This window comes from Crocodylus siamensis, chromosome 3 (assembly GCF_052110815.1).
Source record: "Crocodylus siamensis isolate JL-2025a chromosome 3, ASM5211081v1, whole genome shotgun sequence".
NCBI lineage: Eukaryota > Metazoa > Chordata > Crocodylia > Crocodylidae > Crocodylus > Crocodylus siamensis.
In genome coordinates this window covers 22,103,608-22,225,503 of record NC_143397.1, presented here as the reverse complement: position 1 = coordinate 22,225,503, position 121,896 = coordinate 22,103,608, and the positions used below count along the sequence as shown (strand labels likewise).

At 44.9% G+C, this 121,896-nt stretch overlaps 1 protein-coding gene and 1 long non-coding RNA gene across 3 annotated transcripts; one reads left to right on the top strand and one right to left on the bottom strand.

Moving 5' to 3' along the window:
- Positions 1-1,291: 1,291 nt before the first annotated feature.
- Positions 1,292-62,676, top strand: NPR3 (natriuretic peptide receptor 3). Of its 2 annotated transcripts, none has more exons than XM_090037909.1 (8): positions 1,292-2,118; positions 6,524-6,646; positions 13,827-13,993; positions 43,887-44,022; positions 47,233-47,327; positions 50,803-50,938; positions 51,938-52,022; positions 53,937-62,676. In XM_090037909.1, exons 1-8 carry the CDS (start codon positions 1,407-1,409, stop codon positions 54,046-54,048), a joined length of 1,566 nt encoding a protein of 521 aa, XP_089894035.1. In that variant the 5' UTR covers positions 1,292-1,406; the 3' UTR covers positions 54,049-62,676. The 2 variants fall into 2 exon arrangements, with proteins under 2 accessions (XP_089894035.1, XP_089894034.1); XM_090037908.1 differs by having other exon boundaries at positions 51,935-52,022.
- On the bottom strand, positions 6,571-102,538 carry LOC149868066 (uncharacterized). Its single transcript, XR_016441172.1, has 3 exons — positions 102,448-102,538; positions 80,954-81,650; positions 6,571-6,686 (listed from the first exon to the last, which is right to left on the bottom strand). It is a non-coding gene; the product is annotated as an uncharacterized LOC149868066 (long non-coding RNA).
- Between the last annotated feature and the right edge of the window lie 19,358 nt (positions 102,539-121,896).

Genomic DNA, 121,896 nt, shown 5'->3' with positions numbered 1-121,896 from the left:
TTTTGGTTTGCTTTTGAGAAGACAGGAGAACTCCTACACTTTCTATAGAATTAAATGGGCCGTTAGCACAGCCTGAAACATGGGATGGTGCAGAAAACACGGGGGCAAGGGGTACCGCAGGAAGCATTAGTGTCTGGAGCAGCACAAGGGGTCCCACAGCTCCCCAGTTCTACTAGGCAGGAGCCCATAGCATGGACCAGCCTTTGCATGGTACAACGTTTCCTCTGGATAGTGCAACAGGACCACAGCAGAACTCTTTGGAACCACTAGTGCTGCCGGTCTCACCATCCTCACCCAGGCTGCGCAAAGGACAAGGTTTCTCAATCCCCTCCTCCTCCCCAGTGTGCCCATATGAAACAAAGGGGCAATTAGCTCCACTCCTGATGACTTTCCAAAGAGCGTGGCAGAGCACTGATGTTAGCCAGATTGCTCAGAGCAGGACATTCAGCATAGTGAGGGTCTTGCACAGACTGTCACCCATGCTGTGCCCCATCACAAATGGAGGGGACAAATCCCTGGAGGAGGAAAGGGGCATCAGTAGCTACTGAGTGGGGGCATGAAGGGCACAGCCTCCATATCAGACCTTAAATGCTGGAGGCTGCAAGTGAAGGTGGAAGAGTGAGGGAAAAACCCAGACCCTCTCTGCCACGGGAACACAGGAGACTGGGCAGGGGGCCTGTGGTTTGACCCACAGTTCAGAGATTCATGGCTGTTTGGGTCAGGAGGGAGATCATCACGTGGGACCCATTGAGTCCGAGACCATTGAGTCAACAGATCACCGAGTCCGACTGCTTGTCCCAGGCAGGAAAGAGCGCTGGGGGGAGACGGCCCCAGCCAGGTGCTTGTGCAGCCTCCTCTTGCCCACCCCAGGGCAGGGGGGTGCACCGCCTCCCCTGGAGCCAGTTCCAGACTCTGCCCTAAAGAAATTCTCACCGCAACCCGCTGCCTCTCGGTTTGTGGCCGTTGTTCCTAGTTATTCCGAGGGCACAATGGCCACGTTTACCTGAGCACAGCGCTTCCCCAGGAGCGCTCTGGAGACCCGCAGCTTCCCCTGCGCCTCCTGGCGCTTCCCGGGAAGTGTCACTTGGTTGTGGCAGCACCTGCCTCCTGGGAGGTCCCGGGTGCGGCTCCGCGTGGCTGGCACCGGGGGCACGTGCCCCCCCACACCTGCGGGGCCGCGGGGAGGCGCCGGCCGGCGGCGGGCGAGGAGCTCGGGGCGGGGCGGGGCGGCTCCGCGGTGGAGGGGGCGGGTGCCCGGCTCCTCCCCGCGCCATGTGTGGCCGCGGGCCCCTATTTAAGTGTCGTGGGCCGGCCGGCGGGCGAGCGCGCGTTCATACCCACACCCATGCGGCGGGCGGCGCGGGCCGGGGGATGCTCGCTGCGTAGCCGCGGCCGGTGAGAGCACCATGCCCGGGCCGTGCTGCCTGCTGCTGGGCGCGCTGCTGCTGCTGCAGCCGCTGCTGCCGGCCGGCGGGGGCGGCGCGGGGCAGGCGGAGCCGGCCGAGGACCGGCTGATCCGGGTGCTGGTGCTGCTGCCGGCCGACAACGCGTACCTGTTCTCGCTGGCGCGCGTGCGGCCGGCCATCGAGTACGCGGTGCGCAGCGTGCGCGGCGCGGGCGGCAGCCTGCCCGGCTTCACCTTCCAGCTCACCTACGAGGACTCGGCGTGCGGCAACCGCGCGCTCTTCAGCCTGGTGGACGCGGTGGCGCTGGCGCGGTGGCGGCCGGACCTGGTGCTGGGCCCCGTGTGCGAGTACGCGGCGGCGCCCGTGGCGCGCCTGGCCTCGCACTGGGACGTGCCCATGCTGTCGGCCGGCGCGCTGGCCGCCGGCTTCGGCGCCAAGGCGGGCGAGTACTCGCACCTCACCCGCGTGGCGCCCGCCTACGCCAAGATGGGCGAGATGTTCGTGGCGCTGTTCCGCCGGCAGCGCTGGGCCCGCGCCGCGCTGCTCTACGCCGACGACGCGCAGGAGCGCGACTGCTACTTCGCCATGGACGGCGTGCACGCCGCCTTCCCGGACGACGCCGCCGTCCAGCTGACCGCGCACAGCTTCGACGAGCGCGGCCGCGCCCTTGACGCCGACGACCTGGTGCGCTCGCTGCAGGCGGCCGACAGAGGTGAGGCGGGGGGGGGCGGCCGCCGCCGCCGTAGAGGGCAGTGCGGGGCTCTGCTGCGCTGTCCTCTGTTGACACCAAACCCCGCGCCTCTGGGTCCTCTGCCTTCCTCTTCAGGTCATCAAGTGATGACTGGGTCCGACAAGATCGGGTTTGTTACCCTGTGCACCCACGCCTAGGCTGTATGCGCACTCCTGAAGAGAAAAATAGAGGACATAAAGGCGTGGGGTTTCGTATCGTGCTCCGTTTTGGAGGATCCCGAAGAAGATCCTTAGAGAGGTGGTTCTCAAACTTATTGCCCCCCACCCCCTGCGGGCCACTTGAAAATTGCTGAGGGGCTTGGCAGACTACTGAATAAACTTTTTTTGTTCTACAAAGCAGTCACACATTTTAATATCTGTAGTCTTACCTTTCTAATGTGATGGATGTGCTTGTTTTCTTAAGTAAAATTCTGGGAAGTCAGGTGTAATGTTTGTCAGTGCTGGCCTTAGGTTGCCTTTCTGCAGACCACCTGAACAGAGCTCGTGGACCAGGGGTGGCTTGCAAACCAGTCTGAGACCCTCTGCCTTGGAGGATTTCCTCATGTTCTGGCAGGGGTGGGACAGCAATGCTGGTGCCCCCCCCCCCCAACCCTGACACCTTCAGACCTGCACAACTTGTCACCGGAGATGTCAAACAGACTCATCTTCCAGGCTGTTGTCCTTGTTCCCACCGCTCTGCTGCTGTGTCCCAGGCAGTGCTTTCAAGTGATCTCTTCCAGGACCCACCATGGCTCTTTTTGTGTTGTCTCCTGTTTGTATTTGCATGGAGAAGCTTTTCTCCCCAGGTACTACACAGCTGCCTTTTTAGGCTGCATCAGTTCAGCTAGTAAAGGGGGGCAGGGGGCACATGCCCACCCTGGAGAAGTTTTGAACCAGTTCTGCTGCCTTGCTCCTTGCACATGGGTGGCCTCCAAGAGACATCACAAAGGGCCAATTTCTGCTCTTCTGGGTCAGTGGGTATTCAGCAAAGACTCATTCTTACACACCACCAGTGTCCTGATGGATTCCAATCCTATGTGCTGTAGGTATATAGGCACACGATAACATTAAATACTATAAACCCAATCTTATAGGACCCAGTCCATCAATGAATTTAAGTGTCAGAGTAAAAAGCACACAGGCTTTTATGATGCATTTGAGCATGGCAGTGACCCAGAGAATTGAATACACTTTTTGTTTCAGGTGCTCAGAACTTGTAGGGAAATGCACAGGGAAACGCATGTTTCCTTTCTCTCTTAGGAGCAGAGATGGAAGCAGGTAGGAGAGACCGTAGAGGCACTAGGAAAAGACCGCTGAGAGGGATATATTTTGCTTGCCTCTGGAAAAGTTAAGACATGACTCCACCTCAGTTGAGCCTAATGGCAATTCTCACTGACTTCAATGGGAGCAGGACCAAACACTGGGTGAATTCCTGGCTCTGTTCAAGTCTGTTGAAATGTTGCCATTCACTCCAGTGGGGCTAGAATTTCATCCTTTGTAATGATGGTAGTATTTTGTATTATAGTAGAAATCAGTTTACTTGAAAAGAGCTGCTTTGCCAACAAGACTGAAAACACATGCATCTGCCCAAAGGGAGATTTTTGGACTGGACAGCAAATCTGTTGCTTATTCTGCAGGGGGGTTTTTAGTGACTCTGCAAATGTTCTAAAGCTGAGCGAAGACCTTTTCCTTTTGCCCTGCTGAGTCTTACTAAGGAGGTCCCTTCCCTCCTCCTCCCATTCAGCAGACCCCTTAAGAACTGCGTAAATAACAAGAACATTTTTGGGAAGCAGTTAACAGGGAAGCATATGAATTGCAAGCTCTTCCCTGTGCACGGAAATAGTGCCACCAACTGACAGCAAAACAGCAGGGAGGTAAATAACTTGCAAAACGTCTTGAGAAATCATTTCTAGATTGGTTGTATCCTATATCAGTAAAATGCTTGTTGGGTGTATCCTACTTCAGTAAAATACTTGAAATTATATTAGAACAAGCCACATGTTTAAATACATTTGACTAACTGTACTCCCAAATTAAAAGCTTATTAATTGCAGCACAGGTTCACAGGCAGGCATGCCAACTAATGATGATTTTTTGGTACCAGCAATACTAAGCTTCTCTTTTTTTTAAATACCTTTTTTAAAGGGGGGGAAAAAAAAAAAGAGAACTATTTGAAGGAGGCACTAAATGGATATTAGTCACAATAATTTTTACCCTAAGCCTCACAGGATACGTACATTTAAAATTATTTTAAATATCCAGAAAAATACCGCCATATTAAGAAAAAATGTTTTCTTTCCAGTCCAGATAAAAATCATGTTTCATTTAACTCGGGCAGTTAGCTAGACATCATGCCTTATGTCTGCATTAGGGCTCTGTAGTGGTAGTGTAGTAACACTGGTACCAATTTCTTTCAGATATGCAGGGCCATAAATAAGTGAATTACAATACAGTACCAACTGATGGATCTTTCTTGCTCCATTCAGGAAAGCATTTATGTAGAGGCTTAAAATTGAGGAGCTGCTTAGTGACTTTCCTAAATGAATTAAATGCAACAAATTACAGCCAGGGAGAACAGACAAGCAAGGGAAAAGATCCATTTTTAATTAATATATGTTTTACAACTGCTTGGCTTTTTTAATGCTTGAAAGCATAACACTTCATTTACTATAAGAAAAGAAAAGGTTTAACTGTAGCAAAAGAAATCGGTTGAACTTCTAATCTCTTCTTGTTCTACGCATTGCACACATACACTTTGACAGGAAAACTACAGCAGTATAATGACTTTGAAAAGCTGTACTTTAAGAAAGAAACTATGAATCTGAACATTCAAAATGAACCTACCAAACCTTCAAGTAACACAAAATGATGAAGAAAAATGAATGTTTCATACAAAAGCTGGTCTTTTTATTTATGATTTCCAAGACAAATTCAGCTTGCCAAAGCTTTCAGTGATTAGTTCAACAAAGCTCACTGCTGAGTTTTGTTAAATTGGCCTTGTGAGTGCAAACTGGCCCCGGTTAATAATGCTGGCCAAAACACCAGTATTGCAAACATTTATGCACATGTCTAATGTCAGTACAGAAACAGCCCTAATAACTTCATTGAGCTTACTCGCATTTGTGGAGTGAAGCACTATATACAGTCCTTCCAGGTTCAGAGCTTTAGCCCATGTATTATAAATACTGATGCTGAACCTATTTTGCTACATATGCTTTACACCAATTAAACTGTATATACTAGTAAGTTACACTTGCAGCCAAGTAAATGTAATGTACACGTTTGAAAGCTTACAGAAGAGGTTTGCATGCAGACTCATTGTCTTTAGAATGTATGGGTGTATTTCTTATACACACTAAATATCATTTTCATTGCTGATGTTTTCCTGCTGTGCTCAAACCACATCCAAATAGCTGTTAGTTCCCTGGCATTCCTTTTGCTGCTCTCAAACCATGACTTATCAACACATTTTAAAGCAGAATTTTTTCCCACTCATAGTCATTCTTTTTAATCAAGATCATTAACTGGCGCTGTGGGAATAACATTGATTTCACTTTCAGGACAATAATTTAATAGTACATGTGAATGAGGAGAGAAGCTAGAAAATATTTTTAAAAGGCCTCTCACGTATATTACAATTGTAAAAAGTGAGATACCTGCTTTGACATATAGTAACTACACACTGCAGCACTTCTCCAGCAAGTGGTGCAAAACAGAGTGCCAAGTGCTTCTCTGCATTTAAATTTTCAAGTAATACAATTTTGTTTGGAAAGTAGCTCTCAAATCTTAACAGGGCTTGCCTCTGGGAATGCGATCTGCTGGTGTGGGCCTGGGTGACTGGACAGAGCATCTTTGAATCAGGCTACGGTAGTTCACATTTTAGCAGATAAGAGTTTGTTTTTGACTTCTGGGTCATTACAAAATGAGACCTTGAAACTTGTAATAAATTGTTTCTCCATGTCAAAGAACTCTGCAAAAGGAAATTTAAAATGATACCATTTCATTTCTTAATCTTGAGATTACCTTGAGAATTCTATATAAACTTCAAAGCAATAATACTGTTTTATTGTTGCAATACAAGTTATGAAATTACACAAATAAACGAAACCTCATCACACAAAGTAAAAAATAAGATAACATTTGGTCTTAATACTTGTGTTTTTCAAAGAGGTGTAAGGGCCATATGGCTGTCAGTGTGAAGCAGATGCCTACCTCCCATAGTCTTCTTTGAAAATCCCAGCTTTATTTGTTCACTCTCTTGTCATGTTTCTAAAAATGTTGGGAGGACAGTTCAGGTCACTGTCTCTGGCAATGCACACGCTTAACAGTCTGTTCCCATAGGTTTCAAGAACAACTTCTTATCTCTGTTTTCCGCTTTACTCCACCAGTTGTAATAATGTGCGCCAGTGGTGATACAATAAGGAACATCATGTTAGCAGCTCATCGTCAAGGAATGACCAATGGAGACTACGTTTTCTTCAATATTGAACTCTTCAACAGTTCGTCCTATGGTAATGTTTTTTTCTTTTTAATCCCATTTGGCAACATCTTCTGTAAACATGATAACATTTTTAGATTTGTGAGTCTGAAAATACACCACTACTAATCTTAAAATATACCACTATCTCTGCCTGGCCTTGGAGTTGACCTCCACTTGGATTATGATATTAACAAGAAGGAAAACAGAAGTCATAGCTTTAACTACTTCTGGACTTAAATGAAGCTGTATGAATAAATAGAAGTTTTAGCACTCAAACTCCCTTTAGAGCATAAGAAAATAAGAACTGCCATTTACTGGGTCAAACCATCTTACCCAGTATCCTCTGTTACACAATGGCAGAGACTGGAGGCTGAAAGGGAGAGTGAACAGAGTTTTTTCCACTGTTCCTCTGTCACTTGCAACCTCCAGCACTGAAGGTTTAGGAAGTTCTGACTCGGAGACTGTACCCCAAACTCCCATGCTTAATTGCTACTGATGCCCCTTTCCTGCAAGAATTTGCCCCCTTTTTTTAATCTGGCTACACTGTCAACTTCCACAACTTCTTGCCACATGAGTTCCACACCTTAAGACCTTCCTTTTGTTAGTGTTAAACTTACTACCTTCTGGCTTCATTTTATGACCCCTAGTTCTTGTATTGTGAAAGACAGTAAATAATAGATCCCTATTTCCTTGCCCTTCACCATCTGGTACTTTGTAAACCCTTTCTATGTTGTCCACCCTCAAGCATGTCTTTCTAAGTGGAAAAGGCCTCTCTAGTCTCCCCTCATGGAAGCCACTCTATACCACTAATCATCCTTGTGGTTCTTCTCTGGATCTTCTCTAGTTCTTCTATATCCTTGTTGAGGTGTGAGGCCCAGAACTAGTCACAAGGGTGAAAGCACCATGGATTTATAAATGGCATAATGACACTTGCTGTTTTCTTCTGGTGAAACTGCACTGAACAAAAGTCATGATTATATCGGCCAGTTCTCCCCGCCTGCTGTTCCATTATGTAGATTTCATACACAGTATAATGATTTAGATTTAAGTTTTGTGATTGAAAATCTTGGGTCTCTGTTGTGGGCTCGAGTCAGACAATGAATGAGCAGTGGGCAGCAATGACATAGGGTGACCAAGACAGAGGGTCATTGTTAAGGGCAGTAAGGGTTTGCCTCTATCACTGACAACACAAGTCTGAAGTTTCAGAATCTGTCACCAACTGGAGTCTACAGATCTAACATTCTTCGGTAGTAGACTGAAAACAGTTTCTGCAAAAATACACACTGGCATTTGGTTTTAGTATGCAAACCGAATGAGACATGGCCAGCTCCAATCCACTGGAGCAGGATCATTCAAATTAAATAAAAAGTAATACTCAAGCAACCAGTGTTTGCTACCAGGGTTTTAAATAATTTCAGACAACTGAACTGGGGGAATTCACTGGCCAGGAACCCAGAGATTATTCAAGTGTTAAATATGTTTTTAACAGCAATAAGCTCTTCTACAGGTGTAGAAAGAATATTCTCTTCAATTCAATTTACTTAAGTTTAGTTCAATGTTCATTTAGAGTTGAGAGTCCCTATGTGGGAGTTAAAATAGGACGAAAATTTGCTTTCCTTTTCCAGTCTTTGTATAAAAACAGGGTGTAAATAAGATCTATACATGGTAAGGTCTTGAAGGATGTGGTGACACAGCAATCATTTAAATTTTTTTTAAAAAATCACTAGTATTTCCTTGGTCTAGAAAAGTCAATGAATTTTAAAAGCAAAATATATTTTGATAAACTGCCTTTTTTTTGCATAGCCACCACACATAAAGTAGCCTTATTTAACTAACAAGCCATTTCTAAATGATGACTTATGCATTTTAAACCAGTTCCCAATATCTATCCAAAAGCAGTTTTATATAAACCACAAGTAAAAATTTAATCCTCATTTGGCAAATAAGTCATCCATCACTATCTAACTTTAAAATGCAAGGATTAAGAATCTGAACAGTTTTATATATTCATTTATATGAAATCCACATATGCAGATTTAGCTAATCAATGGGATATAAATAAGTAGGACTAACATATCACAACAAATGAGAATCTGCTTTCTTTTAGGGAAATTACTAAAAAGTACAGATGTAAAACAAGATTAAAAAGTGAGCATTTCAATAAAAATGTCTTACTTTCTCATTTGAATCTTGATTCAAAACGGGTGATTTTAAATCAAACTTTGAGCACTGTAAACTGAAGGAGTGAGGGCTTGCCTGGATCACTAGCCACAAAAGCCAAAGTCCTAGGATGAAGTCCCAGCCCTACTGAAGTCAGTGGGAATTTTGCAGACCCGCATTTGAATCCCTAGCTGTGGCTGGAAACCACTGATTTAATAACTACTTCAGTTTTTGATGGCGCATAATTACTACAGACAAACATTGCTGTATTTAGTCTTAGCACATGGCTGAAGCTCACTCTATTGCAGTGCAGTCACATACACAAGATGTACACACACGTTGTAATTAATTCAAATTTCTGTGCCCAAGGACATATCTATTGAAAGGTGTCCTTAGCTGGTAAAGCACATTTTCCCAAAGGTGACTTGGCACCCTGATGGCAGAATTAAGGGAACACTGTCTACTTGAATTTTTTATGCCACTAATTTAAGAAATTACCTTCTGATGCAGCATTATTTAAATAGCATTTCCTGCCAATAAAAAATTCCTTTAAAAGAATCATTAAGAGTTTTCTGCTTCTCTGATGTTAGAAGGGTCTTTCAGTGTGGGGAAAAATGACTACCTATGGAAGGAGAACAGAGAAACTGACTGTTCACAAATTCCTGTTAAATGCATAAACAGACAGAAAATACAGAGAATCCCCCCGGCACTAGCCCCTTTCAATTCCAGTAACCTGAGGGTATTACTGGAACTCTACGAGGTACAGACTTGTAAGACAGACCATGATTTACAAATAGATATTGCCCTTTTAAACAAAAACAATTATCTTTTTTTTTTGTTGTTGTCCTTTATTGTTCTTAAAGCTTCTAATTTGTAAAATAAAAAAAAAAGGCAGGTATGTCAAATGCTGAGACAGTAATAGCAGCTTTCTTCTTTCTTTTCTTAGAAAGTATTTTAGGTGCTGCTCTGAGATGTCAGCCCCCAGCAAAGGGCTTTGAAAGAACATGAAATGTGTGAATTACTTCAGGAATTTAATTAAGTAAATATAGCTGTTAGCTCCACAGTTACAACAGCTTTTCAATTGCATAGGATTATGTTGGAGTACAGCACAAAAGTCTGTTCATGGTTATGATCAGGCTGTACCAATACGATGGTTCCTTGGGACGTAATTCTTCACCTTTTGGTCCTCTTCATGCGTAAATGCAAAGCCATGGCAACCATCCTACGTATCAGAAGGTTGATGGAAGTTCTCCAAGATTGTAGTCTTTCAGATCCAAAGATCTGGCTCTGGGAGGGGTTTCCTGACCTCAGCTCCTCAAATATATGGTCAGTGTTCTGTCACACTCAGGGCCAGGTTTACACTTGTTATTGGCTGGGGGCGAGGGGGGACTGAATGGAGGAGGGAGGACTTGTTCCTGTTTCTGAACAGGATGAGCCCCTTGGTTATTTTTATCATGAATTTGTCACTTGAACTGGCAGTAGTATCACCTGGAGCACATACATTTATGTGGACAGAAGGAATACAAATGCTTTCTGTATGTGAGAATAGAAAATTGTGCTGCTTGGAGAGCATATTGTGGGTCTGTCAGCTGCCTTCATGCACTTTTCAGAGAGATGCTATGGAGAGTTTGCTGTAAAAGGAGGCTAAACTAGTTACTGTTAGGGTGACCAGGGTCTAACAGTTACAACCTACAGCTGTGAAGAGGATCACTAAGCCGAGAGTCATGGTAGCTTAGAACCTCTCAAGAATGTGTTGCTGGCCTTTCATAGCTTTCGTAGTAGGTAGGGTCGGAAGAGACCTGAGCAGATCATCGAAGTCCAACCCCCTGCCATGGCAGGAAAGAGTACTGGGATCAAACGATCCCAGCAAGGTGACTGTCCAGCCTTGTCTTAAAGACCCCCAGGGTAGGAGCCACCACCACTTACCTTGGAAGTTGGTTCCAGATCCAAGCTGCCCTGACAGTGAAGTTGCACCTCCTGATATCTAGTCTGAATTTACCCTCTGCCAGCTTGTGACCATTATTATTACTAGTCACTCCTGGTAGTGCTCGGGGGAACAGGGACTCCCCCAGTGCCTGCTGGTCCCCTCTGACTAGTTTGTAACAGGCCACTAGATCCCCCCTCAGCCTTCTCTCATGGAGGCTGAACAGGTCCAGGTCCTGTAGCCTCTCCTCGTAGGGCCTACCCTGCTGCCCCCTGATCATGCAAGTGGCCCTCCTCTGGACCCTCTCCATGTTGTCCATATCCCTCCTGAAGTGCGGTGCCCAGAACTGGACGGAGTACTCCAGCTGCGGCCTGACCAGTGCCGCATAGAGGGGGAGGATCACCTCCTTGGACCTGCTCGAGATGCATCTGTGGATGCGTGACAAGGTGCAGTTGGCCTTCCTGACTGCATCCCCACACTGCCGGCCCCTGTTTATCAATGGTGACTCCAAGATCCTTTTCTGCCTCTGCACTGAGGAGAAGGGAGTTCCCCAGCCTGCAGGTATGGTGCTGGTTCTTCCTCCCTAGGTGCATCACCTTGCACTTGTCAGTGTTGAATCCCATCTTATTCTCGTTCGCCTACCCCTGTAACCTGTCTAGGTCCGATTGTAGCCTATTCCTTCTTTCTTATGTGCCCACATCCCCCCACATCTTAGTGTCATCAGCAAATTTGAACAGGGTGCTTTTTACCCCCCGTCCAAGTCACTGATGAAGATGTTGAACAGTGTGGGCCCGAGGACTGAGCCCTGTGGGACCCCACTGACCACACTTTTGATGAAGACTACCACATCCAGCGGGGGCAGGGGGAGACAAAGAGAGAAAAGAAATGGGAAAGAAACAGGGAGGGAGAAAAGAAGAAAAAAAAGAAGAGAGAGAGGAAAGAGAAAGGAGGAGGGCAATGGCAATGTTGCAGGGGTATGTAGGTGATTTTATAAGCCTAATCTTTGCCTTGAACAGTCTGCTGCATCAGGGGCAGGAAAGCAATGTTGACTGGGTACAAGAGGTTTTCATTTTCCTGGCCACGCGTTTCTTTACTGCTTCTGCCGTGTTTTGCTGTTCGAAGACCAGTGGTCCGTTCTGGATGGATGACCTCCAGGACGGATGGTCACGAGCGATTTGTGCCCATGACTCCAGGTCGATGCCAAAACTCTTTAGGGACAACTTTAGGGTGTCCTTGTACCACTTCTTTGGTGTGCTGAGAGAGCGTATTCCATTTGACAGTTTGCCATAGAAGATTTTCTTCACAAGAATGTATGGCACAAAGAAAAGCCAAAAAGGGGGAAACAGCTGGTTAATAAAGAATTAGAGAAGGTCATGTATAAATGCTGCCAAGATCTTCATATCTACAGTCCTTACATATTACGAAGTGTCACAGTGCTGTTCTTTAGGAAACAAAGACCTTTCTGGGATAGGGGAGATAGTGGAAGGAAGCTGATGTTTAACTTGGCTCTCACCGGGGGCTAGATTGTGCCTGTACCACAGCCCTTTGAGGTGGCAAATAGCTATAGGGTCCCAGAAGCAGCACAGGGAAAGAATTTATCTTCTGGGAAGTACCGTTCCACTCACTGCATCTCCAGTGTTCAGGGCAAGAGAGGGAGGGGACTCATATGCTGCTGACATGAATCCACTTGCCTTATCCCAATAATGTCTGAGCAGCATCACAGCACATTAGGGAGTAGGGCAAGTAGAACTCCAGGTCCCACCCACTCTTCATCCAAATGCTTTTGGAGAAAGTAGAGGATCCATGAGACTCCACATAGGACCTGAAAACCTTACTTCCCTTAGGCCATAATGTTGGCCTGACGTCTGAGTCAATGCTAGTGGAAGTTGTGGTGCCTGGCTGCTGCCAACATTGGCCTCTTCTCTTCCTGGAACTGAACCACTTTCTCTCTTCCCTTGCTAAGCAAGGTGACCACATCCTCCCTCATCTCAGGGCCCTCTGTGTCTCTGGATTCAAAACCTCAACACCTAGTTGTGTTCTACTTCTAGGCTTTGTACTTTTAGCCACCAGTGGCTTTTTAATTCCAAAAATAAAAGCAACTGTCTCGCATTTAATTATTTTTAAGTGCTTACAAGCATGTTGTTTATGACACTGTTATTCTCTCAAAGCCTTTTTATCGCTAGCGTAGAACAGAGTTAGAATCTGATCTAAGTCAATGGGAGTCTTTCTGTTGACCTCGGTGGGTTTGGGACCTGGCCCTCAGTGCCCAGCCAATTCACAGGAAGTTCTCGGGACATGATAGGTCCAGGCAGGGAAAAGCATTTAATAATTAAACACAAGTCACCTGCTTCTAAATTTAAACTCCAATTACAATTATTTGTTTGAGTTAAATTGGCCAACTGCAGGCATTAGGCATAGGTGTGTACACGGCAGGAGAAGGCATGCTTGTTGTTAGGGGGTTGTTTTAAATTTTAAAAAAAAGCAGGACCCACCTTGTAACCACTGTGCATATTGCAGTACCAGCTGATTGTAGTGGGAGAGCTGTGATGTATAAATGGGTGTAAGGTCTGGCCCTCTGTGAGATCCTTTCAATTAACTGTTTCAGTTTTCTACTTCCAGTTAGACCTTTTTGACTTTCCTTCAGGTCACACTGAGAGTCACTGTTGGACTGACTGGGGACAGAATCCAGGAGACTTGTCTCTGTTCCACTTGTTCTAACTGTTGTGTCTCTGTACTTAAGACGCACTACATTTCTGCATGTGAGCATGTTGCTTGCTGCTAGCTCAATCTAAGCCCAGATGTTAACAGTGCAAGCAAAGAATGGCAATAAAGACTTTTTTTCTTACCACACTATATTGGGATTTTGACAGTGCATCATATCTACAGTTATTTCAATGTTGCTATATTAGTAGTTCCTCCCTGTCTTGCTCCCTTAGCATCAAGCGACATGTTTCACTCTCTCTTGAACTTGCCTCATAGCACACATTGGAGTGGCAGCAGTGTCTTGTACATCACTAATGACTCCAAGCAATATATAGAAACATATGGTGATATTTCAGCAGAAAAGGAAAACAGTCCCTTTCTGGTAACTGACTTGGAATTACAAATATGTTTATTTCTCCCTTAGGAAATGGCTCATGGAAGAGAGGAGACAAACACGACCTTGAAGCGAAGCAAGCATACTCATCCCTCCAAACAGTCACTCTACTGAGGACAGTGAAACCTGAGTTTGAGAAGTTTTCCACAGAGGTGAAAAGTTGTGTTCAGAAACAAGGGCTGCATGAGGATGATTACGTAAGTACTTGATTATGAGCCTGGAGCTTTTAGCATTCTCAAAAACACCTCCGGATTAAACTGAGAGTGACAAAGTGTCCTGCTCTGTGTTAGTTAAATACACCTGGATTTAGCTGTGGACCTCACCATTGCCTTTGTGAACAATTTTTTCTGATAACTTGGTTTCTTCCACAGCTAAAGACAATTTCTCCCCTTGTTTTTTCACAGTCATACACAACAGACTGCCCTTTCCTTGTCACTTTATTCATCAAGGAGCACATGAGGGGGCTCTATACCTCTCCCTCACATTTTGACCTTTCATCTCAATTCTTTCTAAAGTTATTTTCTTTCTTACTTGACTCTTGTATTCCAAAGTGACTTCTCTCGCTTCATTTCTTTAACTGAATCATTTGTAATTAGGACTAAGACTAGCATGATGCTTCTGCATATTAGTTTAGAACATTACCATCACTGAAAGTCTGGAGTTACTTTTTTGAATGAGCTTGCATCACCTTTGAGAACAAAACAGGAACTTCTACAATATAACATACACATTAGGTTTCCTGCATACTGGTACAGGTACTTCTGGAATACACATTCTTCTCCATCACAGGGAATAAGCTTTTCACATCAATTGTAAAATATTCCTATGCGGCTTGAAAAGAGTGTGACACATACAGTCCTACGGGAAAAATGGTCAGCAGAGTAAGCTTGTGAATCCACTGCTATGACAGCATTGTGCAGAAAATCTCCCTAATGCTGCTGCTGGAACTTTACAACATTTACACAGGAGATAAATGAACTAGTATGAATAAAGAAAGCTTCTTGCTTGATAAATTCAGGCAGTATGTTATGCTATTTTTAAGATGATTCAAACATTGGATCTAACTGGCTTCTTTAAAAGTGAGGAAAGCAGGAGGAGTAAATGTAAATAGCTTGAAAACTGTAATTGTGGGAAGAAGAACAAGATCTCAAAGCAAAGCTGTACTAACTTGCCATCTGGATTAATAAATCTGAGGTCCTTCCCTTTAAGCACTGTACAATACTAGTTGTCTTCAGAAAATCTGCACATACTTTTAAGTCATACATTTTATTTATATGTGGCATTAACTGAAATACGATAATACTTACAAGAAACTAATAAGCACACTTATTAGTTTTGTGAACCCTAAAATACCATTTTATTGGTGTTTTGTGTTTGTTTCAGGTTAATGGATTAACTATAGACAGAATTTGCACAAGCAAGAGTGCGATTAACAGGAGAACCCCCCTGCCTAGGTTTAGAACTGGTACAAGGCACTAGACAATCCCTTGTGCTTCATATTCTTCCCAGCTTCCAGGCTTCTTTGCAGCCATTAAAATATATAACAGGTCTGTTTTGAATATAGGAGTACTCTCACTGGAAGTCTACCACCTACTTGTCATTATAGATACTACAAAGTGTTATTTGGAATGAAAATAATCTTGGGATCTGGTCACCCAGAAAGGCTTCCCATCACAGTGTACAACCACATAGAAAGAACAACTGAATGAAAACAGTGCTCTAATGATGAGGCTGCGATTTGGGGAAGCTCATTCAGATTTGCATATCTTGCACAAAATAACTCCTGTAAGACATAGGGAGAACAGTATCTTCTAGAGATCTTGGAGGTATATAAAGGAAAGAGCAACACACCTTCACTCCCTACAGCAGAGCCCCCACAGCCTCACTAGTCAAAATCAGTCAGCTTTATATCCAGGGAGCCAAACCAACAAAATGACTGTGTGGCAGTTGGCTAATAATGACCGATGGATTTACAGGTTCCTGGCCAGTTCACAGGCTGAAGTTGGGGGGTGAGGGAATACAGTTGGGAACAGGCAGAAGAGGTACATAAGATCCTGCTGGATGTGGAACTCGCTTTGTAGGACCATGCATATATTAGTTCACTGTTGAGCTAAATGTTTGGATACAGTGAAATTGCTAGCAAAATATAAACTCTGGCAGGAAGTAGAATTAGTATAGTGCATGTGGGAATTCCTATTTCAGAAGCTAGGATATGGAGCAGTTCTTTTGTTGGCACGTGTTTTTTGCTTCCCATATTGGAGTGTGTGTACTGCCAGTTGTCATTTATCAGACCATAGGGGCTTGTCCAGTCAGGGATGAGCATCAGTAGTACCATTGGTTCCTGTCCATGATAGTCAGTTCTCCAACTCTGAGTAAAAGGCCACCTACCTACAATAGTGAATCTCTGCCAGGGTGCTGTAGCAACCTGGGATGCCTTGAGATCCTTTCAAGGGTATCATGGGGTGCTGCATAATGTTAGCACTGTTAGGTGTACAAACACGATTCATGGAACAAAACTAGAAATTTCAAACAGGACTCCATAGTGTTAAAAACATTGTAACCTACTGCAGTCTGAGTTCTTTGCAACAGAAGAATTGCTCTATTGCTTTATTGTAGTGTAAAAAAAAAAAAAAAAAAAGAGAGAGTAAAAACTAAGAGCTGGCATTTTCTGAGGGGTGCTTTGAGCCCATTGAGGAGTGCCCTGAGGCTAATGCCTCAGTGTCTACATGTGCATCCCTATTAGGGCACAGAAAACTAATAAACTCCAAAGCAGGGTAGTACTTGTAAATACACATGTAGATGCTAATGGGGCTGGCAGGGGCATAAGGGTGCTTCAGTGTGGTATCTGCTTGCTGGCTAGCCGAAATACTGATGCACCCACATGCCTCAGCCAGCCCTCCACAGCACACTGAGCCTGGCTGGAGCAGCCCCAGGCTGGGGCTGGGGCTACTCCAACTCCGCTCAGTGTGCTGTGGTCCAGGTTCACATGTAAACGGTGTATCCAGGAGCTTCCAAGGAGCAATAAACTCTGGAGCAATAAGCTATATGCAATAAGCTTATTGTTGTGAAGTTTATTTCTGTGTATTAATGGCACATGTAAATTCAGCCATTTATAACAAAAATCATTATCCACTTTACTACTCCCTGAAAGTACTAAAAATGAATGACTATAAATGATCTCACTTACTTTTCATCATTTTTTATTTTTATACTTTGCATTGCATCAGTTTGGACAAAGCAAATAAGGTGCTCTGTTTTTTCTCCGCTGATTCTCATGCACCAGCTTAACTCTGTAATTTCTGGGCTGTAAACATTGCAAGAAAGTGTTACAATCCAAAAATGTTTTTAAAAAAAGTAAATACATGAGGAAAAATAACAGCTTGTAGAAGTTTTCACACATACACATGTACATGCTCCCCCCCACACACCCTGAAATATGTGCCTTGGTTGTCTTGTTATTCAGACTTTTAACTAGGGTTGTGAAACATTAAATAATTAATCATTTAACCAATAAGTGCAGTGATAACTGGTTAGCTTGCTGGTTATCCTTTAGCTTGGGGTTGGCATATTCTGGCAGGGAACTGGGGAAGGGATGCTGCTTGGTGCCCCAGCTAGAATCGGAAGGCAGCAGAGCAGTCAGGAGGGAGGAGCACATGGGAGGGGAGGAGAGGAAAGGGGACTAATACCCATATCCCAAGGGGAAAACAACCTAGTGACTCATCAATTAAGCATTACCTGCTGGTTCATAAGTGCTCCCTCCCCACCAGTGCAGGGCTTCAAGTGGGCTGTGTTATATGGCTGGGCTTGCCTCCTCAGCTAGGTACAGACATTCAAAAAACCTGAACTGATTCAACCTTTGCAGGTTAGTCTAACCTGACTAGGCTGAACCAGTTTCCAACCATACAGATAATCCCTCTGGACTGAGGAAATTCAGGCACATGCCTGCAGTGGCTCAGGGTAGAAGCAGCCCTCCCTTCCCTTGCAGAGCTGAGCTCAGGGGGATGTAAACCCCCTGAGCCTTCCTGCAGTCCCAGACCTTTCCTGGCTTGCTGCTCATGAGCCGTAGGGTTGCTAGCACTGAGGCAAAGTGGGGGTGTGCAGTGCATGCATCTGTTGATGATACAGAGCTTTTCAGTCTCCCTCCCTGATTCTGTATAGTGTCTGCAGCAAACTCACAGGCAAGCAAGCCGGGGGTGGGGGGGCTGATAAGTGTCACTCCTATCTCCATGTTTATTGCCCCATTAAGAAAACAGAGGGACATTATGAGCTACCGGTTGATTCAGAACAGACCCACCATGTGGTCTGCTAGCTACTACACAGACGCCTCTCCACAAGGCAGAGGGGAAGGGGGAATTCCTGCTTAGCAGAGAGGGGTGAGGGGGAGGGAAGGGAGCAAGCAATTCTTAAACAGCTTTTCCAAGGAAGGACATTAAGCGACCTGTTGAATAGCTCTGAAAAGTCTGTCTGCCTCTAACCTCTCCCACAACACAGACTGTAGCCAGCATGTGGTCTGTTAGCTAATGCTGAGGTGTCTGTGAGGGAAGGGGGAATACCTGCTTAGCACAGAGTGAAGGGGAGAGGTGGGGAGCAGAAGCCAGGCAGATGCCTGCAGAGACTGCTGAGCTCCAGCGAGGCAGCAAAGGGGAGGGGCTAGCCTTGCTGTGGAGCAGAGCCCTGCACAGACAGAGAGCATGCCGGGATGCTGGAGGGCTCTGATTTATCTTAAACTAGCAAGAGGTTTGGGACGGACATTGCCTAAACCAGTTTGAGCCAAATCAGTTAAGTCTAATGCTACATTCAACCAGGTTTATCTCAAACTGGTTTCAGCCATTTTCAAACTGGTTTGTGTGCACTGAACATCTGTTCTGTTACAGGTTTAAACTAGTTTCTGATCACTTAAACCAGTTTATGTGTAATGTCTGTCCCTAGCCTGCCCTCCTTCTTCCCTGTCAAAGGGCTTGGAAGAAGCTCCCAGCAGCTGCTGTGTTGGAGCTACTGTGTTATCAGTTAATTGTTTAATTAGAGGAGGTTAAATTAATATTTTTCAAAAAGATATTTGCATCCAGACAAAATCAACTGGGGAGTTTGTGGAAAATGACCACAGCGGGAATCTTTCTGACAATAGATGTCAAAGGGGATCCATAGGCATTAGGTTGAAACACTCAGTCTCTTCTTCATATAGTTGAATATATCCCTCGTATCCAGGGAAATCAAATTGAACCACAGATTTTCTGCTTCACTATGCCAGGTTTTGCAGTGTAGAGGAGAATGAGGTCCTAAACGTATGGCCTAAATTGCCTGACAGTGACACTGACAAGAACAAATTACCTAACATTGCCATCTTTTCCTGGATGCTTGCCATTGCTAATTGTACAGGCATTAATGCACTACATGGAAAGGGCATTTTAAAAATGAAAAACATCAGCAAACAGTACAAACAAGAGATGCCCAGTAACAGCTTTTGCACCACCAAACACGTGCTGGTGGCTTGCGGAAAGCTAGCACAGCACACGATGCTGGTTTTTCTCCCTTTTCCAAACGTTCTGTTGCATAGAAAGTAGCTAAAACCACATAAAATATTTTAAACCACGGTTTTTGCCTTCTGGCCATCGGGAACACGCAGCAAGCATCAGGGCCAATGGGCCCTTCCACCACTCAGTGGCGGGGAGGGGAGTGCTTGGGGGGAACTAAGATTAAAGAAGCCTCCGTGTCACAAGCTGGGCCTGCGATTTAAACCAGGCCCCACAGAAAATCATTCGTGATGATGGGGCTAGAAACAATGGAATTCCCCAACGTATGGCTAAACATGCCATGTAAAGGCTGTTTCACAGCCAGCCCAGCCTGCTAACAAATATTATTAATATATTATTGATTTCCTAGCTCACACTGCTCATCTGTAACAGTTATCATGTTAGTATGAGGCCAGAGTCTTAAAAAACAATAGGCCAAAGTGTCAGAAGCCTTCAGCTCCTATTCTTAAACCTTACAAAAGGCTAGATTTTTTTTCCAAGGGGCTCAGAAGCCAGCATGCTCTTCTTTGGAAAAACTGTTTATATATTTTAGTGCCTAAATGGGAGCTGACCTCTTCTGATCATCTAGCCTTACCTGATGATGCTGAGTTCTTCAGAAACAGTCTGTGGAACTTCCTTCATGACACATTACAAGAAGTATGTCCTGCTTCCTACCATCCTGGTACCCACTACAAAACTCCTAAAAGGGGACTTCAGTAAGTATAGGATTTAGTCCCTTATGTATCTGTAACTCCCACTGATGTCAATACCGCCAAATCCATATAAGGATTATGGAAGACCCTTCAGAGTTGAATCTTCCCAACAATCTAGCAGGTATAGATGGTCAGAACTGGGGAACAGTAAATCCAGTCTAATTTTCTTTTCTATGCACTTAACCTCTAATCCATTTCAGTTATTAATATATTAAGATGATATTAACAAGCTCTGTGTACACTGATTTGAGATCCTTGGACTGAAGGCAGCATATAAGAAAAATATACCAATACTGAGGGCCAAATTCTGCTGTTGAATATACACGCATACCTGCACACACCCCTCCCATAGAAGACAATGAGAACTCTGTGCATTTATCAGAGAGCAAAATTTGAAATGGACCCTGTAGTGCTGTAAGAATAATTTAGGACAGTTACCTTGGCTAATTTTTTTAACAGAATAAATAGCATTTCAGTTAATGTATATGCACAGCTCATTTTATTAAATAATGCTGAACACTTAGTGCATTGGCTTTAGGCTTCAGTTTGAAACTTCTTAATGCTACCTCTGTTCCTGGCTTGGGGTAGGATTCAATAAATCCTTTTTTATGTCCTACCCAGTATTCTGCACTGAGATGATTTTATAACCTTGGATATTTGCTCTTTTGAGGTTAGCAGGCCACCCATGGCTTGTTTTTTCTTCTTATTTAAAAGCTGAAAATTTAACGAATTAAACAAACGTTTCAGCTGTGTTAACATGACAGCATTGTTTGCTGGGTGGATATGTGTATTTTGTCTTCTCTACAACCCTCTTCTCAATGTCTAAAATGAACACGAGAACCAAAGGTCAATTTGCCTCTGTAGTTCTCTCACCCAAAAAATGTGAGCAGAATAAGAACTACATAAATTATTTAGATCAGCCAGATGCTACTACCTTTTAGAAGGCACAAATCCGTTATTTTTAACATTTTAAATCTCCTAAATGAGAAATGGCCCAGCAGGGAGGCCTCTGAAGCAGTTCTTAGTGCTTCACCAGTTATCTACAAAAGCTATGTGGGAGGTAGAATCAATCATAAGTTTATCAGCTCATCCAGAACATCCCTGCCAGAGTCTTTCCCTAAGTGTATTCCTTATGTCATTCTTTAATTGGGATGGTAGGCTAACGATGATAAGGGGGGAGGGAAGCAAGCAATTCAGCAGTCACTTAGAAGGTAAAAATATATGCAGTGTGTATGTTCCACTTGTCTTTCTCAGACTGAGCCAGGCAGGATTAATGACAGGCAAGCTTTTGTGTCTTCTGACCAGAATAAGAGAGGGCTTAAAAGGGGGGAGGGGGGGAAACTGTCTGCCAGAGAATAATTTGTTCAAATGAATAGGTCTATTCAACAGCCAAAGTGCTTTGCTAATTGTGTTTGAAAGAAAAAAAGCCAACCCACAAGTTGCTTTCAGCAGCAAGAAAAAAGAGTTCCAAGCCAGCTTATTAGTATGATTAATTCTATCAGTAAAACATACTGATGTTAGTCAGGATACGGAAGCCTGATTTTTTTTTTTTTTTCCACCCGTTGAAGTCGCTGCACGTTTTCCCACTGACTTGAATAGGGGGAAAATTGGATTCCTAATTTCAGTAGGTACTCCATTTTTTTTGTTGAAGGTAGTGCTTTCACCACTTCCCTAATTACATCAAAGAGTATCTCTTGCATTTTGGGTGTCTTAAACAAAGATGTAGAGAAATGATGCTTGCAACTGACATGTTCCAAAGGAACAGAATTGGTGTACCATTTTCTTTTATTTTTGTTGGGGACGGCTCAGATCAGACATAGTAGTTTTTAAGTTATCATGCAACATGAACCAGTTAATGGAAAATTTTAGATCTGTCTCAATATAGTAACATCTAAATTTATTGGGAAATTGTAAGTGAATCAGAAGTGATCTTCATATACACGTTGTATATGTTCCATATTTCCCCAGTGTTTCTATTCTTGTTTCACAGACGTTCACATTCCACTTCAATAAGTAAACATAGCAAACATTTACCTCTGCGGAGTATTAGAATGAAGACAGAATGCTTCATGTTTACAACGCTTGCCAGAAATGTACCTTCTTTTCTACTAACAAGGTGTGACGGTCTATTTCACAGCAGAAGCTTCATAGTCACGCTCCTTTTTTGTTACTGTCTCTGTTCATTACTGTTACAATGTCAACAAAAGCTAATGTTGGCCAAACCCTGCCCTCATTTAAACCAATAGCAATTTTGTCATTGATTTTATCTGTAACACAGGCCTGGATCTATTGACTTTGAATCAGAGCAGTGAATCTATATGCACCTCTTTTTGCTCAAACTAAATTTTAAAAAACCAGGAGTGTTCACTGACTGACTGACTGACTTTCTAGCACCTAGTATATCCACTAGATTTCAGAATCCCTACATACCTTACAAAACAATAACATCTGGCTTGAAGTTTCTTATTTAAGAGCACAAAAAAAATCTAACCTCAGAAAAGATGGCTTTATGTGCATGAAATTCAGTCAATAACGACCTCAGGAGCAGCAGAGTAACACAGTTCCATAAAAAGAAGCACAAGGTGGCAGTTTTGATCTTTTTTTTTTTTCTTTGGAGAAAACATTTGTCTCTATGGTGAATTGGGAGGTCACAGCCCTGGGGGCTCACATTCCAGCTACTGTAGAGGATTACCTTTATGGGGAACTGCAGCTGTAATAAGCTACTTTGGATTAAGATTTCATCATTTCAGAATTTACTGGAGTTTAGTTTTCTGGGAGGGTTTTGCATTTTGTTTCAAGGTAGAACAGAAAAGGTTCAGTTGCAAAGTATGGCCCTGATCTTGCAGAAATCTCCATTTGTGGTCAGACCTGAAAAACTGAGAAAGGGGGTCACCTGTGCAGAGCCCCTAAACACTGTGAGCCAGCTAGCACAAACTGGCGTAGTTACACTGATTCCAGTTAAGCTATTGTAAATTATACCAGCTGAAGGCCTGACCCCATAATACAAAGATACTCAGGAGTCATCTAAGCATAGTTACATGGGCTTGGGGTAGAATTGATTAAGCAATGTGTTTATGATATTATACTGCACACAAATTTTTATTTATTTTTTGTTAGGTGCTGATGGAGTTTTAACACTAGAAATCGCAGCGAAAGATCTGATTCCTGTCTCATAATGGTTTATAGTCAAAGGCCATGATTCTGCTCATACTTACCTACATCACTAATTCCACTGAGTTCACTCTTAAATTTATTTACTTGCATAATTATGTGTGCAACGATCCCCAAAACAGTATAAACATGGGAGGGGGTCTCCAGGTTAATGTGGAGCGATGGTGATATTTTTTTAACAGAAAGGTAACAAGACTTCTGACTTAGATGGATTAATATGAAGAGTCTGGTAGCAGCACTCTGCTTTAGCATCAATTGTGAGAGTAAAGAGGGTAGAAGTCTCACCCACAGGAAAAAAGGAGTTTTAGGGCTCATGGGAGAAGATCCTTTTGTCCTTCATTCTCCTTTCAGCAGAGTATATTCATCCATAAATATTAATAAATTGGGAAAAGGAGCACAGAGCAAAATGAAAAGGTTCAGTTCATTCCAAGAGGAAAAACTAACATGTGAATAGAGATTGATGGGGAAAAGAAACCAAAAAACCCTGGGATTCTTTACATCAGAGAGGAGGTGAATAAAAGGTAGCATGAGAAAGGTATCCCAAACAACAAGGAGGCAAGTTGGACACTTCTGTTCTTCCTTCTTCCTAATGCAAGAACAAGGAGGCATTAAGTGAAAGTGATAGGCAAAATATGTAGTATTGATAATAGGAAATATATTTTTAACAAAGCATTCAGTTAGCCCAGGGCTGTCGAACTTCAAAGGTGGCTGGGGGCTGTACACTCCACGGGGCACTCCAGTGGGAGCCACATGGGGGGGCACTCCAGTGGAGGGATCAGAGACCCCACAGGCTGCATGCCACATGGCACCCTCCACCCCTGCACCACAGGCAGGTGGGCCCCCCTCCCCTTGCTGGGGCATGCATCTCACCTTCAGCTCCCCAGCCATGGGCTCCCCCAATATACTATGCAAGATGCTGTTGCTCCCCTGGAAGCCAGAGGAGGGAGGGACTAGCTCCAAGTCCTTGGATCCTGCCACTTCTGCTGGAGGAGCAAGGGGTAGCAGTGGTTGGGAGTCCCGGGGGCTGCATGTTAACCCCTTGTGGGCCATGTGGGGCCCAAAGGTTGACAGTTGGACAGTGCTGAGTTAGGCCATGGGACTCCTGCCACAAGTTACCTTTGAGGTTAAGAATTTAGTAGGATTCTGTACTGGATCAATCATTTATATGGATAACATGAATATCCAGGGTTATAAGAGTAAAGTTGAAACAATATAAGACACTTGGAATGGTTGTAAATCCCCAGGTTTCGGGGCATAAAACTTCTGGCTTTGGGAACTGGGAAAAATCATTCCTTGTATGCAAGTTATCCCATAACTGGCTACTACAGGGTTTCTTGTAACATCCTCTGAGGCAACTGATGCCTTTTCATTTTGCACCTTAGTGAACCCTTCTCAGTTACGTAGTTCAAGAAACAGTAAATCAACCAAATAAACATTCTTTATCTGATACCCAGTAATTAAAAAAAAAATCTCTCCACAAACATTTGAAATATTTGAATATGGAAACATAATTAATAACAGCCTGAGGATTTGTATGCACCAGATGCCATCAGGTTTTACAAGTTAATATGTACATTAAGCCTGGTTTTTAATAAAAAGATCATTTGCCATGGCAACCTCTGCCTCAGGTGTGCTCTTCCTAAAGATACACACATGCCAGTATATTTTATGGAGCCTTTGAACAACAGCAGGACTGCTGTTCAAAGTGCCTGCAGTAAAGCCAAACCTTGAAAACTTCCAAACAACTCACTGTGCAGTTAATTTCATTAACTTTTTTTTTTATGAGTGTGAATTCATGAGAAAGTCCCATAGATTTGGTAGAGCTTGGTATGATTTCTTTAAAATATATATTCATAGCAAGAATTTAATTTGCTATACAATTATGTAGGCTTTGGGAGTAACATTATATCTTGCGTTAGTTCCAAGAACTCTATTAGTTTCATCCTTAGTAGATAGTAGATAACATTTACAAGTATATTTAATAGTAAATACAAGATACTTCAGGATTAGAGGCTTAGGGCTAAATTCACAATGAGGATTTAGAAGCCTAAATGTCTCTGTAGGTGCCTACCTCAAAAGGTGCTTCTGGCATTCACAGAATCCATGCCTAACTTGTATGGCCATGTGTAGACGAAACGAGGGGCATGTGTGCATAACACTGTAAAGCGGGTAAATGCTTTTGCACTGCTTTAATGGTGTCGGTGTTTGCACGCCTCGGTGGTGTATTGAGCATTAATTCCAGCCACTGTAGGAAATTTGGCAGCGTAATGTGCCTAAGTGATTTGGGGTGCAGCAAACTAAAACTCCTTCGAGGAATTTGTTTACCGCCCCTACAGCTGTGGAGTGAAGCACCGGGCTCTGTGCAGCTCCACGGCTCTGCAGGAAGCCCTGTAGGCAGCCTGGCAGCAGCCCAGGAAGACAGGCTCTGCTCAAGAAAAGCAGCCAGCCTGATTTTTCCCAACCCCCGGAGCCTGCCTGAACTGCATGGGGGCCTGGTGTTTCCCACTGTGGCCCCCTAGGAGAGCCTGAGATAGATGCCTACAGGCGGGTGCTGCCTGGGGGGCCCGCTGCTGCTGCAGAGGGAAGCACCAGCCCCCACCACAGCCCAGGGACTGTTCCGTCCACCGGCAGCTCACTCTCCCCTCCCCACCAGAGAGGCAGGTAAATGCAGGGTATGTGTACAACATGGGGGTTTACTTTGCCCTAAACTGAAGCGGTGGGTTTAAAAACCCACTGCTTCAATTTAAGGCCCCTCCTTCGTCTCCTAAGTATCTAAATTCCCTCTGTGCCTACCTTTCAGATGTTCAGTGCCACTCTCAGTCCTAAACTCCATCAGGATGGACAGTCCCTTGCCCATCTTAATTGCCAGGTATCATTCAGAAGTGTTCAGACGGTGTCAAATCCCCCTCAAAACGCAACTGGAAAAAGTGGCATAACCATTTCTCCTTTAACCAGCTGAAATCAACTGCAGAGATTTATGTTAATCTTTTGGCATATTGTTTTGTTACTCTAAGGAGAAAAATGGCTAACTATCACTTTGTCCTCACTGTTTTTATTATAAGAATCACTAAGGATTATGTTAGAAAGCATGAAACACTTAAGATGAATAGAATACTTCATTTCTAAATGAAAAATACAATTTTTCTAGTTAAACATCTCTATAGTCACCAATAAATTACACTTTGGACTAGGATCTAAAAGTGTTTTACAGGCATTAATTCAAAGAGTTGGTGAAATATTATTAATCAAGTATATTGTCTGGTGAATTTCTCCATGTTTACAGGACACATTTTTGATCTGTAATTCCCCTCCTCCCCAATATTTGGTTAATTCTATACGTATTTGGATTTTATTATCAATATTTTTTTGATACACAAAGGTGAAATTTATGTGATAATGTATTCACTGAATAATTTAGCTCTGGTATCAAATGGTGCTGCTGATTAGTTGAGCCTGACAGTACAGGGTGCTGGAAGCCTGGGCATGCCTTGGGCTTGGTGGGCTTCCATCACCCCATACACCTTCCCTGCTACCTGGGAATAGGCTGGCTTGCCCCGCGGGCAGGAAGGTGGCAGGAGGGTGGCTCAGTGTGCTGGTGGCCAGAGAAGGCATCAGAGACAGTGCACTGCCAAGCCCAAGCTTCCCCAAGCACACCTGGGCTTCCAGCACCCCATGCACCAGCCCTGCTGCCTTCTCTGGATGTATCGCTGCAATCTGTTACATAGAAAGCTAAAATACATTGGATGTGTTTTACTTCCCTACGTAACAAAGTCATTTAAATCAAAATATGGCACCAGAAATTGAAGCGTAATATACCACTGCAGGTGTAAACTGTGACAACATTAAACCAGTAAAGAACGATTCTGAGAGCCACTCTAATTAAAGTGTCTGAAGCATCTTGTGTATCAGCTTTCCCATGCTCAAAAATGGCAGCAGGGGCGCTTAAACTAAAGCTCATTGAACAAGCTTCAGTTAAAGCGCTCCAGCTGCCATTTTTCAGTGTGGGGACAATGAGACACATGATGCTGGAGTCTGCTGAAATACAGTAATTACCACTCTCCAGCAGACTCAATTAATCTGTAATTATAGCGCATCGGAGCAGCCTCGCTGCATGTGTATAGGTACCCCGAGGCTAGAAAATCTATGGCAGGCAAGCAACCATGAGCCTCCCATGTCTCTGTTTAGTGGCCTAGGCACTGGCCATCCTTTGTCTTCCATTCAAGTCTGCACATTTCAAAGGAAGGCCAGGACTGAAAGGAGATTTCTTCATTTTCTTTTTTGTTTTGTTTTTTTGTCCTTTATTGCTAGGCTCTGAGTGGCACAGAAGCCCTGTGGTACACTAGGGCAGCAATAAGTTATTTCATTAAAACTCAATCCCTGGGATGGTGCTTACAAAAGTCTAGAGAATGAGGTTAGCTAGGGGGAGTTGTGACCACCACATGCTATGCTATCCATAATTTTCTCACTGGTACTTTGTGTTCTTGCATCTATCTGTTCTTTTTTGATTGATACTTTGATCAGAAATACTTCACTATGTATATGTATTCTGTGTACATACATGGTGCCTAATACTACAGGTTCCTGATCCCTCACTGGGGCCTCTTAGCATTATCACAGGAAAAATAATAAATGCTTATCAAGGGACGGCGAGAGAAGAGCAGATATCCTTCCTTCCCTTGCTGCCATGGTTCCAAACAAGTTTCCTGAAGGTCAGAAGAACACTGTGCCTCAAGTACTCTAATACAAAGCTGCATTTTTTTAAAGTAAATGTTTTAAACTACAGTATAAGTCTTAATTCTGGGGAACACATAAAATGTGGGAAGCCTTTTATTACCATCCACATAATACTGTGTCACACTGTGAAAGGTAAAGATTGTTTTTCACGTTGAAAGAATGTAACTGTGCTTGAGGGAGGGTTTCCAGAATACTGTAGAGTCTTTCACTGTTCGAAAAAGCCCTTGAGGGCTTGATCCTACAGCTCTTACTCAGACAAGTAGACCTAGTGACTCCAGTGGGACAGCTTGCCTGAGGAAAGGTTGCAGGATTCAGTCTTAAGTCTCCATATAACTAATTACTGTAATACTTCTCAGTCTTCTAATGGTATTTGTCCTTTAAACATCAGTTGGCCAGTTCTGGTCTAATGAGCAAGTATGTTCTTGGGCAATTGCCAACTTGATTATGTATTTCATTCTTTAAGCACACAGTTGAGATCAGTGAACACGGTAGGTGAAAGACTGCTCTTGGTTACATCTGTGCTGCCCTGAATTTGACTTAGTGCCCTATATTCTTTTTCAAAGGTGAACTGAATATTGAGGAAATGGCCTTTTCTCTTTCCCTTAACAGGAGCTGCTTTTCTTCCTGTTTCTTTGAACATCTAAGATCCAAATCCATTAGGAAGCAGCCTTGTTGCCTGGGGGAGTGGGGTATATTTTTAATGTGAGAATTTAAATACACAGCTTACATTAATAGCTTTGCAGCTCTTCCTCCATTTCAGCTGCTGTGCTGATGTTGCAATCTTACAAACTTCCCACTAACCTCGGTATGGAAGCAGGTTCAAGTACGTAGCAATGTACCTGAACTTTAAACAGTGTCACAAGACTCATCATAGTCACAACAGCTGCTTGGCTAAAGCCCATTGCTCTTCCCTGCATACTGTTAAACTGAAGAGTTCTTGAAATCCAGCTATGAATTCTGTAGCTGGAGCCCACCTCTAATTCCTAAACACTAGATTATACTCATGGTCTGTATTATAAAATGGAATTAGGAGGTAAGCTGATATTTCATTTGCTGATATTATGCAATTATAATACAGATAAGATGATACAACATGCACTGTCAACACACTGCTCCAATAGGGACTGAAGTTTAACACATGCCATTGTTAAGCAGAATGTTGAATTCATGCTTTGAAATACATTTCATTGCATAGTGTTGCATGAGAATATGGGGCCAAACAGTCTGTAGATATATGGCATTGCCCTCTTCAGCTTCAAGTCTAAGGATTCTGCATTTGACCGAAGGGTTCAGTTGTACCCATGGATTTGACTCCTGTATAAAAGCATGTGGCTCCATTTGATACCTCTCATTTGTAACCTCACAAATTCCTTGTCAGCTGTTGTGGGGGGGGTGACTCTACAGTGTATTGTACAGGTCTGATGACAAACACCAGGTCCAGTTCTGAGTCACGGTCTTTTTCTAACACATTTAACTTGATCTAAGCTATAATAACACAACATAAATATGTCATGTAAACTAAATATGACATGCTCAACCTATGGCCCATAGGCTGGATCCAGCCCATGGAGCCATGTTATCTGGCTTCCGGGGCTCCCCATGGGTCTGGATACTTGGTGGTGAGGAAATGATGGCAACGTGAATCGCTGTGGCTCCCAGAGCCATGGGAAACCCTAGGAAGCCCTGTGCACTAGACTGGCTGTGGCCAGATCTGGTATGCGGGGTCATGCTGGATTACCAGATCACATCTATGGACTGACCCAACATTGAATCAGGTTGTGGTCTGATACCACAAATGAGATCCAGCCACAGACAGGTGCCATATTTTCTTGTATATCAAATGCCCCAAATAAAACACGTATATTGGTTTATTTAGAAGGCAAAACATAAAAATGTTTTTCCAGAGTCATGGACAATTATGTGACAAAGATTAAGTCCTCCTGGAAACAGAATATCTAGGAAGTGTGGCATCCCAGGAGACACTTTGGGTGAGATGGCAGAAAATTCCTACTGTAGCAGGACAGCAACAAGGCGAGGCCCCCGAGGGTTACAAGGTCAGTAGTAAGATAGTTCTTTACTGTAAATAGTTCTCTTTATAAATTCCTGTAAAGAATCAAGATATACTCATCAAGGCTACGGACTGCAAGCAGCAGCTCACTCACCCTCAGCCAGCTCAGTGGCTCTGAAGGTGAGTGAGAAAAAAAGCTGCTGCCTCACCAGCAGCTGTGAGAAGGTTAACTCTGGACTCTGTACCTGCACTTTGTAGCCCCGGGTAGAAGTGGAAGCCATCTTGGCACATCTACATGTGCAATTAATGAGCAGAAAGCTTACTGTGCAGTAAAATACTGCGCTGTACGCTTTCCTTGAGAACATGTCTACACGTGCACCTGTCACGCCTGAGCTCCAGGGGATGGGAGCAGCTGCCTTCCACCCCAAACCCCTGCCCCAAGCAGCTGCCTGCTGCCCGCTGCCCAACTCACACTCTGATCTTGGAGCCTGTGTGGAGACAATGTCCCCTAACTCTTACAGCAGGCAGGTCCTGGGTCTGATACTGGGGCCCAGGAGCTGCCTGCTGTGGGGGCAGGGGAAATTGTCCCCACTCTGGCTCTGGAGATCAGAGCCAGCCCCGGCAGCAGTTAGCTGCCCAGGGCAGGGAACAGTGTCCCAGCCCCTTCCCCAATCAGCCAATCGGAGCAGGGACTGGGAAGCAGGCAGCTGCCCAGGGGAGGGGACAGTTCTGACACCCCCCTGCTGCCTGGGATGATCAGGAGCAGTTTGCACTCAGCTATGTAACCATGCACTACTGTGCATTAGCTAATGTGCAGTAAATCTGCTCCCTGTGGGCACCTATACATGTGCTCAGACATCTGCTCTGATGTGTACCAATTAGCATGCGTCAAAGCAGACTCAGTTAATTGAGTCGGCTGGAGCCTGCTAATTAGCGCACCCCAGCAGCCTCCACATCACGTCTGTTCAAGATCCCTGCACTTCAAAATGGTGATGGGGGTACTTTAACTTGTTGAAGAAGCTTTAGTTAAAGTGCCCCAACCACTATTTTGAAATGTAGGGATGCCAAATACATGTAATGTTGTGGGTTCTTTAATTAGTACTGCTCTAACTTAAGTGTCCCTCCCCACCCCGAACACGTGTATAGATGGCCCATATTTACAGGTAGTATAAAACCTCTCATTAGTCTATTTTAATGAGCAGTAGCTGCTGTACACAGTTACATAGTGTTGCTATACTACACAGTAGATTATTCTATTGCACAGCAAAGTGTGTTGTGTAGACACATCCAGTGTCTGCTTACTTTATTCCACTGTGCTTTTTCTGTAGGTCCCCCACTTAAGATACACTCACAATTTTGGAGGTCTGATTGCGGGGGGAGGGGACGGCCAAGATGCATATGGTATATGAGTAAATATTGTATTTCATCATCTACAAATTAAAAAAAAAAATAGATAAGCCCTGTTAGGGGTATCCATCTATCAGCTGTCATCTTGTGTCCTAATTGTATGGTTTTATATAATACAGTGTTGAGCACAGTGGAGCCTGATTAGTGACTGAGGCTGCTATGCATCCCTGGCATACAAATAAATATTTATTATTAATTGTAACAATATCATTAATAATAATGACAATGATAGGCTTCTTATTTCCATTTAATGGAACATGGAACACAGTTCACATATGCAAGAAAAGCTTAATAAAACTCATCAGTTATGGCAGGAATGGAGAAAAACATAACTTCTATTGTTTATGCTGCACTGATATCTTGCAATGGGGTTATCACTACAGCAGGGGTGGCAAAATGGCCGATCCAGCCAGCAGCTGGACTCCATTCCCCAGCAGCCCCTGCCCATATGGCTTGGGCGGGTCTGCATGGAGAACCCAAACACCACCTGCGTGAGAAAGCTCAGGCTGGGCTTGCTACAGAGACCTGCCTCAGCTGCGCTGGCAGCACCTGCGGCAGAGCAGTGCAGAGGGCTACTCTGGAGCTGCTGGGAACTTGGGATGGGGCAGCTTGTAGGGGTGTGCGAAGTGGGCCGTATTTGATTCAGATTCAGATTTGGCCCAAATCAGGGACAGCAGTTCAATTAGTTGATTCAGATCACTGTCCCCAGTTTGTTTCGGCTGAATCCAAATCTGAAGATTCGATGTGGATTGAGAGAATCAGTGATTTGGCCATAGACACACCTTTAAATGTTTTTTCTACATACCTCAAGGTACTAGTGCAGCTCATGAACACTGTGATGGTGGGGCGAATGGAACATCCCATGGGAGCACGGGGGGGCCCCCCATGTGCTCGCAGCGAACCTGGAAGTGGGCTGGAAGTGTGCTGGGGGACCCTGGGTGCCCCCCCAGACCCAGGAGGCACCAGTTGCTGAGCCGGGGAGGTGTGGTGGGGGGTCCACACACACTCCCTGGTGAATTGGAAGTGCTTCCAGTCCACTTCTGGATCTGCGTGCTAGGGATTCCCCTCCCCCCCACACCATGCTCCTATGGGATGCTCCATCCGCCCCAGCATCGCAGCATTCAAGAGCCTCCTGGTACCTTGAGGTATGTAGAAAAAATATTTAAAGCTGTGTTTATGTCCAATTCTCTCTGAATCGATTCAGAGGGTTCTGATTCGATTCAGAGAAATTAAAGAGTCTCTTGATTCGATTTGGAGATTCAGCCACCGAACTGGGCCGAATCTCTGCTGAACCAAATTAGGGACCAGAGCTTTGCACAGCCCTAGCAGCTTGCTCTGGAGCCAGGGCAGAGCTGTGATCTGTAGCTTGCACACTCCAGGCAGGGGCGCACACACAGGGGATTGCAGCTCTCCCATGGCTCCTTGCAGTGGTGACAGCCTGGTCTGGAGCTGGGGCAGAGCCATGATCCCTGTCTGCACGCCCTTGCCCAGAGCATGCAGACTACAGATTGTGCCCTGGCTCTGCAAAAAGATGCCCCCAGCTCTGGAGCAGCCCCCTGCACTGCTGTGCTACGTGCACTGCCACGTGGCTGAGGCTGGTCTCTGTGGCAACCCCAGCTTGAGCCTTCCTGCGCAGGTGCAGCTGGGGTCTCTGTGGAGACCGGCCCAAGCCATTCAGGCAGGGGCGGCTGGGAAACAGAGTCCCTGGCTGACCAGATGCAGCCCACGAGCTGAACTTTGCCTATCCCTGTACTACAGCAACATGTAAATGGAAAGTGGCTCTGTTATGAGACTGTGGGTCTTTCATAAAGGGTCACTGATCCTCTAGAAGTCTAAGGAAGATGATAACAACCTAAACTTCATTCTAAACTCACTCGCCCATTGGTTAATGTTAGGTATACATGTGTTCCCCCTCTGAGATCCTGAATGGTGGAGGGATAAATAATAATGAAAAATGGTATCACCAAGAAAGCTTTTTCTGAAGTGTTAGCAAAACTGCAAGACTGGAAAGGTCCTAGGCCAGGTAGATTTCATACACATAGATTTCATAGACATTAGAGCTGAAAGGGACCTCGGAAAATCATCGAGTCCAGCCCCTCACCCGAAGGGCAGGACGTCAGCTGGGGTCATAGGATCCCAGCAAGATAAGCATCCAATTTACTCTTGAAGGTGTTCAATGTAGGTGCTTAAACCACCTCCGATGGCAGGCTGTTCCAAACCTCGGGGGCTTGAACAGTAAAGAAATTCCTCCTTATGTCCAGTCTGAAACGGTCTTGCAGTAGTTTATAACCGTTCAACCTCATCATCCCTTGGGGCGCTCTGGTGAACAAATGTTCCCCCAAATCCTGGCAGTCACCCCGATAAACTTATAGGTGGCCATCAGATCACCCCTGAGCCTGCGCTTTTCCAGGCTAAAGAGCCCCATGGCTCTCAGCCTGTCATCGTAAGGGCTGTTTTCCTGACCTCTGATCATGTGCGTGGCTCTTCTCTGGACTCTCTCAAGCTTCTCCACATCCTTTTTGAATTGTGGAGCCCAAAACTGGACACAGAACTCTAGCTGTGGCCTCACCAAGGCCAAGTACAAGGGGAGAATGACGTCCCAGGATTTGTTTGAGAAGCATCTATGGATGCAAGCCAGCATTTTGGTCACTTTAGTAGCCGCAGTATTGCATTGCACGCTCATGTTCATCTTGTGGTCAATGATGACCCCCAAGTCTCTTTCTTCTGTAATGCTAGCCAGCATAGCACTGCCGAGCCTATAAGGATGCTGCAGGTTTTTCCTCCCAAGGTAGAGAACCTTGCATTTTTCAGTGTTAAACACTATTGGGTTCTCGTCCACCCATTTGCTGAGCCTGTCCAGGTCAGCCTGGATCACCCACCTGTCTTCAGGTGTGGATGCTTTGCCCCAAAGTTTGGTGTCATCAGCAAACTTGGCCAGTCCACTTCTGACTCCAATGTCCACATCATTAATGAAGACGTTGAACAATATGGGTCCAAGGACAGGGACCCCACTGGTCACAGGGCACCATGATGATTGACTTCCGTCAGTTACTACCCTCTGGGTCCGACCATGGAGCCAGTTTCCCAGCCAGTGGATCGTGGTGGACCCAAGGCCACAATTGGCCAGTTTCGGCAAGAGGTGATCATGGGATACCAGATCGAAGGCTTTTTTGAAGTCAAGATATATGACATCAATCTCTTCTCCCTTGTCCACGTGATACGTCACCTGGTCGTAGAAGGAAATGAGATTGATCAAACAAGACCTACCCGCAATAAACCCATGCTCGCTATCCCTCAGGATGTTTGCGTCGGCCAGTCCATTAAGGATGACCTCTTTAATAAACTTTTCTAAGATCTTCCCCAGGATAGAAGTCAGGCTGATGGGCCTGTAGTTTGCTGGATCCACTTTCCTCCCTTTCTTGAAGATAGGCACCACATTGGCCTTCTTCCAGTCTTCGGGCACTACACCAGAGCGCCACGAGTTTTCAAAGATCCATGCCAGCAGCTGGACTATTATGGTCGCCAGCTCCTTGAGTACCCTGGGGTGTAGATTGTCAGGGCCGGCTGACTTGAAGGTATCCAGCCTCTCATGGTGTTTCTTCACAAGGTCAGCATTGATGGAGGCCAGGGGATCTCCCTCACCTGGACCTCCCTGTCCTGTAGTGGGCATGGGCGTCCCATGGGACTGATGAAAGACTGACACAAAGTACCCATTTAATAGGTTGTTTTTTTCCTGGGTGTCAGTTGTCAGTTGCCCCATCTGGTTCATCAGGGGTCCAATGTTGCCCTTGCTTTTCCTCCAGCTCCCCACATATCTGAAAAAGGATTTTTTATTGTTCTTGATGCTCTAAGTTAGCTGGAGTTCAGTTGCAGCCTTGGCTTTCCTGGTTCGCTCCCTGCAGGACTGGACCAGTGCAGAATAATCCTCCTTGGAGGTGAATCCCATCCTCCATCCTTTGTGGGCCTTTCTTTTTAGCCTCAGGAGGTCTGCTAGGTCCCTGGAGAGCCAGGGGGGCTGCTGTGTCCTCTTGCTGCCTTTCCTCTGAGATGGAATAGAATTAGCTTGTGCATTGAGGATTGCTCCCTTGAGGAGCAACCACTCTTCTTGAACTCCCCTCCCCCTGGGGTCGTGGTCCCTTAGGGCCTGACTGACAAGCCTCCTGAGCTTGTCAAAGTCGGCTTTTCCTGAAGCCGAGGACTTCCGTGTTGTTGACTGACTTGCCAGCTTTATGGCGGATGGTTAAGGTGATCAGCTCGTGGTCGCTGTCACCCATTTTCCCATCGATCACTAGGTTGCCAATTAGGTCATCCCCAGTAGCCAGTACCAAGTTGAGCAGCACTTTACCTCTCATTGGCCTGTAGACTTCTTGAGTCAGGTAGAGGTCATCCACACACGATAGGAAGCTTTGCGACCATGATAGGAAGGTATGTTCAGAGCTACTTGTAGAAATCTCTGAAGTGCAGATGCTGGTGTAATAATATCAAGAGGTTCTGGACAGCGCTGAAATTCGTGGAAAGGATCACACTGAAGAAGCTAAAATTGTCAGCTGTTAAGTCATCTAAAGGATTTCAGATCTATAAGGGTGTGTGTAGACAAAACGGGGGCCCTAAATTGAAGTGGTGAGTTTTAAAAAACACTGCTTCTATTTAGGGCTGATTAAACTCCCGTGTCATACACACATCCCGCTGACTCACCTGCCTCTCTGGCAGCGGGGAGAGGAGGGTGAGCTGCCAGTTGGACAAACTTGCTGTACTACCTGTCCAATGCTGAGGTGTGGTTAGGCTAGCTAACTTGGAGCTTGTGGATAAAACCATCTTAAATTACTGGGCATAGAGCAGTTTTACAAATATTTGGGAATAAAGCAATTTCTAGGAAGCAAATATAACAAAATACAAAGAATGGCAATCAAGAAGGATGCCAGTAGATTGGGATGCCCCTTTGAAGACTGAATTACATTGCAGAAACAAAAAATACAGCCATAAACATCTGAGTTAATATCCATAGACATGAAAGTGATGATGCCTTTTAACAAGGTATTGCAAGGACCAGTAAGAGGCTGCATATTGTAAGAGGAAGGGAAGAGGACTGTTGAAGTTTGAGCAATAGTTCGGTGGTAAAGTGAGGAATTAACTTAAGTAAAAACTCACTCGTACCCCATGATGTTGTTTGGGCTCCTTTGGATTTCACATCTAAGGGCATGGGAAGAGAAGCACCACAAGTGGAAATGACAAGGTCAGCTCAGAAAGAGATAGAGAAATGACATGGTTGGTGGGTTTGTTTGTGTGCTTCCCATAGACCAAATCTGTCAACACATGATTGAAATATGGAGGACTCCATAATGAAAGGACCAGAGAGCTGCAACCATCACTTACAGAAACAATATCCTGAAAGAAGACATGCCTGATGTGTACAGACTATGCAGCCTCACAAATGTAACAATCTGCCATTTTTCTGAGCAGGATCCAGGTCCATGCTAGTCAGGAATATGCTGGTCTGGCACAATTCTGTGGTCAAAGTAATACATAAGCCATTGGCTAAAAAAAACCTGATCTATGGGATCAGCCCTCTATATAAGCACAGCCAACAGGAGTGCTGGAAAATGACAAAGCCAACATTTATAAACAAGCAGCATGGGTCATACCATGCCACACAACCAACCAGACATCATGGTTGTGGGTGAAGTGACCATGACACCTCGTACACATCATACTCAACAGCAGAGAGAAACTTAGAAGTTACCACAATCTGATCACAGAAGAGAAGGTGATTTGGAGCCACAGAAAAAGGAGTGTAATACTAGTAGTGCTGTCCATGAATAGAGTTATACTGAAGGGCAACTGGGAAGGCCTGAAGCCCTCTCTGAAAGTGAAAATCTTACGTAAAAATGTATGTTCCTCTGTGTGACAAAAATTACTCCCAAAGCTTGCTTTCTGTGAATAAACAGACATAGCTTGCCTCTTTGCTCTTTTGCACTATATTCTATATACACAGTAGCATATGCTGTGGTTCATAATAATGTATTGTGGTTTGATACAAAACTGTACGTCAGCAGAGACTCACTAAACTACACTCAGTTTTATTTGCAATACTCACAATGCTTTGCAATATTCACAATGCTGAAATCAGGTAACTTTTCCTGTGGAAACATTGGATACAAACTTGAGTGCCAGAAGTTAGGTACCTGGGTTCAATTCAAGAGCCACTGAAGTCAATGGAAACATTTCTATTGACTTCAGTGAGCTTTAGATCAAGCTCTTACATCCATGTTAATTGTGTAAAATACCCTGATTCTTTTCAGGCCACCCACATCTCTCACTGAAGTCACAGAGAGCAGTAGCTTCCCAGCAGTTGTGAATCAGGGCACTGGTTATCCTACTGTGGAATTGGAGTCTACATTTAGGTATTCAAGTTTGAAAATGTTATTTATTTCACATAGATCTGTTGAGACTGATAGCCAGACCCTCACCAAGCATTAAAAAGCTATATTGCTGTGAGAAACAACAGTGTGACTTAGGCTGTTTAGCAGTGTTTTTGCACTAAGTAGGATATTGAAATGTTTGGGTCCCATGTAGCTATTACTTGGCTGTCTTCCACATAGGTAGTATTTTGCATTGCTGTATAAGCTGTTAACACCTTAGCAAGTGTATACAGTGTGATTGCACTACAGCTTGCAGAACTGTAACTTTGAATTGCCTGATGTTTGTGTATGTAAAATCAGAACACATAATTTGGCATTAATATAGCTGTTGCACCTAATTTCCTTGGAGGGTCCTTTTTGGTAGTAGCAGATGATTTAATAGAGTAGAAAGGGAAAACGAATGGAATAACATGCGTTTGATTGTTGCTTTCAGCTACGTAGATATTGCAGTTTGCACACTTTTGTGGCTCTCCACCAGGAGTATCAAACTCATCTGGCCCTGTGGGCTGGATAAAGAGCTGAGGGCCAGTTCGCAGGCTGGACTGGAACCACAGACAAGCCCTGCATGCTGCATTAGACCCATGGACTGGCTCTGTGTGCTGCATGAGATATTTTGGTCCAGTTTTTAAATGTTTGAAAAATTTCCCTGCACAGCTCCGCTAGAACTACCACTACATGCTAGAACTGGGCTGGTGTCATGAAGCTGAGATTCAAGCTTCTCCAAAGCTCAAATGTATTTGAATCAGCCCTTTGAGATGGGAGAATGGACTCAGCAAAAAAAAAAAATGTTGCCATAAGTAAGGATTTCTCCCCAAAGATGAATTGAATAGCAAAGTAAAATAAATTAACATAATTAGAACACAGCTTTGGATTTAACCTTTGATCCTAGGTGGAGACTAACCTTTCATAAGGTATAACCTCTGTATCTTTCAAGAAACAAGTTCTTACAAGACAAGAATGTTCAATCCTCTTCAAGTGGAAAGTTCTTACCCTGAACACTGTTTTAAACAGAGAAGAAAGCCATTGTTGCAGACCCACAACAGAGACAGTGCTCCATTTCCAAGCTGAGGTGACAAGCCAAACGTCTAAATTTGCACTGGGAGAAGGAAGTCTGGAATTATGGTTTTGATGTGGGCCCCTGTCTACACCTATCAGCTGAAGCAGGGCTAAATCCACTCCAGGTAAAGCGGGGCTTAAAAAGGGGAGAAGACTAAGACCCACACAACTGCTCTTCATATTGCGCCATAAGACAGATTCAAAGCCTGACCTGGAGAGCTGAATGACTAGCTGTATAAAGCCCCAAGCCATGTCCATGGGCATTGAATTCTGCACAGTGAAACCATTTCTTCACTCAGCTTTTACAGCAAAGGTTTTTAAACTGATTTTGGATGTTACTCACACATTGATCAATTAGCTGACTAAACGGATTTTGACAGCTGATGACAGTTGGCAAATTAACGTGTTACATTGGAATGCCTCTGCCATGGACAAAAGAAGAGACAAATTGCTTTCCTGAAAGCTGATGCCAACATCAAACTATAAATCAGCCAGCAGGGATGCAGAGCAACCCAAACAGCTCATTCTTTCTCATGACAAAATGAGTGTCACTTCCATGAAAGCTGACGTTTGATCATCCCAGAGCCCAAGCGTGGTGCATAAAGTAGTTACCCAGCACTGTCCTTTTCTGACCCATGAAAAATTAAAGCCCTCTAATATCATCAGCAGCAAGAATTGGCCTATAGTACACTTTCTCTCAGGCAGCTCTTTACAGTCTCCCCTAGAACGGCTGTTATAGAGTCCATTTTTTCTCACTTGCTTCCTTCCTAAGGTAAGGATAACTTTGTTTCCTGGTAGCTTTACTCTTTAGCTTCCTTGTAGACTTTGTACTGAATTCTTCTGAAGTTCATAAACATGAAATATTTCCTTCTCCTATGGCAATGGCTGCTTTCTTTTTCCAAATGTTTGACACATTTTCTTAAATGAAACACAGGTGAGATTTAAAACCTCTGCAGCCCCAAGGCAGATGTCAGAGAAACTTTAATTCTAGCAGCATAAGAACCAGGATTAACTATGCAACTGGTTCAAGGGGTGAAAAAATATCCTGTGCACAATTACATAAAAAGGAACTTGATTAGTTTAATGCAGACAATTGACTATGGAATTCTTTATTATCTACGGAGTGTTTATTTACTTTACTACATATTATCTTTTGGAATTTATACGTTCAGGTAAAACTGAGAGAGTTTGAACAGCTCTTTGTGTTTCTGGATGTCTAACTGTTTAAATGCACTGAAGTTAATGGTAAAATAAATATTGTTTCTAAGCAGTAGCATGTGTTGCAGAGGGGTGTTTTTCACCAGACATCACGAAGAGACCACATTACAAACCCAAATCTTTGCTTATTCATTGGCCAGTTGTACTATTGGCAAGCACTTTTCTAGTATAACTAAACTGTGAGTGAATGGGACCACCCTCCTTTTGGCTGAAAAGATAATTCATTCTGAATTACTTTGCACCAAGCCAGGATGTGTTGTGGTTTTGATATGTGAGCTTTTGCTTACAGAAGAAGAACACTGAACAATTTAGAGTGCTTAAATGCCTATTGCCATGTAATGGGTCCAGACTTTAATTCAAACTCCTAATGTAATTTACAGTGTCATCTGGAATTAGTTATTTTTAGGTAGCCATTTGCTAAGTACTGGCACAGCTAAGTTGCTATGTACAAAACACAAATATAAAAGACAGCTCCTAACCCTTGAGGTTTAAAATCTAGGCTTCAGGCACCATAAAATGAAATGTATGGGGAGAATCCAGGGAGATTGCAAATTTAGATTAGAACGTGCAACCCTTAATTGCAATAGTAAGTGTTCACATGAGTAATCCCACTGGAGTCAAAGCCATTTTCCTTTAAGTTCCTAATTCCATCCCCCCCCCTTTTTCCCCTTATTTCCCATTTTTTTTAATGTAAGAAACGAAATTCTAGGGCACAATTTAAGACTGTGTTTGACTGTGTCATGGGTACACAGTGGTGTAAGGGTACAAGGAGACCCATACTGGCTGCACTCTGGACACAGTCATGAACATGGGGGTCTCTTGTGCAGAAGTAAAGTATGTTCTCTCCTTCCCTTATCAGGAGAGCACATGTTCTGCTCTCCTCTTTTAAGGGTTTGCAGAGTGAGCACGTATGCGCACATAAACGCACACAAACACACAGCAATGCTGTCAAGCATAATAAATCCAATTCTTGTAAATTTAATCCCTTTCAATTGGAGAGGAATGAAATCCACATCATTCACATCCCAAGGAAGTGTCCTAAGCACCAAATTACAGGGTAGGTTGGTTGGGGCAATGGGAGGCCACCCTGCATCACTCCTGTTGAGGCTAGGACACCATCTTGGAAAGGCTCGTGGGTTAGATCAAGCGAGAGGAGAGCCTGACTCTGCTGTCTAGTGACTAGGATATTTAGCTAGGAAAGGACTTGCTATCTCCCAAGAGTGTTCATGAATTTTCCATTAAACAACCATTGGATAAGAAGCAGAAATAGCCTTGAGAGCAGGGATCAGAAACCAGGACACCCCTTTCCTCAGTGAGCACTCTGAGCTCTAGACTTTAGAGTCAGGCCCTCTTGGCATGTCTTTCTGCACAGTGACCCACTCACATGAGAAGGGGTGTTACCTGCTCTTCCTTTCAATTATTCTATTAGTGCACTGTTGATGGAAGAAGATGAGGCCTGGAACCCAGATTTTCCTTAGCCCAGGAGCCCATAAGACTACCATGGTTAAGGCAAGGCACACCAGTTTCTGCAGCCAGTGGCACACATCATGGGAATGAGGCAACCAGCCTCACATCCAGCTGCCTTTGACCCCTCACCCCCACAACCCCAATGGCCTATGTATAACTGGTTGACTAGGGGCAGTCTTCAGCACAAGTCCAGAGCAGGGCTTGCATTCATGCTTCTAGAATCATAAAAAGACCTCTTACCTACTCCATCACTGTGCCCTTTCTAAGCTTGGGTATTATATAAAGCGTAAGGACCACTTCTTCCCCTGGTAGCTGTGTTTTTTAAAGAAACTAACTGTGTTAAATTCAGTGGTGTTGGTGTGCATTGAGGACATCCTGAATGCACCTACAGAAATTAGGATCCTCCAGAGATGCAGGCATGGGTCCTCCTCGTTGCTGGATTGCAATAGGAGCTAGGCATCAAACTGCTCAGACCAGGACAGTTGAACAAACATTCAGAAGGCAGAAACACAGGCAGTGTGGAAACTTTCAGATGAACAGAGGTGCCCACTAAGTTCAGGCACTTCTGAGAATAGCAGCTGCTGAACAGGGGTTTTTTGGATTGCAGATTGCACCTAAAGTCTGCCAAAGTCTGCTTTGGTTGCCTAAGTTTTCATCAATAAAATTCCCCAGGTGCCTGAATGCCTGATGCTGAGCATGTCCAGTCCTTCCTAAATGTGGTAGCACTGAGAAGCTAGATCCATGAACTTTGATGGCATTTACAAACTAGCTATCCCATTGCCTCTCTTACTGGCAGGGCCCAATCCAGTAGGCATTTGGAGCACACCTACTACATCAGGCCCTACGCAAAACACAGCTGATAAAGATGCACCCTTTTTCTGGCCAATGACTACAGTTCTTACCCAGACTCTTTAGTTTTCTCCTGTGTCTGAATATATTAACCCTATATCTCCCAGTTTCCACAAGGTTACTGCAAGGACCAAACTAGAGGGTATTCAGAGGTGTGTTTAGTCTTGTTTTACTTTACATGGATAATTATATATTTGTGGGGCCATAGAAAAGACCATGAGAAGAGAGGGGAGCAAAGAGAACCGGAGAGATGAGCATGATGCAAGAACCTAATCATAAGGACACTCACTCCACTACAGTGAAAAATTACATAAACTACTTGCACATTTATTAGAGCAGGGTCTGGTGGCCAAGTCCTGAGTTTTGGTTTTGACCTCAAGACCCCCTCTACATGTTACATTTATGGTATGATTAACATGGTGATTACAGCCTAATTGACAATAGTGCTATATGTGCACCAATTCAAGGCACAATAAAATAATAAACAAGCCATAAAATTATTCCATATACCAGACCCTGGTGCTGTCCCTGGCTCATTCTGACAATTGGCTGATTGTCAACCCCGGCTCTGGGCGTTTGGACACCCAATTTTCAATTTGCTAATGCAGAGGGAGCCCAAAATTATACTCTTGGGCTCCACCTGCACTGAGAAGTTGGGCATAATTGGGAACTGATCCCCAATCCCAGAATCTGGCCTCCTTCCATGCACATGTGATATGGCAGGAGGTGCGATTGTTGGGATCAGATCCCATGATGCATTTAAATGAACATCTGTCAGGGGCCTCCAGGTCAAGTTTCAGCTTGTAGCTGAACCAGGAAAAATGAAAATATCCAGATCCAGCACCAAGACACTTTTTCTTTTTTCTTTTTGTTTACCATCACCCTCTGAACTTAGCCCACATCATTTTTGTACTGTTCAACTCTTCTTGCTATCAAATGGGGAAGCACAGAGAGGCTAAGAGCCTTAAATCTAGCTGCAAGAGTGTGAAATTACAGTTTCACTCCTTGGAAGGGCAGCACTGCTTTATAATACGGGGTGTTTGTTTTGTGAATTTGTACTGGAAAGTGACATTTCATTTAGCTCATGCCATTTCTGAAATAGCCATAAAAAATGGGAAACTTTTTTTCTGGCAGCTCCAGAGAATGTTACTGTACAGGGTAAACAGTTCGCTCTGTTGTTCATTTGCTAGTGGAGAGATGGTCTGTTGAGCAAGATCCAGAATCAGCAGAAACAGAGGGAGTAATCATTAAACAAACAAATCCATCAGCATAATCAGAAAAACTTCCTCTCTCCAAAAGCACGATAAAGGAGAGGATATTTTCCAATCTGTGAGGTGTGCTGTATAAAACAGACAGCTAACCATATGTGGGTTTCTGGGACTCAAGCTGGGGCTCCAGTTTTACTAATCTAATAGGTCTATAAACTATAGCTGTACATGTTACCTAACTTGCATAAGGGTTGTAGAGTCTAATCCAGTGTAAAAATAAGTATTTTTTTTCATGTGGCTTATTGTCAAATGCTGTTGTATTGTTTTTAGGTTAATATGTTTGTGGAAGGATTCCATGATGCCATTCTTCTCTATGCTCTGGCATTACGCGAAGTCCTGAGGTATGGCTATAGTAAGAAGGATGGAGCAAAAATTATTCAGCAGACACGGAACAGGACATATGAAGGTAGGAATCAATCTAGTATTCCAGATGTCAGTGTCATTACAGTTCAGACTGTGACTCTGTGTACAGCTAAGGCATATATAGGTAAAAAGGTTGGAATATTTGTTTCTTATTAAAACATACACATTTTTAAGATGGCTTAAATAGTTTAGCATTTTCAACATATTTTCATAACATCCCTTCAGGTATTACTTGTTCAGAGGAACTCTTTATAAGTTAATGACCCACACTAGGCTTGTAAAGAAATGCCAATAATGTTCCCAGACTCCTTCTTTGTTTTTGAAATGATTACAGCAGCCAGCCTTGCTTCATGTGCATCTATTAGCTCTTGAGATTGCTTCATCTTTTCCATTTAGGTTTTTTATCTTAAGACACTGGATTTGATAAAAGCATATTGGGTGCCACTTTTTTCCTTGCTGTTCTGAGTCTTGGAGGGCTCCCTGTTTATACATTTGTTTGTTATCTCAGTTGCAGCCAGCAAATAGGATTGTGGCTTTCTGTCCTTTGTATTCAGGGTCCTGGTTCTATAGCACCTTAAGCAGCTGCATAATTATACACACACGCATGACCCTGGTGATGTCAAGTCATACGTGCACAGTAAAGGCCTTAATAAGTAAACTGAGTGCATCACCAGATCCATCCATCATTTCTTACAATACATTACTCTTTTAGTGTAACATTAATAAGGTTTTCAGGGGAAGTACTTAAGAGAAAGAAAATATTTGCCTTAGATAAGAAATCAACAATTGACTCAAAAATGTAGCAGCAAAAACATACTGACCAGATTCCCAGCTGGGATGATTATGTACTCTGGGCACAGCTGTGGAGAGTGGAAGATGATGACTCCCAGTCACCTTTCTGTTCCCCTGACACGGTGCAAAACAGATGTCAAAATGATCCCCAGTGTAACTTTAAAGGACCCTGAGGACTGCTCTAAATTATGCTGGCTGCAGGAGTCCTGCAGGAACCTCTGAATTAGCTGAAAATCAGGTAAAGTACTCCATCCCTTCCCATCCCTGGGACCCTTAAGCACGCTCCCTGAGAATTCCCTTCTGCTAATGAAACTGTTGGCTGCACCTTTACAGCAGCCACTACAAACTGATATTCAGGCACAAAACATCTATCTTATTTTCCCTGTAGTCCTCCAAGAACATGCCAAATATATGCTCCTTCAAGTTTCTTATAAAGACACGTGCTCCGAGCAGTGGGACTAAAGGGATGCACTATGGTGTCTCAAAGCTACGTTACTCATAAAAACAGCCAAGAGAAAAGAATGTTCCTTTTCCTCGCTGGTGAAAACCAGTTCCTTGTTGCTGAATAACCTCTCTTCCATCACAGCCATTTTGAAAATTCAGAAATGTTGAGCTGCCTGGGCACAGCATGGAAAGTCAAAAAGGACACATGTCCCCCTCCACCTCCTCATCCCACTGTGAGACAAATATTTGTAATTATGGGTCTTATACTGAAAAGGGCCTTCTTGGTACCTTGGACTCTTGTACTGAAACCAGTGGGACTCCAGCCTGGAGCCAGGTGTTCCTCCATGCAGTTTACTGAAGGAATAGGGCTTTCTTCTATGCCTGAAATGTTGCAGGCAAAGGTAATTAGAAATTTAAGTGCTACCGTTTAGATTTCTAACCGCATGGACACCGTCTTCCCTTGGCATGCGTCCATGGCTCCTCACCCTGTAGGTGATCTATCAGAAATCCAACTGGACATGAATGCCATTTAAAGAAAGTGTTCTCTAGTTTCCTCTCCCTCTCCCCTATGCAGCTTGGGAAATACCTGTGCCTCAGAAAAGCGATTATGACTAGAACTGATCAAAACCATTCTGTTTGCTCGGTTTTCGATTTGAAAATTCTGATTTGACTAAATCAAAACATTTTGAAACGCGTCAGTTTTACAGACATTTTCTCTGAAAAATTATTAAACCAATTCAAAGTATAAATATATAAATGCAGCAGTCAATATGAAGTGTTTCACCCTAACAAAAATAGAACAAAACAAGATTGTTTCCTTAAATCAGAAGTATTTTTGTAAATGACTTTTAACATTTTAATTTCCCTTTGGGTCTATAGAAAAAATTTTAATGTCAAAATAGCCCAGAAGGTTTTGACCATCTCGGGTGCTGACTTCAGACAATATGGTTTTTGGTGGCCTATGCCAGCAGGTTGTATGTTCTAGTATTTGCCCCCTGTGTTGGTCTAGGGGCCATCAGTCAGATGTGGTATAACAATTCCCTAATTTCACGGCCTCGCAAACCTAGGCAAGGAAGTTCTGTCTCTCTGTAGGGGGTTTCACCTTTAGTAATGCTTACTCTGTAATCCTGCCTTCCATTACAGTAACATGAATCAGATTTGTGTTTGCCTACTGAAGATCTACACCTAAAATCAGGATGGTAAACCTTTGGTTAACAGTCCATGTGTCTACAGTTATAATAGGATTAACCTTTTGAAGTTCATACATATTAGTAAACACAGAGTGAAGATAAAGAGAGGCATATTAGTCTACAGATCATTTAGGATATATGGCTTGGATTCAGTTAAGGGCTTACACTTACAGGTAAGCCTATGGGACTTAAGGAATATACTTAAGTGCTTTACTGAATTGGGGCCTTTAAGATAAAAGCCACAGAGACAAATTCTGCAATTACAGTGAAGAAGATGAGTTTTAAGTAGGGGTAGGATTTAGTCTAAAATGGATAACACCAGCAAACTACATCAATATAACCCCATATATCAGTCAAGTAAAGACTGCAGTGAGCCAGATACACTGGCACTCTGGACTTACCACCACATGGGGCTACAGACTCTGTCCTTGAGCTCTGCTCCAGTAGCTCGGCTTTACTTGAGCACTTCACTCTCTCTATCCCTTGCTTGCTGACTCAGGACTCATCCCTATGTAAATTCATTTGCATGAAATGCATTTTTATTTTTATTTCAGCACTCCAGGTTTCTGGATTAGATTTTTTTCACATATTCCCCAAACAGCCTTGCTTTTTTTTTGTTTAAAGGAGAAATGTTAAGAATTTAGGAATGCAGACATTGAGATGAAATTACAATTTCTTTTGGAATGCCAACAAAAATGCTGGGAGACTGATGAGATTTCCTGTCATATCAGTCTGTGAAAATTTGTCCACTCATTTTCTTGTTTTCCTTGGAAAGGTCCGGTATTTTAACTAGTTAATTTTCTAATTCCTCACATGCCATTCCCTAGGCATTGCAGGGCAGGTGTCCATTGATGCCAACGGGGACCGATATGGGGATTTCTCAGTAATTGCAATGACCGACCCAGAAACAGGCACACAGGAGGTAAGGAAATAAATATACTCTCACAGGTCTGGTGCTGAGATACCCTAGAACAGTGCCAGTTTAGAGTATCACCATGTCACCTGTTTACTCAATAGACATCTGTTTATTTAAATATCAGTATTAAGACACTACAACCTAATCCTACAAACCCCAAACCCAAATCCCACTCATAAAATAAATCTTAAAGCACAGATCCAGTTCTACAAATCTGTCTTCACGTGGGGATTACTTGTGGCATTAAGCCTTAATAGGATTAGGCCCTATGTCTAAACTGGTTCACAGGTTTATTAAGGAAGTTACAGTGTGAAATGACTAAGGTTTTGTATTCCCAGCTAAGAAACAGGGGGATTTTATCCTTGGATAACTAACATGCGAGAGCTATTTTGAGGTTTAAAAAGTAAATATAAAACAGCTTAGTGTTACTTCAAAGTCTACCACAGTGAGATTGTTATACTGACCCTGCCTTGTCTTCTGTATTAAAATTAAAGTGTCTTGTCTTCTGTATATTTTTAGCTCAGGATAGCTCAGGAGCATAACTTACATTGAGATTAAAATCACAACTTCTGCGGTCATGAAGACGAGGCCTAATGGCCTTCAAGCCTTAGAGCAAGGAGAAAAGCACATGTGGATCCATTTCAAAGTGGGAAGGGAAGCTGTCATTCCAGACCACGCAGCAGCTGTCACACTGTCCCTGTTGTGTCGTGGAAAATCTGTGGTGATAGAGGGGAGCTAAATCTCTTCAAATTTAGCCTGGGATGAAGGGGTTTTGCTGCATTTGTACCACTGCAGGCTCCTGCAGTGTCTGAAGCAGCAGCTCCACCTCCCCTTTAGAAGCTGCTCCATATGAAAATGTCTGTGGATGTAGTCATGCACAGAACTAGTTCTCCTCTGCATTGCTGACCTGAATCAGTCGAGCTGGAGTACTAGTGGCCCCAGTGCAAAAGAATGCAGCTGCACAGAGGAACATGATTAGCAGCAGAGTGATTGGATTATCAGGAGCTGTTGAGTTGTCCTAACTCAAACTGTAGCCACAACCCCACTAAGTTCCTATTCCAAGTGGCAGCACTATTTGAGCTCTAAGCTGCGTCTGACAGGCTAGCCAGCTCATATTTAAAGCAAGCTTTTATACACTGCTATATATAAAAAACATTTCCTGTAAATGCATTCACTTGCACTAATGATACAAAACATTGGATCCTTTTTTGGTGTGGATTTCACCCCTGGGTTTACAGTCACTAGAAGCACTATGCATCATTTCAGTCTTAAGTCCTCAGTACAGGGTTCACAGATTCACAGAAGTTTAGGGCTGGAAGGGACCTCAGGAGCTCATCGGGTCTAGCCCCTAGACTCTGGGCTGGAAAGACTGCAGGGGTCAAATCACTTAGGTTCAAGTAGGACCTAAGTGACCTTTGGCATCTGGAATGAATTTCACTTTGAACTAATATGTATGAGCTACCTGAATAGGGAAAGAAATGATCTGTCATTGAAACCCAGCAGAGTTAATAGTAATTCTTCCCAGTAAGATAAACTTCCTTGGCAGTTGTGCATGGTGCATGAGGGCAGAATCTGGCCCTTTATCTTCAGTTTGTTTTCTGCATGAAGTGTATGCACATTTTGGGGACTGATTTCAGTTGAGTCACCCATTTGCAGGATTTACACTGGTACTTTTGTATTCAGTGACTGAAATATATGGTGCCGACAGATGCGCAGCTCCCCAGTCTAACTCATGATGCTTCACAGAAAGTGCCATGAGTTAGACCAAACCTCCCAACCCAACTAACATTTGCTGTTGGGTCAGGAAGGTGGGGGACTGAGCTCCATTTTGGAGCCCTCTTTTCTAGTTTTTCCTTACCCCGCCAACTCTGGTGCTATCTGCACAATGGGAGGGGGGAGAAGGGAAGGGAGAGAGCTCAGGCTGGGGTTTGCCTAGTCAGCGCTGGACAGAGGGTGGGTGAATTGAAGAGGGGGCTTCAAGGTGGGGGAGCTCCAATCCATCCACCCTTTGTGCAGGGCAGGCTAGGCAAACCCCAGTCCAAGCTTCCTCCCTTCCCTTTTCCCCCCTCCCATCATGCAGGCAGCACCAGGGGTGGAGCTGAGCTGCATCAGCCCAGTCCCAATCAGACAGAAGTTAATGAAGGCACTGTGCATCGGAGCACTTTCATCTGAACTCTCATGCAATGAGGGCTAATTTGTCATGTGATTGGGCTCTTTTAAAGCACTCCACAGCCATGCTCTTCTGTCAGGGCATGGCTGTAGAGTACTTTCAAAGGGCTGATTGCATGACAAATGTAACTTCTCTCTGTGCCCAGAATGAAGTGCTTGTCCCTCCAACTGCTGTACCTGGGTACTGGTATAGATCCGGGATAGAGAGACCCCGAGTTATGCTAACAGTTTATTTTGTGGATGCATATTGCATAAATGGGGGCAAAAAAGATTTCTATGTGCATTTTATTAAGGAGAGAGAAGCAGCCCTTTGTGCTATCTTAATAGAGAAGTCAGGCCTAGTTCACCATGGAGTTACACCCACTGTTGTGCTGGTGAAATAAACAGGAGTGATGCAGGCCCAACCATGCTTTATTTGAACATGCCATATATATTTCTCCAGTGCATCCGATAAAAGGCTAGAACTAACCTTGGCTACAGTTTTAAGGGCATTCAGAACCCTATCCTGGATATTGTAACTCTAGCAACTCAATTTAAAATTCTGCATATAAAGTATGCATGCTTGTAGACCTCTCTGAATCTTACAAAAGGAAATGAAAAATCAGGTACTCTAAACATCACTTTAAAACTAGGCAAAATTTAGTGGGCTTGGCTGCATTTCCTTTTGAATTTTGGGTTAATTTAGCTCTAAAGAGGGGGACAAGGTCATGCAAGCCAAAACCATCAAAAGGTTTCCACAGACAGCAGCAAAGCAAAACAGCCTCATTACAGGCAGGTCTGACTGCCTCTTTATAGTCAAATACAGGAAGGGTATAAAGTAATGAAACAATTGTATTGATATCAAAGAATACTGATACAACTTGCAATCCAGCAGAACAGCTGGAACTTTAACGCTGCTTCATTCAGAGTCTAAGTTAGGACATCTCAGCTCATTTTTTTGGCTAGCCTAACAGTTAGACTGTAGTAAGCTGCTAGACACTCTCCTCATCAATTCCCCCTCTCCTTTTAAAGCAGCTAAAAATGTATGTGTATCCATGCCCTAATAAATGCAAATAGAAACATCCAGCTGTATGCAGAGACACATACAGAGTTGGATAGCAATGGAGGAGGGTGTGCATGTCCAACATTTATCATTTATCATTCTGTCCTTGGCAATAAAGTGCTATTAATGGGGTCAGTAGAACTGTGAATTCTGTTCTGTAAATAATCAGGACATACTGGAGAGGATCTAAACGTATGGATCTTTCAGCTTATCTAATTTCTCTGGGAACAAATCATTAGAAAAGTGGCATCATTTTTGGGTTTTGCACAGGTGATTGGCGACTACTATGGAAAACAGGGTCGCTTTGAATTTCGATCAAACATGAAGTATCCTTGGAATCATGGCAAGCTGAGAGTAGATGACAGCCGCACTGCAGAGCACACAAACACCACACCTTGTAAATCATGTAAGTTTACTGACTGTCGCTGGAGAAAGGAAGTATCTCAGCTTGATGATATCCTTAATTTTCATTAATATTGAAAACATTAGCTGCACTCTCTTTATAATTTTCTGTACATGCTCATTGTGGGCCAGACTCTCCCTAAGCAGCTGACATGGGGATGGTTCCTTCATTCATCTTCAAGTTAAGGGCATTCCCTCAGGTCCTAGGCTCAGTGAAGCAGACAGCTCCATGCTTCCCCACCCCTCCATACTGGGTGAGGCCCCATTGTGTAGAGGGGCACATTGCACTACTTTAAAAATGGTGCAGCACCTTGCCTAAGCCCTGTGTGCCTCGTCAAGAGACAGCCATCCCCAAGTTTCCCCTGAGCCTGTGCATCTCTGCTCTGCACCTTACCAGGCCTGTGTCTCAATGCTAAATTCCACCCTGGCATTTGGCTATTAATCTATGCAATTATGCTTACATGGTCATTTGTTTGCTATAACCTTCACAGACAGCCTTTAATTTGTAACTCAGCCCAGGTTCATTTACAGGTTTGCTGAGGTCTGCAAAAGCCATTGAGTGATGAGAAGTGATGGACTGATTTATGGATTTGATGCTAAACAAGGAGAAACCTGATTGCTCCTATAATAACTACTGCCCATGTCTGTAGCCAGTTTTGCTACAACAGTGACCTACTGTAATCCTAGACCAAGACATGACTGAGCTGAGCATTCAGACTAGCCTCTTATCAGCATTCCTGTGTACTACACATTTCCATTACAATTGTGACAGTGTTATTTTGATTGTGAGGGTGTGTTTGACTCCCTAAACTCTTCGTAAAACAGGGAGGAAAATAAATTGACGTGAGATCAATCCAAATGAAAAATTCCCAGAAAGCCCTGTGTAATAAGTTCTGAATGACTTTGGATAGTATCTGATGCTGGTCATTTATTGAACAAATCTGCATTTCCCAAGCAGGTCTCACTGTGAACTCTGATCATTTCTTTTTCTTTTCTCAAGCAGGTGGCCTAGGAGAGTCAGCAGTCACAGGAATCATAGTGGGTGCCTTACTTGGGGCAGGATTGCTAATGGCTTTTTACTTTTTCAGGTTAGTCCAAGTTACTAAACGATTCTAAGACCTCCCAGAGGTGCCCAAACTTCTCTACTCCTTTCAAGAATTTCACCATGTTGGAAAATAGGGCCCAAAAAAGCATGTCTTTTGTGGCAAAATCCCACAGAAGACAACTCACTTTTACTGTTTTGTACCTCTAACTATTTCACTGTGTTAGGGCCTCATCCAGCAAAGCTTTTGGCTTGTGAGTCACTTTGCTTATAGGAACAGTTACGATGAGTTCATGCCCCTTTGTTTCTGCCATAAGGTGTTTTTTCATGTGCTCAGGTTGGGGGGGAGGGGCATAGCGTCTCATATATCAGCCACCCTGCCATTCAAAACAACAATAGCGGCTCTTTAACTAAAGCTTATGAATTAAAGCTCATGGAAGTGCAAGGACACTGATACACGGGACCCAGAGGCTGCTGATCCTGCTAATTGGCATACTCCAGCAGACTCAATTAATTGAGTCTACTCTGATGCGCTGTAATTATAGCTAATTGCTTAACTGACAAGTCATTAGGCTGCCCACTGTTTTCCTCTTTAAACTCATACCCTATGGGTACTAGTAGCCCCCTCATGCTTTCCCTGCCTCTTCTCCTTGCTCCTCCCTCCCCCCTGCCTGCCCTGCTACCATCCTGTTCCTCAGGCACTGCACTGCTTCCCTTCCCTGCCAGACTGCGCCCCATGCTAAACTTTAAATGGTAGTGCATTTCTGGTATAAATATACTTATTGTTTAAATGTTTAACCGTAGGCACCAACTCCATGAGTGCTCGGGGGCTCAGGCACCCACTGAAAAAATTAGCAGGTGCTCAGAACCCATGAAGCCACTTGTAGATGTAACCCCCTCCAAATCCCAAAAAACTCTTTACCAGAAGAGGTGCTTTACTTCTACCCAGCTCTGCAGCATCTGTAAAGATCGGGCGCTTCAACGGGGCTTTTTGGCACTTTTAGCTAAAACTGATTCAATCATCTATTAGGTGAAAGTGTCATAAAAGCCTCACTAAAGCACCCAATCTTTATAGATGCTGCAGGGCCGGGCAGAAGTAATGCACTGCTTCTTCTGGGTATGCTTGGGGCTCAGCACAGGAACGTGCGGAGTTACACGTAAAGTGCCAGTTTTGAGCTTTGTTTTGTTTTTTTTAACTCCTGCAAGCACACACTTGCAAACAAAAAAGTCAGTGCCTACGCGTTTAAACTTTCACATCCCTAAATGCTGCTATTAAATCCCCTCTCAGTCTTCTCTTCTCCAGACTAAATAAACCCAGTTTCCTTAGCCTCTTATAAGTTATGTTCGTACCCCCTAACTATTGTCATTGCCCTCCACTGGGCTCTCCAGTTCATCCACATCCTTTCTGTAGCAGGTGGCTCAAAACTAGATACAGTACTCCAGATGTAGCCTCACCAGTGCCAAACAGGGTGGAATAATCACTTCCCTTGATCTGCTGGCAACACTTCTACTAATGCAGCCCAGTATGCTATTATTCTTCTTTGCAAATAAGTGAAGAATTGGTTTCAGTAAAGAGTTGGATACACTGTGCAGATTGTGCAGACAGTGGGCCCCATATATGGTATAAGTAACTTGGCTTTGATCATTAGAAGAGAGTGATGTGGCAGAGTTCCCATGACATTATACAAAAACTTGCCAATCACTTGCATCACAAATTGTCAAAGAAAAGAAATGTCTCAGTGCTTTGAGAATGCCTGTTAACTTTTACACTGCATTCTTGGACTAGGGTAAAATGCTTCAAGGCAAACTACTTCAATCTTTGACCAGGGTTTCACATTCTGTCACATCTCATTTCTCAACAGAATCTCAGTTGTCCCATATAGGCATTCTTTGTAAGGGAAGTCCTGTTATCCTATGGTTGAATGAGGATTTCATACTCTATTCCTCTCCTTTTATGCAGAAAGAAATACAGAATAACTATTGAGAGGCGAAGTCAACAGGAAGATTGTAATATGGGCAAGCATCGGCAGCTACGTGAAGACTCCATTCGATCTCATTTCTCTGCCGCGTAAAGAAGTCAGGTAGAAAACAAAATCCATTCTCCGTGAAGAAAACTTTAGGAAAATGGACACAACCAAAGACATCAGTGAAAAAGAAGGAGTTCTTCAAGAGCCTCTTCCTTTAAGTAGTAGAGTCATTTTGTCTTAATTTCTTTCAGAAACTCAGGAATGATTTACTAATTGCATGATGCCACTTGGCCTTTCATCTCATGAAAACAAAACAGACACAGTTTTCCATTGTAGGAAGCCTGTAGTGTTCAGAGAGGGTATACCCTAAGACATTTATTGTGGGCAGCAGTTCTGTGCTTAGAGCTGGAGATGCCTCATCCAGATCCTTCTTTTTAACTTCTACTCCCTTAGTTGCATCTCCCACAAGGATATTAAATGTGGTGTTATGGACACAGCTGCTGCATCATCATCAGAATAAAAACATCTTATTATCACTGAAATCATTGGCTATTCGCCACTCAGTGGCTGCAGGATCAGAATCATATAGTTTATGGGAGAAATTTGTCATGTAAAATGTAATTAATTTGTGTAGTACAGAAGGTGGAAACACTCATGGAAGTCATTCTTTCTTGCTGTTGATAGTAACAAAAATCAAGACTGGGCATAGGAAGACTGATTCTCCTCTCATTTACACCAGTGCAAATCACTAGCAACTCCACTGAATTCAGTGGGAGTTTCCCCTGGTATAAGGCAAGGAGAATTGGGAGCTGAGAATGGATTTGCTGTTCCTTTAACCTTCATATTATTTTATTGTCCTCATCTCTCTTTACCATCATCTCCTCTCTAAAAGGGTAGTATAGTACATGATCTTGCTCCCACGGAAGGCAATGACAAAAGTTCCACTGACTTTAGTGAGAGCCGGGTATAATCCACAAGATGTGTAAATATTAATACTGTGGGGTGTTTGTATAGTAAAGGAAATTCAACAGATTTTCTTTGTATAAAAATGACATTCCATGCTAGCATTTTATTTTTTAGGTATTTTTTATCTTGTATTTTTCTATTAAAATGTCTATTTTTGCTCTGGTAAGATTAAAAGTCAAGGTGAGAGAAGGTTTGAAGAAATATTTTTTACAAGCTCAAATAATGTGCACAGCAAGTCAAAGATGTAAATAAGTAAGATTTTTGGGGGTGTGAATATTAAGCAAATTTTCTTCCTCCTTCTACCCCAGGCATGTGGAGAATGCTAAATTAATTTCAATTCAGTAATTAATGTGATAGTTATTCAAGATGATTCACCTTTAGACCCTGACCCTGCAGGCAATTAACTTGATACCTGTGAGGAATCCCATTTAGTGAGGCTTGCTGCTCATATTTATGCACAAGGGTCTGTAGCACTGAGGCTTTAAGATGCTGTTTTGAGACTGATTTAAATCTTACTGCATTGATATGCCTGGTAATTTGGACATTAACTTCAGTGGGAGCAGGCTTGGATCAAAGCGGTATGAATGACTGAAAATAAGGCTTTTTTTATACCGTATACAAAAAATGTCTTAAAACGTTCTAGTCAGGAAATGCAAATGTATAGTAGATATTACAAATAGTGCATGATTTGGAGAGTGACAGCTGTAAAATGCTGCCTGATGAACAAAGGAAAAAAATGCTGAAAGTATGATTATATTGCCTGAAATCCTTTGACTTATTCTGTCATGATTTCACAATATGGAAACTTTTTGTTCATGGCAGCAATATTATTTTTATATTATATATATATATATATATATATATATATATATATATATAAAATTTCCATCACAAAGTAAGGACTAAAGCTCAGATATAGCACCTATATCCAGAAATAGGGCACCTATTTCCTTAGTGAAATCAATGCGAGTTAGATCATGGGGGAAATGGGTCTACAGGACAGATTCTGCCATCGTTTAAACAAGCATAAATCCAGAGCAGCTGCTTTATAAAAGCTGAAGTAAACAATCTGGTGTGCTTTACTGGACAATTTTTAATATTTTTGAAAGAAAAAACTGCTGTATCTTGGCTTGTGCAGTGGTTGCTGCCTGTATAAATGAACTATTATCCAATTTCCCAGGCATCCGGAGAGCAAGCCCAGTCCTCAGGGCTGCTCTGGAGATCAGAGCATCTGGGAAGGGGGATGTAGTACCTTTGTTATAGAAATCATTAGGTAGTAGAGAGTAAGGCTAGCAGCTCAGCTTCATCCTGTTTTCCAGCCCACATCTTCAGGGTGTTGCCACTGAAGGGATGACATGGTGAAAACACCACTATAACCCAGTGACCTTTGGTTCCTGGAATGGCCTCAGGCACAGACAGAAGTGGCATTTTTGGTGCTATTTCTGGCCCCTGAAAATTCTCTATAGCCATGACATGGCACATGCACAGCTGCAGAGTGCTTTTCAAATGGCAGATTGCATGAAAAATTAACCCTTGCCAGATCAGGTATTAGATTAAGTCACTCTTTTTTAGAGCACCTTAGGGAATTTATGTTCCCTCGAGGATTAAGTTTTCACACAGGGGTGGGGCTGTCAGCAGAGGGTTAAAGGGAGCAGCAGCAGTTGCTGGGCTACTTTGCCCAGCCTGAGTCAGAGGGGAAGGGGGATGCACCAGAGCCTCCTCACCTTGCTCCCCACAATACCCCAGATGTGGTAGCTAGGGGGGGGTCCACAAGGCAAGGAGGCTTCATTCCATACTCTGCTCCCTCCTCCAGCTTACGCCAGGCAAAGGAGCCCAGCAGCTGCTGCTGCTGCCATCCCTCTCCCTCCCCACTGACAGCCCTGGAGCTGGTGGGGAAGAGGGGCAGGACTGGGGAGAGGGTGGGTCAGCAGCCTCCTTAGAGGCTGCTGGAGCACCTTCACCTGCTGGCCAGGGCCAGTGCAGGCAGGCTCAATTCCTGCCTCCACCCCACCCCCCCCAACAAGTTAACATCTGTTGGGTCAGGGAAGGGGTGGGTGGGTTTCTAACTCACGATAGTTTATGTAAAGCGCCATGAGTTAGAGCAGGCCCCTGAACATCTCTAGGCACCTGTCTGAAAGATTTGATAGTTGGGAATGCCAGAAAGTAGAGTAAAAAAAACCAAAAACCTCAAAAGCATTTTATTTTCATAGCACTATTTCACACTGATCATAGTTTCACACTGCACTATTTAGCACCATTTCACACCGATCACTTTTTTCACTGGTTTTGATAGATTTTTCGGTCTCTTCTTTTTATCCTTTTTGTTGTTTTACCACTGAAAATGGGAAAGGAAGAAATAGGTGATGTGGGGAGATTTTTTGTTGTTGTTTTGTTAAAACCAAAAACATGCAGATGTAAAAAAATGGGGGGGGGGATAGAGGGGAGGCTTATTTCTCACCACACAAAAACCTGCCAGGCCTAATTTACATTCGAGGCTGAACTGGTTTCCAGCCGGCCCAGGGAGTATAAGCACCGAGGTGGTGAAAAGCTGCCTTTGCCTTCACCGTCTGGGCCTGTGCCAAGCACAGTTAGGTCAAAACAGACAATCTAGGTTAATTGTTAGTTCAGTTTCTGATCACATGATTGTGTTTCAACTGAATGGAACCTTACAAAAAAGTAAAAAAGTAAAAGCAAAAAAATAAGGAGTCACTTGACAGGTTTAAAAAACAAAAAAGAAAACACTCAGCCCCTGTTTATGTGCAGGCTTTTTAATCATAACCCCAGCAAGCATTACCAGGAAGACTTTGCAGGTGGGACTCCCTCGGAGGCCTGGCTGCAACATTTAAAATGAGGTGCCAACATTGCTAACTTCCTCCCAAGGCAAAGTCCACTTGTCGCATAGCTGTCTGCATTGCTGGAGAGGTGCAAGAAGCTGCCTTACCATTCCTTGTATTTTCTTTCCCATTTTAACACCTTTGCTTACTGAAAGTTAAGTTTTTTACAAAGTAATTACTTTTCCCCATGAGGTGGTACATTTTCCTCTGTCAGGATGTGAAAAGCAAATGCGTTGGTTTTACCAACACCAGCTCAGTGCTGCCATGGGCACATTTCAAGCAGCAGGAGAATGTTTAGAGTTAAACAGAAGACACTGATAAAGGTTTTAAAGAGTTTTTTGGATGTTATAATAGCAAAAAGTTATAACAGTAAAAGAAAACAAGTATTACAAAATGTGTATTACAAGGTGTATTCTGTTTAAAGAGGCATAAAAGCCTCTAGAAACAGAATGTACCTTGGTAGCTGGAAGTGAGAGTTTGCATTTGTACACACGGATCCATATAACAACAATAAATGGTCAACACAGACAGCCCCAGTCCACCTCAGCTCATTCTTAAATCCTTTCTTAATTGGGTCCAAAGGATCTGATCATGGTCCTAATGAAGTCAAAGGGAGTTTTGCCATTTGCTTACATGGGAGCAGGATTTACCCAATGGGTCATAGTTGCATTGGTTACTACATCTATGACATGGCAGCTCTTTTTTCCCTTTTCTTTCAATAGGATAGAGAAACTAAAATAGAGACATTCTACTAATTTTTCTCTTTAAAAAACTTACTACATCAATAAGGGAAAAAATCATTCGAGGGGTTTTGTACACCAGTTACTTGAGCTTAGTTCTCATCCCAGAACCTCACCCCCTGAACAATTTGAAAATTTCAGTGCAACTTTGGCTACTTCAGAATATCTTCTATCAAAGCTTTTGTTCAGAGCTTCATGCCCAGAACCATAGGCGATTTTGATGATATAATAACTTTGTAGATCTGGGCCACAGACACATGGGAAAAGAGTTACCTTTGGACAGTTTGTTCAGAATCTTCTGTTATCACCAGTCCCTATTAATGGCATCTGGATGTTAGATTCCCTGCTCCATACAGTTAACAGATGATGCAACCCGGCAAGGTTCTGAGAGCATTCAACCCCAAATGAAGTGTATGGAAGATGTATTCTGCCCCTTGCCAGAGTGTGGCATCCATATGTAGCATCCATTTTTAAAGCATTGCTTTCATTTAGTTTGGTGAATAAATGAAACATTAATGAGCTGTTTTAAAGCAATTTTTAAGAAATGTTTTACTGTTTTTTGTGTAAAGCATTTTGATATTTTAATTTTGTTAATTGAAGGAGTTATTAAAATGTTACCAACTCCTTCAGGGTACAGGAAAGTCTGACAGTTGTACAAAGCAAAGGCCTGTCCCTTTGCTGTTTTACTGTGGAATTGACTTCTATAATGGCACAATTTGGCTTCTTCTAGTTAGGGTCCAGTCCTTCCTGAGTAAGTCGGTAGTAAAATTCCCATTGACTCAACAGAAACAAGGAAAGGCCCTCGATGAAGTGTTTTAAAGTTTGAAATGCAGCATCTTGCAGTTCACGGAGAATTTCCAAGCTTTGGAATATGACCTTTGGCTGCATCAACCTCAAATGACCTCCACTCCTTGTGAATCCCATAATGTTACTGAAAATGTCAAGAATAGACATCAAAGACAGAAAGTTAAAAGTCCTGTCCATAAATCTATTTGGCAAGTCAGCCCATCTTTCTATAGCTCCAAACACAACTCCAGATCCTCTACTACACTCCTTTACACTTTAGAGGAGCCAAGTAGCTGTTGTTATTTTTTTTCTTATCAATTAAGCAAAAGTGTTTATTTTTCATTTTCTCCTAGGTAAAAAGATTCACTGCTGAATTCCTCATTGCCTCAGCAGCTCACACTTTTCTCTGCAACCAATTAGTGTTCAGCTATGGACTCTTAGGCAACTTTCTGCCCCCTTTTATTCACTTCCTTTATTCACTGAAAAGTGGAATTAGAGTTTTGTTTGAGTTTCGTCCTTTACTCTTTAACATTGGGCCAGGGGACTGACATAACTGCAAATATAGCCACACCTCAAATCTGTCCACTGCAAAACTGGGACAGCTGAGATCTGGTAAATGAACCCTATATGCATAATGGTCCAAGCCAAGAATTACATTGGCTCAAAACTTTGGCACTTGAGTTGAGTTTTGCAGTGTGGGTCTTTCTGTAGTTTCAGGAATACTATTAAGATGATAATCCCACAACCCAGATACATGACTAGTTCCCATTAAAGTCAAAGGAGACAATTTGGTGAGTATGATTGATAGGGCCAGGCTCACAGAGAACACATTAGTCAGGAAACGAGTTATAGTACGGTAAGACCAAGCATCTCCTGTGTATGTATACATACAGGAAGGCTGCCATCTGTTTTTCAAATTTTACTTAAAAACTAGCTATTGATGCTTCCTAATGCTACCATATGTAGTGAATGCCATAAAGGATATCAGCAATATGGGGGGGCGGGTGGTTCATGGTGCAGGTTAATGGTACATTACCTGCATTTCTCAGGAACATGGTAAGCTGACTTAAATTAACAAACAAAAAGGCAACCTATAAATAAGCAACATTCTGGCATTGCACATGTTTCTTAGCAAGCAGTTTTAGCAATATATGACCATTTTTTTTTACAAGGTGATAAACATTGAACTTTTTTGGTAGCTGTTGAAAAATGTTGGGAAAACTTTATCTTCAGGTATGTGCCTAACTTCCCAAACTTCCCATGCATAACTGGGTAGCTGAAGCACAAGACCTTTTCCTTGTGAAACCTTTCACATGGGAAAAATAGAAATATCGGCACTAGGAACATCTCTGTTTATAGAAAAAGATTTACTTTAAATGGTGTGTGGCTTTTCTTTTTCTCTTTGCCAAGGAATAAGGTGGAATTGTATCTCTAAGTCTGCACCTGCCAAGTTTATGCAGGCAAAGTGTCTCTTGAAATCAACAGAAAAAGTTGCTGAAGAAAGATTTCAGGATTGGGCTGCTTGGGAGAGATAGTGAGCACTGTCACTTCTCTAGTAAGACTGACAGAAGTGTCCTCTCCTCTCTGAAGAGAAACCTACGAAGTTCATTTTGCTCTTTATAAAGCCTTCAATCTGGCATGGATGTGAAAAGGATGTTGTAGCTTACCCATGTAGGGGGGAAAAGGCATAAAGAGTTAGGTTTGCTATTTACCAGGATATTGCTGGTTTTGGCCAGGAAAAATGGTCCTGGGGACTTTCCTGGATTAGTATTTAATTATGACCAATATATTACTTTATAGATAGTTTTTAAATATAGAATTGCTTCTTCCAGCATGTACATTTTCAGAATGCCTCTTACTGATGTACACAACATTTAGGTATCTAAAAATGGCTTTCAAAAGATGCTGGATTGGATTTCATTCAGATCTTCCTTTTAGCCACTAACATTAATATTCTGCATTGGAGGCAAAATATTGCAAAAAATATTGACACTTAACTTCTGTACATTAAGCCACAGTATGTCAAATACCATGTGTAAGTATCTGATATGGTGGAAAGATTTGAATCTAGACTCTGTGTAAGCTGTTGCTTGGTGTTTCTGTTGTGTGAATGTTCCTAGAAGACACCTGAGCAAGCAAAAGAAATGTACCAAATAGGGCATTTTGAAAAGTTATATTTGTTTTTATTTTTCTTTTTTAATCTAAGCTGGTATGTGCAAGGAATAGCAGCAAAATTCTCTCACACCAAATTCTCTGACCAAAGATTTTACAAACATTAGACCAGCTCCTCAGGTGGTATTAATCAGCACAGCTATGCTGATTCAGTAGGTTTGTCCTGATTTATCCCTGCTGAAACTCTGGTTCAGTTCTTTGACACCTTAGCTGCCACATACAGCTATATCCCCATGTACCATAGGAGTCACTGTTAAACAAATGAATGAAACAGTTATCACCTAGTGGTATATGGGATAATAAAAATGTTCCCTGTTTTTAGTACCAGTCTATGGAACAAAGATTGCCTAATGCTGAGTTTGGAATGGCTCCTACTGTAGGAGAGAATTCAGAGGGGGACAGGGGCTGTTGACTAGAGTGAGCGTACCTCCGCATTTACCATGGAGGAGAAGGGAAATACAAAACCTCAGGGACTGACTGTACATTCATGGGATTTGTTGGCAGGATCAAGCTCTTTCTTTCTGCACAAGCTGTTGTCTTTATTAACCTTTACCATACCTAATAGAAAGGTGCCCAAAGCCTAGTCACCATTTAAACCTCACATAATCCCTCCAGACAGGACTCAAATGGGATTTAACTGGTGCATATGGCCTCCTCAGGGGCGTATCTGACCCACAGATCTAAGCTACCGCTTGCCTGAAGTAGATATTCATTTTACTGAGCAAGTAAAAGTACAGGGAGTCCCAGGAGTCTCATGCCTTTGGAAAGAAAACTAAGATGAAAGTGATGGGAAAGATTTGCTTTGTTCCTAGTGCATAGTGTGTAATTATCACAAAACTAAGAGGACTCAGGATAGAGACTGTGGACATTAACTGTCACCTTTTTTTTGGGTGATACTGTTCTTAATGTAGAAATACTGGACAGCCCAGAAACGTAGTATCAGTCTAGTAGAAAATGAGTGGAAAGCTGCACAGTATATTGTACTGATGTAAGTAGAACTATCTGCATATAATGTGATTTTATTTATTTTTTTTGTGTAGAGGAGAATGAATATTCATGACTGTGGATATAACCTTTACTTGTGTAATGTATTTTATTTCTTTTGCCAGTTGGTCATTTAAAATATCTGCATTCATTGATGTCCTTTGACTTTTAATTGTGTGCATTTTCTTGTAAACATTTCAAGAATTCAAGAGTTATAAAAAAATGTTCCCATTAAAGAAACAGAAATCTGATCTCATTCCTCCTGTTCTGTTCAAAACCTGTTGATTGTATCCTTGGTCACTAAAGTTTGTTTCATATGGATGCCATCATCAGATTATTATGGGTTAATAATTTTTTTCTGATTTTAAAATAACTAATAAACCCCTGCTTTTAATAATGACTAGCAATTGACTAGCAGGAGCTAGTTGGGGAAGAAAGCTACTACAACTATCTCAGTGTCCCACAAGGCTTAAATAGAATACAGTTTAAATAGTTTTGGTGCAATCCCTGGGATCTCCGGTAAGATAAACAGAAATGTAGTTATTTAAATCAGGGGGTCAACTCAATCACCCCACAAGACAGATGCAGGTCTCAGGGCTCCTCGTGGGCTGGATCCGGGGACAGCAGCAAGGTAAGCAGTGGTGTCGAGATTAACAGAGCTACTATAACAATAACAGGCATGCCCACAGGGCACTGCCACTGGAAACTTGATGGCAAGTCCCACCTCTACTCACCCTGTACCCAAATCCCAGGCCCCTCTGCCAGCCCCACAGAATATATGTAATAGCTCTGAAAGCTAGATCTTTGACACTCCTGATTTAAATACAGTAAAACCATAAGGAGTTAGTACCAAGTCTAGCAATCTGTACTTAGGCAAAAATCCCTCTAAAGAATTTGCAGACTACAGGATATGAATCAATTTATAATGTTAGGCTGTGTGTAGACAAAACAAGGGGCATGTATGCATGACGCTTTAAAGAGGGCTAAATGGTTTTGCACCGCTTTAAACTATGAAACTATGAAACTAATGGTGTTGGTGTTTGCACACCTCGGTGGTGTATTGCACGTTAATTCCAGCTGCTGTAGGAAATTTGGCGGTATAATGCACCTTAAATGACTTGGGGTGCAGCAAACTAAAACTCCTCAGAGGAGTTTTACTTTGCTGCCCCTACAGCCGCAGACTGAAGCACTGGGCTCCATGCAGCTCAGGGGCTCTGCAGGAAGCCTTTGCAGGCAGCCTGGAAGCAGCCCAGGAAGGCAGACTCCACCCAAGAAAAGCAGCGAGCCCAAAACATGGTACCTAAGTCAGCCATCTCACTTGGCCTACAGCTTTCTTGTAAGCATCTATTAGCTGTATCAGTATTACCAGTGAATCAAAGTTGCCACTTCTAATGCCACTTCTAGCCATACAGTACTTTGATAGAATCAGAAATTAGGGTTGGAAGGGACCCCAGGTGGTCATCTAGTCCAATCCCCTGCTCAAAACAGGACCACCCCAACTAGATAATGTAAGACAGTTTGGAAATGCAGGCAAGTACGCTATAGCTATGTTTGCATAAAAACCATAAGCTTTGACAATTCACTGGAGAGCAGGTACAGAAATATGACACCCAATATAATTACTACAGATAATAAGTCTGGGGGCAAACAAAAAAAGATAAGTGGAGGGCTGACAAGATCCAACAAATCAATACAAAGTTGTAATACTTGGCACTATTCAGGGTCTTTTTCTTCTGTAGATCAACAACAATTAATTAACAATTAGGTCACAACAATTAATTATTTCAGCACTGCTGTAAAGTATAATAATATAATTTGTACAGCTGGGTAAACCCTACAACACAAAATAGGTAAGTAACTTTTCCAAGGTCACACAATGTATTTCTGAATGATTTTAGATTATTCAAATACACATCCTCAGACACAAGATATAACTTGAACAGAGTCTCATTCTCTCTGTCTTTATTCCTCATTATTTAGACTCTTGCTTTTTATCTCACTGAAGTCAGAATGTTTAGGAGCGCTTGCTTGGGGCTGGCTTTGCATTTTCAGGCTGTTTGTTAAGTAGAAACGTTATCGCATTAAAAAAGAGAAGTGATTGCTTTATATTCTCCACTTTCCAACAATAAATGTTATTATTGGTTCTAACTGTTTTAGTTTTCAATGGGTCAACTTTCTACATATCCTATTGAAAATCTGAGTATGTCTAGGCTGCTATATTGCCTATGTAGTCTGCCTTCTAGCCTAAACACACCTAGGACCCCTCAGCTTGCCTGCTGGTGGCAGTCCAGCATAATCCTGCAAGATCTGTTGAACACAGGTCTGAAGTTGAGCTTCTCCCAGTCCAGCTCTCCCTTTCTAGGTTCAGAATTCACCTATGCACTCTGTAAGCTATAGAGAAGTCAGCCACCAGCAATCCCACAACTCCCTGGATGTGATTTCTGGCCTTTGCATACTTCACTACCTGTCATTTCTCTACTTCCTGTAATCAGGGCCTGGTTCAAAGGGAGAAACAAGTACTGGACAGAATAATTCCTAGAAGGGCCCAGAGACCTTTTAGGAATCAATCTTTCCACTACCTTTTCCCATATGCTTTTGGAGTAGTACCGTAAATACATCCACTGAGACAGAAATTTAATTTTTAATATCTGTGTGCATGGGGGTCTCGCAAAATGGAGTCCCAATTCCCAACAGAATTCTCTGGGCCAGCGGTTCTCAAACTTATTTAGACAAGAGGCTCCTTTTGTATCATTTGGGAATTGAGTGGCACCCGATTCAAAAAGCTAATTTATATATGACAGTGCCTACCTCCTTGCAAAGGGACTGGGCAGTAAGGGTGGGGGATAGTCCAGGCAGAGGCCTGAGCCTGGCTTTTCTGCTTAGCTTGTCTGCTTATGCCCTTGTACCTCACAGCACCCTTCAAGGGATCTGACACCACCCTGGTACCGTGGTTGAGAATCACTGGTCTAGGCACTACAGCACTACCCGCATAATAATGAGTAAGCAAACTATGATTTGTAATACTCGAACTTTGTCTTCCTATGACCTATCACCATGAAAGAGGGTAAAACAAAAGGTTTTTGAAATCCTGGCCTCAGTGGCCACATCTACATGTGCACTTTACTGGAGTGTAGACTAATTCTTGGCAGAGTAAAGTGTCACCATTTACATGTGTGATGATATTAGACCACAGTAAACTAATTAACACTGCCATCAGTAGTCAGGGACAGTTCTACTTTACAGCAGAATAATTAACTGTGATTAAACACATGTAGATGCTGACCGCAGGGGTCAATTGAACCCGGTCAGCCAAGGGATCAGGGGGCTAGACTCCTGCCTGCTGCCTAACCACATGACTCCACACTTTCAGCACCCTCGTGCCCCAGCCAGCCCCTCTGCCACCTGACGCAGCTACCCAGAGTCTGGGGCAGAGCAGGGCAGGAGGGGACCTGACATAAACTGCTCTAGCCCGATTCATTGCTGCTGGTGCAGGTACGCATGTAGATGCTGTGCCTGGGAGCAGTTTACCCCAGCTCAAACTGCTCCCAAGTTTATTGCTTCAAATTTGTTGCATGTGTAGAGGCACCCAGTGGTGTCAATGGAAAAATTCACACACCCTTCAGTAGGGTCAGAATTTCACTCAGTGTTCGAAATAGGGCATGAACATTTGGAAAATTAATTTATATTCTGAATATGACCACTTAACCATATACTGACCAGCTTGCAGGCAAATATTACCCCACATTGAGAATATTTTGAACAGCATAAGCTTAAAAAGAAAATGCGTGGTTTGTGAGCTATAGAAATATATGAAAATTTATGCAAATATTCATTCTCTGTTAATGAGGGAGGATGGCCCTCAGATATGTTGGTTAATATGTTATGCAACTGAACAGCTGAACACTTCATTTGCTTAAACTATCCCTGGCAAATCTTGATTGGCAGCAGTTTTAGGAGATTGTTCTAGATACCCTCTAACCTGACTGGAGACATTTTTGTGGCTGTTGTAGGAAACTATTTCTTGAGGAACATTCATCACATTTCTGAAAAATTATGGTAGCTATTGAGCCAAAACTATGGTCTTGAACTTCAGCCAATGTTTTCTTGACTTGAAAGAGTACTGCCAATAAAAAGTAATTGTGTAGTTGACAGAACTTCTCTTGTTACCTCTTAGGAATAACCATAATTTACAGCTTGCTGTGCCAAAGGGGTCTCCCTCTGTACATACAGTCACTCCTGCTAATTTTCCTGAGTCATCTTAGGGCTTGTTACTTGGCCTTCCACCATGTCTCTCAGAAACATTTTTTATTGCCTGTGCTATACAGGTAGTTAGAACTAGCTGATACTGGCTTTTTGATCTTCCCGTACAGAGGTTCTGTTATCATTCTTCACTACTGCCTGACAGTTAGTTCCCATATCTTTCAGTTCTCAAAAAATGCTGCCCTATGCTGCATTAAACGTGCCAGTGTTAGCTATCTGATGCCTATTATGATTAGTAACAATCTGACTTCAGAAAGTTATGGAAGAGTAAATCCACTGAGGACAGGTCACCCAAATCTAAAATTTAGATCCTCAAAAATCTTCTAGTTCAGCTTATACCTAATGCAGGAGATTATGAAATTCCATAGGCACCTAAGATAGCCATGAACAAATTTATATAGCCTCTTGACCTGTGTCTGTTTCTGCCCCTTGACCTGTGCATAGCTATCGAGGTCTCAGGAGCTTAGAAGTCTAAGATACAGTACGATTCATAACTACATGTTTCTCCTGCCATCTCAAACGTGTGGCCCAATTCAGATGGCATACTGACAGCATACCTCACACCCTGCACAAGGCACCCTAGGGGCAGGGGTTGCCCCCCTCCTTAACCCAAAGACCAGTAATTAGGCTACACACCTGACATTTGGGGAGACCCAGTTTCAAATTACTCCCCTGCCCAATTTGGAACAGTGATTTAATCCCAATCTACCCCAGGAGAGGACCTTAAACACATGGCTGCAGGGTATTCTGAGGTGGTCTCCCTGGGTGAAGCTATTTCACTTTGTTTAAATACTATATTTTCTTGTATCTAATGTGCCCCAGAAAAAATATCTGTACCTTATTTTTAGGAAGGGAGAATGAAAAAAAAGATTTTTCTGGAGTTATAGCTGCATAGAGCAGGGACAGAGCTAAAATGTTTGCAAGGCTGTGAAATAGGAGAAAAGAGACCAGGAGTAACTAATAGATAGCAACACTGCTAGATGAAAAGCTAGCTTGATTAGTTGAGCCTTAAAAAGAAGAGATGATTGTTAATACCTACGGAGTGAAGAACAATGAGCTCTTAAGACGACTGAATCTCTCAGCTGTCTGTGAGAAACTCCACTGCTGCTGCTGGGCAGTTCATTTTGGAGCAGGACTTAAAGTGGGGGGCTTTCTAGTCCAGGCTTCCCTACTTAAGACACACACCCCAAATTTGGGGGGGGGGGGATTATTAGGGGGAACATGGGTGTTGAATGTAAGAAAATATGGCAATTGAATATTAATTGGAGCAGAACCTCAGACATGAGTCTCCCAGAGCCTGCACCATGTACCCTAACCACCAGACCATAGTATCCCACTCAGTCATTCTGGCTCTGGCTCCTCCCTCTCTGTTTACACAAAGGGAAACAGTTTCAAGGGAAGATACTTAGAAACGGTTCAGGGTGTCCGGTAATCCAGCACTCAGGGCACTCTCATGGGAGACAGGCTTTCAATTGAGCTTTCCAGTTTCAAACTAAGCAAAACAAGAATTTGAATGCACAACACCTACATTCCCAGTAAGAGTTTTACCTACTCTTGAGGAAGCAATGGGGCAGCACCCCCAAAATTAAACACCTAACTCAAGTAGCAGGTTCATGAGTGTCAGTTTTTAGTAGGGATATTGCTGGCTTTTGACACCCAATCCCAGACCCAAAAAGGATGGGCCTAACTTTCATCCTTATCACTGATGCTTCCTAGTGACTAGCAAAGGCAGCTCCACACAATGGTTTGTTGGCTTTAGGGATCCCAGTCTAAGGTACACAATTCTTCCCATGCACTGGAGAGAGAATTTAAATGCCTACCGCAAGCTACGGATTTTACCAGGCTGTAGGGCACCCACAAGCCATACAATGTACACCACTATACATCCCTTTGTAGATCTAGCCATCAGAGGCCAAAGCTGACACAAACTGATCTTTTGGTGAACCAATTTTTGAACTTCCGGTGAACCTCACTGCCCACAAATTATTTCTCAGAGAGATCCCAAGGCTGCATCCTTCAGCTTGCCCAACTGAACTGGCTCTCCTCTGGCTCATCCCTCAGAGTGCAGGGCAAAGGAAGAAAAAGGAAGACTCCTCACATACTCCCTTCCTGTGAGACTAGTGTCTTCATATTGAGGTGAAGAATTCTTCTTACACCTGGTTTTTAAATTACCCAGGGCGTTATCCAAGACATACACTGGGGGAAAGCCCTACAGCAATGGGGAACGACCTTTTTTGGCACGTATGTCACTAATTAGTCCCACACCCTCCCCAAGTGCCATTCATCGGGCAGGCACCCTTTCCCCTGCCCAATCTGCTGCTCTGTTTTCTGCTCCCTGCCCAATTTGCTGCTTCACTTTTTGCCTCCTGCCCCATCAGCCGTTGCGCTGCTTCTCCCCTCCCTGATCTGCCACATGCCACACAGAGGCTGCCCATGCCACAGGCTGGCCACCCCTGCTGCAGGTACCCTGCAGTGTTCAACCTATCAGAACACCAGTCCCAGTAAAAGGGTATCAGTAGCCCCTGAGATCCCAGCTGGTTTGGAGAAAGTGAACTGTTTGGCAAACATCTGAAGCTGACAGGAGACTAAATCGGGAGACTCAGGTTGGGAATAGCCTAGGAAATGGTATGGGACAGACTCTGGAGTAGGGCATTGCTCTAGGATCTCAAGAGAACGTTTACTAAAGGAGGAAAGTGCTCAGTATCTAGCCAATATGTAGCTCCATGGATCCAGAAAATAGGGGGAAGCAGAGCGTATTGTGAGATGAAAAATATTATGGGGAAATGAGGGAAGTAGGCCTGGCTGTGAGGTGCCCAATGGATGTAGAGAATTTGGATAAACATTTGCTGTCTTGAATGCCAACTTGAACTAAAATAAGTCTCCAAACCTCTGAGATTCACTCAGCACCAGTTATAAGTAGGAATAATGGAATAATGGCAACAAACAAAGGAAAATGTAGGCTGCATATGAGGGAAATTGCACAACAGTTTAGTCATTAGACCGTGGGCTAAGCTCCTGGAGGGGAGTGGGGCGGGATTTTTTGTTGCTTATGGTATTTAAAACAAAAACCCTTGAGAAGTGCATGGCAGGGAACAATCCCGCACTGGCTGAAGGGAGAGCGAGATGCTTTAATGGTGATGATTTCCATCTCTGATTCCCTGTTATTTATGTGCCAGGATACATTCAGGGCAAACTCCTACTGAGTGCCAGAGCAGCCGGAGAGAGTGATTCAGAAGCAGCAGACTGGAAAGGAGCTATTGAACGAGACATACGGGGAGGGAGTGTTAATTTATCTGAATTGAGACAAACTCCACACAAAAAAAAAATTTCCAGTTTGGGAGGGGAGATGAGATGGCTCTCTGATCCCACCCCAGGAACCCATCATCCCTTCAAAATTCATAGCTGCATGTCACTCAACAATAGCAAATAGAGTTACTGAGCTCTAACAGAGCTTTCCGATTCACTGCCTGACAGAATAAAGCCATGAGGAGCTACTCCACAATGCTTGGCCATATGATCCCATCACCTGGACCATGATCAGTTAATACATTTCTGCAGCTAAACCAGACCCTCCCAGCACCTTTCCTTTTTCATATCCTTGTGACAAGGTATTTAGCAGAACTGGCTGGAATCCACTGGAATCTGACAGGGCTGCGCCATAAGCATTTCTGCTATGGCCTCAAACTTGTGACCTCTGGGCTGTCAACAAGTGCACGCTGGCACTCATGCTTCCCGCTCACCCCCTTCCAGCTAACACTGACCTTTCCTCTCCTTGTAGCAACTTTTTCTTCACCAAGGAAATCAAATGAAAGATAAATAGCATGCCCCAGTCATGAACATTTGCACGCAAGCAAGAATCTGTGCTTTCTTTCACTCTCCTCTTGCACTTTCTAGCTTTCTTTAGTGTCCCATTTCATTTCACCACTTACTTTTCACCTCCAAGCCATTTTTCTTTTCTTTCTCCTCCCCCATACTCTTTTCTAGACCTCCTTCTAGAAACAAAGGTACTTCTGATACAGCAGGGTGAAGATGGGTGTTACCAAACCCCACATATGTCCTCGGCAACACATGCAGCTATAAACAGGCAAATAGTAAATCGTAATGGCCTGGTCTCTTCAGATTCATTAGACTTCAGATTCACTAGACCTGGTTGCTATTGACCTGCCGGGTGCATCACTTCACTTCTCTGCTTTGCTTCCCACTCTGTGCCTAACAGTTTAAATGGCAAACAGTTGGAGACTGAGTTGCATCATTGTTCAGTCCCTAGCATGGCACAGCCCCAACTCTGTCTGGGGTATCTAGACATTATTGTAATGCGAACAACAACTAGAAATTGACTGCATTCCTCTTATGAAAAGGCTACTCCATCTAAGCTGCCTGCTGCTAGCATGGTGTCACAAAAGGATTTTTTTTTTCACAGAAGGTAAAAATACACCTCCTTTGGACATGCTGATCGTGTTTTTGCAGATGTAGCTGGCTTCTCTCTGAACTCTGAGAGCTTGGCTCTTCCAGCCTGGAGGAATGTCTAAAATCTATGTCGCAAGATTACAACCTCCAACTATGCCCAGGCCACACACTGAAAACAAAGTTTATTGTCAAACAACTGTTGTCCAGAACCTGCATCCAGCTAAAACATAGTGCATCTAACTTGGCAACCTTACATTAACAATAGGACCATAATATCGCAAAGGAAGGGGGCAACAACACACCCTCTCATATTATGCGAAGCCTGTGCAATTATTATTGCTGTATGGCTGTACAATATGAAATCACACTGCATACTGATTTTCTTTCATCATCCTTATAAACCAGCTCTATGCACAAACAGCAAGGAAAAGTGCATCATCAGAACAGCTCATAAAAGGAAGATGACACCTGTCTCTTCCATGACATTCTGGAAACATAAAAGATCCTGTACAGCTATTGACAGAGCCCTGCAGCGGCAATGAACGGCACCGACTCTCCAGGGACAGTCCAGCATTCTGGCTGAATGCCAGCTCAATCTTCCTTATAGAATAAGTTCCTTGATTGAAATGGCCCCCCAATAGATTAGATACTTGACAAAGTCCTTTCTTTCCCATTGTTAATTTGGCTAGATCAGGGGTGGACAATTATTTGAGTTAGAGAGCCATTTAGAGAGTTTTTTGTAAACTGGGGTCAGGACAACCTCCCCTCCCCCTTGCCGGCCCAGGCTGGGTTGGCACCCCCTGCCCCATGCCCACAACAGCTTATCAAAACTCTCTAAGTGGAGCTGCCCAAGGGCCCGGCCCCACACTGTCACCAGCTGGTGATCCTGGATCTGTAGAGACTGGCTTGGGATCTATGTGAGCAAGGCATGCTCACTCAGCCAGGCGAATGGGACGGGGCCATAGGCAGGTGGGGAGCTGAGTCTGGGAGCTGAAGGGGGCGAGTGGGGCTGAGACTTGGATCTTGGAGTGGTGACAGCACAGGGCTGGGGCCCAGGGCAGAGCTGCAATCTGCTCCCAGCACACCCCTGCCTGCAGAACCAGTGCCCATTGCGGGCACAGGTGGGCAGTGGATTGTGGCTCTGCTCCAGGCCCTGGCCCCACACTGTCACCACCCCAAGATCCTAGCCCCAGCCCCACACACCCAAGCCACTCCTGGATGCCACTCCCCGCCTGCTTGCAGCCCCATCCCATCGACCCAGGTGGGTGTGCTCTGCCCGCATGGGTCCCAGGCCAGTCTCCATGGAGACCCTGCTCCATCCAGCATGCTCAGCAATGGATGTTGGGTAGATGAGCTGGGGTGCACAGGTCCAGTGGAGACATTAGTGGCCACAGCTGGAAAGAGCCATTGCTTGTGGGACTGCTGGGAAGTGGAGTCCAGCCACCATGCCACCCCAGCCCTCACTGTGCACTCGGGGGCAGAAGTACTGACTGTATGTGCCAGGCAGGCAGGGGTTAAGGATGCACCATGGGCCATATAAAATCCTTTGCCACAGACTGTGTTTTGCCCATCCCTGGGCCAGATACTCAGACAAAGTCACCACCAGTAGCAGAAATAGAGTAATACCTATAATTTCAACGTATCAAAACACCTCTGTTGATCTAAAGTATTTTCAGAAACTTTGATCAAAATTTTAAAAACTGATTAGTGCTTTTAAATGTCTTAGCTTCCAAGGACCTAATTTGGGACACTCTTCAAAGGACTGATTTCCAAAGCATGGAGAGGAAACCCCCTGGCCACATTCTGATAATTAGGCCTTTAAAGGTGCCTCAGATTAGACAACCAAAAACAGAGGCAAACAAAAAGGACCAGTCTTTTAAAAAAAATAATTTGACTGTTTTCTTCCTATTCCTCAGTGGTTATTATTAATTAACACAGATTACTTTCATAAGGACTAAATACACAGAATAGGGATCACAGTAAATGGACGGTGTAGGAGTCTTTTAAAAGAACAGATCATTGGTAACAAATATAAATAAAAAGCAAAGCCAAACAAAAACATTCCTTCCCTTGTTTAAAAAAGTAAAGCTGACCCTAATCTGGGAGGGGGGACAGCGGCGAGGTGTTACTGCACTGGTATGGAAGCATAACCATTGACTTCTAAAAGGCAAGTAACTTTTTTGCACTTGTGTCACAAACATAGCAGTTTTCATCTAGAGCTCAAATTCAGAATATCACATCTCAGCTCTGTGGCTACAGTAGGTTGGATACTACACAGGCAAACATTTACATTTCACACTGACTCTGAAACTCCAGTTTTCACATGTTCTTCAGGCTCCCTCTTCACAGCAAACCTTACTGAAGGAGTTCAGGCTTTCCCAGAAAAATTAGCTTCCTAGGTATAAGACAGAAACTGGAAAGTTTTGCCAACCTAGTCACCTGAGCTTGTTCATGTAGCAAAAAGCTCCCTGTAGGTCTAGGTAAAATGTTAAAAACAAGAAGGCAATGCCATGTCAGCTGAAAAAATAACCCTGTGTGTTATATATCACAATAACACATTCACCCCTAGTTCACAGCCTACAATACCAGAACTGAATACAAAGAAGTGCAGGAAGGAGGAGGAAAACAATGCAAATTACATAAAAAATGATAAACCTATTAAAGCATGGACATTTTAAGATGTGTTTGTTGCAGCCAAACAGTATCAGTGAGGTAGTATGTTCAACTGTTTTCAGCAATACCAGGGGATATGAGAGTATATTAGGAAATGTCAGCAGCACACCCTAGCTATTGGTGAGAAACAGACAGGTTGTGCTTCAGATCACTGTCCTTGATGATCTTTTTCAAAAGGGTGGGGAAAAATAAAATGCTGCTCTGTGCCACGGGAAGTCTCTCTCCTCTATGAATTTACTGATTTGTAGGGCTGTGCGAAATTTCACCCAACGTTTCGTTTCAAAGCTGTTTCGATATGTTTCAAGCTCAAAACAGCAAAAACGAAATGAAGCAAAAGACTTCAAAACAACTTTGAAATGAAACAAGGGAACTCAAAACATTTTGAAACTTTGGAAATGTTTTGAGTTTTGAAGCCAGCCTTACTGGCTTCATCGCTGGTCCCAGCCGGCAGCACCCACCTCCTGGCATCTGGCAGGCAGATCAGGGGCTCTCCCGCACCCCCCGGAGGGTGTGGGACTCCTCCTAGGGGTGTGGATCTTTGATCTGCCTGCCAGATGAGAGACCATCGCTGGGCGCAGCCCAAACCCAGCACCGGGAAGATCGGTGCTGCTGCTGGCCCCAGGCAGTTTCTTCTTTTTGGAAACTAATTGAAGAGTAACACGTTCTCTGAAAACATTGCTTTCTTTGTTCCTTTCATCAAGTCTGTAATATCCAGAAGAAGAAAAAGAAGCAACTTGGAATAGGTTCTGACCTTTAGAAATTGTTCCAGACAAGCTCTACCAGCACAGCTTCAGCAGATCTCCAACCACCTGTGTGAGAAGTGAACTGATTTTCTCCAACATGCACCATTGTCTTACCAAGATGGAAAACAGTAGTGCATCATGGGAGATGTAGGCTGGCCAGACACAAGGTCTTGGAAGAGGAGAGCATAAGAGACTTCAGCTACAACTTCCATGAAGCACTGCAGTACCATTTGGAATGAAAATAGTTCAGATTTCTGCCAACATACTTCACCAGTAAGTCAAAATGTCTATTAAAAGATTATTTTCCAACCAGTTCTATATTTAAACATGTAGTGTTAGCAAGACAAGTAAAGAAACACTGACTGTATTACACAGTGGACACATCTACACAACATTGCTACAGTGCTACAGTGCTTGGTTGGTTACTGTGCTATGCGCATGGTGCACGTGTAAATTGCCCACGTACCTAGGGAGCAAGCCACTATGGCAACATAGCTGGTGATCATGTGTAGACACACGTGACCACTACATTGCTGTAGCACTCCATATGGTGATGTAGCATGTCGCTACATCGCCATATGGTGACGTTTAGACACACCCAGTATTACCTTCACCAGGCAAGTGAACAAATGGCAGAAAGGACAGAAAACTTTAAAAATGTCCACTTCTGTTTACTTTATGTTTATTTGCTTCACAAGTAACCCTACTTTAATCAAGGACAGCATGAAAGCCTACTAAATCAACAGAAAGATTCTCACTGACTTTTAGACTTTGGGATCTGGCCCAAGGTTACTCTTCAGTGTGAGAAATTAAGACAGATTAAGCCCTCACTTTTAAAATGGCCCGTGCTTTCTAAGAAGAATTCACATCAGCTGATCTGTGCATATTTCATGATAACTATTTGGAATCATCTTGGACACTATAATAAGCAGAGGATAAATATGGTTTAGCAACCGTTAATCCTTCCAAATCTGGTATATGCATGACAGGTCACCCAGACCTTCAACACATAGGGCTGGATTAATGCATAGGCAAACTAGTTACATGTCTAGGGCTCTGAGCTGCAGGGGGCCCCAGTTCTTACCTCTGCAGCAGCAGCGCAAATAGCCCAGTCCACCTCCCTTCCCTTCCCCTCCCCCTCCCCCCGCCGGCTTTGCTGCCACAGCAGCTGCTTCCTGTGACAGCGCCAAGCCCCACCCCCTGTGGGTGGCAGCACCGGGGTGGGGAGGGGGCCTCAACTGGCCCAGGGCCCACAAGTTTTTTTGCTGACAGCCCACTAAAGGGTTAATCCAGCCTTGTCAAAGCATACGCAAGGCAGGCAGTTTGGAGGAGTGGAGGCTGCCCAGACCCTCCATCCCTGCTTTAAGCCACTGAGACAGAATCCAAAGGCCAGACTGAGTCCAGACATTTGGTGCCTCCAGGGTTGCAGTGTATATGCATCCAAGAATTGAATCCGGGTGTCTTGTGTGGCAGCCAAGGATTCTACCACTGAACCACAGGGGACTCCCACAGAGGAGAAAAATAACGTTACTAAATGAATTAAAAAGATTAATGAACATTCAGTCACTTCTACAGGCCTCTGCACAGCAAAAGAGACAAGCAAATACTCCCAAGTTTCTTAAATTCAGATTTATTGCATTTAATTCTTACTTCTTAAATATATGCCAAAGTTTTCCTCTTCCAAAAGTCAGTACCATTAACCTGTGTTTTAAGTCTACACTAAGTGTGATTTAACACAGGGGATAGAAAGCCAGATAGGTCTGGTTTTCAGTATCAGAAGTGTCTTTGTTATGGAAAGATGTCAGGTTCCAAATGTTCGCTACATGTCTTAGATCTGTGTACCTAGGACAGGTTTATACCTCAAAATCCATCTCCTGGGGGACTTACAGCAACTTGTAAATCCATGAGGAATTTTTCAGCAAAGTTCTAGGCCTACACTATTCACTTGGAGAGTAGATTCATTCTAATGCTCTTGAAAAGCGTGTGTTTTAAAATGTGTGCCTTTCTTTTTTACACTTGAGTTTATGATTATTTCCTAAATTTAGAGTGATGACAGTTTAGCTACTTTGTTAGATTAGAAAGGTTCCCTCGGGGTTCTTTCTGGAATTGCTCTGACTTTTGGAATTGGCATGATGAGAAACTGAAGATACAGAAAAGTACTGAGTATTTACCGCAGGCTCTTTTTTATTTCTACATGTACTCCTCATCCTGTAAAGCAGGGCAAAATATTTTGGCAAGTATTAGATTCCTCAAGTAATCCAGTTTTGCAGGGACCAAAATTATTTGCAAATTAGGCCACATTTCACAAATATTTTCAGCAGGAAAAAAAATGGTTAAAGAAAGGATTAAATAATTAAAAGATGAAATATTAAATTTTTGGTTTAACAAAACATTTTGGGTTGACCCGAAACAATGTTATTGGTTTTCTACTACTCCACAGGGTAAAACAGAAAAAGAAAATATTTTGAGTTTGACCCACTGCAATTTTTTCCTTCCAAATTTTCAGCTTGGTTCACTTGGATTGTTTTCAATATTACAATACTGCTGAACATGTCAAAGAAGTTCCCGTATCTCTGAAACCTCATTTTAATTTTACTGGAAATTACTTAGGAATCCACAGTGTAATTAAAATGCAGCTCAGTATAGGGCTGTCAGAAACTTCAGTCCCTGATTCAATTTGGCGGAGATTCGGGCTGATTTGGTGGCTGAATTCCTAAATCTGAATCAAATCAGAGGGCCCTTTAATGTCTCCAAATCAAATAGGAACCCTCCGAATTGATTCGGAGAGAGTCGGACATAGACACAGCTTTAAATGTTTTTTCTACATACCTCAAGGGAGCAGACATCTTGTGACTGCTGCGATGCTGGGGTGCGTGGAGTATCCCACAGAAGCACGGGGGGTCCCCAGCACACTTGGCAGCAGACCTGGAAGTAGACCAGAAGCACTTCCGGTCCACTTCGGGGTCCACCAGGGAACATGCCAGGGGGACACCTTACACCCCCCTGGCTCGGCGACTGGTGCCTCGTGGGTCTGGGGGCCCCCCCTGTGGCCAACTGATGAGCTGGGGGGTTCAGGAGGACCCCCAGCAGACCTGGAAGTACTTCCAGTCCAATTCCAGGTTTGCCGACAAGCACATGGAGGGCTCCCCGACACTCCTGTGGGATGCTCCATGTGCCTCAGTATCACCATGTTCACAAGCCACATTGGTACCTCAAGGTACATAGAAAAAATGTTTAAAGCTGGGTCTATGTCTGAATCGCCGATTCTCTGAATCAGCATCGAATCTTCAGATTCAGATTTGGCTGAATCAAATCAGGGACAGTGATCTGAATCAACAAATTGAACCACTGTTCCAGATTTCATAGTTTCATAGTTTCATAGTAGCTAGAGTCGGAAGGGACCTAGGTAGATCATCTAGTCCGACCCCCTGCCTTAGCAGGAAAGAGCACCGGGGTCAGATGACCCCGGCAAGGTGCTCATCTAACTTCCTTTTAAAAATCCCCAGGCTAGGAGCCTGCACCACTTCCCCTGGAAGCTGGTTCCAGGCCCTAGCCGCCCTGACTGTGAAGTAGCGCCTCCTAATATCTAATCTAAACTTACCCTCCGCCAGTTTGTGACCGTTATTCCTGGTCACTCCTGGCAGCGCACGGGGGAACAGGGACTCCCCCAATACCTGCTGATCCCCCCTGACCAGTTTGTAGCAGGCCACAAGGTCCCCCCTTAACCTTCTCTTGTGGAGGCTAAACAGGTTCAGGTCCCGTAGCCTCTCCTCATAAGGCCTGCCCTGCTGACCCCTGATCATACGAGTCGCCCTCCTCTGAACTCTTTCCATATTGTCCACGTCCCTCTTGAAGTGTGGCACCCAGAACTGGACGCAGTACTCCAGCTGCGGCCTGACCAGTGCCGCATAGAGGGGGAGGATCACCTCCCTGGACCTGCTCGAGATGCATCTGTGGATGCATGACAGGGTACGATTGGCCTTCTTGACTGCCTCCCCACACTGCCAGCCCATGTTCATCGTGGAGTCAATGACGACTCCAAGATCCTTTTCCGTCTCCGTGCTGGCAAGAGGGGAGTTCCCCAACCTGTAAGTGTGGTGCCGGTTCTTCCTCCCCATGGTGCAACACCTTGCACTTATCAGTGCTAAACCCCATCCTATTCTCATCCGCCCACCGTTGCAACCTGTCAAGGTCAGCTTGTAGCCTATTGCACCCTTCTAGTGTGCCCACATCCCCCCACATCTTAGTGTCATCAGCAAACTTGAACAGGGTGCTTTCTACCCCCTCATCCAAGTCACTGATGAAGATGTTGAACAGTGCGGGCCCGAGGACCGAGCCCTGCGGAACCCCACTGCCCACATCCTTCCAGGTCGAGAAGAACCCATCCACTACCACCCTCTGGGTGCGGCCCTCCAACCAGTTGGCGACCCATTTGACCGTGTGGGCATCGACACCACAGTCTCCCAGCTTTTTGATGAGGACAGGGTGAGAGACAGTGTCGAAAGCCTTCCGGAAGTCCAAAAAGACTACATCCACAGCAACCCCTGCGTCTAATGATTTGGTGACCTGATCGTAAAAGGCCACCAGGTTGGTCTGACAAGACCTGCCACTGATGAACCCATGTTGGTTGCCCCTGAGCATGCATTCCCCCGCAAGGCCCTCCTGGATGTGTGCCAGGATAATTTTTTCAAAGAGCTTACCCGGGATTGAGGTCAGACTAACTGGCCTGTAATTTCCCGGGTCCTCTTTTTTTCCCTTTTTGAAGATAGGGACCACATTGGCCCTCTTCCAGTCCTCCGGCACCTCGCCAGAGCACCACGAGTGCTCATAGAGCCGCGCCAGGGGTCCCGCAATGACCTCGGCCAGTTCCTGTAGAACCCTAGGGTGAAGATCGTCCGGACCAGCGGACTTGAACACGTCCAGCCTCTCCAGAAGTACCCTAACTAACTCCTCGCTAACCCTTGGCCCAGGCGTGTCTCTCTCGGGGCCCGAGGGGGGCCCAGCAGGGAGGTGGCTGAACTGGTCCCTACTTAGGAAGACAGAGGCAAAGAAATCGTTAAATATGTTAGCTTTGTCATCTGGCGTGATGACTAAGTTGCCCATCGTGTCCTGCAGGGGCCCCACATTACCCGGGACCCTCTTTTTACCCCCTATGTATTTGAAGAAGGACTTCTTATTGTCCTTAATCCGGGAAGCTAGTCCTATCTCCAACTCTGCCTTGGCCCTCCTGACTGCCCCCCTACATCCTCGGGCGACTGTAACATAGTCCTTCTTGGTGATGACCCCATCTCTCCATTGGGTATATGCCTCCCTTTTAGCAAGGAGACATTCCCGGATGCTCTTAGTGAGCCATGGGGGTTTATGTGCCCTCCTGCTCCCTTTGACCCTTGTTGGGATTACCTCCCTTTGGGCATGGAGGATCGTCTCCTTAAGGAGCAACCACTCACCTTCGACATCCGATTCCCTTCCCCTCTGGGTCCTCAGCGCTTCCCCAACGATCCTCCTTAGCTTGTTGAAGTCAGCCCTCCTAAAGTCTAGGGCTGTTGCCTTGCTGCAGCCCTTTGCCACCTTACGCTGGATGGTGAATTCCAGCAAGCGATGATCGCTGTCTCCCAGGTGGCCCATCACCCGCAGCCCCCTCACCAGGTCATCACCCGTGGCCAGCACCAGGTCCAACAAGGCGTCTCCCCTGGTGGGACTGTGCACCTCCTGGGTTAAATGGAGGTCCTGCACTCTGGCTAAGAACCGACGTGAGCGATCAGACTTGGCTGACTGCTCCTCCCAGCAGATGTCTGGGAAGTTCAGGTCCCCCATGATGACCACTTCCTTAGCCCTCACTGCCTCTGTAAGCTGACCTAAGAATTCCTGGTCGAGCTCTTCTCCCTGGTTGGGAGGTCTATAGTAGACTCCCACCGTTAAGTCTCTCTCCCCTGGACTGCCTTTTACTCTAACCCAGAGCACCTCAGAGTGCCCCCCCTCTACCCCCTTGCTAATTAACGAGGAAGTATATTCCTCCTTGATGTAGAGTGCTACTCCTCCACCTTTCCTTCCTATCCTGTCCTTCCTGTATAGCCTATAGCCCTTGACACTCACCGCCCAGTCATGCGATGAGTCCCACCACGTTTCTGTGATCCCTACTATGTCAGGGCTGGTGACAGCTAGGAGGAGGGCGAGTTCCTCCTGCTTCTTCCCCATACTTCGAGCATTCGTGTAGAGGCATTTGAGGCCTTCAACGGTTGTGCCCACTGACCCCCTAGTCTCAGCAATGCCCCGTCCCCCATCGCTTACCTGTTTCTCCCTTTTGACCATTGGTCTGGGCTCGCTGGCTGTTGCTGGGCCTGGTAGTTCATCGTCTCCTCCGCCCTCATCTTCCCCCTCCCCCGACGAGCCTAGTTTAAAGCCCGCCGAAGGAGGTTCATCAACCTGGAGGAGAACACACGCTTACCTTTAGGGGAAAGGTGGAGCCCATCCCATCCCAGCATGTCTCTCATCACGATGTGCCGGTCATGGCTGAGGAAGCCAAAGCCCGCCTCGAAGCACCATTCCTGTAGCCTCCAGTTGGTCTCCGCAATGCACATCTCGTGACGTCTGCCTCGACCGCTCACTGGCAGGATGGAAGAGAAGACCGCCTGTGCGCCCATCTCCCTCAGCACGCCTCCCAGAGCATGGTAGTCCTCCATCAGGCGATCAGGGGCTCTCCTGGCCGCATCGTTAGTACCCACATGGACAAGGACCATGGGGTAATAATCCGTGGGCTGGATGATGGACTGGAGCATCCCCTTCACATCCTGAATCTTCGCTCCGGGCAGGCAGTAGACCTCACGTGCTGAGGGATCCTGGCGACAGATGGGGCCCTCTGTACCTCTCAGGATGGAGTCACCAATCACGATGACGCGACGCTTCCTCCTCTTAGGCCTCTTGACTCCCGCCGCCCGCACAGGACATTGTGTGCACAAAGTCTCCTCCCTGGAATCTTCCACTGCTCCCTCCTCCTCCAGGGCTGCCAGGACCTCATATCTGTTCTCCAGATGGACAGGAGGAACTGGTGCCACAACATGGTTAATAGCCCTGGCGCGGGAGACCGTCTGCCACTCAGCAGTGGAGGGCTCATCCCGGGCTGCCCTCTCCTCTGTTGTATCACCCTGCAGAGAAAGAAAATACCTATCAATTTCCTCCTCTGCCTCACGGATTCCCCTCAGCCTGCTAACCTCCTCCAGGAGCTCCTGCACCTGCTCCTCCAGGGTCCTAAGGCGGATACCTACAGGACAGGTGCAGGAGTCCCCAGTCCCTGCCCCCCCAGACCTTGCCAGGCAGTTCCCGCAGGCCAGGGGGTTGGAGGACGGCAGCCCCCCCGAGGGCTCTGTCTGGGTGGAGGCCTCGGACAAGCCCCGGGAAGGCCGCGCCCCCCGGGCAGGGGCCCTGGCAGAACTCCGTGTCGACACCATCGCAGGAGTTGCTGCCCTTACTAGCAGAGCAGGGGTCAGCCTCTGGGGCCCGCCTGCTCGCCCGCTCGCTCTGTTCGCGCGGCTCGGGAGCGCGGCTCCCTACCGGCTCAGCTAAGAGGGACCCGGGGGGCTTCCCCTCCGGATCCAGCTCAGCTGCGCCGGTCCCTCAGCCCCACTTACCTTAGGGGGATCAGCTGCTGCTGCTCCGCTCGCCGCCGCCGCTGCTACTGCTGCACTCTCCTCCGCTCCGGGTCCAGAAAGGAGGCACACGTGTGGGAAGGACACACGTGCGCCTGTGTCCCTCTTCTCCCCCCTGCTCCTGACCTCCAAGTGGGCCGGATCCAAATCGAATAGGGCCCGCTTTGCACAGCCTTAACTCAGTATATGACTTGAAACTCTGTCACAATCTAAAATAAACAACTTTTCTTTTGTGATTTCACAGTCTCTTTAACTGAGCATGTTATTTGGAGTTGGTTTACTTGGCAAGCCTCCTTACCCTTATTTTCAGTCCTTCCTTTCTGACCTGAATGTCCTTTCTGTCTTTCCCCTTCCATGCCTTTGTCTCTCTAGCCACATACAGACATTAGGGGAGTCTTTACACATGCTCCAGAGCTGGTGGGACGCTTTAAGTAGAAAAGGCTCCTAGAGTGGCTCCTTGTGTATACAGTGCTATGTGCTTCAGAATGGTGGTGGGGAGCACTTTAATTAAAGCTCAGTTGACTTATTTCTTCTATTCTATTTTGGTTCATTTATCACTTCATCATTGCATTATGCAAGTGAATTTATGACAGAGGGTGTCATTATATCTGTTTTGACATGACATAATGCTGGACAAATATGACCTTATTTTGTTGCTCACCATCTTTGACATCACTGATGAAAAAGTAATCCAAAATTATTATTTTAACTTTTTATTAACAGTAGGTTGGGCCCATAGGTCAAGCACTCTTTATATCAGTGTTTAAAAAAAGGAAGCAATAACAAATGTGTTCAGGCAATGTTGTTGGAAAGGAAGACTCTCTCCAAGTAGAACTTTTAACTACAGCTTGTTTACAAGAGGTGTTTTATGAAGGTCTCTGCTACCTTGGAGGTGTCCCCAGTTAATAAAGAAATGAGTGAGCTCAAGAATGGAAAGGCAGCAGCACATTTTCTGAGCTCCAAAATAAACAGTGTTGTGCTGTAGTTCATCCTGTGGTTCATCCTGTAGTTCATCCTGATCTATACTTGGGAGGGGAAAGGAGTCTTCCAAATACGGCTTTTCCCATGGGACACTTAGGAGTGCACACCAGCATAAGCACATGATACCTAGCCACAGCTAAACCACACAAAAGACTGTGTTTTAATTGTGATAAAAGATTTCCTATCATTTGCAATTAGCCATCTGGGCTTCCAGCTAAGATTTTTTTTTTTTAATCAATGTAATACATAAGATTTGCAAAACACTGGATACATTTGTTATCCAAGAACATAGGAATGCCAGGAGCTTGGGGAATAAACAGAAGGAACTGGTCCTTCTGTTAAACAGAAATAACTACAATCTCATACAGATAACAGAGACCTGGTGGGACTCCTCCTATGACTGGACCATAGGTATAGATGGTCCAGTCCCTGTACCCTGTACAGGAAAGATGTGCTGATAAAAGTGCTCTCTATGTGAAGGAGCAGTCCACTTCCCTACAAGTGAAGATTGGCACCCAAGGAGGATGACTGGAGATCCTCTGGGTTAGAATACAAGGGGAACATGGTGAAGGGGATACAATTGTAGGAGTCTACTACAGACCTCCAAATCAGGAACGAGACCTTGACCATGAATTCACTAGAGAACTTGCTGTGGTTGCACACTCTCACTGCAAGGTTGTCATGGGAGACTTCAACTACTCAGACATCTCATGGGAAGAGCACTCAGCCAAATCCAATCGGTCATAAAGCTTCTTCATATGCATGGATGAGCTCTACCTGTCTCAAGAAGTTTATGGGCCAACAAGAGGTAAGGTACTGCTGGACCTGGTACTGGCCAAAGGAGGATGATCTAGTCAGCGACCTAAGAATCGAAGGGAAGCTGGGTGATAGTGACCACAAGCTGATCACCTTTACTATCTATTGCAAAGCTGGCAAGTCAGTCAGCAATGCAGAAGTCTTCAACTTTAGGAAAGCCAACTTTCATAAGCTCAGGAGGCTTGTTGTTGAGGCCCTGAGAGGCCATGATTTGACAGGGAGGGGAGTTCATGACAAGTGGTCACTCCTTAAGGAAGCAATCCTAGAAGCACAAGGGAAGTCCATTCCAGCCCATAAGAAAGGCAGTAAAGGGGATCAGCAGGGAACTCATGGACATCCTACCTCTAAAAAGAGAAGCTTAGAAAGGATGGAAGACCGGAAACACCACTAAGGAGGAGTTTTCTGCACTGGTCTGCACCTGTAGGGAGTGAACAAGGAAAGCACGGCTGTAACCAGACTCCAACTGGCTATACAAATCAAGGACAATAAGAAGTCCTTCTTCAGTTATGTGGGAAATTGGGAAAAAAAAACCAAGGGCAACATTGGACCCCGACTACACCAAATGGAGCAGCTGACAACTGACACCCAGGAAAAAGCCAATGTGCTTAATGATTACTTTGCATCAGTCTTTTACCAAAGAGACCACCCTGCCTGACAAGATGTGGAATGACCAAGGTTAGAGTGAATATACATCCACCATTGGTGTAGATCTTGTGAAGGAACACCTTGAGAGGCTGGACACCCACAAATTAATGGTCCAGATAAATTGCACCCAAGAGTGCTAAAGTAACTCGAAGACACCATAGCATGGCCACTGGCAAGGATATTCAAGAACTCATGGTGCTCGGGAAAAGTACCTGAAGATTGGAAGAGGGCCAATGTGGTGCCTACCTTCAAGACAGGGAGGAAGGAAGATCTGGGAAACTATAGGCCAGTCAGTTTGACCTCTATCCCTGGAAAGATCTTGGAAAAAATTATCAAAGAAACCATTCTTGATAGGCTAACAGAAGGCAACATTCTGAGGCATAGCCAGCACAAGTTTGTTGCAGGTAAGTCTTGCCGGACCAATCTCATTTCCTTCTATGACCAGGTGACATATCACCTGGACAAAGGGGAAGAACTCGATATCATATATTTGGACTTTAAAAAGCCTTTGACCTGGTATCCCATGATGTTCTCATGGAGAAATTGGGGAACTGTAGCCTCGACTACCCTATGGTCTGATGGCTGGGGAACTGGCTCCGAGGTCGGATCCAGAGAGTGGTAGTTGACAGAACCAAATCAATATGGCATGCAGAGACGAGTGGTGTCCCCCAAGCTTCTGTTCTCAGACCTGCACTCTTTAATGTCTTTATAAATGATCTGGACTCTGAAATGGACTGGTGAACTTCGCTGATAACACCAAACTATGGGGCAGAGTCTCCACACTTGAGGATAGACTGGCAATCCAGGCAGACCTCGATACCCTTGCAAGGTAGGCAGATGAAAACCTGATGGCATTCAATATGGAGAAATGCAAGGTGCTCCACCTCGGGAGGGGGGGAGGGGGAGAACCCCACATCACACTTATAGGCTCAGCAGTGCTACACTCACTAGTACCATGACCGAAAGAGACTTGGGTCTTGATGACCACAAGATGAACATGAGCCACCAATGTGATACCACAGCCAGCAAAGCGAACAAAACTCTGGCTTGCATCTACCAATGCATCTCGAGCAAGACCTAGGATGTCAGCCTCCTCCTGTACTCGGACTTGGTGAGGCCACAGCTGGAGTACTGCATCCAATCCTGGGCTTCACAATTCAGGAAGGAAGTGGAGAAGCTTGAAAGAGTCCAGAGGAGAGCCATGCACATGATCAGAGGGCAAGAGATCAGGCCTTATGAAGACAAGCTGAGAGCCACGGGACTCTTCAGCCTGGAGAAGCATAGTCTCAGGGGTGACTTGGTGGCAGCCTATAAGTACATAAGGGGTGTGCATCAGGATCTGGGGGGGAACACCTGTTCACCAGAGCACCCCAAGGAAAGACAAGGTCCAACAGTCACAAACTCCTAGAAGACCATTTTAGGCTGAATGTAAGGAAAAGCTTCTTTACTGTCTAAGCCCCCAAGACCTGTAATGGACTCCCTCCAGAGGTGGTGCAAGCACTTTCAAGAAACATTTGGGTGCCTATTTTGCTGGGATTCTTTGACCCTAGCTGACTTCCTGCCCCTTGGGCAGGGGACTGGACCCAATGATCTTACAAGGTCCCTTCCAGTCTTAATGCCTATGAAATCTATGAATAACAAGAACCACAAGGGGCACGCTTACACATGCAAAGTAATACTACACAATTGCTTCTGGGCACTGCATTTACACACATGCCCATGACTCTAGCATATTGAGCCAGGTCAGAGCAGCCCTAGCTGGCAGGGAACCTGGGGAGAACAGCCTGCCAGTCTGGGGCTGCTCAAACCTGGCTTAACGTGCTACGGAGGGGCTGGCTGGCATATAACGATGTTCTAGTGTGGGGCTCACTGATAGGCAGTCCCCATACTGAAGCCCCATTGTGCCCCAGCCAGCTGGAACAGTGTCTAGACATGTGCTGCTGTGCACGAAAAAACTCCACAGCAGGATAATATTTATATTTACAAGTACTAACCTGTTGTGGAGTTTATTAGTTTCCTGTGGCCTAATAGGGCCACACACCATCAAATTGCTTTTTACAAGGAATGACTTTATATTTTCTCTCTATTATTTTCGTTAAATCTAGACTCATGGATCTTACACAGAAGTAAATTCATGAAGTCAATTAAGTCACTCAGGTGAAAGGCTAGCAGGAGATCAGAATCATGCTCTTTCTTTGTGAGCAAGAGGGACTGGGAACATTTCTCGCAAGACCTGATGAAGAATGGCTTGCATTTGAAAGCTTTTCTAATTTTATCCCCACAATACATTTGGTCCAATAACAGACAGCACCCACTTGCCTCTCAGGTAAAACTGTGAGCAGTCTACAAACATCCATGAGCTGTTGGAACAATCACAAGACCCTGGTGAGCAAAAACATTATTGTATGCTCCTGAGATAGCAAAATACTTTATCCACAGGACATCAAAGTTAAAGTTAAGCACATATTTAAAGTGCTTGGAGTCTGGGCAGTTTGGAAAGGGAGAAGAACTCATAAAGACACTGGGTATCAACAATTAATTTCCAAGGACTGAGCTACTGAAATGGCGGTCGTAATCTGGCCCATAATATTCTGCTCTTTCTTGTTTTCTGCAGCTCTCCTAAACAGTTGCTTCTTTTCTACTGGGAGTTCCTTGTTGGACAAGATATTCTCATCAGCAGTAGACAAGGAGACCCTTGTAATTTGTCTTCCTCTCATTGCTGGCTAGATTGCTAGCAGGTTTTTCTTAGGTTGTGTTAATTTAACATTTAATTAATTGGTTCTTGTTGATGTTTAAAAGATAAGGAAAACCTGCTAACTGAACTCTCTGGTCATTTATTCTTTGTCAAAGAAAGACAACATCCAGGGGGCCTGATTTCCCTTCTCAATTAGAACGTTAGATGTCAAGACTAATGATATCACAGTCAACAAGATCACCCTGGCAATGTTAAATGAGGATTAAACCCACCATTTTCTAGGCATGGGGTGGGTGGTCCTTGCCAGTGGGGAAACTCAGTAACTGAAGCAGCTGAGACAATACATTCTGAAAGTAACTGCGTTTTTGTGTCTCTCATCTGATGGATAAGGCTGCTCTGCAGATCTGTGTATGAGTATTAAGTAATGAATCTTATTCCCCAAGGAGGTGTGTCCTGATGCTGAGCAGCTGCATGGCTTGCATTACTTCTATTCAGAAGTCTATCTACGTAGTCATCAAGTGAAAAATAATAAACAGAAGACAGGAATTACTTATTCACTGGTATTTTTCTGCTCATAGTATTTACTCTGAGCATAAAATTGCTGTACTGAATCAGACCCACGTATGTTTTAAAGCAGCATCCTGTATTTTGCAATGGCAGATGCCTCAGAGGAAGTTGCAAACTATGTCCCCCTGCCCCTGTCCTGAATAATTACAGAGTACCCGACCTCTAGCACAAATCTGTTCCTAGCCCACGCTAGCTAATGGCTGGCTGAAGCAAAAGAATTTATGTCTGTTGTAATCTTGCCTCATGTAAACTCTAGGTATTTTCATTGTGTGTAAAAATGTCAAAGCCCCTTTTTTGAACCCATGGGTTCATTGTATTTGCGTTGCTTTTGATCTATTCTCAAATTGCTGCTTGCTGTTTGCCCCTGAGGGAAGGCTGTACTGCAGGGTATCCTGAAGAAGCTCATTAAGCTAACTGCACCGATTGATTATTATAAATAGGCCAGAGCAGACCAAAGGATCTGGCCCTCTATATTTCATTTGTACACAAAAACACTGCATTGTGTGCACATGAAGTCTAGTCCATACCCAACACACAGCTGCAAAATCAAAGAATAAAAAATCCTGGCATTTAACAACACACACACACCTTTTACTTCTTCCCCCTGCCCTACAAGCCATGACCCAGACCCTGGGCCAGCATGGATACCAACCTGCCTGCCCACATTTTTGCCAATCTCCCCACCACCCAAACTGCCCAAACTGTTCTGCACCGTTCTTGAAAATCACACTCACTCACAATTGGGGCAGTGTATACTGAAAGGCCTCTCTTAGATTGGATTCCCACTGTTTAAACCATACCTGTTTCAGTTAGTGTAACACTTGTATTTCACCATACTTTCATACCGTGGCATTGATTTTCATGTATCAGTCATACCTGTTGGCCTGGTGGGGAGGGGGGACGACAACTCTTTTGCAGGCATGCCATAAATTAGCCCCACACCCTCCTTGAATGCCACTGATCTCCTTTCCCTGCCTGATCTGATGCTCTGCTTTCTGCTTCCTGCCTTGTGCCCTCTACCCAATCTGCTGCTCTGCTGTCATCTTCCTGCCCTGTGCTCTCTGCCCCATCTGCCACTATGTTGCCTGCCCCCCCCCATGAACCACCGTGTGCCACTCACAGATGCTGCCTATGTGCCAAAAGTTGGCCACCCTTGTGCTAGTGGATCAATAGTTGGATACCACGAGATGGATGCTGGCTATCTCCACGACAGTGAGTTATCTAAGGTAAAGGTAATTGTTCTAAAGCCACTCTTACGGCCTGCACAAAACTATGTGGATGCTGGGAAATTGATTTGGCATGTTTTTAAATTGGAAAAAGGCTCTGTGCAGCTCTTCCAAGAGGAATTTTGGGGATACTTAAGTCTTATATTTTTAACAGGCAGAAAATACCTGTCACTTCCATGTGAGTAGCAGGAAACTGATAGCCAAGAGAACAAGGCCACACAACAGCTTGTTGACCCTAACTGCATTAGGCAGTATTTTGCATTAGGCCACGAGATCCTGAGACAACCTGAAGTGCCAGCCATCTTTCATAAGAATGATTTATTTTTTGCCAGATGCATTTTGGTAGCACTTTCAGAAAATTCATGCATTAATAATCTATTTAAAATAATTAAGGCTATCTACCGGAACTAACTTACGTAATTTTTTTCACAAAACACTTACCAGGGGACAGCAGACATTGATTGAAATGTATTGGTATATGCTATTTTGTGTGTTTTTTAAATAAGCATAACAATAAAATGATATCAAACTCCTCTGTACCAGATGTTTAAGTGATGATAATTACAAAATTAAAACAAAATTAGCACATACATATCTTGAATGAGGAAATTCCTGGTTTTGTTCCTACATTCACATACCGTTTCATGGGAAAAAAAGGGTTTTTTTTTAGTAGGTGTGCATGCAAATCGTCCAGGCATCATTCAGATACTTTGCCTTTATGTTTAATTATTTCCTAAATCTTTAGCATGATCATTCATCAGGATTTAAGCCACATTTTGTAGGGATTAAGCAGGCCCGTCTGTGTGGGGCTCTGCTAGTCTAAATCAACCCTGGACAAGCTATGCACCAATGTTAAACCTGCAGAAAATCCAACTCCCCCTCCTTAGACAATGAATCATTAGGCGCTATCCAGACAGCCTCCTGCTCTGCAAACATAGCTCCTAACCACAGAAATCTGGCAACTGACCACCACATTTGCATATGCAGAAATGTCACAGTTTTTTAATTAAGAACATCTGGAACATCTTGGGCCTGATTTGTGGCCCAAGATACAAGCTGTATGCAAAATGTGTTTAAAGCTGCCCATGTTGGACAAAGACCAGGCTGCTATATTTGGGTCATCATGCTGGACTCATGTGCTTCTGAGCTTGCTGGTAATGAACAGTCTGGATCATGCATCTAACACTGGGTCTGCTGGTGTCCCCTTTTGACAGCTTAAGCCCTGTGATTAGTTCCAGCTGCTGAGGACTCCTCACTACCTCAGTACACTCTTTCCCAAAGTTCCCTCTTGTTGACACTTGGGACTAAATCCTATTCCACTTTACACATCAAAATGGCTCCTACGCAGTCACCAAACCACTTTTTCAGAGTTTCATAGTTTCTAGGGTCGGAAGGGACCTGAGTAGATCATCTGGTCTGACCCCCCACCATGGCAGGAAACAATACTGGGGTCAAACGACCCCAGCAAGATGTTCATCTAACTTCCTCTTAAAAACCCTCAGGGTAGGAGCCAGGACCACCTCTCTTGGAAGTTGGTTCCAGATCCTAGCCGCCCTGACCATGAAGTTCCTGATATCTAGCCTAAACCTTCCCTCTGCCAGCTTGTGACCGTTATTCCTGGTCACTCCTGGCAGTGCTCAGGGGAACAGTGACTCCCCCAATGCCTGCTGGTCCCCCCTGACTAGTTTATAACAGGCCACGAGATCCCCCCTCAGCCTTCTCTTTTGGAGGCTGAACAGGTTCAGGTCCCGTAGCCTCTTCTCATAGGGCCTGCCCTGCTGCCCCCGATCATGTGAGTGGCCCTCCTCTGGACCCTCTCCATGTTGTCCACATCCCTCTTGAAGTGTGGCGCCCAGAACTGGACACAGTACTCCAGTTGCGACCTGACCAGTGCCGCATACAGGGGGGAGGATCACCTCTTTGGACCAGCACACACACACAGTTTGGGATTCTGCTTCACTCTGTGATGAGCTGAATCACCCTATACATGTTCATAATGGAAATAAAATGAGGGAGAAAACCCCTCCTGTGGTTACCCCAAAGGCCTAGTGGTTAAGGCACTTGCTCAGTAAAACTTGAGTTGTAGGCCTGCCCTTATTCGGGGAAGGTTTCAATATATGCCTTCCTAGAAACTGGCAATGGATAAAAAGTACCAGATTAGCTCCTGCTTCACTAGGAACCAGAGCCTTGGACTAGAACCCATGGCCATTTTGTTTCAAGGACAGTATCCATCTCACAGAGACCCCTACCCCCCAGCTAAACCTCTTCATTTTGGCCCCATGTCTCTTCCTTTTCACCATCCAGTAGGCCAACATCAAAGTGTTGTACCCTGACAGCTGTAGTCTGTGCCCTGACAGCTGGAACACTGTTGGACAGCAGGAAACACAGGTTCAAACCCCTACTGCATGAGGAAGGCCTACAACCCAGGTCTCCCATATTCTGGATAAGTGCCCTAACTAGTAGGCTACTGGGCTGTGGTATCCTTATGAGGGTGATCAGGCATTGGAACAGGCTACCTAGAGAAGCTGTGGAATCTCCATCCTTGGAAACTTTCAAAACCACGTTAGACCAGCACTTGGCAGGGGTAATCCTGCCTTCAGCAGGGGGCTAAACTAGATGACTTCAGGACGTCCCTTTTAGCCCTGCTTTTCTATGATTCTATGGTTAGGGATGTACTTAAATCCAAGTTTCATGATTTTTGTGGAAACCGCAAAAAATGACATTGGCTGTGATTACCCAGGAAATCAACCAAAAACAAAAAAAAACCTTAATAAAAATAAAATGCTGTCTCTCCAGTGGGAGCCAGCAGTGGAAGCGGTAGGCACCAGCTGGCAGGGTAGCATGAAGGACAGCTGCCAAAATAGTGGCTTTTCCCTTGCACTTCTCTGGAAATCAGTACCAAGGGATGGGGTCACATGAAGAGCAGCCACCAGTCAAGATGGTGGCCACCCCTTCGTCCCTCCACCCCGTGGGCCCCTCTGCCTATCTGTCCAAAATGACCATGAAATTAGCTGTTTGGGCCACAACCAAGCCTCAAAAATTGCTTTCTTTCTCCGCAAGTCAGGTAGGTACCTATTTATGTCCCTCTGCCTCCCCCACTTGCCAACTAGACATGGGGTTTTACCCCAACTAAACATTAGGGCTTTACTTGGCCTTATACACACATGGGCGATCCTATTTTGCAGCATAGCCACCTGGGTAGGAAACATCCCTATGATGTGTGCACCACTGTGTCTCCAATCTCTCAGTTCTAATCCTCAAAGCGAATTTACAAAACACCTTCTGTAGATGAGGCTATGAACTTCACTTCATGAATCTACTGGATACAAAAAAATCATAGACTAAATATAGACATTGAATTTATGGCATATTATAACCTGCCTGACATGCGATAACCCCAGATAACCTCTCTACATTTTACCAGCTTCATTCTGTCACCAGGTCACTAGGGCTGTGCGAGGCTTCAGACAGAGCTTTGGATCCAGAGAAGCTTTGGACGCTTTGGGGTCCGAAGCAGCACATCCGGGTCAAAGCGCTGCCTCGTTTGGCTTCCCGAAGCGGTTCGGAGCCACCTCGGTGATCTGGCCATAGGGTATAATGGGGAACAATAAATTATCTATAACTTTGTTGTTTTTTGTCCGATGTGGATGAAATTTTCAGGGGTGGAAGACGCTTCAGAGAGCATAATGCCTGCCAAGTTTCAAGACAATTGGTGGGGGGAACAGCACCCAAAATTCTTGAAAGCAAAACTCCTGTCATGTCTATGTGTTACAACACAGAGGGGTCAAAACTGCAGGTCTGGTAGCTCTTGCTGAGGCCACAAAGTCTGCCAAGCTTCAAGAAGATCAGTGCAGGGGTTTGGGGGGAACTGCCCCGCAAGCTGCAGACAAGCTAAACTCATGCCATGGGTGCTACGGGACTGACTGTGCCCGTCTTGACGAGGGGAGGGGAGACACTGCTGCAGGCCTGGCTGCTAAGCTACTGTGTTACCAGTTACCAATCAATCAATCATGATTCACTCAGGGACCAGGGACTCAAGGACCAACTCAGTACACAGGACCTAGCTATTACATAACAACTTAACCAGCATCAATTAGCACCTGCAAAACCAGTCTGAGAGGAAAGAGTTTTACCTGTCAGCAGCCAGGGGTGCAGGGCCCCAGACCCCTCCTGCACCGATCTCTTCCACAGCTGGCAGGTGTCACAGCAGGGGCCACCATCCCTGCAGCTGTCACCCTGCTGCGCCTTAGCACACACAGTGTCACCCATGGCACCAGTTTTGCTTGTCCACAGCTTGAGGTGCAGTTCTTCCCAAACCCCTGTACAGATCTTGAAACTTGGCAGGCTTTGTGGCCTCAGCAAGAGCTACCAGCTCTGCAGTTTTCACCCCCACCTCCCCGTGTTGTAACACAGCTGTGGCATGAGTTTGGCTTTCAAGAATCTGGGGTACAGATCCCCCAAAACCCCTGCACCGCTATTCTTGAAACTTGGCAGGTTTCATGCTCTCAGCAGAGGCTACCATCCCTGCAAACTCAGACAGAAAACAATAAAGTTATAGATATTGCATTGATTCCCCATTATACCCTATGGCTGGATCTCCAAGGTGGCTCTGAAGCTTCGGAGCCGCTTCGGCTGGATCGAGGCAGAAACCTGGTCTGCTCCAGATTGGATCGCAGCCATCCAAAGCGGCTGGATCCGAAGCCGGATCGGATCGCTGCCGACTTGCACAGGCCTACAGGTCACCATTCCTTCTTGCTTCCCACACCTGTTTCACATCTATTGTCTCCCATGGGCTCTAATCTTCACTGCCACACATTTGTATTTTCACAGACCTGCATTTTTGCATATTGGCTTCTATTCCACCCAGGAAAACACAAAACAACAGCAGACTCTCCCTGCCTGAAGAAGGGTGTTTGTGCCTGAAAGCTTCCAAAGGACAATTTTTCCAACTATTTAGTTGGTCTAATAAAATACATTACATTTACCCAAAGAACCTTGTCTGCCTCTGAATGGGCATATACATTCTTGCATGCCCACACCTAAATTGTCAACTGTGTGTAGGTACCAAAACTTGGGGTTATGTGGTGTAACTGGAAATATAATTTAGCCCCCTGGCTTCCATTTCACCTCTTGAGTGAGGTGGTGGGAGCAGATACTGGCTTTACAAAGTGTTCTAAACCCAACCACTCTTTACTTTAGATAGCTGAAGAGGTATCTGTGTCCAGATAAAACAATACAACCCTCATGCAAAGTTTCCTGCTTCCAGTTCCAGATCCATCCTGAGCGAGCGTATCATCCTGAGTATACTTTTGGCTTCGGTCAGTTTTCTTGGAAATTCAGGATTCTTCTCTTTCCCCTCCCCCTGCCCTCATGCGTAGGGTGGTCTGAAAATGTCCATGATGCTAAAATCTCTTGTAACTCATGACTGTGGAAGAATGGAAGACAATAATAGGCAGTGATGGTGTTTAGGTTTCTTCCCTAAGACTGAAGAGGAGCTGAAATTGCCTAATGACAAGACTAAAATGATGTCTGCCTTGTAGCCACTTACTTCATCTATTAAGCATGATGTCTGCTCTGTGAGAACAAGGGAGAGGTCTTCACCAATGGCTGAGACAGAGGTGCAAAGGCTGTTATGGTATGAGCAGTCTAAGGGGATTCCTCTCCAAAATGGCAGCCTCTAAGGACATAGAATCAGAAGCACTTTATGATTTTTGTGCTTCTACTTCCAGGCTAAACGCTGGAAATATACAGACAGCATAGGATATATAAACATTGTCTATGGCCACATACTGGCCATAATGAAAACTTCCACTACCAGAAATGATTCCAGGAGAGGGGGCAATACAAGCATTCAGCCTGTAACCATCCCCTCTCCCCTGCTCTTTGCACCTTTCCAAGATCGGGCTGATCCAAGTCTGGGGAAAGCACTGGGGAGCAGTGACTGCTCCAGTCCTCCCATTCTTGGGAGGAACAATATCACAAATAACACATTGCATGCTATGGTAGTAGTATCCACATGTAGAGAGCACTGATGAAAACATGACTTGATCTAATTTCAATGGTTCCTTTCTTTTTTCCTCTATCAGACAATAATTAAACACATTCAGTTCACAAGGCTTTATTATATGAATCGAGACAAGAAAGGTGGCTTGTAGGGGCTGCTGCCCTGCTAGAACTGCTTACTTTACAGTATAGTTAATGCACCATGGTGGAATAGGGTGAGGGGGGAGTTGCGGCATGTCCTCCATAGGTGAAACAACGGCAAAGTGAAAGAGGAGGAGGAGGAGGAGGAAAGGGGGGACAGAAAGGGGATGGAGGGTGATGTGCTGCCTTGTTCAGGCCAGTGATTTTTTCCATGCCTGGGGCTGCAACTTGCTTTTACTATTTTTAACTACTGTACCAAACAATAGGGTTGTGATGTACAAGTACATAGATGACATCTGCAGCCCAGGGTAGGAGGGGAGATAGTTTTGGGTCTAAGAGCCCAGAAAGACTGAGCACAAATTCTAATATAATATAGGGCTTAGTTTGTCTGCCTGTCTATCTGTAATGTTCTTGGAGCACTCAGATTGATTACTGAAACAACCAGAATGCCCCAGGAGTGTTACAGACAGGAGGCGGTGGTGCACCACTATGATGGCAGGGATGGAGAGGCTGAAGCAGGGGTGGGGAAAGTAAGCAGGCAGAAAGTAGGCAGCTGGCTTTCCAGTGCATCAGGTATTTTACTTTTTATTCCTATTTTCCCTATTTAAAATGAAAAAGGAGGGGACATACTCACTTTATGAACCAAAAAGGAGGGAGAACCACTTAACCTCTTATGCATCTACCAAATGAAGAAAAATACTTTTCTAGGTATTTGATGTTTTGGTAATGACACTATAAACATGTTCCTATGTCAATTTAAGTTCATGCAGATCCTAAAGGAGAATGTTGTGAGATAGTTTCTTCCATTTTTTGAACAGAATGGGTAAAATTTTGGCCTCCTGGAAGTTCTGTTCTGACTCCAGTGGGGTCAGGGTTTCATCCTTAGGAATGCAGGGTCATTGGCATTTCTGATGGTAATTTTATGTGACGGGCTGGCTGGCAGTGACCTGGCCCAGCAGTTTTGAAAGGGCAAAAGATGATTGGAGGACTTGGGATTCCCTTTCCTCACCAATCTGGTAATGATTTGGCCCAGGGGTTTTGAAGGGGTAAAAGATGATTGGAGGACTTCGGATTCCCTTTCTGCACCAATCAGACCTGAGAGACTCACCTTCCATGTCCCCTGATTGACCTCTTGGGTCACCTGGAGGGGGATAAAAGGGGCAGCATGGGCTGACTCAGGAGAGACCAGCGAGGGACAAAAGGAAGGAGCTTTACAGAGCTGAGCCAGTGGGGTAGGAGCAGTGCCCCAGAAGAGCCTGAAAGAGCAGAAGCTGCAGGCAGCAGTTGGACCCTCAGCAACGCGGCGTGCAGCCGGCAGGAGGGGCTCCCCACTGGGCTCCAGGATCCCCTGGGAGAGGCTGCAGCCAGCAGGAGAGGCTCCCCAGCTCTAGGAAGGATCTGAGCAGCGACCTGAGGGGTTCCCAGCTCCTCCAATCAGAGGCCAGGCAGCTCAACATGAGGCCAGGGCTCCAGGAAGGTCAAGACCCCTAGCAGGCTGTTCTTGTCTACCATGTGGGAGATCTGGGTTCAAGTCCCAGCTGAGGTGACTTGGGGTGAATGAGCTAACAAGAAACAAATCTTCTTGCAGTGGAAAGGGGCCATTGTGTTTTCATAGAAGTAGGGTTGGAAGGGACCTTGTAGATCTTCAAGCTGGACCCCCTTTGCCTGGGCAGGAGAATCTTGCAGGGGCCCCACATTTCCTGGTGCTTTTTTCATCCTCCCTATATATTTGAAAAAGGACTTTTTATTATCTTTGATCTTGGACACTAGTCCTAGCTCTATGTCCGCCTTAGCTTTCCTGACAGCCCCTCTACAGGCCCGAGCAGAGGAGGTATACTCCTCTTTGGAGATAGCACCCCCCTTCCACTGGTTGTATACCACCTTTCCCCCTCCCACAACCTTTTCTCTCCCTCCAGGTACCAAGGCCTTATTTCCTTGTCATTTGACATTTTGCATTTTGTGCCTTTTTTATATTTCACCCCCACGTATTGTTTGTTCTGCTGTTTGTGTTTTATATTTTGTTAACCGTTTTTTGTCTATGATTGTAAGTGTCTAAGCTTTGTTGAATCCTGCCCCCTTGGGGCATTGTAGTGTCCACTATACCCTCTGATTTATGCCTGTTATGTTACCAGTATTAAAAGGTATATGGTTAAGTCCCCATTGGTGGTCTGGCTCTGCTCTATAAGGGGAGAAGAGTCCATACACCTCCCACATCGCTTGTACACCTGCTTTCATCCCTTCAGTTAGAGAGGGGGTACCTCTTGGAGTACCACCCGGGTTACATTTGTTTTAATCCCCACACTGTCCCAGCCACGTAGTCTAAAAATTAATTTTCCCCTATGACAATGCACCTGTAAATGCAAAACAAGTTTTAAGAATAGTTAGAGTTAAATGCTGGATGGAAAGCCAGATGTGGGGCCCCAGCAAGATTCTCTGGGCAATCTGGTGGTTGTACCAGAGGAGAAAGCAGACCTCTTTAAACCAATTCTTCACCTTCATTTTCTTCCCCACTGTGATGCAAGACGGACTCGAGGGGAATGCCTCCAGACCTCAGGTTGGGGAGGACCGGGCTAGAGAGCTTCTGGAGGGGCTGGACGTGAACAAGTCAGTGGGTCCAGATGCTCTCCACCCCAGGGTGTTGAGGGGGCTAGCGGGGGTTATTGCAGGGCCCTTGGCATGGCTTTACGAGCGCTTGCGGTGGTCAGGCCAGGTGCCAGATGACTGGAGGATAGCCAACGTGGTCCCCATCTTTAAAAAAAGGGAGGACCCGGGCAACTACAGGCCCGTCAGTCTTACCTCAATCCTAGGGAAACTCTTTGAGAAGATCAGCAAGGAGCACATCTGTGATGGGCCGGCTTCAGGGATGATGCTTAAGAGCAACCAGCATGGTTTCATTAGGGGCAGGTCATGTCAGACCAACCTGATTGCCTTTTATCAGGTCACAAAAGCATTGGATGCAGCTGTTGCCGTGGACATAGTCTTTCTGGACTTCAGCAAGGCCTTTGACACCGTCTCCCACCCCATCCTCATTAAAAAACTAGGCAACTATGGCATTGATGCCTACACAGTCAGATGGATTGCAGATTGGCTGAAGAGTCGCACTCAGAGGGTGGTGGTGGATGGGTCATATTCGACCTGGGGGGAAGTGGGCAGCCGAGTCCCCCAGGGCTCAGTCCTTGGGCCCATTTCTTTATCAGCGATTTGGACGACAGGGTGAAATGCAACCTGTTTAAATTCGCTGATGATACCAAAATTTGGGGTGAGGTGAGCACGCTAGTAGGGAGGGAAAGACTGCAGCAAGACCTGGATAGGTTACAGGAGTGGGCTAACAAAAACAGGATGCGTTTCAATACTGACAAGTGCAGGGTGCTGCACTTGGGCAGTAGTAACCAGCAGCATACTTATAAGGTGGGAAACTCCCTTCTTGAGAGCACGGAGGCAGAAAGGGATCTTGGAGTCATTATTGACTCCAAGATGAACATGGCCGACAATGCAAGGTCATGGTTGGCAGGGCTAACCGGACCTTGTCGTGCATCCACAGGTGCATCTCAAGTAGGGCCAAGGAGGTGATCCTCCCCTTCTATGCGACACTGGTCAGGCTACAGCTGGAGTACTGTGTCCAGCTCTGTGCGCCCCACTTCAGGAGGGACGTGGACAACTTGAGGGGGTCCAGAGGAGGGCCACCTGCATGATCCAGGGACAACAGGGCAGACCCTACAATGAGAGACTGCGGGACTTGAACCTATTCAGCCTTCACAAGAGAAGGCTGAAGGGGGACCTGGTGACCATCTATAAACTCACTAGGGTGGACCAGAAGGGTTTGGGAGAGACCTTGTTTCCCCTAGCACCCCCTGGCATAACAAGGAATAACGGCCATAAGTTGTTGGAGAGGAGGTTTAGATTAGACATCCGTAAGAACTACTTCACAGGGTGGCTAGGAGCTGGAACCAACTTCCAAGGGAAGTGGTGCTGGCTCCTACCCTGGGGTCTTTAAGAGGAGGCTGGATGCCTACCTGGCTGGAGTCATTTGAGCCCAGTTTTTCTCCTGCCCAGACAGGGGGTCAGACTTGAAGATCTATAAGGTCCCTCTGACCCGGCTTCTATGATTCTATGATTTCTTTGGCTCATCACCACATGTCTTGACAAGGAAGCAAAAGGCTGAATAACTACTGAAAATAGGAAGATATGGCAGCAAACCTTTCTTTCAGTTAAATAGCTCCCATATAAACACAGGAATCCCACTGTCACCTCAGCTTGTTATTCTCAGTGGGGTCTGCAAGGACAGATTGGTTGTATGACAGGTCTGATGCTGCAAGGTCACATCAAGCTTGTGTCTTACCAAACCTGAAGAGGCAGTTTATTCCTCCTTCCTTGTTCCAGGACAAGTGAATACATCCCGCTTTCAGGTTATTTCTAGTGTTAGAAGCTGTAGTTTCTCAGTGTGCAAGAAACAGGTTTTCAGCCACAGGAGATCCTGGCATGAAAATGTTTCTGATACTTAGCACCAATATCAGCACTCAGAAATGCTAACTGGTTCTGTGGATGTTTCTCCTGATCTGCTAGAGCACTTCTTTGCCCTGACAAGTCATAAAACATTCACTGTTGTATTTTTATCACAACTCTTTTTTTTTTTTTTTTTAACTTATTTCATGAAAACCTACCCAAAGATTTCCAGTGCATCATTTTCCTTCCTACAAAAGGATCCTGTAGCAGACTCACCTTTCAGAGCTTTGGTTGAGTCCCAGATTTGAGATCCTGCTGTTTTGATTGGTGAAACTCATCCACCAATCAGGAGGCAGCAAGAGAAATAAAGTCATGTCTCTATCCTGAGGGGAAGGGGAGAAGAGCTTTCCCCCAGATCTGTTTGAAGACTGTAAACTGTCAGGTCCAGGAGACTTCAGGGGTGAAGCCCTGGAGTGTATAAAAGGAGCTACATGCCCAGCACGGTGATCAAATGCAGCGTGGGATTCAAGAAGAGCGGAGCCAAGAAAAGCTGGGGAGCTCTCCCCCAGCAGGCAATAGGCCCAAGGTTCCTGAAGCTGCCACTGGAGGAGCAGCCTTGGGAGCGGTGTGAGACCACTCGGGCTGCTGATGGTGCACAGGGACAATGCACAGAGACCTGGCCCTGGGAGCGGTGTGAGTCCGCTTGAGCTCATCACGGTGCGTGGTTTGGTGCATGGAGCCCAGGCTTTGGGAGCTGCAAGCAGCAGCTTGTGCCTGCAACCCCGGAGGGCCAGCAGGCCACATGGTGCGCAGGGTGGCATATGGGCCCAAGCCTTGGAAGCCATGGCAGGGCAGCTCAGGCATCATCGTGAGTAACCCCAGCAGGCAGCTGGTTAGGGAGGTGTGCAAGCGGTGCACGAGGAAGCGGAGCCAGGGAGCAGCCGAGGCTGTTTGGGTTAGCTACCCGGCGTGAGGACAGCCGGCCAGAGCCTAAATGGCCTGGCCTGTGCTAAGAGAGACCTCAGTGCTTAGCCAGGGCATGGGGAAATAGTAGTGCTGCAGCGTGAGTGCTGCACCCAGGAGCCAGCAGCGGTGGCGGAGCAGCTGAGAGGAGGTGAGCCATTGGTGCCCAGTGCGGGGCACAGGGTGGGGAGGAGCCCAGTGGCACAGGAGAGGCTTGGAAAGGCGCTCCAGCAGAAGAGACCCCATCGAGCTGCGTCCTGACCACTGTCACCTGAGGGAACATGAGCCATTGGGCCCTTGGGTCCCACAGGGGAAAGACATTTGGGGCGGGCAAACCCAGAGAAGGGGCTGGGTGAGCAGTCCCCCGCCTAGTCAAGCCCCTAAGGGGAGGGACCCCTGGTGTTTCCTGGACACCCCCCAAGGGACCCCATTGGAAGGAAGACTATCTCTTGCCATCGATCAGGGACTATATTAAGGAATAGGTGTTATTTAGGGTTTGACCTTGGTTACTGGTTAATGTTCACTGTGTAAATATATGTATATGATATTTAGTTTTAAGATTATATATATTATAACTCAATATATTGTATATAGTTAAGAACTTTGGGCTTGGGCTAACTCCATAGAGGAAAGAGGGATCTGCTTGAAATTCTGGCATTCCTCTCACAGCATCCCTTCCAGCCTACCTATCCCATCCAATTGAAAATAAGGCACAGCCTTGGGTGTACCCGAGTTACAATCCCATTGCCCATTATGGCCAGTGGAGGATATGCCATCTTTAATAAAGGTGACTGTTACTTCCCACTGCTTCCCAGTGAGATTGCAGCCATGCCCAAGGGGAAAATATTTCCTTTGTACAAGTCAGGAAGGTGGGACACAGGACTTGTACAGAGCAGGAGAACCCCTTTGAGTGGTATACAGAAGCAATGAGGAGAAGCAGGGTATAAAGACATAACAGTGAGAGGAGGCTGATTGGAGAGTACAGGAGAATGGAGGCAGAAGGAGGTTGAGAAGGGCAAAAGATAGTGATGCGGCTTGGAGGGGCAGAGAGTTGGATGGCAGTCCCTGCTTGAGACAGTGATGCAGAAGGAGAGCTCTCTCTGAGCAGTCAGAAGGAAGGAAATAGTTGTGGGTGTGTATTCAGTGCTGGATTTTGACCTGAAAAACCTCTCATATGTTTTGAGGGGAGGTAACACTTTCCAAAAGCTTCAAAAAAACAAAAGAAAAAAGAAAAGTCCAACAAATCCATGATTCGCTGTAAGATCTCATTGTGATTTTTGACTGCACACAATTGGCAGTTACAGCACCTTGTACTACCTCGCATGGGCATCACGTGATTGGTTAGGACTGTTGCCTCAGCCAGCTGCCAGGTAGGTAGTAAGAGGGTGTTGGAGGGACTGTGCCTTCCTCCTTTGCTGGGCCAGACACCAGCCAAATGGAGTTGAACACACTGTCCCTGGAGAAATCTAACAGCAGCTATGCCCTGTATGTCTCTGGGGGGACTGCTTAGTGGGAGGAAGCCTTAGTGGGGTGAAGCCTCCAACAAGAGGGCATAGAGTGAGAACAGTTTCTGCTTGTGCACTGATCAAGTCATCTGCCAAAAAGTATTTTTATCATAGGTACAATTTACTGGCTTACATAAAACAGAAAAATGGCTAAAGAGTAGGTGAACATGCTGAAGAGAAACAGCAATCACTGATTAACCTTTAACACAATATCATCTTTTAAGAATTGCGGAGCTATTTAACTAATTACAAATAATCATGAAGATCTGCTAATAGCTTTTGATTAATTATAAACTAATTTTTTCACATACCTGTCCCCAGAGTCTTTAATGAGCCTTAGGTCTTCTGCCTCTGGCTACCACATTTTTCTGTCACTACTAGCACCTCTAAAATGTCCTATCCTCTTCTTCACTAGGTAGAGACTGCTCTTAGCCAGATCAGAACTAGATAAGAAAGGCAAAAAAGATGTATCAGAATTATTATTTTAAAATCTAACATTCCTTGTCCAACCAGGATCATAAAAAACAAGCGTACTTCCCTGAGAAACTGAGGCAGTGGGCTGCAGTTCTGTCCCAGCTCTGACCCATGCTGTCACCACAAGAACCTGGTTCCCGGCCCCGGAGCAGCTCCCCACCCAGCCGTGTGCCCTGCCAGTGCACCGCTCAGGCCAGTCTCCCTGGAGATACTGGCCCCATGCTGTCATGGTCCTGCCACTCCTGAGGTCTCCCTGGAGACCCGCTGGAGTGACACGGGCAGGGGCTGTGGGGAAATGGAGTCTGGCTGCCGGTTAGATCCAGCATTTTGCCCACCCCTGCTCTGATCAATATTGAAAGATATTGCACATCAAAAAATTAAGGTAGGCCCTTATTCACTGCTTGTTTTGTATTAAAAATCCATTTTCAAAGTCTCCTTTAATATATGTACGTTATTTAAATGCACCGTGCAAATTGTGACTCCTTAGAACAATAGCACAGAGAAGCTGCCTATGTTTCTTTATAAACAGTGCTAAGATGAATTAGTTGGATTGGCTTCCTCTGTTTCAACTTTGCTGTCATAAAAATGCTATTACTAGCTTTTTCTTTGATAAAATAAACAAGCATATCTGATATGCATGTTAATAGAATGCCCCTATTTACATAATTGAAGATCCTGTTAGCTCTAAAACCATTTCTAAATTCAAAGGAGGCCAGAAAGGAGAACAACAAAGGAGAAGGGTGACCTCAGTGACAGCCCGCTGACGCATCTTCAGCATCAGAACTGGCACAGGAAGATCATGTTATGAAAACTGGCATGGGAAACCTGAGCAAGAGTGTTCTGTCATTGTGCCTATTATCAGATCATAAACAATAATCCCCAGGGAATTCACAGCTTTTGGCTTGCTTCTCAGTTAAGCTTTTTGGATACATTTCACCCTGTTAGAGTCGCCCTGGTCCTTGACATAGGGCAAAAGTGAGATATATGGGCTGTACTTTCATGTGCCCTAAAGCGCTTGGCATCCAGCTGCTCTCACTGTGACACCTATGGCCAGATTTTCAAAGATCCCACATTATTTCGAAAATCTGGACTATTTATTTAGAAAAACAGGTGCTGAGACAGCTTAAGCAGAAGGGTAGGTGGCTGGATGGCAGGTGGATCCATGGAGAAGCTGACAAATTGTGGCATGTATCTTTCTTAAAGGATGGTAGCATAACCATGGCAAAGAAGCCTTTCTCCATCACCATTGCATCCCCAAAGCGTTGTCTTGCTGAACTGTTCCAGGTGGTGAATGGTCTGATTAATCCAAATCATCTGTGACTGGAAACTGAGTCTACTTCAGTCTGATGTGATGAGCTTTATATCTACTTTGCAGACAAAATTGTCTGTATCTGACATGGCTCGGAGTACTACCACTTTTGCTGCAGTTTGAGGTTGAGGAAACCCAGTTTTGTCCTGTTTATGTGGATTGTTTTTAATTGCTATCTTCCACTGATGCAGGGGACATGCTTGGAGGGATGAGGGTGACCAGCTGCCGGTTAGAGTCCCTGACATTTGGCCACCATCATCCATTCCTTTATATCCTCAAGGCTGGACAACTGTGAAGCACTCCAGGTGCAGCTGCCCTTGAAAACCATCTGGAGGCTGCAACTGGTGCACAACACAGCTGTCTGCCTTCTGATGGCACAGGGCTGCCAGGAGTACATCACTCCAGTCCTCCAGCATTGGCACTGAGTTCCTAGGTTTCCAGGCACAATACAACAGGCTGCTTTTGATCCATAAAGCCTTTAAACAGCCTGTGACCAACATACCTAAGGGACTGCCTTCTCCCCTGTGCCCCAGGGTGATCTCTAGGATCAGCCAAGAGCAACTACCTGCAAGTACCATCCAAGTGCCAAGTCCACAGTCACTCCTCAGCACTGGAGCTCCCTCTCTCTCTCCTCAGGTCTGCCAGAGCATGAGCCTGGACATCTTTTGGTAGCACTGCAAGACCTTTCTGTTTGGGAAGAAATCAGCCCAGCAACCAAACCTGCCCAACAACCGAAACTAGGCCAAGATGTTGTCTAGTGGATCTCAGCTTTATTTTGTTTTATTTCGTTATTTGTTTTATTTATTCTACCTGCCTTCCAAATTATTCTTCTTCCATTACTGTAATTCAGCCTGAGCTTTGTTGGGAAGGGAAGTATATAAATCATATAAAATAAATAAATATGTTTGGCTTTTTGAGCAAGACTGAATTTCACCATCAAGGTTTAAAGCTATGACATAAAAGCCAGGCTAGATACAATGTTTTAATCATCACAGAGACTCCAGAATGAACCAAAAGATTTCTGTATTTAACATGCTTATTCATACATACCTTGTAGGTACATTCTCCACCTCACTGTCAGCTTTGTTACAAGACCCTTAGTTAAATCCTTAAAGAAAGGATCGTGGATAAAATCCAGGTCCCATTGAAGTCAGTGGCAAAACTCCCACTGACTTTAATAGAATCTGGATTTCACTCCATTTCTCTGTCAAAGAAAAGCTTCTAGAGAAATGTTTCTGAATCCTTTCTAGGGTACTGCACTGATCTCACCATTGATTTGATTTAGGTTAAAGCTTTATACACGTCTGAATAAAAAGAATGAAGATGTAGGATAAATGCACATTTCCATATTATACTACATTTCAAAAGAGTTTGTGCTTACACAGTTGACTAAAAGATACCAACAGGGAACACTGAAAGTACATTTAGTTACATCCAAGCAGCCCAGTCTTTGCTTGCAGCTAACTTACAATTATTTCACTCATGAAATTTTTGCAGTTTGTTTGATTTTGCACATTGTTGGATTTGTTTGATTATTTCCCTGGGATTTTTCTACCAAACTAGCTGAATTGATAAAAAAGGGATGAAAGGGGTAAAGATGCCTTGTATCAGTGTAGTTTATTTCTTTTCCTTAGTGGGAATAAGCTGTATTAGGAAAAAGTATCTCTATACATGATTGTTTCCAGATATGGAGGAAGAAAGGGGTCTTCACCACTGTCATTTTGTATTATGGCTGAAGAGTCCCCTTGGGGCAAAGCCAGGGTACAAAGAAGGAGAAGGCTCTCTGACCCACTTACACATGGTGGGAAATGCAGGCAGCCTCAACTGGCAGTCATTAGAAGGAGGCCCAAAACCATACTGAAATGAGTGGAGGAGCTAGCTGCAGCAGCAGCAAGCATTGCAACAACAGCAGCTCAAGATTCAACAGCAGCAGTTTCAGCAAAATGGTACAAGCAGCAGCAATGCTTTATGCTTCAGCTTCTGAACCATAGTTTCATAGTAGCTAGGGTCAGGAGGGACCTGAACAGATCATCTAGCCTGGCCCCCTGCCACAGGCAGGAATGAATGCTGGGTTCACAAGACCCCAGACAGGTGATCATCCAACCTCCTCTTGAATTTGCCCAAAGTAGGGGCGAGGACCACTTCCCTGGGAAGTTGGTTCCAGATTTTGGCCACCCTAACTATAAAAATTGCCTTCTGATCTCTAACCTAAACCTATTCTCCATCAGCTTATTACCATTGTTCCTCATCACCCCAGGTGGTGCTGGGGAGAAAAGGGCTCTACCTATTTGCTGTTGATCTCCCCTGATGAGTTTGTAGGCAGCCACCAGGTCCCCCCTCACCCTCCTCTTGCTGAGGCTGAACAGGTTCAGGCCCCTCAGTCTCTCCTCGTAGGGCCTGCCCTGCTGCCCTCTCACCAAGCAGGTGGCCCTCCTCTGAACCCTCTCCAGGCTGGCCACATCCCTCTTGAAGTGCGGTGTCCAGTACTGGACGCAGTACTCCAACTGTGGCCTGACCAAAGTCGCATAGAGGGGGAGTATCACCTCTCTGGACCGGCTTGAGATGCACCTTTGGATGCATGACAAGGTATGGCTGGCCTTGCTGGCTGCGGTCTGGCATTGGCAGGTCATGTTCACCTTGGAGTCAATAATGACTCCAAGATCCTGTTCCGCCTCTGCGCTTTCAAGAGGGCTTGTATGTCTGCTGTGGATTCCTTCTCTCAAGGTGCAGCACCCTGCATTTGTCTATGTTGAACCCCATCCTATTCTCATCTGCCCACTTTTGTAGTCTGTCTAAATCTGTTTGCAGCCTCTCTCTCCCTTCAAGCGTGTCTACCTCGCCCCACATCTTAGTGTCATCAGCAAACTTGGACAGTGTGCTTTCCACCCCCTCGTCCAAGTCGCTGATGAAGATGTTAAACAGTGCGGGCCTGAGGACCGAGCCCTGGAGTACCCCACTGCTCACATCTTGCCAGGTTGAGTACAACCCATCCACCACTACTCTCTGGGTGTGCCCCATCAGCCAATTTTTTACCCATCCAACTGTGTAGGCATCAATACCACAGTCGCTTAATTTATTGATGAGGATGGGGTGACAGACAGTGTCAAAGGCCTTCCTAAAGTCTAGAAAGACTACGTCCATGGTGACACCATCATCCAAGGATTTAGTTTCCTGGTCATAAAAGATAACCAGGTTTGTCAGGCAGGACCTGCCTTTGATGAACCCATGCTGATTGCCCCTGAGCATGATCTCCCCTGCAGGCCCCCCACAGATGTGCTCCTTGAAGAGTCTCTCCAAGATCTTCCTGAGCACCGAAGTGAGGCTTACAGGCCTATAGTTACCTGGGCCCTCCCTCTCCCCTTTCTTGAAAACTGGGACCACATTAGCCAGTTTCCAATCCCCCGCCACCTGGCCAGATGACCACGAATGCTCATACAGCTGGGCCGAGGGCTCCACAATGACCCCTGCCAGCTCCCTCAACACCCTTGGGTGGAGGACATCTGGACCTGCAGATTTAAAAATGTCTAGCCCTTCCAGAGATCTCTAACTACATCTGCGCTGACTGAAGGCCTGACAGCTATCCCCGAGATTGTCGCTGCCTCTGGTAGGTGAAAAGTCCCGGTCCCTGTTCTAAAAAACAGAGGCAAAGAAACTGTTAAAAATATCAGCTTTCTTGTCTGGTGTAGCCACAAGATTACCGTTTGCGTCTTGCAGGGACCCTACATTGCCTGGTGCCCTCTTCTTGCTCCCACTGTACTTGAAAAAGGACTTTTTGTTGCAACCAGGTGGATGTGACTCTCATAGCCCTGGCACAAGGGGATGGAATGCAAACAAAAATGGGACCTGAAGCATTTCTAGAGATTTTTGAGCAGGTGGCCAGGAATATCACTGGTCCTGAGATCACTGGGCTACTACGTTAGCACCCTATTTGACTGGAGAACCTCAGGAGGCTTATCAGTCCCTGGGAGCTGAGGCTGTGCATAGTTATGGCACCCTCAAGTCTGTCATTTTAGATTGTATGGGGCTCATGGAGGAGGCATAGAGATGCCAGTTCTGGGCAGAGTTATTTCACCCAAACTCTGACCCCGAGCAGGGGTACAGTGCCTCAGAGACTTATGCACCCAGCAGCTGAAACTAGAATCCAGCTAGTCCATAAAAATTGTGGAATTGGTGATGCTGGTACAATTTAAACAAATATTGCCAGGAGGAGCCAGGGAGTGGGTCTGTAGACAACAGGTTGTGAACCTCAAGGAGGCAGTCTGCTTTGCTGAAGACGTTTCAGAGCCTGATATAGTGTGGGAAACCTTTGGCTAGGCCTAAGAGACAGGCCATTCAAAGCCTATATGTCAAATGCAGAATGCCAGTTGGGGGTTGTGAGCCCTTGGGTGGAAGTCATGCACTTGACTAGGGAGTGCTACCATATCCTATGCTCAGCAGCTTCAGGCCATGGCTCTGGGGGAAGAAGAGGATCACAACTTGGGTTTTAGATTCAGGGAAAGGGAAAGCCTCGGTCTGCTTTTCATGTGACCATAGCCCCATCACTGGTGCTAGGATTGCTCCCTCATAGTTATGTCCAGTCCACGGTCTCTGAGGTCTCCACAGGGAAGCCCAAACAAAGACCCTACGTACCCCTCATCACAGCAGGGTGCAGGGCAATGCATAGGGGGTGCACGTGGTGCACATGCATCCCCTACGCATGCTGGTGCACCCCCTACAAAAGGGCACTGCCGACACTGTTGGTGGCACTTGCTGGCAGTCACTGCTCGCCACCCCACTGCCAAAACCATCTGTGAGTGGTCCCCGACTGCCCCTGGCCACTGCCAATGCTGCCGGTGGCACCTGTGGGTGGTTGCCAACCCATGATCCCCCCCAATCACTGGGGGGCACGTGCCAATCATGGCAGGGGGTGTCTAGGTCCTGGGCCTTGTGGACTGAAGCTCAGGCCAGACATTTGTACGCAGGCAGCTTATGGACCCTGTCCAGGTAACAATTCCAGAGTGCATGTACGTAACCTGTATATATGGGGATACTTGGCCCTATATCACTACAAAAGTGCCACTCTTGACCGAAGAGATAGGGTGGATGCAACACTAAACTCCCAAGGCCAAAAAGTTCTATAAATATTGCACTATGAATTGTCTTGTCTTGATTAATGCATTTACAACTAAAACATCTTCACAGTACCTTGCCTATACAATTGCTTCTCCAAAGGGCATTCAGTGGAAGAATCCTCTCCCAGGCAGCAGTATAGCAGTGATGTCTTCTAACAATTTTTTCTTTTTTAGTGTTGCATATTGCAGTGAGATTCTGCCATTGTGTATTCCATGCATTCTCCTGAAGTCCCCTCCCCAAAGGATCCCCTAAATGTACTGAATAAGGTTTGGTATGAGTTTACAAGAAGACTGGCTCCCCTATGCAAATTGTTTTTTATTGCTCCCTTGCAGTGCCCCTGAGCAAGGCTGCACTTTTAAGTAATAAGAAACAACTATAATTAGGGATCTACCCAAATCGCAATTGTGCAGATTTTATGGAAATTGGGCGATTTCCACAAGATCTGCAGAGGGGGCACGAAAAAAAACCCCACACTTACTAAAACTACAATGCTGGCTCCCCAGGCGAAGCTAGCAGTCCTCCCAGCTGCACAGCCTGCTGCAGTAAGGGCAGGAGGGATAAGGTGAGCAGGCAAGATGGCTGCCACCCCTGCCCCTTGCCACTGATTGGATGAGAAGCCTGCCAATCAGTGGGGAGAGGCAGGGCCACATAACAGACAATGCTCTCAGCCAATCAGCAGCAAGGGGCAGGGCCATACAGACAGCCCTCTCTACCAACAAGCGGTGGGGGCAGGGCCACTGGGCCCTTTGGCCACAGGAGTCGTGGGGGGCCCGGCCATGATAAGCTCTCAGAAATGGTGGTTGGCCTGCAAAATCAGCTGGCCACCTCCTTGAGTTGGGTGGACTCCCAACTACAATGCGTTAACAGAATTCAGAAATGGAGGCATTAATGTGAAGCCTACAATAGTCAAGCAATTCAAATTCTACCTACCCTGCCTTTCCTGAACCCAGTAAGTAACATTAAGGTGCTGTGAGCAAAGCATCCTTTCCTGCAAAGGCATGGGATGTGAAACTTCCAGTGTTGGTTGGCCATTTTTAATTCAAGTGAAAATGTTACCCCATCTTCAGGATCCTGTGGCCCTGATTCGAGAGCAAAACTTATGGCAGAGGCAGGGATGACTTTGCTGCAACACTTTCCATTTACAAGATAATTTTTTTCCTGGAACCCAGTGGGAATCAAAGACGCAGAGTTTCTTTGTTTGCAGGTCCAAGCCCTCTTCCAGCTAGCACTTAGCCTACATTCTCTCTCAGCTCTTTCTTAGGGTCAACCAACCAGAACTGGAGGGCTACTATAGAGTTCTCTTTAATTTTCATCTGCATCTCTCACATAATACAGGGCAAATGCTCTGATCAGTCAATACGCTAGCCCTTGCTTTGCCATATCAGGCTCCAGGGATACTAGAGCTCTTAATCGACTTTTACTAAGCCTTGCACATGTCTGAGTTTTGGGCAGTGTCTCATCATTTCAGTTATCAGGGGTCCATGAAGGGATTCAGTTGTTTGTATAATGTTGAGGTGATGTTGTTGCCATGATGGTCCGGGGAATAAGGAAAAGACAAGACTTTTTGTGGAACCAATTCTTGTGAGTCTTTTATTGGATCAGTTGTGTGGTTGGTATAGGTAAGCTTTTGGGCCTCACAGAATTCTTGCCTTTCAATTTTTTATTTTTTACACTTATCCTGAATGAAACATGGCTGTTTCATATGCTGGCTTCAAGTAAATTTACCTCAACACGTAAGAAACGGGTTGAGGCATAAGAGTAAAGGAGGCACTAGAGCTTATAGGCAGACAGCACTGAAAGGGTTACTTGAAAGGCTTCGAAGACAGAGAAACATCACGTTCAAAACTGCACGTTCTGTTTCATGAGCTGGGTGGACATTTTGACAGCAGAAAATTCTTTTGAGGTTCTCAGGAAGGATTTACAATAGGACACGGACAGTTTCACCTGGTATTTTTGTGCAAGCAAAACTTGTTCTTTTTCATACCAAGCACATTTTTCATTTATTTGTCTGCTTTAATATTAGTTCTGCTTTAATAGCCCATGTTCTTTTATCAAATGATAAACTGCATTCTTTAGCAAAAGGATTTAGGTGGGATTTTCAAGGACGTGTAGACCCGCTGATCTAGTAGTATTGTATCAGCTCCTCATGCCAGCCAATACACTACAGGGCAGGCACCTTGGTTCTGTCCTCAGCTTTTCCACTGACCTCGGATAAGCCTTTTAATCTCCATATTTCAGTTTTCCACTTCAACACAGGGAACTACAGTTAAAGCACCAGACTTTAATGCAGAAGTTCCTGACTGTATCCCAGGCTCCCTGTGTGACCTTGGGACAGTCCTTTAATCTTTCTCTGATGCCTTCCATGGGTGTGTCCCCATGAAAGGGAACGTGTGTTTCTCCAGGAACAAACAGCAGTTTCACAATGTGTGCCACTGCTACTTGTTCCCAGGGAATGCCCATGCCACGTGTGCTCTGGCACACAGCACATTGCCCCAGGTGGGGCGAATGAGGCTGGGCCAGTACAGTTGCTGGCTCCCAGTAGCCTTACCTGGGGTCCTGGGGGCCTCAGGGTGCTGTAGCTGCAGCTGGAGCCTGGCCAGCAGCTGGAGTATGGTTCTGGCCACCCAGACTCCAATGTTGGGTGGCGTGCACTGCTGCCATGTGCACCATTATGCTTTCTTTAGGTGCTGTTTTTTCACCCTGGGATTTCCCGGAGTCAACCCTCACCTCTCTCCCCCCACCATGCTGCAAATTAACAGTGCAGGGAATGCCTGCATGTGTGGTGTGTGGCGCTGCAGATGGAAATGGGTCTGCAGCATCACATACCACACGTCTGCACTTATCTGGAGGTGCCCCATGAGGCTACTTTATTTAAGTCTCCTGCTTCTAGCTGTCACCTTTCGCAAGGCAGAATCCTGAAATGTGCTCTCTCCAGACTGGGGTCTTAGACTGCAGATTCCTGCAATTTCCTGTGATTACTCCAGCAGGTAGGGCTCCAATTCATCACTTGCAGTTCTATTTGGTCAGAGGTAATGACGATTAACCAGTGACCAGTCAGCCCTTCAGAAGCAAAGCACAGCTCATTTAGAGCCAAAGAACTGTGTAGAAAACAGACCCTAAAAACAATAAAACAGCTTATTTAAGAGTTGAAAATCCTTTGCATTCTTAGGTCTTTGGAATTACATCAATCTAGTACATGCTTTTTTCCACAGGAAGACCATAAAACTTCAAAACACTTGTTACCTATGATTTTTGCACTGGGGATTTGCATTAATTACAATTTAGATCTTCATCCATTGAGATAGAAGTGCAATCCCTTGTATGCCCATAAGGATACATAAAACATTGCTAATATTTATACAGAAGTCTTGAATATTCCCCAACTTTATAGCTTTTGTGACACTTAACTGAATGAGGCTCCTTTCTCACTTGTGGCCTCCAGCTTGTATTTAATGCAGAGATATAATTATGCCCACTGCTACATTCAAGAAGTGATGAATTCTGGTCTCAGCAAAAGGGTATGTGGGAGCCGGTAAATGACTCATGACAAACCACTGTCCTTACCCCAACCTGCACAAACAACCATCACAGGATTTGCCTATACTGCCCCTCAGGGCTGAGCCTAAGTGTGGCAGAGAAGCACGCCCTGCTCACTTCCAAGTCCTCTGAATCCTGGACATGAAGCAGCATAACCAGCTTAAGGTGGCACTAGGCACATCCACCAATGCTGTTCCCAGGCTTTCTTCCTCAGGTGTAATTCATTGCGTGTACCCAGGCAGCCACAGTGTCTCCTGGCTGGAATGTGCTGTGTGCTGACCTGGAACAAGTGGGCAGCATGGCAGCAGACCTGTGCGAACAGGGAAGTATTCAATTCAGATTCAAAGGACAGTGATTCGAATCACTGTCCGCATTCTATTCGGCCGAATAAGAATCAGATATTCGGCACTGACTTAGATCAGCCAGAGAGAGACAGGCACAGCCAGGCGGCTGCAGGTTTTCCTGCAGCTCCTCTGGCTGTGCCTGCCTCTGCCCTGATGTGGGGAGGCATGGGAGAAGCCTCCATGGCTGCCCTGGCTAGTCCAGGCCAGCTTCCCAGCACTTAAAAAAAAAAAAAAAAAAGCCCTGCACTCACTGGCTCCAGCAGCAGCAATCAGGGGCTCTGGGGGCTCATGGCAGAGTGCCCCCCATGCAGTGGGGGGCAGTGGGGGGCAGCCGAGATCATCTCCCCTGCTTGGCACCCACATGGCAACTGTTGCATCGTGTGAGTGCAGAATGGCTTGGCAGGGTGTCTCATGCTGTCTGGGAACTGGGACAGCTCCACTTGTCAGCTAGAGTCCGGCACCACTCAGCCCCAGTGGCCCAAGCTCCCAGACAGCACACAGCACCCTGCCAAGCTGCACTGCACCCCCACTGCAGGTAGCTGCCATGTGGGTTCCAGGCAGGGGGGGAAGGGGGGCAATACCCACTACCCCCCCACATTGCCCCATGCTGTGCAGGGGGGGCTCTGCCACAAGCCCTCAGAGGCCCTAATCACTGCTGCTACAGCCAGCGAGTGCAGGGCTTTTTACTTTTTTAAGTGCTGGGAGGCTGGGACCAGGTGGGGTTGGGGCTGGGCAGGGCAGCCATGGCGGCTTCTCCCATGGCTCCACCCACCTGGGGAGAGGCAGGCACAGCTGGAGGAGCCATGGGGGAACCTGCAGCCACCCAGCTCTGCTTCCCTCTTCCCGGCCGATCCAAATCTCTGAATCTTTTCCAAATTAATTTGGAGGCTTCAGACCTTTTATTGGGTCTCTTGATTCAATTTGGATTTAGAGATTTGGCCACCGAATTGAGCTGAGTCACCTCTGAATCGAGTCGGTGACTGAAGCATCACACAGACCTACAAGGCAGCAATGTAGACAAACTTGTAAAATAAAAACTACCTGCTGAAACCAAAAGATGGAATCAACATTGACCTCTAATGATCTAACAGCATGGCTCCTGTGAGGGCTGTCTCTAAAACCTTGTGCATTCAGTGGACAAGGGATTCAGGTTCAGTTCAGAAAATTCAGACATTTATCTGACTCAGATGCTTGTGTCCCAAGAGGCATCCCCAGTACTCTCTACTCTATACAGTTCTTGCATTATAACAGTCTAGAAATCTCCCATCTTCAGCACTTAGGTTTTTTTTTTATGCACTTAGCTGCCATCTCCCAGCCAGCCTCCTTACCCAGCACTGGGCCTGGTCTTCAGAGATGGGTCACTCAAGCATCTGAAAATACTAGGTGCAAACCAGGTTTCTACTGCCCTGGCAGTATGGAGATATTATCATGTGAGTGTACATTAAGATCCATCTTAAGTCCTTTGCCCTACCAGTAAAAGCTGATATGTACATAAGAATCAAGACAATGGCTGTAATACTATTCAAGATGTGAGTCACATACAGTAAAACAGACATCAGATTTATTCCAGATCCAACTGTTCCAGGCTTTGACTTCCAACAAAACAGGGCCAGGACAGTCATGTAGACAAACAGCTTAAATGGGGATTAACTTGAATTAACTGTCATTGTCCTGGGGGGAAATGGTGTCTTGGATACTTCATAGATACTAAAAGTGAGACAATGGGCTTTTAGGTCTGTAAAATCTCAGAATAAAAAGCTTTGTCCCAGGAAAAATCCAACTTCTGTTTTAGACATAGGAATTGTCTGACTAGGTGGAAAATACTTTAGGACTGAAAAGCACTACACAGATGCAAAACATTATTTCCCTGTTATTTATAGTTTTGGCTATCCTGACAAACATAAGGGCAATATCAATGGAGATTTATGTATGGCTACAGCCCTTCAAAAGACATGTGCTTTGGTGAGGTATAATGGCCTTACTGCTTTATTATGTGCCATTAAGCTTAGGATAAAATGGTGGGAAAAAATAATTCCAGAGGATAGTAAGTGATGACTTTCCAGCAGCACCTACTGTAATTGGAAGCCCTAGGAAGACAACTTTATATATGAAGTAAAAGTCTGTAAGGCTGAGCTGCATGAGAACTGTCAAGAGATTAGGTTTAGATATCATTGCACTTCTTTTAACTGTACATTTCTCAACTATTTCTCCACTCCATAAACTATTTTAAATGATACTTGGATTGCACTCTCTCACGTTCCTGTAGAGATGCCGGTAACTGAGGGTAGCTATTCATTTCAAACAAACATTGGCATTTAAGAAATATTATTTGCCATTTTGCTGCTGACATATCCATCTTCACATCTTCCTTTACCTTCTCATCACTTGGTTTATCTATTCCATCACTTTGTCTGGGTTATCAATGGAATGCTGTAATTTCAGAAATCTCAATGTAAGTAGGATTAGCCTTGGCCCACTAAGGCCTGAGCTGCAAGCTGAAGGGCACTTTTATATTCTTGAAGACTATGGGAGCTGACAGATGTACATATTCCCCAGTCTAACTCATGGTGCTTCACAGAAAGTGCCATGAGCTAGACCCCCCCAATCCAACAGATGTTTGCTGTTGGATCAGGGGAGTAGGTAATCAAGCCCCACTTTGGAGCTGGTCTAGGCAAAGAGGCTGCATGTCTTCAGCATTTGTCCCCTAGCCCTGCCCTGTTCTCCAAGCTCCCATGCTTTATTGGAATGGGACTGGGGGGAAGGCAGGGGAAGGAGTTCAATTCGGGGGTTTCTTCAGACTGCTCAGGAGTGTGGGAGCTGGTAGATTGGAGCCCTCCACCTTGGGGTGGGGGGCACCCCAATCCACCTGCTCCACTGTCCAGCCAGTGCTTCTGGCTGGACAGACTGTCTTCAGTGTCTGAAGACAGTGCCCAGAGCAAGGGTCAGCCCAGTCCTGCCCCTGGCTGCACTGACAGATGTTAATGGAGGCAGTCCACTTTGGAGCGGCTTCATCTGAACTTTCATGCAATTAGGGTTCGGACTGTCACATGATTGGGCATCTTTAAAGCACTCTACAGCCATGCACTTCTATCACTGCACAGCTGTAGAGTGCTTTCAGTGACCGATCACATGACAAACTACATGTGTAATACAAGCACAAAAGGAGGACAAGTAGCATCATGCTGCCCACAATGTTTCCAAACCACCACAAGCAGTCACATCTGCTTTAGGATGCCTCTCTCTTGTACATATAAACCATTGTCTTGTTGCAATGAATACTTTAAATTATTTGTAATGCCTGATTGGAAACCATCCCTGAGATACTGGCAATATTAATGACTTGACTTCAGCTGGCAACCTGATTTACCAACAATTTACTTCACTTGTTATTTTCAGAAGCATATAAGACACACAAGAGAAACTCTGTAAATAGTATTATGTAGCACCTCTGTTGAAAGCATGTTTATTGTCAAAATATTATGTACTGTAGTTAAATCACTCTGCGCCACATCCCTTTCCATCTATTAGATACATAGTAGATTTAAGTGCCTAAGCATGATCCTATAAAAAAAGGTTGACTAGTCTCTCTTCCTCCTCACCACTATTTATGACTTGGTCTTAAGGATAAGATGATGGTGTTACAAAAGTAGATGTGGTAGCATTTTTTCAGGAATTCAAACAGAATCATAGAAAATTAGCATTGCAAGGGACCTCAGGTGGTCATCTAGTCAACCCCCCTGCCCAAAGCAGAACCAGCCCCAACTAGGTCATCCCAGCCAAAGCTTTGTCTAGCCAGGTCTTAAAAACCTCCAAGCATGGAGACTCCACCACCTCTGTGGGTAACCTGTTTCCATGTTTTACTACCCTCCTGGTAAGAAATTTTTTCCTAATATCTAACCTAAATTTCCCTTGCTGCAACTTGAGAGCATTGCTCCTTGTTCTGTCAAATAATGTGGCACAGGATTGCATTTATGCACCTAAACCCATTACGGTGCCTAATAGATGGAATAGGATCTGGCCCTTTGACTTCCATAAGCCTGATTCCACACAAATGAGTGCAGATCATTTTACCTCATTCTTCAAAGAGCAAGTTCTAAATTGTACAGCTTCTAAAGACCTCTGAAAGCTAGGGAAAACTGACTGGACAAACTGTACTCTTATAATTATACCCATAGCAATGTTCTTGACCTTTCTTCATGTACAAGGTTATGGGAAAAGGTTGAAAGTCCAGTGTCTGCCCTCAATCAAGTGGCATGGCACCAAACATGGCAGACTGCTGCAAGCATTTTTCATTAATCAATGGCTGCCTTTATGGGAAAGAAAGCCTAGCTCTATTGGAATTTCCCAAGGCACCTTTCCCTTTTTTGTAAGTAACTTTTCTCCTTTCATCCTATGCCCACATCTGAATAGCCAACCTGCTCTCAACAAATGAAACCTAATGTCTAATAAAAGGAGGAGAAGGCAGTTTGTTCGAAGTAGAAATATTTTAGTGGAGGATTAATTTCAGGGCTAGGCAGATGCTGAGTAAATGACAAAAGTCACAGTAAGCAGATGAACTGGGCAGCTGTACTGTATGAATCAAGTGAATGGGAATCTTTCTACTGGGTCCTGGATCAGGAAGTAAGTAAAGGGCAAGGACATTATGTTCATGCTCTGTTTCAGAGCACCCAGGGAGGAACACTCCTGAGTAAAGCCCACCATCCACCCCTGTTAACACATGCCCCATCCAGAAATGCATTCGCGAAGGCACCCTGGAGACACCTTGGAGGTCTTAAGTGCGACTGTGGAGCCAATCCTGGAGTGTCTTCACTACTGCATTTCTGAGTTTGGCATGCGTGAGAGTTTGCGGGGTGGGACATGCTTGAGAGCATCCCTCTCTGGACATGGTGGGGAAGCAATGTAGATATACCCAAGGGCCCCAGTGAGAGATTACCCAGATTGCATTTGTATTTGTTCTTGTTTCCGACTCTGCTCCTGGGGCTAATTAGTTTAGAAAAAAAATGATCGATCTCCAGAACTGGAGTTGGCTTGTACTATTATAATTATTAATATCATTTGGATCTTAACTGAAGACACTAAAACTGCTTTGCCCTCCTTTTGTTTTCAGTTCCCATGAAACATTTAGTGGCAGGAACCTTTGCAGCAAGTGTGAGGCTTACATGAGTTTGACACAATGTTAAGGTGAATACTGAGCTTCAAATTAACATTTGTCATAGTAAGGGAGAAGTCACTTCAGGACCAGTTGACTGAGTCTGGGGCCAGTTAATGATTCAACCACCTTGTTTTAAAGCGTTTGTTCCTTTGTGAAAACAACTTAAACTGATGCTTTATTAATGCTCTCAGATGTCTGATAAGCTTTTATTGGTTATTTTGCAGACATTTTTAGTTCCAGGCTCCTACTGGGGAGGGAACCAGAAGTGCCAGGCTGCAAACTTAAAAGCCCTGGATAACATTTCCAAATGGCTTAGGTATCCAAGATCCATTTTCAGAAGTGATTTCAGGCACAGAGAAGTCTTAGTCTCACCAAAAGTCAATAGGACTTAGACTCCGACCTAAAACAAGACTTACACACTTCTGAAAAGTTTATCTTGTCTTACAATAGTTTTATGGGTAAGAGAGGAAGGAAGCAAACATGGAAGAGAACTACTGTTCATCCAGGATTTCCACACCAGTTTTTCAAACATAGGGGATTTGGAGAACTCAGATAAGCCCAACAGAAGCAGTTGAATTTTTTTTATACGTATCCAAACTGAACCCAAATGCCAAGGTTTTGGAAGCTTGCTGAGCATTGCAGACCTCCCCTGTGCCTTCTCCCATGTTGAAAGGTAGGTTTAGGAGCTGCTTGTCCAACTCACAAAAAGCAGTAAATCTTTCTAAAAAAAAAAATTGACAACCCAGTTGTTAGGGGCAATATACCCACAATCAAGAGGTTCCGGAGTTTGTTTGTGAGGTGGGCTTTCTTTTTTTTTAAACCACTTACTGTTGAAAAATCTTCTGCAGTGTTGGTAACTGGCATGCTGCCAATCTGTCTCACATAGACCACCCACCTTTCACTGTGACGTCAAGGGACTCCCTGAGCTTGTGCCGCTCTAAAGCAAGGAAACCTCCACTAAGTTGCTCTGGCTACACAGACGTTAAAACCAAGGGATGGGAACCTATAGATTGGCTTCCATCACTCAGCACCCTCTCACTGAGATTTGGTTTTTTTTCTGAGCAAAACCCCTCCACAACAAAGAAATCTTCTGTTCAGTATATTGATGATAAGAAAGTAATGTTCCTATAGCTGATGTGTGGCTTAGCTTGCAGCTGATCTATTAGAATCCAGAGTGTTGTACCACAGTTAGAAAAGCCTGGCTGAGGAATGAAAGAAAGAGTGAAGAACCTTGCAGATCACAAATCCTGCTGAGTGATCAAGAACGTTCTCCGCCTTTCTGAATGCAAAGGAATGTAGAGTGAATGGAGTTAGTACATTTCTTTCTTTACTGTGTTCTCTCTGCTCCCGTTCCCATAATACTTTACTAAAACTAAAGATTGTATTAATAATGATCTCTGTGCAAAACATTCCTTGAGACCCTGCAAAGATGTGCTCCCTATTGTCCTCCAGTGGTCCTGTTTGATAGAAGAAGTGGATATACTGAAACATCAGTGATATTTCAAATATACAATTCTGCAGAGATGGAACAAAATATTTTTTAATACCTTTTGCCAAATTTAGTCAAGGCTGAGAAATCAAAGCTCTTCTACTTCATTCCCATCAGCACATTTTACTCTTATCTTTCCTTTAATAATGAAATTGTTGCTTGTCCATCAAGGGTCTTGTCTCTACTCACAATTTTCTTAAAAGCTCCCATCCTACTGCCAAAGACACAGCTCCATTGGCAGGAACAATAATAGAGAGTGGTAACATAAAAGAGTGTCAGAGATTAAACCATAAGATGATGTAGACCTGCAATAAGCAAGGTAGGGTGACAGTGGTGGTTGGCACACAACAATACTCTCATTGTTGCTACCAGTAGTGAAGGTAAGATGCTGGTAGACCATGGTGGGAGTACTTAGGAGCTCTGACACAGGCACAGACATACCAAACCAGAATGTGTTTGTGCTTTTTTTGTTAGCCGACTAACCATATTTGTGTTCCCCGTTCTTGACATCTCCTGTCCCCACCATGGCAGCAGCGTGCCTTGGCTGGGATATCCCATACATGACCTACCCACCCGCTTCTGTTATATGGTAGTTAAATGGCAGTGGGATGTTGCGATGAATATGGACCATCCCTGTAATAATACATTGATACTGGTGGGTGGCCTGGTTATTGTTACATGTACTGCATGAACATATTGGCTTAGCTGAAATACAAGCAGGAACAATGGCTCAAGGTAGCCAACCATTAACAAATACTTAAAGGATTATTAAGGGAGAATGGTAGAAGTGTTTGCTTGATTTTGGCTGAAGGTCTTCAGTCTTCCTATGAAACTGGCATTGGCCAAGAAAAGCCAAAGCCAAATAACTCTACCAGGAATAAAGGAGGTAGGCCCACTCTCAGTGGAGAGCTCTCTCAGAAGTGAGCTAAAGGGAAATGTGAGATTCAGGGTATGCCTACACAACACAAACCAGTGCTGCAATGAGACACCCCATTCCAGCTCTGTACAAATTAGTTCCTGAACTGGATGCAGGGTAGCCATGGTAATGCAGTACAGTACTACATACAGGCCAATATGCTCTGCAGACTGTCTCAGCAGAGCTTACTGGTCCACACATAGCTCTATGCTTTCGTGGCTGTTCAAGCAAACACATGTAGCACTAGTACAAGGCATCTCAGCAGAGTGCTACTTTGCACTGTGCAGACACAGGGCCTTTCTATGAGTTCTGAAGGATCTTGTCCAGCCTGGGGAGTGGGAAATATCTACAGCAAGACTGTAGATAATTCAGACATGCAGTAAAGATAGTTTACTTTAAATTCTTTTTTCTCTAATACCTTGTTCCTACTGCTTAAGTAAACAGTATTTTGTTTTAAAAAAAGCTGTTCAGTCACTGTAACAGGACCCACATTCTTAGGTAGCTGTAGGGCCCCTAGCAGACTTGCCTGTCCTGTTTGCACCACTGTGGCCACACCTTGAGGGTGAAATGATTATACAGCTCAGGAGAGTGTTCTCAGAGAGGAAAATGAGCTTTGGGTCTATCACCTGGCCCCATCACATTTGGCTCCATACCAAAAGCAGGGCTCCTCCTATTACTCTCAGTCCTAACCAGACTGAGCCATTTAATTCTGGGTTCTGGGCCCCAGGCCTTACTTCACTTTACCGGCCCTTTCCGCTTTGTGCCATCTCCCACTAACCCCTGTCCAGTAATCCCATTCAGGCCTCAATAGTACCCAACTTTACAGACCTACCAGCTTCTGCAAACTGCCAGTGGCATATACTTAGGGTGCCCTTTTGTAGCATCTTGCCTCTCCTTAACCACTCCCAAGCCTGAAGGAAGGTTAAGAAACCTAAATCACTTCCCCTCCTGGATTTGTGGAGCCCTGCAAACTCTTACCTCTCCATGAGCTGGTAATCCCTCCAGCTCTCCCAGGGACCCGAGTTTGCCTCTTTTCCATCCTCTAGCAGCTGGGTTCCCAGAAGCGCTTGTCTCTGCAATGGTCAGGGTCAAGCTAACTGCTCTGGCCCAGGAGCCAAAGTTTATACTCCCCTTAGCTCCACCTCTTCCAGTCACATGTTCCTCTGACCTGCCACAGGGGTTTCCCCTTTGCTTAATGAATAGTCTTCTTCCATGGGGTGCAGTTTGAGCCATTGTCCTCTTAACCACCCTGAGCCTCTGGACTATTTTGCCTATAATCATGCAGTTAGCTTCCAAGCAGTCACCCACAGCTTTAGAGCCCCTATCTTTAGCTTCCCGTGGCAGCTTAGTTTCCTGCAGCTATCCTTACCACAGCTGCCTGAAGAAAATGGCAGCCTTCTAATGGTGCCTTCTTATTCTGTAAGAAT

Bases quoted from the DNA above. Each gene is read 5' to 3' on its own strand.
- NPR3 (XM_090037908.1), top strand. From the start codon at position 1,407: ATGCCCGGGCCGTGCTGCCTGCTGCTGGGCGCGCTGCTGCTGCTGCAG. The intron at 13,994-43,886 runs GTAAGTACTTGA...TATTGTTTTTAG, and splicing joins GGCTGCATGAGGATGATTAC to GTTAATATGTTTGTGGAAGG. The intron at 50,939-51,934 runs GTAAGTTTACTG...TCTTTTCTCAAG, and splicing joins CACCACACCTTGTAAATCAT to CAGGTGGCCTAGGAGAGTCA.